This window comes from Oreochromis niloticus, linkage group LG6 (genome assembly GCF_001858045.2).
Source record: "Oreochromis niloticus isolate F11D_XX linkage group LG6, O_niloticus_UMD_NMBU, whole genome shotgun sequence".
NCBI lineage: Eukaryota > Metazoa > Chordata > Actinopteri > Cichliformes > Cichlidae > Oreochromis > Oreochromis niloticus.
Window position 1 is genome coordinate 41,234,537 of NC_031971.2, and position 100,968 is coordinate 41,335,504.

Genomic DNA, 100,968 nt, shown 5'->3' on the forward strand with positions numbered 1-100,968 from the left:
GTGAGTCTTTGCTTGGCAGTTTCCAAGGCCTCAGGTACGGACAGCTTGCTGTATTTCTTATGCACCTTCTTTGTCGCGCCTTTCTGCAACTCCGTTAGTTGGCTAACCTCCCTCCGTGCTACTTTGATCTTGCCCTCTAGCCTCCTTCTCCATGGAGGGTACTGCCCCTTGTGGCTGTTCAACTTGTAGCCAAGCATCTCACTGATCACTGCTGCCGTAGTGTAGATCAGCTTGTTAGTGTCGGTAATCGTGGTTGTAGGTATCGTCCGTAGTGCTGCATTAACATCATCTAGCAGACCTTCTGAGGGTACTTCACGTAATCTTGGTAACCGGCTACGGGGGATCCAGGTTTCAAGCTTGGCCATGATCCTATCTTTCAGGTCAGTTCCTCTCGCACTCAACGATCCTTCTCCTATCGCACTTGGGGCTATGTACCCAATCTCGGGTGGGGGTGATGATATCTCCCCCCTGACCTGGCGTCCTGACTCCTCCTTGCCGTAGCATTTATGTTGTACCTCGTCAATCTCTAGCTGTGAGAGCAGTCCCTTCTTTCGAATGTTGGAACACTGAGCTACTAGTTGTTTCGCCGTCATTGTGGATGTTGGGTATCGAAGAATCCATAGGTCCCTTATCCTATTCATGTAACCCCTTCCGCCAGGGTTACTTGCGTAGTAGCATTCCAACAACGCCCTGTTTTCGTCTCTTGCCCACCGATGCCTTCTTGTTCCAGTAGCCCACTTGTCGTCAGGGTGCCCTGGTTCCTCAACACCTGACGCGGACCTTGTTGATCCGGGCGACGTCCGAGCCGGCATGCCTTCATGTTTATCTGTCTCGCTCATGTCTGCGGTATATATATATATATATATATATATATATATATATATATATATATGTATATATATATATATATATATATATATATGTATGTATGCATGTATATATATATATATAGATATACAAAACGTGAATTTTACAATGTTTATTTATCGGATAAAATAAGTTAAATGTCACCATTTGTCACGGTCCTGAGCCTGCCGACTCAGTGTTTTGTGTTTCCTTATGCTTTTGTTCATTCTGAGTATGTATTCTGTTGTGATTTGCCATTTGTTAGGTTTCTGTTCTTTGCTTGCCTGCCCCCGCTTCTCTGTGTTCCCTCCATCTGTCCATGGTGTCACACTGTCTGCTTGTGAATCTGTCCGTTTAGTTCAGTGTCTTGTCTGGTTCTGTGTCTGAGTTTCCTGTTTTATTGTGAAGGTCTCCGTCTGATGTGAGTGTGTTCAATTTATGTTTCCCCTGTCCCGTCAGCTCTGATTTCTCCCAGCTGTGTTGCCCTCCTGTTTCTCATCCCCTGATTACTGGTGTGTGTATTTAAGCCCTGTGTGTTCTCCTGCCTGTTGCCAGTTTGTCTGTGTTCCACGGTGTCCTGTTCCTCATCTGCGTCTCTCTGCCTCTCACCCCGTTCGTATGTTCTCTGGTTTGTTATTTAGTTTTCCCAGTTTAGGATGTTCTGTTAACTCTCTTCCCTCACTGCCTGTTTTTTTGCCACTCCACCATTTGTAAATAAATGTCACTCGAATCATCAGTCACTGCCTGCATTTTGGGTCATCCTTTTCCTCCAACACCACACGGCTCGCCTCGGCAGCCGTGACACCATTAGCATTGTCCGGCCAGACAACAGACCCGGGGTGTCCAAATTCAGGGGTGTTGTGCCAAAAAGTGATTGTCTGCCAAAAACTGATTTCTGGTATTTGCCAAAAACTGATTGCTTGTATTTAAACTGCTATAAATAACTTGTTGGTCTATAATATGTGAAACATATGTCAAATACAACCCTCATGAATGATATGAAGTCATCTTGAGCAACAAACAACATTCCGGTCAAGGTAGAAGCCACAATCAGTTTTTGGCAGTGACTTTTATGTATCCTTTATTTATGCAGTTAAAAAAATGTTCTTGTTTAATTAAAAAATCTGTCTTTTAAGAGTAATCTGGCCAAGATGGCAGCTGAAATTGCAATAAATGCAAAAATAGTTCTGAAAACATATTTTAGGTGGACAAAAGGAGGCTGATTGATTATAACGTAAGTACAATAACACAGATATTTGAAGTTTACACAGCTACATTCTCGCCTGGAAATATGTTAAAAGTTTATTTTGCGACCCAGAAAGAGTAATGAGAGTAATATTAAAACTAAGTAGTTGCAGTAGTCATTGTTGGAAACTGGAATTGGCTGGGCCAGTCTGGGATATGGTTTTTCAATGTTGTTGTCCGGGTGGAAAATCGGGAGAAACTGGGGAGAATGGTGGCTCCGGGAGATTTTCGGGAGGGGCACTGAAATTCGGGATTCTCCTGGAAAAATCAGGAGGGTTGGCATGTATGGCCTAGCATAGCCTGTAATGTTATTATGACGGACACATTTTATGAGTGAACTTGACTTTAAGTGACTTACAGGTTTCTTTGAAAAATACTTTCTTATATCCAGGGTCTTCCTTTGTGCTGCCATCCTCCTCTCCTCCTTGCAGGTCCTCGCAGCGCAGGCTTGCCGCTGCTAAACTAAACAGAGCTCCCTGACAGGCACAGCCAATCACATTGGCCATATTTGTCACATGACTCTGTAACCCAGTGAGTTTACACGACTCAGTAATGCACTACAACATGTTATTGTAATTTTGATTCATCATTACTCTGTTAATCACAGAGTTGAGCTAAAGTAAATCAATAATAAAGGATAAATAATATAAATATAAAAATAAAACCCCAAAGAGTATATTTAACACCCCCTACTGGTTAGGAGGTAACAAGCCCCGCCTTCCCCTGCTCTGTACCGTCACTTGTGCTCAGACACAGAGAGAGACGGAGGTGCACGAGACCATCGCTGATTTTCACCGCCAAGCTTGTTGCTGGAAAATAACTATTAACTCGATAAATTGAGCAAATACCCATACCGGAGATCTGCATGGACCTTGGAGAAACGGACCTGATCTGTTGTGAACATTTTGGACTTTGAAACCACCGCGATCTGCACGGGTGCGGATGAAGCAGACAAGATCCTCTCTGAGAGTTGAACATTAGAAGCGTGCTGGCTAGGTTTTTTTGTGGGATCGTGAGACCTGGATTTCTTCCTGACGAGGAAGATGGCGAGCCTTTCCCTTTGAACCGAACCACAGCCATTCTGAGTTGGCCCAGAAGGGCAGGTTGCTCTTCTCTCACGAACAATTGCAACAGTGCGGTAGGACGAAATCGCACCAATCACAGACTTTTGACCCTTTGGATTTGACTCGACTGAACACTGACTATTAAGCCGGCAAGACTGACATATCTGAGCTCAGATCGTATTCTGATTGTTATTATTATTGCTGTCACTGTATATTATCTCTTGTTTTCATTCCTGTTTATGAAGTGCTGTTAACTTGTTGCTAAATAGTTTAATACAATTCAAAGCAACTTTACCTGTGGCTCCAGTCATTCTTCTCCACGCAACTCACCTTATCCCTCCTACGAATCTAGCTATTGGCCCATTCTCTCCATCTTACTTTAATATCCCCTACCCTATCCTGTACTTGGCTACAGAAAGTGGCGAGCCAGCCAGGAGGGATTGCAGAGTTGTTAGCCCATCCAAAATTTGATAAAACACTTAAGAGTGCCTGGAGCTTCACAGTGACTTGTTTTTTTTCTCAACTACTGGTACTTTTATGTGTCCTAACAATGGACGTTGTGAAAACAGAGAATGTTAAAGTTCAAAATGCTGTTTTGGTCAGTGGTTTAACTAACACAGACATTGATAAAGAAATAATTGAGTTTTTAGAAGCTTTCGGTCCTGTCAGTAGGCAGATTAAGCTACCAACTGGTGGTCAGATTATTGTGGAGTTTCAACATGAGGCTACTGCTAAAGAACTAGAGAAAAGATATTTGCCTTATGACAGACCTTGCACTGTGAAACCAGAAGTTGTCTATCACATACGAGACCTAGCCAGTGCGTATAGCATTGAAACCAGCGCATCAGCTACTGTAACTTACCTGTCACCGCTTAAAGATGTGGCAGCACGAAGCAACCGATCGTTTAAAGACCTTTTGATGGATGAACTAGCTAAAATTGGGGAGTCATTGGGAGGGGATGTCCACACAGCTGAGCCTTCCACTGAACAAGAGCCAGTGCCCCACAGTGATGAGGCTGTACCTTCTCCCCCTTTAACACCCAATAGCGACCATGTAAGTGCCTTGAATGATACTCACTCACCTGCAGAGGCCGAGAAAAAAAACCCCTCAGATTCCCCCAAACCTTTTAAGCGCACCTGAAGTGCAGCGAGTTATTGTAGAGCACATTGTTAAGAGCAGTGAAGTCGTTCCCCCACCAAACTCGCAATACAGACTGAAACCTTTTTCAGGGAGAGTTCCACATCCTCCTTTCGAAACTGACTATGACACTTGGCGCAGCAGTGTCGAGTTTTGCTTGACTGATCCCTCGCTCACCGAAACTCAAGTTGTGCGAAAGATTGTTGAAAGTCTTTCACCCCCTGCAGCGGACCTGGTGAAAGCTCTTGGGCCAAAAGCAAGCCCCAAAACTTACCTTGAACATCTTGATTCTGCCTATGCAACTGTAGAGGACGGTGACGAACTCTTTGCCCGTTTCTTAAATACCAATCAAAATGGAGGTGAAAAACCCTCACATTACCTGCAAAGATTGCACACAGTGTTAAACCTAGTCTTAAAAAGAGACGGAATTGGTTCTAGTGACATCAATAAACAGCTCCTGAGACAATTTTGTAGAGGGTGTTGGGACAGCTCACTGATTACAAACCTTCAACTTGAACAACAGAAAGATGACCCACCTCATTTTGCGGAGCTACTTCTCCAACTGCGCACCGAGGAGGACAAACAGGCAAGTAAAGCAACCCGCATGAAACAACATTTGGGGATCCAAAAGACTCGTGTGTATTCTAACGTGCAAACCACATGCTCTCAAGGTAGGAACGATTATGAGCATGAAATGGACAGCAATTCATCTGATCTCCAGAAGCAAATTGCTGACCTCAGGTCTCAAATCGCACAGCTCAGAGCTGACAAGACAGAGAAAAGATCAAAGAAACCTCAAAAGGAAGCTAAACAGAACACAAGTACCAAAACACAGGACAAGCCGGAACAGATACCACAAATCGCTGCAGTGTCAGCCAAACCCAAACCTGGATACTGTTTCAAGTGTGGGGAAGATGGTCATATCGCTTCCAGCTGTAGTAATGATCCCAACCCAGCATTAGTAGCAGCTAAAAGGAATGCCCTCAGACAAAAGCAGCGAGAATGGGAAATATCCAGACCAGTCCATGAGTCCTTTAATTTAAACTAGAAGGAGCCCCTGTCGCGGGACAGATGGGTGCTAATTCTGAACAAAGTCCCACTAAGAAAAAGACAACAAAAGTCCAATGTGAAACAGCTAATGTTCACTCAGTGCCTAAACTTCCCAAAAGACTTGTGGGTAGAAAATGCACAGCCAGAGTTGTTATCAACGGCGTTGAATGTAGTTGCTTGCTCGACTCAGGCTCTCAAGTAACCACTATTGCCAAATCCTTCTATCAAGAACACTTACCTGATCATCCTATAAAACCCATCAGTGATCTCTTAGAGGTCGAAGGTGCGAATGGTCAGACAGTCCCCTACTTGGGATACATTGAGACGAGTATCATGTTCCCCAAAGATCTCGATCAGTCACAGCTTGAACTATCTACTCTTGCCTTAGTTGTCCCTGACATTCGCTCAAACTCAGACACACCTCTACTAATTGGCACAAATACACTTGACCCCTTATATGAGCATCTTTGTGAGAGCACCTTACCTGATTTTAAGGTACTCCCTTATGGATACCAACAAGTGCTAAAGACATTAGCATCCAGAAAAAAACAAACTGACAGTGGCAAGATAGGCTTGGTAAAACTTCGAAGTAGAACCCAAGAAGTCCTTCCTGCAAACCAAAAGCTACTACTGGAAGGTTTTATGCATGCAAGTCACGCTAAGCCTGAACAGTGTGCACTTATTGAACAGCCCACTACCGGCTCCCTACCTGGTGGTGTGTTTGTAGATTGTTGCCTTATATCTCTGCCAAAGCACGGACCTTATAAAGTTCCTGTGTTGCTGAGAAACGAGACTAACCACGACATTACATTGCCCACTAACTGTGTAATTGCTGAGTTAGTTGCCCCTGACTGTGTCATGCCATGTCCTGAGCCTGAGAAAGGTGATCAAAAGGTGTCTGCAATGTGTAACTCTCAGCAGCAGACCTCAAACTCAAGGCCTCCTCTCAGTTTCGACTTTGGTGAATCACCACTATCTGAAGAGTGGAAAGAGAAGATAACTAAAAAGCTAAACAGTTTCTCCGATGTTTTCTCACACAATGATCTTGATTTTGGGCATGCCACACATATAAAACATCACATCAACTTAAAAGATGAAACCCCCTTCAAACAGAGATCTCGCCCGATTCATCCCCATGATTACGAGGTAGTTAAAAAGCACTTACAAGCCCTCTTAGATGCAGGCATAATAAGAGAATCTGAATCTCCATTCTCATCACCGATAGTGGTGGTCCGCAAAAAGAATGGTGATGTGCGGTTATGCATTGATTTTCGGAAGCTTAACTTGCAGACCATCCGCGATGCATATGCCCTGCCAAACTTAGAGGAGTCATTTTCTGCTCTTGCAGGATCTCAGTGGTTCTCTGTGATGGACCTTAAGTCAGGGTACTATCAAATCGAAATGTGTGAAGAAGATAAGCCAAAGACAGCCTTCGTGTGCCCCTTCGGCTTCTACGAATTTAATCGTATGCCCCAGGGAATAACAAATGCCCCAAGCACTTTCCAAAGGCTTATGGAAAAGTGTATGAAAGACATCAATCTGAAAGAAGTGTTAGTCTTTTTAGATGATTTGATTGTCTTTTCCAGTTCCCTTGAAGATCATGAGACCCGACTCATTCATGTTCTTGAGCGACTCCGAGAGTACGGGCTCAAACTCTCGCCCGACAAATGTCGTTTCTTCCAAACATCAGTCCGTTATCTAGGCCACATTGTATCTAGAGACGGCGTAAAGACTGACCCCGAAAAAACTGAAGCACTCAAAACCTGGCCGAGACCCCAAACCTTAAAAGAACTCCAATCGTTTCTTGGTTTTACTGGTTATTACCGGAGATTTGTCAAAGATTACTCAAAAATTGTCAAGCCCCTCACCTCCCTCACAGCTGGCTATCCTCCGAGACGAAAGCATTGTAAAAACCCACCCAGTGATCCAAATTATCTTAACCCCAAAGAACCCTTTGGTGATCGTTGGGGACCAGAGTGCCAGAAATCATTTCAAACGATTATTGAAAAACTCACCACCTCACCAGTCCTTGGGTATGCCGATGCAAAGCTACCTTATCTGGTACACACAGATGCTAGCACAACCGGACTTGGGGCAGCTCTTTATCAAATGCAGAATGGAACCACACAGGTTATAGCCTATGCAAGTCGTGGTCTATCCCGTAGCGAAGCTCGGTACCCCGCCCACAAGTTAGAATTTTTAGCTTTAAAGTGGGCCATAACTGACAAGTTTCATGACTATTTATATGGGAACACATTCACAGTCATCACTGACAATAACCCATTGACTTACCTTCTTACCACAGCAAAGCTTGATGCCACAAGTTATCGCTGGTTGGCTGCATTGTCCACCTATAACTTTGACATTAAGTACAGAGCTGGGAGACAAAATCTTGATGCAGATGGACTATCTAGGAAACCACATGCCAAACCTGAAGACGATCCAGCTTTTACCCAGGAATGTCAGCGCATTGATAAGTTCAGATCCCATCTCTTGTCCTCAGTCAAAGATGTCGAGCTCAAACTTCAATCTGATACCGTGATGGCAGCCTGTCAAAGACATATGGCCATGGACCAGACTGAACCCTCTTGTGCTCTAGTCCAGTCACTTGCCATGTCTGCAGTTGCCATCCCAGACATGTTCCAAGAAGAAGGCAATGATAACAATCTCCTAGCCTTACCCAGATACACCCATACTGATCTTGTCAACCTGCAAAGAAAAGACCCAGCCATTAGTGAAGTCATCAAGCTGCTGGCAGCTGACTCACGTCCACCAGCCAGTACTAAGTCGGAGTCTCACGATGTTCTCTTATTGTTAAGGGAGTGGAAACATCTTGACCTTCAAAATGACTTACTGTACCGGAAACGCCAGTTGGGGCCAGAGACCTTGTTGCAGTTAGTCCTCCCTGATTCCTTACGCCCTACAGTTATGCTTAATCTTCATGACAACATGGGGCATTTAGGGGTCGAACGCACACTGGAACTCATACGGTCACGTTTCTACTGGCCAAAAATGGCAATTGATGTCGAAAAGAAAGTGAAAGCTTGCGAGAGATGTGTCCGTAGAAAAGCCCTGCCAGATAAGGCTGCTCCTCTGGTAAATATTAAAACTTCCAGGCCCATGGAGCTAGTCTGCATGGACTTCCTCTCAATAGAACCAGACAGTAAAAACACTAAAGACGTCCTAGTGATCACAGATCATTTTACAAAGTATGCTGTGTCCATTCCAACCAAAGACCAGAAAGCCACTACCGTTGCAAAGAACTTATGGGAGAACTTCCTAGTTCATTATGGCTTTCCAGAGCGACTTCATAGCGATCAAGGGAGAGACTTTGAATCGCGTACAATCAAAGAACTGTGCTCTCTGCTCGGTATCCGAAAGGTCCGAACAAGTCCTTATCATCCTCGTGGCAACCCTGTTGAGCGATACAATCGCACGTTACTCAGTATGCTCGGTACCTTGAAAGACACCGAGAAACACCACTGGCGTGACTTCGTAAAACCACTTACTCACGCTTATAACTGTACAAAAAATGATGTAACAGGCTATTCTCCTTATGAGTTAATGTTTGGTAGACAGCCTCGCTTGCCCATTGATATTGCCTTTGGTTTGCCACAACCAAACAAGCCACAGTTGACTCACTCTCAATACGTCAAGCAGTTGAAAAGCTACCTCGAACAGAGCTACGAAATAGCCATCAAAAACTCCCAGAGAGTAGCAGACAAAAACAAGAAACGATTTGACAAAATCATCCGTGAATCCACACTAGATGTGGGAGATCGAGTCTTGGTTCGGAATCTCCGCCTGAGAGAGAAGCACAAATTAGCGGACAAATGGGAGCAAACAGTGTATATTGTTACCAAACAAATGGAAAACTTACCAGTATATACTGTAAAACCAGAAAACGGAGATGGACCCAACAGAACGCTCCACAGAGATCTGTTACTTCCCTGTGGATTTCTCTCACCAACAGAGCATGAACCTGAACAAGTCACAAAAACTAACAACAGACCACGCACAAGACAAAGTTCAGCTTTGGAAGTTGACTCCGACCAACCACTTGAGGAAGAGGAAGATGAGTTTTATTACCCTGAACCTCCACAAGTGAAAGACAGACATTTTTACCAAGTATGTGCCATACCACCAACACAAGGATTCAAACAAAACAAAGATCCTGTAAATGATAACGAACGATCTAACACATTACCGGACATGACAGACTTACCTGAAAAGGAAATTGAGAACGAAACTGAAACATACTTACCTGATGGCGAAATTGGAAGTTCAACTGACACCAACTTACCTCGGATGGACAGTGAAACAGACCTACCTCAGACAGAATGTGAAAGTGAAGCAAACTTACCACAAAGTAAAAGTGACACAAGCCTACAAAACAACATACCAAGTGAGTCTGAAACAGACACTCGAAAAGACAAAAATGTTTTGTCGACCAGTTTGTCAGATTCACTGTTGTCGGAGAACTCAACTCATCAACTTTCACCTGAAAGACAAGTTGAAAACGATGATGAACCTGAAACCTTGCAAACAGAAACTCAGATCAGAAGATCTGAAAGAATTCGCCAACCATCCCAAAGACTCACTTATCCTCAGCTAGGTAACCCACTAGTAACAGTGGTTAAATCACTCTTTCAAGGATTGAACAAAGCTTTCATCGACTCCCTTGCTAATGATGTTGACTATTCCACTAGAGCCATGCACGGGGACGTGCATGAGATTTAAGAGGGGAGGATGTAACCCAGTGAGTTTACACGACTCAGTAATGCACTACAACATGTTATTGTAATTTTGATTCATCATTACTCTGTTAATCACAGAGTTGAGCTAAAGTAAATCAATAATAAAGGATAAATAATATAAATATAAAAATAAAACCCCAAAGAGTATATTTAACACCCCCTACTGGTTAGGAGGTAACAAGCCCCGCCTTCCCCTGCTCTGTACCGTCACTTGTGCTCAGACACAGAGAGAGACGGAGGTGCACGAGACCATCGCTGATTTTCACCGCCAAGCTTGTTGCTGGAAAATAACTATTAACTCGATAAATTGAGCAAATATCCATACCGGAGATCTGCATGGACCTTGGAGAAACGGACCTGATCTGTTGTGAACATTTTGGACTTTGAAACCATCGCGATCTGCACGGGTGCGGATGAAGCAGACAAGATCCTCTCTGAGAGTTGAACATTAGAAGCGTGCTGGCTAGGTTTTTTTGTGGGATCGTGAGACCTGGATTTCTTCCTGACGAGGAAGATGGCGAGCCTTTCCCTTTGAACCGAACCACAGCCATTCTGAGTTGGCCCAGAAGGGCAGGTTGCTCTTCGCTCACGAACAATTGCAACAGTGCGGTAGGACGAAATCGCACCAATCACAGACTTTTGACCCTTTGGATTTGACTCGACTGAACACTGACTATTAAGCCGGCAAGACTGACATATCTGAGCTCAGATCGTATTCTGATTGTTATTATTATTGCTGTCACTGTATATTATCTCTTGTTTTCATTCCTGTTTATGAAGTGCTGTTAACTTGTTGCTAAATAGTTTAATACAATTCAAAGCAACTTTACCTGTGGCTCCAGTCATTCTTCTCCACGCAACTCACCTTATCCCTCCTACGAATCTAGCTATTGGCCCATTCTCTCCATCTTACTTTAATATCCCCTACCCTATCCTGTACTTGGCTACAACTCCAGTAGAGAACGTAATTTAACTCTTTCTGCACCGCTGGGTGAATGAGACGTTGACAGATCGTTTTTTTCTTTCTATCGGGTTTGTTTTTCTTTACTGGAAGAGATCAAATTATTGGTGGGAACCATTCAATAATCGCTGGATATTGGTGGGGACATGTCCCTTCCGTCCATGCCAAATCTACGCCCTTGGTTCACACAGGTTTCCAGACATGAACCGCTTGGAGTGGCCAGTGTGCAGGGAGAGATCTGTATTTCTCATGAAACACTGGAGCACCATTGGACTATTAATTGCTGGCTGTCTGTCACATGTCATTTCTAACTGGCCATGACTCTCCTTACAGTCGCCTCTAATGTCCAGATAATTATTGGTGACAGTTGGATGGACCTCTTCGGAATACAAGTGTACATGTGTTTTTGATCTGCTTCCATATAAGATCGTTGATGATATGAGTCCAAGTGCCAGGCTTCAAAATTGTGTATTCTCTTTTTTGGGTAGGAGAAAACTTGTCATTGTATTCAACCTTTTCAGGAATAAATTTAACCCAGTCCTCAAAAGGGACTTCAAGTTCAAAAGCTTGACAGATTTCTTGTCCAGGAGAAATGCAACGTGAATCTAACGCTCCTTCACTATTACTTTCCTGATCACTGATTTCCAAAGCTGACCAGATGTTGTGTCTATTTAGCTTCACAAAAGTGTACAGGGCCTTTGCTGACATCATGTCTTCTAGCTGCTGACTCAGCTCTTTCCAGACTGGGGCAGCTGGAGTGGCTATTTTGCCATTTTGGACTATGGCCTCTTTTGAATTGCAAAAATGGAAACCTTGTCTACAGATGGCTTTCGAGGCATCTAAATAAAAACGACACTATGATTAGGATGGAACAAAACATGACTTCTGACCTATATATTAAGCCAGGAGCAACCCCTCCCCCAAGTTCTCCACCAATCTACACTTTGATATTTTGTGGAATTCTTGTTTTTAAGATGGAGCTATTTAATTTTTATTGACTTGAGTGTTTAACCCATTAACATGTACTGTACAGCACTTTAGTCCAGTGTACTGGATGTTTTTAAAGTGCTTTAGAAACATTTTTTTAAGTATTCTTGGATTTGCAAATTTGCAATTGCTGTATTTTTGAAAATGTTTAACATTGAAAAAAATCCCTTTCACTTAGCTATATCAGTTAGCTACAGTATATCATATATTAACTCAGTAACTGAAACCTCAGTATTTTAAATGTAAGCTTACCTTGTTCAGAAATCAGATGTAACAGCTGTTCTAAGAACCCTTCAGATACAGTAATGCCAAATAATACTTTTTTCTGCCAAAAAAAAGTGTATTTGATGCAGAAGACTGCTAGCTTGTTCGTTTCTTAAAGTGTTCATGGGAGTGTAAAATGTTCAAATGTAGTTTTCAATAAAGTTTTTTTAATCCACTCTAAAAACAAATAAATACTCAAGCATTTGCATCGTAGTTTTATGAACGAAAAGTGATTGAAGTAAAGAAATTAAAGGGAAAAAAAATCTACACTTATACAAATTTAGCTGATTAAATACATTAAGAAGAGGGGTTTTTTTAACAGAACTTTATTGAACAAATGAACACACAAAGCGACAAGTCATTTGAAAAAGACATTTTTCAGCAATAATACCATAACAGAATATCTCAGAAACCGTAGCAGCACAAACGATGATTTTACCTGCACAAATCTGCACAAACGTAGCACTAACCGCGCCGCCTATTTGCCTTTACATTTCAAGTGGGTGGGGTCAGCTTCGCTCTGCTGTTTAAGCACCAGGTTTATGAACTTGCTAGCTCACTAGTGTTAGCCTAGCGTTGCTGATGCCTCTCGGCTCATGTTAGTTAAAAATAAACCCAAAACTTTAAAAATCTTATATAAAAATCTCTCAGTGAAATTTTTTTGTTGATTGTTTGAAAAGCAGCTATTTGATAAGAGCCCAGACGAAACTTTTTCAGAAAGTGCAGCTGTTAGGGGGCGGGGCTTGTTTTCAATCCATATAAACCTTTATAACATATGAACTGTATATTCTCAGCCCCTGTATTTATTTTAATGCTTTGTGGCAGCTTTTGACCATCTGTGGCATCTATTAATGTCAAATCTAGCCTTTATTTAACAACATAAGCAAACTGCTTTTATATTTAACGAACATGTCTGTTTAATTACATTTTAAATTAAAATAATAATAATAGTATTTATTATGTTAAAAAATGTGTTTAAACACAAGTTTTGTTGTGAATGTACAAACCAGCCATAAACCAGATCAGTGGCCTGTTAAATGGTTAAAGTCTGAGTTGGCTTTATAGTTGAAAACAAAGTAACTTAACCTTCTAAAGAATGACGTTAAATTCCACAGTTGAATCCTAAGAAACATTATGTTACATATAAACCCTGCCATATGTTAGATCTGGTCATTTTGCTTATTAGAAACTTTATATATTGGAAGTTAACTTTTAACAAGCATGTAATGATTATATTTAAATTAGGTGGTCTTTTTTTAAACACATGTCTCTTCAGGCCTAAACTGACAGTGCCAATACCACACATTCAGACACAGTAGTAGATGGTGTTTTTAATACGATATGTGTTAGTCTAATTTGGTTGTATGGGGTCTACATTGACCCTCTGTGTTGTAAGTTATAATGATTGCACAGCCATTAAGGATCAGATCAGCTTCTAAATGATTTTCTGTTTTTTCTCCCTCTGCTTGCTTCTTATGCTGGGCAGACACTGTGCGATTTTTTCAGTCGCGTTATTCAGCTTCAGCTCAAACTGCACGATTGACTCGCAGGGGTTAGAAGTTCATAGGTCACGATGCAGGGTCTGACACTATACGGCCCGATGCTCTGATGCGACCTGAGTGCTCACACTGTGCGTCCATAAAATGAAGGTTAGAACAGAAAATCTGTCGCTCGCTCTCCCTCTCTGTCTTTCACTCACACAGACTCACACCACCACCATCAACTTTGCTAAATTGCTAATGAAAAACATTGATCAGGCAGCTGTGATTGAGCAGCAATGTAGATCCAACTATTTTCACAGTTGTTGTGGTCGTGATAATTTTGTGAGGCTCGGATGAGCTTTCCAAAGTTCTACAAGTGCCTCCATCGCTTGTGTCCAGATCACACGCTGCACTGCTGTGCTGCTCCGTCTTTTTCACCGACATTTATGTGTTTGTGCGTGCGCAGTGTGAGCGGCTGCGGTGACACCCTCCCGACCAAGCGATTGATGATCGGGAGCTGGTCGTGAGGTGTTAATCGCTTCTCGTTACCCCACGTATGCTACACGATGAACGACGCACGACGAAGGCCAAACTCGGGCTGATCAACAAAACGGTCGCACGACTCAAAAATTGACTCAAAATGGGCCAAAACTCATACAGTGTAAGCCCAGCATTACTGTCTTTGAGACCAGCGCTCCACACTTTACATCAAACTCTTACAAGTCTAGAAAAGGAGCTGGTGGACAAAAAAACATCAACTGAGAGGGAAAGATTTAGGTTTTCCAATATATTAGTAATTGTCAGTAACATTTATATTAATCAGGCTGAACTTTAATCATACTTTAGATCAGCCTGTTTTACTTATGGTTTCATTTGTGCTTTGGTTTGGGGAAGTTGTTTCTTTACTGATCTTTTCCAGTCTTCTCTTATTAGACCTAACTCTACAAGACATGCTGTGTAAGTAAATACAAACAGCAACAGTTTGGTCTGCATTTACTGAAAGATCAAATCCCCCACACTTAGTTTAGAGGGTCCACACTGTCTACACTGTATATAGTGAAGTCTGCAAGTTTTTGAACAGTGAAATTTGTTCAGTTTATTCCGCAGATCATCAGAATGAAAGTTATTGGCCATGTTTGCATAGCCCTTTTTAAAAATATGCTTTCATGACATTATTGTGTGTGGGGTGGTGGTCAGGGCTATCCAGACTGACACGTGGGACATTGAATGTCACCTCTCCGGTGGGGAGGGAGCCTGAGATCGTCTAAATTGGGGGCTGTTCTACAGTAAATGCAGAAACAAATGAGTTGGTGTTCCAAAAAATATGATTGTTTGCTTGCAGGACAACAGGAGAGATGAGTCCTCCGTCACAGATGGTGTGGTCAGTGAAGATGGTCGCCTGCAGGTTCGAGCTCATTGCATCTCCAACCCACATCCACTGCCACTGTGCTGAAGGGAAGTTAAAGACTTTCTTCTGCACTTACATTTGGATCACCTCGATCCATGATAGTCATTCAGGCAGTACAATAAACAAAGACAGGACAGAGACAATATGAGTGGATTGTGCAGTAGGTATTGAATACCAGGTTCAAGTTATGAGTCAGGATCTTGTAGACAAGACAGGACGAAGACATGTGCAAGATGCAAAATGTGCAATCTGTAGTTCCGGCGCACATTACAGCTTTACACCCCCACCTTCTCAGGACCAGACCGGAGAGAGACCAGGATGAACTCAAATAGAACTTAAGTAAAAACATGAAATCGCACCATAGTTTGGACCCGGTGTGGCGACCTAGCACGCCGCCATCATGGTCTAAGAAGTTTTGTGAATTATTCTTTTTGAATCATATTTGCATACAGTGTTATATTAATATAAGTGTTGTACTAGAAATGTTTAAGAGTGTTTAAGAAATATTTAAGAAAAATCTAAGAAAAATTGTGTATGTTTCTGTCCTGTGTACTGTTTGTCTGTATATGTGTCTCATGGTTGCTGTTACAACCAAATTTCCCCTTGTGGGACAATTAAAGGATTATTCTATTCTATTCTATGTCATGGATGATAAATGATGATTTTAAATTATTTTTAAAAAGTAAGTTACCACAAATTGTTTTTTCATTTTGTAGAAATTGAAAAGTTTGTCAGTGAGTAAACAATTAGTATTGCACAGTCAGAAACATCAAGTGATTCTTAGGGCTGGGTTTCAATGATCAATTTTCCAATTAAAGTCGATTCATTAAATCCTGAATCGACTTTTAAATATAAATGTATTTTGCCAGAAATGCCAGAATCTCATGTTGAAGCTCACAAAACTATTTCAACAACCACCGAACAGCTAGAACAGTAAATGAGAGCAGGTACACGGACTCCACACAAAGACGTGAACACAAAGCACGGACGCATCACGATCTGTAAGATGTCGGCTTTCTTTCAGCTCACAGATTCTGATGCTGCAGGTTTTCTCTCTCTCCAACCAAAATTCACTGAACCAGCAGCAAACCAGCTGTTTTGACTTTTGGCTGTTAAAATTGACGGAGTCCTCATTAATCCCGTGCAATCGTACACCTATCTGGAGCAACCCTGACATATTACAAAACAATAATATGATAAACTTTCCAGATTGGAGTGGTAAAGGAATCAAATACTTAGAACATATATTAGAAGGAACAGAATTTATTCCATTTGACAGACTAGTTACACAATATGGGATCAACAAGAAAAGATTTTTAGAATATCAACAAATTAAATCCATAATAAAAAAGAAATTTAAACCAGTTCAAGTTGAACTACAAACGACACCAAGTGTGGTTCAATTTCTGACTCTTAAAACCCCCAAATTACTGTCCAAAATATACAGAATGCTTTCTAAAACAGATGAATCAATATCACTTCCTATTGCAAAATGGGAAGTAGATTTATCAGTTAACTTAGACCAAAACTTCTGGTCTCAGATTTGCTTAAAAACCTTTCATTTAATTAGAAATCCCAGTCTTCAATTAATTCAATACATATACTACATAGAGTGCACTATACAGGTTATCGGATGTTCAAGATGGGCTTTACGTCTACCAACAACTGCTCACACTGCCAAACCAATTCACCGGACAATTACATCCACGCACTTTGGTTCTGTCCACCAGTTCAGAAGTTTTGGTGCGAGATATGTGAGGACTTATCAAAGTGTCTGAAATGTAACATTCCAACTTCCCCTTTAGTGTGTTTGTTGGGCAGCTTAGATAATGTCACTTCAGAAAAGAATATAGCCCATATGGTTTTCACTGCCCTATGCATAGCCAAGAAAACAGTCCTCATGAACTGGAAAAATAAAAATAATCTTAATTCTAACCAATATAGAAATTATCTATTAGATTACATTAGTCTTGTCTTGTGTAGTCTGGGAGATGAGTGGATGACGGGGTGGGTGCAGTTTTCTCTGTGGTGGGGTCGGGTGGGCTGCCCCGGGCTCTGTGGGGCCGGGTGGTGCTGCTGCTGTGGGCCCCGATCCGGATGGGCCTGGGCCCCCTTTCCCTGGTGGGTTGCAGAGTATGGGGGTGCTTACTGGGGTCAGCGGGGAGCTGGCCCCAGGGAGGGGTCACTTGCCCCTCCCTTCCTTCCCTCCCCATCTCCAGCTGGGGAGGAGGAGTTGGCCGTCCGATTGGGGTCTGGATTGTGGGGCCTCCCTGTTGCTGCGGAGTCGGGGCGGTCTGCTTCTCTCCACCCCAGGGAAAAGGGTAACACTACCTGGGTCTGGGTGCAGTTTCCCCCTCCAGGGGCAAGGGTTGCTTGTTTTCTCTTCTTTCTTTCTCAACAGGTGATCCAGGTGATTGATATATGTATTTTTTGTCCGTTTGTTTTGTTTGTTTTTGTTTTTTGCCCTTTGTCACCGTTCTTCTTCCCTGCTGGTTTTCTTTCCCCCAGTCATGTCTGTCCCGTGTGGAGCAAGTGAAAATAAAATAAAATAAACAATAAAAACAAAGGTCAATTGAATGGACCAATACGGCAAGGCTGGGATGGTCCATTTGGTAAAGTAAATCCATTGGGCATCTTTCTTTGCCTTTAGACAATAATTCTGATGGCAAAAGAGCCAAACGGGACAAAAAGAAAAAAGAAAAAGACTTTGGCTGCTTTGCTTCTCTCTCTCTCTCATTGTACTTCAGTTTCACATCTCAAATCTCTGTTTTCTGCATTATTCACTTGCTTATTACGCATCAGCCTACCTTTGTGTACAGCGCCATCAGCCGCTTTTTTTTTTTTTTCAAAAATGACCCCAACAAAAAAGCCCATTTCTGCTGTTCTATACCAAAGAAATGTAAACTTTTTAAAATGATGCCAAACTGCAAAATGCTTAGCTGTGTCTCTAAAAGAAAAGAAAAAGTAGTTTTTTGTGGTTTTTTTATTCATGGTTTTCTTCAGTTTTTGTTCTACTGCAGAATATTTTTAAGGTTTTCTGCTATGAAAAGCCAGACCAGGAAAATCTGCTTCATGTTTTTCTGTTTTACTTTGACACAAAGGCCTCTGCTGTGATGATCACACCTCTGATGAAGTCTCACAGTGTCAGCTTTGTTTTTATAGATATAAAAATATGGATATGTACTGATAAATGATCAGAATTATAATATTTCTGACTGTCTGAGGCAAAATTTTCCCGATTCAAATCAAATATAGAAATCAGGGACAATACCCAGCTCTATTCTTAGTACTTTATACTTGCAGTTAATAGGTTGTCCTAACAGTCAGCTTAAGTAAGCTTTACTTAATGAGTTATGCAATGAGTTTGCCTTGTTTTTATAAGTTCTGGGAACTAATTAGATTTTACAGTGTGTGAAATTATCATTTATAGTGAAACCAATGAATATCTGAGTGTCTGGTTAATTAAAATGTCGGGTTCATACGACTCATTTTTACCAGAGTCTAAACACACATATCTTCCAATGATTAAACAATTTAAAGAGAACGTCATTATTGTTCTTGTTTGTTCTTGTTTCTTGTAAATATAACAATTGCTACATAAACAAAATAAAATAAATGTTGACCCAATCAATAAATCTGTTACCTTCCAGACAGACGTGTGACCCACACAGCGTTCTGGTGACTGTTTAGTAACACTTTTATTCAGTTCGCACACGTTCTGAGTTTGGTCAGCTTTTCAGCGGATCTCACAGTCCACTCCTCCTGTCTCCAGCCCCCAACATCGCTGGAGAAGTAAAGAGACATCATTAGGCAAATTACCTCCACCTGCCCCATCAGCTTCCCTGGCACCACCCCTGCCCTGGAGCGGCGCCAAAGACAAAACTCCTGAGAAATCATTTTAAAGGGGTTCTCTGTCCCAGAGCTCTTTATTTTCAGTTCTCACAGAATTTAAACTCAACTTTGATCTTGGGCACTAACAATGAAGGCTAAGCTCAAATGTTTAAGCCTAGGTGTGCATCAAGCTCAAAACCTAGGATTTATTTACTTTGCTCAGTTTGAAGATGATCCACAAAAATAAAAAAATGTAGGTAATATAAAGTTTTTACTGTTTTTCACATTTAGTCTGACCTTGACCTCAACTTGATTTTCAGATAAATTAAATCTGTTTGAGGTGTTATTGGTATCTACCGTCACGCAAAATCTGAACACGATATCCTGAAACCTCTGGACCCGTGACTGCCAACACACAGTGACGTACGCTTTGGGGGTGAACAAACCGTCTGCAGGCTCATGAAAAGTGTGATTGGATGCTAAACTTTATTACAGAATCAATATTTATGATGCAATTTAAACATTAATTCACTTTTTAATGACATTCACGCTGTGTTAATGATTCACAGGATACTTTTTAAACCACTTATTGACTCCACTGTGAGCTGTGCAGTCGTGGCCTGAACGACGGTGCCGGAAAAACTCTGTTTGTTGTAAATAAAAAAACGGAGCAAGCACGCTGACCGGTCCGAGTGCTGACTGAGGTTCACAGTGGTGCCGAAACCCAGCTCAGCATGTCAGACCCACAACCCGTGCAGATGCTGGCAGGAAGTGTCGGCACAGAGGGACCAGACTGAACACCAGACAGTCAGAGAGTGCTGAGAGGCTGGTCTGGATCACCGTGCTGCCGCCTCTCCTCCACGGGCAGTGACGATGCACCGGATGGGGGAGGGCGATGACCCACACGTTTTCCTGGAGAACTGATGGTCACTTGGTGCGGCCTGAAGCAGCACGAACCTACCCGTGTTAGGCTTTATCGAGTGAGCCATGACACAGATGAGCTGCAGTTACCTCCCTGGCACTGCCCCTCGAGCCTGCTGCACTAATATTAATGTGTAATGTTTGTTTAAGACATATTGTTATATATGTCAGATTTTTATGACATACATACCTGTATACACTGAACATCTACACTGGAGTGTTTATATAATGGAATCACTGTGATAAGCATTTAACGTCCATGTTTAAAATCATAAGACCCAAACATTTGGGTCAGATATTATCCACAATTATGTTAATGAAGTTTGTGCCACTTGTTGATAAGCGTATTTGATCAATACTGTCTGAAATGTAGTGATCAGGATCAATAAGTAACCTTTGATTGTGTTATGACCAATGGTAACTAGTCCAAACAAAGAGTTAAATAAACTTGGCCTCGCTGAGCTGCACCTGGGACACTTTTGCCTGTCTCCAGTTGCCAAAACTGAAAAACCCTTCTTTAACGGGTACAGCAGCCCACCCCTGGCAGCAAACCCGACAAAGCTGTCGGGAGGATTAATTGTTTTCTCTTTGCTGTATGTTTGATATCTGTAGTTTTCCGGACTTTTGGCCATAAAACTGTCAAAAAGGACCCATTTAAATGATTGATGTTGGGAACAGCGCTCGGAGAGTGATGGAGCAGTGCCACAAGGTTATGTAACACAAGTGTCGGAGATTTAAGAAGAACAAAGTGCAAAATTGACAACTGATTGGGGAAAAGTATTGACAAACATATCACATTGATAATTGGGGTTATTGTTGACATTTGTAGAGTTGGGAAAATACTTAGTTTAATTTTTAATATTGAAAGAGGAAAAACACACACCAGCAGGAGGAGGGGTCACTGACCCTATAGAAAGATGGGTCAGACACCCGGGTAGCTTTTTGGCCGCTGTTTGTCTGCATGTGCTCGCGGCGAACACCCCAGGGGAGCTTTTTTTGCTTTTCCTATGTTTTGCTGAACTTAACCGTTCAATAAAACAACTGGCATAGAACTCTGCTCTTCCGTGATCTTTGAGTTTATTTTAATTGGCATCTGGAGGCAGAAATCGACTCCTAACCTGAGCGAAGGTTGAACCATTTTTAAGATTTGTGACTCAACAGTATTTCTTTGTTATGGAATAAAATGTTAAAATCATCATGAACCATAGCAGTGGTGTTTTCTAGAACTGTATATAAATAGTCTGCAATGCAGGGAAAGACCATCTGTGAACTGAGGCGGGGCCTAAGGGTACATCTTTAACCATCACAATGCTGTGATTGCAGCCATTCCAACTCTGAATGGTAGTCATGTTATTGATGAGTGGTCACGACAGTTTGCATGTTAAATGAACCGACCTCACAGTACGTTATTCTTTCAGTGGGCTGTTTCAGTCATTGTGCAAATGTACTGTTTCTTGGGTTTGGGAAACCTTTTGCAAACATACACACGGGTCACTTCTGTTTGTGACTTGACTCTTAGTTGAGAGTCGAGTTCAGTCATCAGAATCATTACAATATCTGAGTCAGTCTATATGCCGCTTTATTTCAACATGATTTCTCACTTACAGTCTGTACTTGTAATGTTTCTGATCTGTAGTCTTCTGCAGAGCTGTCATGTTGTTGCTCTCCCGGTACGCACGAGCTGATATCGTCGTGTTGGTTTTGTTCCCAGATCATCATACCAAATGTTGTTCCAGGATCAACATTGCAAGTGACCAATGAGAATGTTGTGACATACTTTTGCGACTCCGGGAAAAACCGCCGTAAAACAAAAACAAAACAAACAAACGGTAGTTAAGCTGCGAGAAACCGCTTCTGTCCACCGATCAACTGACCCTGACCCTTTAATAAACAGGAAGCAGAATTGATATTGTCCTTGCAACATTTCATAAATGCACGAATGGCTTGGCGCACAAAAGAATAACATGACAACAATGTGATTGGTCACTTGCAATGTTGATCCTGGAACAACATCTTCATGATTATCTGGGAACACCAACACGACGATATCAGATCATCCTCCTGGTACAGCGATGCTGTCCTCTGCTGGACCGAGTGGAACCACATCAAGCTTGAAAACTGAAATCCAACCAGTTCCTGGTGTTCACAGGAAACAAGTCAGAGTTCATTATAAAGCTTAAAGTATCAAATATTCTCAGTGAGAAGGTGAAACATTCAGGCCTCTGATCTGTGGTGCAGAGAGTCTGTTCACAAGCAGAAATCATGAACCATCAACACTCGTTAACATCAAAATATTTATTGGATGAACACTATTAAAATCCATCTCGTCCAATCAGCGTGTAGAACAAAAATTACAATATATACACACACACTCTTTTGTATTTACAGCAGCTGGAGGCGCGCAGCCTGTAACGGGAATAAAACCTGAAGCAGGACCAGCTTCATCGTCCAAACATCTCCTGCGAGGCGTAGGTCATGTAGAGGAAGCCGTCCTCATCCTGGTGCTCTTTGTACACCTGAGCCATGGTCAGCGACATGCTGGCCAGCCCGCTGTTGTTGATGAGCAGGTAGAAGGCCTGGCTGGGCAGCAGCGCCATGCGGTTCCTGAGGGGAGGGAGACAGAAGGAGCAGTCATTAATGAGAGTCAGCCTGCAGGCTGTTAGCTGCATCAGCACAACGGTGAAGCCAGCACAGCTGTTCAGTGAGGCGAGCACGCGTCAGCATGTGCAGATTCCATTTATGATTCGATCATCTCAAGCATTCGTGCTCACACTGGAAGAAAAAAAAAAAAAAAAACCAAACAAAACAAACAAAAACACTGCACAGAAACTCAGCAAGGGCCGAGTTTAAACTGAAGCTTAAATGTTCAGTCAGAGCCGAGATTATACAAAAGCTGCATTTATCAGACCGAGGAGCATGTGTAAGACGAGCAGCTGCAGCTGGGAACACCGGCTTCAGTAAAGACAATCTCATTCCACAAAATATAAAACTATCCCAAACTTTTGCACCTAAAGCCGCCAGTTTGACCCTCCGATGAAGCCAAACTCTGATCAGACTGGAAGTAGAGCCCAAAACTGTCATTCACTCAAAATAAACTCAGACCATGACTGAAACGTTTGTGGACTTAAAGACCAGAAGAGACGCTCAGAAGTGAAATGCATTAGCATAAAGTAACATTTGAGGAGGACTAAAGTAGCAATGGTGGCTGATGCATGCTTTAAAAGCTGAAAACAGGATTTGCTTCAGCTTCTACCTTCAGCCTCGGGCGGCTGACAATCAGCACAAGTCCACTAAAGCCAAATCTGCCCATCAATGATCCTGTGTGTGGAGCTGGTGTGCAGGGTTAGGGTTAGCTCTGACTGAGTTCGTGTTAAATGACTCCTGCAGTGTTCGGTGAAGCTTGGAGGTACCGGTACCTGATGATGGTGACGAACTGCGTCATGGTGAGCTCGTGCGGAACCAGGAACTTAGTTTTGTCCAGCGGAGGAAGATACTTTTCCTTGTCGTATCTCTCAATGATGACCTGCAAGGCGCAGTGAGCGGGTGAGAACATAACACACCTTCTCCGACTCCGCGTGAGCCCCACCGCGCGCTTACCGGGACCTTGTTGGGGAACTTGGCCCTGATGCCCGCCACTTCCTGTTTCCTCGTGGCTGTGGACAGAAGAGAGACAATGAGTTTGCTGGACATCAGTGTTCCTGCTGCTGCTCGCGGCCGTGCCGGTTACCTAAACTCTTCCTCAGCTTGAACGGTTTGCTGTGCGGCTGGCTTTTCTCGCGCGGAGCCATGGTACGTGACGTAGAGCCGGGTTCACGTGCTAGCAGCAGCGAGCGCGAGTTAAATAGGGGCTGCAGCGCATCAGCTGATTAGCACATGGCCGCATGAGCGCGTGAATGTGCGGATTCAATCATGTTAGAGTGCGGAGCAGGGCCGGCCCCAGCACCTTTTAGGCCCAAGAGCAGCAGACAGCCCCCTCCACCTCTCATCCTGGTTATTAAACAGAATTATTGACAATGTGCCTTTGAGAGAATTTAGAAAATCTTTTTCTTTAAGGACTAAATTTGTTCAACACAGTTACCACATGTTTTTGTCTTTTCTTAAAGGAGGGCCGCTTTGCATTGAAACAGTCAGAAAAGTTGTTCACAACCAGAAACAGAAACAAGGACATTGTTTCTTTATTTCCAACAGAAATAATAAATAACTGGTTCTGATCTATATCTCTGGCCACTCTCTAAAGCCACGCAAGACCACCTTTATGACCCAATCAAAAGCCTCTGGTCCCTGTGCAACTTGTTAAAGGACATTTTTTCAAATGTTAATGAGCGTGTGTGTAACACTGTGGGGATTAAAGAAAATCCTAATTAGCTTCAAACCTGTGCACACAAATCTTATCGAATTAAAGTCATTACAGGCAATACAGACTGCACATAAGTCTTCTTTTACTGACCGTAAAAGAATACTTGTGTTTCTAACTGATCACTGATGACCAATGTATAGTTTTGGTGCCTGTTTTCCAACCTATTTTGCTGTTATTGTCTCTTTGTATTCTTCTTATTGTTATTGTTATTATCTTATTATTGTCTATTAATATTGGGCAAGTCTAAAGTTAACAGCAGTTTATGAATGGAGGATGCTTACTATTTAAATTGATATTGAAATCAACATGATAATAATAAATATACATTCAAACATACAATTCAGATCTGTTTATTTCTTTTTTTACTTAATGTTGATTTTAATCAATAAAACAACAACAACAACAACAATAAGATAGCTTCTGCTATTATATTTTGAAAATCCGGACCGGATGTGGTTGCTGCGTTTGTTCCGGCAGCTCGACGTTTCGCCGCTTTGACAGCTGGCTCCGGTAGGAGTTGTTCGGTTGATGGACCGCATTTCCCTGCGGAGGATATTTCACTGAAGCGGGAGTCAGCACCGGACTGAAGCCGCCCCGCATCGCTCACGGTCCGGCCATGGATGAGCAGGCGGGCCCCGGTGTCTTCTTCAACACCAGCGGCAGCTCGGGCTTACCCGGCGCGGGGAACGTTAAAGCTCCGCAGCCTGGGGACGGCGGCGCAGAGGCGGCCCGGGCTCAGTACAGCATCCCGGGGATTTTACACTTTCTCCAGCATGAGTGGGCCCGCTTCGAGGTGGAGAGGGCCCAGTGGGAGGTGGAGCGGGCCGAGCTGCAGGTAAGCAACCTCTCGGTCGCAGGGGGTTCCATTGTTTAGATTGCTAGCTGAACGGAGAGAGCTGTACCGAAGCCTATTGGAGAATGTGGAAATTTATTTTAAAATCGATTATCGGTTAAAGCATCGTCCGAGTAAAGTAAGAGTTGTAGTTTAACTTTGATCTAAAGTGTTTATTGTTTAATTCGGCATAGGTTTAAGCCAGTAAAATCCATGTTTTTGGGTAATGTTTTTAACTTTTTGGAGGCTAGGTGCAGTTTGCGTCTGCCTTGTGGCGCACGGGGCTCACTACGCAGAATGACGCACATTCATTAAGTAATGTGATGTTATGTGTTTGTAAGCGCTTCTTCTCTAATCGTGTTAACGCCGAATTCACGCTCAGATCCGAGTGTTTCCAGACGCGGTGCTCGGTATTGGTTTTACTGTTCGTTTCCCAATGTCAAGCGGGACGTGCGAGAATTGCGTAATATTTAAATGGCAGTTTCGCCTTATGCTGTGTTCGCTGCGCTTTCTGCTAAGCAGGCTAGCGGCGGGTGACATTTCAGTCATTCCAGCCGGCTCTGTGTGGGTGCGAGCAGCTACCTGTCATGCTAGCTTACGTGTTTACTAAAAGCCCGCAGCCAGGTCACCTGAGACGTGTCAGGTTTACCTGAGCGGGGCAAACGCACACGTAGATCCATTATCGGACAGGCTGCAGTAACAATCAGTCGTGCTTGCTTTTGTTTGTGGGTTATTTGTTTGTTTGTTTGTTGTTGATGTTGTGGTTGGGTTTTTGTTTGTTTGTTTGTTTTTTACCGGAATCAGTTAGTTTTCCCAAACCGCCCCCGGGGGGCTTTGTCCCACAAAGACCAGTATGTGTGTCCAGTTAAACGTGTCCGATAATGGATGCACACCGACTGCCTGACCGATAATGGGCGCGTGCACGCTGCGTGATCCAGTCCAGTCACGAAACGTTTGTGTGCAGATTTAAAAGCTGTAACCTTAAACCGAGGCCCTGCCGGTGTTTTCCTTTCAGTTTGGAGCAGAGCCTCCGTGGGACAGCATGCGGGGCTAGACCTCATTATCCCGCTTTAAAAGAGGGGGGTCTGCGTACACGCAGTCAGAGGTCACGTTCAAATATGAATTCAACATCCTGCAGTGCCAAAGTGAGTCAAAGCATTTCAAAAGGCACCAAAAATATTTTAACATTATAATGTTTAGTAGTGTCTGTGCTGCAGGAGTTTTTGGTGCTCCCAGAGTTGAAGAGCAGAGAGTCAGGCAAAGTGCTGCCTTATGTGAAATCCAACATCAGCACTTCACTTTCAGCTGATGTAATGTCCAAAACAGAACATCATTGCGCTGCTTTCTGATGAGAGATTTAGTTTATTTTGAAAATTTTAAACGGAAATAGAAAAACATCCCTTTCAATTAAAGTTTCAGCCACTTAGCGACAGACGGCAGATTATTGGTGTTCGCTGCCTCTTCAGAGTTTCTTATTCTGTGGAAAATAAAATGGCTCGAATCAGTCCGCAGATATACCTCAGATTATTCCGGATCACTGACACTAAACATGTTTTTAATAACAGAGAAATGTAGCCTGTGATGCTCAGCTCTGCTTTTTCTGAGAGTCATCCTACAAAACCAGTTGGGTTAGCTTCATTAGCACAGTCCTTCTTTTCACTCAGTCAACGGTGAAGTTTTGAATCCAGACTCGGAGATGTCCGACTCCCCAAGACTTCCTCTCCCTGTAGGACCAACGAGGTCAGAGCTGTGTCTGCACGTCTGCAGACGTGGAGGTGAAAAGAGGCCTGCTGTTGTGCTTCCTGTTTTCACTGCTCACAGATCAGATCCAACAATCGTAACGGAGCGACAGTCGGCTGCCTCCCAGCGAGTGCCTCGTGTGTCTTGGGTCACAGTCCCGCCTGTCCTCGCTGAGCACCGTCATGGCCACGGTGCTGAATGATATCAGAGCCCACCTTCATGCAAAGTAAAAATTTAAAAGAAATTAAATTTATAACGATCCAGCATGTAGAGCCTCCTGTAGCAGGAATAACCTGCAGTGATGTCTTGATGCATTCTCAATCATCCAGGAAAGTAAATCTCCAACGGTTGATTCTGTTCATCTGTTTATAAGGTTGGAGAAACCTGCAGTCAGCCGAGACTGAAGAAGTCACTTGGATGAGTGACGAAACGTTTCTCCCAATGAAAACGTCCAGATGAACAGAATCAACCTTTGGAGAGAACCTGCAGTGATGTTTCCAGTGTGACCTCATCCGTCTGTCACATCCCTGTGGAGGACGGACAGACGGCCTCACGTTGACTCTACGTTACTTTGGTGTAGAGGAGCCCGTGGTCCTCTCAGACCATCGGCCCTGCTCCTTCGTGCTGATGTACAAACATCTGCACCTCTGTCTCGTCTGAAGTCTGTGCTTTGTTCATGTTTTCCTTTAAACAACCCCTACTTGTTCTGCCTTTTCTACTTCTGCTGTCATGACCTTTGACCTTTAACCTCCTCACTGCAGCGTCTAAGATCGAGCTCTCGGGCCTTTTGCTGGCTCTGATGTTGCTTGGAAGATTATCATTGTGTTAACACACACCTGAACACTACAGATGTGCAGACTCTATAAACAGCTGTTTGTGTGGAGGAGATCCAGATATTTGATGCTGTCTGCAGAAATATCAGGTGGCTGTGCCTTCAAGAGAAAAGCTTTGAGTCTTAAATTCAGTCCCCTCTGTTTCAAACATGAATTACTGGTTTAAGTGTTGCTAACTGGTCACTGATGACTTCCAGTGCACGACCTTTGGCCTTTCTCTGCTGATGATGAGCGCAGTGACTGTAAGCGCCGAGCTGCTACTCGGCCTCTGTGGAACATGTTTACATGACTGAATGCTCTCCTTCGTATTTATGGTTGTAATTTATTTTTACTGTAATGGACGCACAACTGTAGAAGAAGAACGCATCTCTAACCGATGCAGAGCGTTTGGTGCTGTTTTAGATATTTTAGAAAAAAATTCTGAAAAAAGTTCTGTGTGTAAATTTTAATGATATTAAATATTAAGTCAACATGAGGTTTGGCATTACCTCAGACAGGTGAGGCTAACATGTCCCAGGTATGCAGTCACTCATGAGCTGCTTGGTTTGGACTTTTGTTGATGAAGAGTTTGCAGCAAATATCGAATCCCAGCGCCCATAAAAATAGACGAAGGGCTGTTTGCTTCTTTTATTCTGTTGGAGTAAAGTTTTCATTTGCTCTTTCTGGGGTGAATTCCTCGGTGCAGGAGCGACTCGGATGTTTCTGCTGAAATAACAAACGCTAAAATGATGCGATCTTATTTAATGGCTGAATTCTCTTCGTTTGCACTTCCAGCAGATCTTTTGTTGCAGCGTTATAAAATCAGAGTATCGATCCCTGATGCTCGTGTGTGGTGCAGGTGAGCGTTTCCTCATGTGAAGGATGACGGGCAGTGAGTTAGACGATCTCACGGCGTGTGGGACGCTTCGCACTCATGTCTTATATAAGCTCGAGTCATCGTCGGCTGAGCTTCGCTGACAGCCGACTCATAAAGGAATCCCTTCCTGTGCGGCGGCTCGGTGGTGCACCATTTACCTTCATCCCCCCTCCCCACCCAATCAGATGGCAGGCGTCTCTTTGTGTCTCTCAGCTGTCTGAGGGGCTTTGATGATGAAGAAGACTGTCACACCGCCGCTCTCCACCCCCGTCTGATTTTTAATTTTCCTTCCCATCGACCAGGAGGGGGGTGTGACGATTGGACCAGGATGGCGCCGGCTGACCGACGAGGCCAGAAACCGATTTGAGCCATAAATCTATCTGTTCTGCTGCAGACGGGCTGCATGTCATCACGGGCTGAGACGGAGTGTGAGTGTCACTTCCTCTGAGGTAATCCTCCGCAGAGGAGAGGAAGAGGAGGAAGAGGAAGCTGGCACACAAGAACAGGAGAGATTAGTCACAGCTTATTGTCCACAAACAAAGAGACAGGGCTGGAAGCTCTGAGCGACCAAGTTTGATTCCCCGTTTCTCGTGTGCGAGTTCACCACACCAGTAAAGACCAGTTAGGCAGGAGCGGTCATCAGAGACGGCGTCTCAAAAAAAACCTCCAGAGGTCTGTTTCTGGACAGCTAACAGCGCCCTGTCAGTCCGAGAGGCCACGCCCCCTCTAACAGCCCCCTGTCAGTCCGAGAGGCCACGCCCCCTCTAACAGCCACCTGTCAGTCCGAGAGGCCACGCCCCCTCTAACAGCCCCTGTCAGTCCGAGAGGCCACGCCCCCTCTAACAGCCACCTGTCAGTCCGAGAGGCCACGCCCCCTCTAACAGCCCCTGTCAGTCCGAGAGGCCACGCCCCCTCTAACAGCCCCTGTCAGTCCGAGAGGCCACGCCCCCTCTAACAGCCACCTGTCAGTCAGAGATCACGTTTGATTAATTTTTGTAAAGTCTTTAAAAAGTTTCGGTTAAGCAGTTTGCAGATTGACGAGCTCGTCTCAGATGTTTTCGTGTCGTCTTTCTGCACCGTTGGTCCTACATCTCATTGGCAGCAGCATTTAGAAGCTGATTATCAGTGAGTGTGACTGCAGGAACCTGAAGGATGAGGCCAGAGTGAAAGCACACCTGGTTCGGGGTGAACTGTCCCTTTAAGGCCAAAAAGCTGAACTAAAGGATGGATGATGCACATCTGCTCGTCCTCATATGAATAACAGATTTCTCTTCGTTCCTCTGAATGAAGCTCAGCTTCGTCCCACTGAGAGGAAGCAGGAAGTTGATTTGGTTTTTTTTAAACTCCAGGTCATCTCTGTCAGAAATATTCAAACCAGTATTGTGATGTTACTGTCAGCCAGTTTTATTCTTCCCTCTGTGCTGTTTTATAAAAATCTCTTAGTCCTGGATCAGGGCAGACCATAGGAATTCTGGGTAATTGTGCAGCTGATGGCCTGTGTGGACGTTACTGTTGCTCGATTACACCTTCAGATAAATAAAGTTTTTTTTATTCCTGGATGCCCACGTCAGAGCTCTGACACGGAGAAGAAGTCATGCGTGAGCAGGAGGAAGTTTGCCGCTCGGCTTCCTTCCTGTCCGGCCTCCTCTATTTAAAGTCTGGCCGGCCGGCCGGCACACGAGCGGAGGACTCGGAGTGTGAGACAGTCACACTGTGGCTGATCCTTTATTATCTCACAGACAGAATAATCAGTGTGGTGTCCACCTCACAGTGTTAAACGTAGTATTTTAGGAGCTTGAACAGCTGGATGTTTAATTCGATCAGTATTTTCACTGCTTATAGAAGCTGCGTCACAGTGATGGAGGAGAGCGAGGCAGCAGCTCTGGGATTTCCAGGCGACTCCAGCACAAAGGATGCTGGGACCCCGTGCACATGGGTGGCCTGCTGGAGGTGGCTTTGTAGGACTCTGGCTGTGCTCCTCCTGGTCCTCCTCTGTGCAAGGAAGACCAGGAGGAGCACCAGAGGAGCAGACATCCGCCCTGCTGCTGAGCAGAAGCCGTCCTCCTGTAACGGCAGGTCTCTGGTACCTTGTCCACACTCTGAGGCTCAGCAAGACCAGGATGTTTTCACAGTGAGGGTCGGACTGATATCTGATCCACATATTATATTAGTTTGTCCCTAATATTCACCACTGTTGTGTGTGTAAAATGCCTGTAGCGAGTGATCTGTGGGTATAGTTGCACATGAACGTCGGTCTGTCTGGTCTTTGGGCTCAGCCGACCCGCCTCCTGCTGCTTATTTGACTTTTGTGAAAGCGCTGCTGTTGGAGGATTTCCCCTCCAGGCTGCAGGTGTGTTTTCACATTGTCTTGTCCTGCCACAGGTTGCCGGCTCACCTCTGACCTCATGGCGAGTTTGGGAAAGATTTGCACGTTTTGCGTCACCAGCATGGACGCAGTCAGCCTGCTTTATCTGCTGCTGCCTCCAACGAAACCAACACGTGCTTCTTCAGTGTTGATGAACCTGCAGCCTGCTGTGCAGTGAAGTGCAGTAATGTAGACGTGTGAAGGTTCAAAAACACTGACTTATTCAGCCGGCCGTGGTCATATTAACACGTGGTAGAGCTGTAACTCTGATCTGAGGTGACGGCGGCATTATTCTGGTTGAGACTTTATTCTGCTTCAAAGTGAACGATCGGGGGGCAGAAAGAGAAGGCTTGTATTTTTAACAAATAATATGGAAACTGAAAATTAAAGTCCTATGACAGCTGGGATAGGCTCCAGCACCCCCCGCGACCCTGAAAAAAAAAAGGATAAGCAGAAGCGAATGGATGGATGGAAAATTAAAGCTAAAGCACAGTTCTGAAATCAACCCGACTGAAAAATATTCATAATGCGTTGCTGCATGCACGAATCACAATGGACAACAGACGGACAAAACAAATGCAGACGTCTGCCACAGCAGGAGGGAAAGAGCGTTTCCCTCCACACGGACCATCCTCAGCAGCAACGCAGCACCTGCCAACAAACTGCAGCGTGATGAATGCACGAGGACCAAGAACAACAGCGCAGTGCTTGGTAACTTCATCCATCCATCGTCGGGTTATGGTGGCAGGTTGTTTCCCACTTGATGAAAACTAATCAAAGCTGCACCCACGTTGGGAACGTTAGTCAGCCAGAGCAGCATCTCTTTGCTTTGTGTCTAAATAATGCAGCATGAGAAGAAGAGCAGCTAAGTGTGTTATGTAACGCTGAGCCGGACCGTCCTCTGCCTTCAGCACAGATGAGCTTCGACAGCAACTCTTCCTCCGTCACTTTGTGCAAAAACAAAAACGCTCTCCGGCCTGGATTCCTGCAGCTCAGTGCGTTCGTGTGAAGCTGCCGTACGAGGAATGGCATGCACACCTTCTTGTTTTGCGGGCGTTGGCGAATGCCGCCTGAGCCACGCCTCAGCGCTGTAGCCAGGCTTTGTTTAACCGGGCCTTTAGCCAAAATCTCTCCTGACAGGAGCGCCCTCAGCCTGACATGCTTACAGCACCAGACACACTGTTTGGGAAGTTAGAAGTAGGAATCATCTGATCGGATCACAGAGGGTCAGAGGTCGCCCCTCAGATAAACTGTTTATACAGTCAGTTATGGAGCCTTCTCATGATGCGTTTGGGTGTTGTTGGGATACTTCGACTTCGCTCCACTGAGACAGGAAATCAATTCGGTGTGATAACACATCAGCTGCAGTTGAGGAGTCAGTTTAGCTCAGGAAGCGAAGCAGCTGTCGTAGATCTGTGCAGGTCTCTGAATACTAAGAAAAAGGAGCTTCAGGACTTTGTTTCCTCCTCTGGCACAGGAGACACTGGAGCGTCCTTTATGAGGGATAAGGAGATGAATCTGTCCCACGTCTGTAATTCATAGCAGCAGACTGAGTGTTGCAGGTAAACCCTCAACGCTTTAATCATCATCTGGATTTCGAGAGCTGGTAGGTTCTCCAGGTGAGGGCGTAGCAGCCTCTCGTAATGATAACTTGGACTGTTTCTGTATCGTCTCCTACGCCGGTGTTGTCGTTGTAAAACTGTTTGCATAGCTGCATCAATTATCTACATTCTTTTAGTTCAGGTGTCGATGCTTTTATTGTGAAAGTCATCCACGTCTGCTCTTAAGCAACATCTGGATGAAAGCCTTAAGCGTGAGCACGTCTGCTCTGGTGACAGTTGAACTGGTGGAAATGGATTCTGCTGTGACGCTTTGAGTGGAATTCCCTCTTTGCAGCATGTTTGTGGTGTTTGCTTTAGTCCAGCCTCACGTTTGGGTTGAACAGTCGTTTTTGTCGGTGCTGTTTTTAGTTTGGATTTAGGCAAATGCTGACCCGATACGACTGCAACCATTGGTCGCTGGCGTCTCGAGAGCCACACACGGGGTTAACCTGCAATCAGTCAAGTGCCAGGGTCATCCTGAGGCTTCAGTGACCTTTGACCTCTGTCAGGTCTGAGGTAAGGGAAGAGGACCATCAAGGAGCAGGAAGCTGAGACGTAGCAGGAAGATGATGATGGCGCTAAAATACAAAAACACACACACACACAACACAGTGTGTTTCACTGCAGTTACCGTCTACGGTCGATACTTCAAATTAAAACTCCTCTCACACTTCACGGCTTTTCCTAAAAACCGTGCATTCATCACAGAGTGGATTTTGGGCCTTGTGGGAGAAAAACAGAGTGAAAACTTTGTACCTCGAATCACTGAGGTTGTTATTTTGACAACAAAGAAAATGATGTTAAACAGCAATGGTGGTATGCCAGGTTGCCAAGCAACACGTATTATTTACATACGTTTTGACATGATGGTTGTGCAACATGAGGCAGAGCGAGCTCGCTGTGATTGTTCGATAAAAACATGAGGAGCCTCATTACTGCCGGGCTCAGCGGGTCAGGGATGGAGATCCGAGCGGGTCGATGGCCGTGCGGAGCAGCGAGGGAGCGCCGCTGAACCGAGAGGAGCAAGTAAAACCGGAGCAGAGCAGCCTGAACGACGGGCTTCAGGCCTCAGGAGGAGCAGTGTGGACGGTGTGATCAACCTTCACTGTCGCTCTTCTCAATTATTCATTTCATTTATTTATTTCACACATGGTTCAACAGTGTTTCTTTTCCTACATACAGAACCTCCTTCCCATTAATATGACTCTGCACCCATGGGTGGAAAGGAGCAGGAAGAAGAATAAATTCTTGTTAGCACCTGCCCCCTATCTGCAATCCAAATACTCTTACAAGAGGGCGCCAATACCCCCCAAAAACCCTCTAACATGTATCTTTATGTAACAATGCAAAACTAAACAACAAATCAAAATAATCAGTAATATACAGCATTAAATGGTAATGAAAATTTTTCTTCCACATTTAGCCCAAATTACTTTCATGTTCTTCATATTGATTTATCCTTTTAAGTATGTAACACATTTTAAAACGGTGCATGTTTGTACAGCTCTTGAGATTATCTTCGAGAGAATTCCACATTCTTATACCCTTAACTGTCGGACACATTTGCCTTTGTGTGGTCTTAGCAAACTGATGCTTAAAGTCAAACTTCCTCCTACTGTCCCCACTTCCTGAACACAGGGTTTTTCTCTGTATTTATTATTGTGCGATCTACTGTACAATATAAAGCGCCTTGAGGCGACTTTTGTTGTGATTTGGCGCTATATAAATAAAATTGAATTGAATTGAATTGAATACAAACAAACTTTGTAACTTAAGAGGTAATGTGTTATTTTTTGCCTTGCACAAGAATAATAATGTCTGTAATTTCACTAAGTCTTCAAATTTCAACAATTTAGATTTTATAAACAAATTATTTGTATGTTCTCTATATTTAACATTATGAACCATTCGTACCACTTTCTTCTGTAACAAATATAGAGGATGTATATAAGTCGCATATGTATCCCCCACACCTCAGCACAATAACTGAGACAGGGGGAAATTAGTGAGAAATATAAAATACGCATCGCCTTATAATCTAGTATATCTCTGACATTACCCAGAATATAAATATTTTTAACCATCTTTTTTCTAACATGTTCAATATGAGATTTCCATTTTAATTCATCATCCAATACTACCCCCAAAAAACGGAGTTCAGTAACTCTCTCAATCGGAACTCCATCAATGGACAGAGTTACTTCATTGTCTTTTACCCGATTTCCAAAAGTTTTTGTCAAGTTCAAAGATAATTTGTTTACATCAAACCATTTTTTTAGTTTTTCCATTTCAGAAACCATTAATTCAGCAAATTCTTTCAATTTATCCCCAGCACAATAAAAATTTGTATCATCTGCAAACAAAACGAAATTTAACATTTTGGACACATCACAAATATCATTTATATATAAATTAAAAAGTTTTGGTCCCAAAACAGACCCTTGAGGAACCACACATTCAATTTTCAGTCTTTCAGAGGAATTGCCTAAATAATGCACATACTGGGTCCTATTTTCTAAATAACTACTTAACCAGTTTAATGCAATTCCTCTCACCCCATAAGTATTAAGCTTAGAAATCAAAATAAAATGTTGCAGCGTATCAAACGCTCTTTTTAAGTCAATAAATACTCCTATTGTATATTTATTATTATCTGTTGCACATGAAATATCGTCAATAGTAGTCATCCGTGCTAATGCCGTTGATCTATTTTTCTGAAATCCATATTGATTTTCACTTAGTAATTGATGTTTTTCAATAAAGCTCTCAAGTCTTTCCACAAAGAGTTTTTCCAGTACTTTAGAAAACTGTGACAGAAGTGACACTGGCCTGTAATTATTAAAACTATGTTTATCTCCCTTTTTATACAGAGGTATCACTTTTGCCACTTTCATTGTGTCAGGAAATACGCCAGTATGGAATGAAAGATTGAAAAGATAACAAAGAGGAGTAATTATACAGTCCAATGTCTTTTTAACTATAACCATATCTAAACCATCACAATCAGTAGATGTCTTATTTTTAGTCTTTTTTAAAATTGCTGCAATTTCTTTTTCAGTGATATCAGCTAAAAATATAGACTTAACTACTCTGCTTTCACCTTTCCAATCATCCTTTTGTTCTAACTTATCATGTTTTCTAATTAGATTCGCCAAATTAGGGCCAATATTTACAAAAAAGGAATTGAATTCATTTACCACTTCATTCATGTCCTTTATAATCTTATCTTCCTTGTAAAAATACTTAGGCAAATCTAAGGAAACATTCTTATTGCCTAATATCTCTCTGAAAATATTCCAAATACCCTTTATATTATTTTTCTTTTCTTGAAGTAGTTTGTTATAGTATTCTTTCTTGGCCTTCCTCAATATTAATACTAGCCTGTTTTTATAGACTTTATATTTCATTTCAGCGGTCTTTGTTCTGAGTTTTATATAATCGCTGTATAGTTTGTTCTTCTTTTTGCACGTGTTTACTAGCCCCTTAGTTATCCATGGTTTAAAATTAGTTTTCTTCTTCTTAACCTTAAGCGGTACCAGTGGACAATGTTTTCGATACAAGGCCAAATAAGTATTTAAAAACGCGTCATATGCGACATTAACATCATTTACATAAACCTCCTTCCAATCCTCTTCTACGAGGTCATGTCTAAATTTATTTATTGCATCCTCATTTCTTATCCTTATACATCTGTCCAATTGCTCTTCCTCCTCCTCCTTACAATTTCTCATATTGTAATCTAAGGTGAAAAAAAACAGGTAAATGATCACTCATATCATTTATGATGAGGCCACTTTTAATATTATTCCCTAAACTATTAATAAAAATATGATCAATTAATGTTGCTGATGTGTCCGTTATTCTACTCGGCGTTGAAATCAGAGGGTATAATCCATTTCCAAGTAGGAATTCTAAAAAGTCTGATGCCATGTGATTAGTCTCTTTTAGAAAATCAATATTATAACCCCCACACAAACAGAAAGTCTTATTTCCCTTAGCCCTACTTAATAAATCTTCCACTACATCTTTAAATGTTTCTGTCAGTGTTCCAGGTTTTCTATATATACACGTAACAATTATATTACTTCTTCTTTCCATTTCTAGTTCTACTGTAACAGTCTCCAATAAGTCGTCAATAACCACAGACACATCTTTAAGTTGTTTACATTTCAGTTCACAGTTAACAAAAAGTGCCACCCCTCCTGCCTTCTTATTAGATCTATTTATGTAATATAAATCATACCCATCAATATAAAACTCACAGCCCCTTTTCTCATCTAGACGTTTCAGATAATGCAATTACTTTAAACTTGCCTCTCAAACTATGCAAAAAATCATTAATCGGAGCAAAATTTTTATAGAGGCTTCTACAATTAAAATGAATTAAAGAAAATGTATTACTTATATCAACGTTATCTCTAAATTGCTCCTCCGTATAATATTCACATGTCTCATTAATTGTGTTAAGCATATTCCCTTCTAGATCAATATTGGCTAAATCATCGCTCATTATAAATGAGTATTCTTTAAATGACTATTATTCTCGCAAAAAAACCAAAAACCAAAACAACATTAGCAGTCGTGCGTTTGTCTACCAACATATAGAGAAAATCCGGTGATCTTCTCACAGTCCCATGTCCAAATTACAACCTGACTCTGGTCCTCTTCCATACAGTCGACTCCAGTAGTATCGTCACTTATATATATCCAATTCCTCGAGATCCTTAATCGTGATGACCTTAGCCTCTTCTGGTGTCCCATTAAGCTTTATCATCACGTTACAGTTTCTCGTCCAAGTTGCTTGGATTTTTTTTTCCTTACGTAAGATGCGAGCTTGTCTGGCGATGTCTGCATTCTTTTGTGTAAGATGTTCATTCAAGTATACTCCGCTTCCTCTCAGCTGTCTGGACTGTCTCAGTAAGTCACTTTTGTGTTTTCGATTTACAAATCTCACTACTGTCGCTGGAGGTGATTCAAATGTGTTTCTCATCTAACAGTGAAGTCGGTGTTAGAGACGGAGCTGAAGGAGGGGAACTCAAACTAGCATTAACTCACATTTTATTTTGGAAATCTTTGAAAAACAGATGAAATTGTGAGAGTGGGATCATGCGGATCATGCAGGTGTGTTAGCCGATTCCCAGATTCCACAAAGGAAAGTTTGTCTTTCCTAATGAAGGACAAGAGAAACTAGAACAGACAAAACGAGGAGCTGCTCGGCGTTCTCGCTCCAGATGTTCAGACACTTTCCTCCCTCTTTGTTGTGCTCAGTCTTCCTCCTCCTCCTCCTCTTCCTCCTCTTCGAGGGTTTATGTTGTTCTAATTAAACTCTGGTCGGCTCCGGAGCGGCGCGTCTGTGGTTGAAGCTCCCTGAGGGGAAGCGGCGAATGGGCTTCGTCACACCGTTATTCCTGCCCCCCCCCCCCGCTTTGCTTTCTGCCTCTTGCTTGATCTCGTTTCCTCTGGCATCATATCAGAGATCTTCTTCATCCGTCTCATTTATTCCCCCCACTCTTCTCCTCCCAGCTTCCATCCAGCTCCTCGCCTGCTTTCTAAAATCACTCGTGGAGTTTGGTGTTATGGCAATGATGCCAGCGGCGTGGGCTGCTCCAGTTTGCCGCAAATCTTTGTGCAAAACAGAAATGAGACGACAGGAAGATCGTTACAGGAATTGGAGGAGGGTTTGTTTTCCCCCGCCTCCCCGCGTCCTCCCGGGCCCGGTGTCTCCTGCAAACATCTGAACATTTCCAGTCTGTGTTTCACAGACTGTTACCTCAGCACAGTACAGACTGGGTAAAGACATAATAAAGTCACTTTAATGGGACCAAGCTGGTTAAGAGTCGACATAAATCAGTTGGCGGTCCAGCGTGTGGAGGTTAAGCTTTATTATGGCGCCATAATTAACGTGGTGAATAGCTATTTGGAGATGGCATCAAAGAGGTGAGGCTGAGATGGTCTGGACGAGGAGGGAGGGTGGACAAAGGACGATGAAGATGGAGCGAAAAGACCTCAGAGGAGGTTCATGAATGCAGTGAAGGAGATGATGATGGGGAAGGGTGAGATGGAGGCAGATGAATCGCTGTGGCGCCCCCTAAAGAGACCAGCTGGGGGGTGCAGCAGCGCTTTGGCTTCTTCTGCAAATGAAGTGTCAGGATAGAAAAACTGAGGTGTGTGCGACAAGAAACAGCACTGAAGTGCCAGAAATATGTGAGAGGAGGCAGGTGAGGCCCGGCGTGCTCAAGTAGACCAGGTGAGAGAGCATCAGAGGCTCCGCCCTGAGGATGAAGTGATGAGTAACGCAGAGAGGGTTTATGGACGCACACGTCTGTAAAGGAAAGAGGTGCAGCTGATTTTAGTGTGAGGTGGAACGAGAGCTTCTGGGCCAGAATGGACACCAGGCAGCTTTTCTGTTGGCTGCTTACAGTACCATCACCATCATCACCATCATCATCCACATTTTCCCCCCACTCAGCAGCTTTCCTCTCCTCCACCCTCCCTCCTAGTCTCCTGGAGGAATAAACCCCTCATTGCTCTAGATTTAAGAGGAGGGAAATCCCCCGTCCCCCGTCCCAGAATGCTGTGTGGGCTTAATGCCCCTGCAGCGAGGGAGGAGGGCTGAGAGTCATTCAGTCAGCGTGTTATGCAGTTTGAGCTGCTGGTGGAGGTTAAATGTGGCCACAGAGTCTTGATAGCTGCGTGACCGTTCTGTCACACGGAGGCTGAAAACTCGATCCTTGCACATTCTCTCTGCAGCAGATCCAAAACAAGTTTTCAGATGGATTTCATTCTCTCGCTCTGCTTTTGGTTCCAAGGACGTAACCGTGCTGAGAAACGAGTAAATGCAGCGACCGTCATCGCCGTCAGCTGTTTTTCCAGTGTTCGCCGCCTGATACACAAACTGTTTGTCTCTGTACATCATTTCAGCCTTCATAACACCTGTGTATAACTCACCTGTTTAAATTGTATTCAGTATTCAAGGTTGCATTATTAGGGGGCGTGGCCTCTTTGACTGACAGGTGGATGATGGCACAGGCAGCTGTAGCTGCAGGCTTCACCTAAGCTGGACCTCTGGACCATGCTTGTGCTGTTGGAGCCTTTTGGAGCATTTTTAATGACATCATGTGACCAATAACATGGCTGCTGTGAGGTTGCTGTAGTGACAGAGCGTCTGAGGAGGCGGAGCTACAGTTTGGTGAGAGATATTCTGGGATTAGCAGGTCTCTGCTTTAAACATCAGATTTTATTCAGTCAGACTTGAAACCAGCGACTGAGACATAAACTGGTCAGGAAAGAGTTTACCCAACTTATGTCCAATCAGAGTCTGTGTTACATCTAGAGGTGTCGCCCCCTGCTGCTCATATGCAGAAGTGTATTTGATAAACAGCGTGATTTGAAGCAGCAGAATCGTTTGTTTTCATACTGAATCTGCAGCTCGTCAGGATTTGGAGGTCTCGCTAGTGATCTGTGAGTTTGTTCTGTGCAATGAGCCGCTCAGCTGTGCGTCCTCCCACGCCGCCTGTCCAGCAGGATGGAGGTGTTGCTTGTTTCTCACTGAATCTCAGAGGTGAAGATGTCGACTGCTGCAGCTCGTCAGGAGAGAAATCTTCACTGCTGGATATTGACTTTCTCCACAAATTAGATCAGTTAGTCAGCCGTCATCCCACAACACTGTATTCCACCCGTACTGTGGAAACTAGAATCTCTGTTCATCGGCTCAACTTTAACTCCTTTGTACAGTCTTACCATAAACACATTAAGAGGAAAATAGTGTGTGCGAGTAACTAACTACACATACGCTGAGCTGTTTATGTCCCAGGCATCTGAAAGAAAGACGATTTTTAGTATCAGTCCTAAAACATCAGTCAGGCTGTCTCCAAACATTCGTTCTGAGGCGAGAGGCTCACCTGTCCGTGTCACGTGCAGGTGTCTGTGCAGCGAACCAAACTCGTAAACGTTCACCATCGACTCAAATACACGAATCCATGGTCTCCGTGGTGAAAATCCCTGAGGCAGTCAGTAATGTAGGAGGAGCCTGTTGATGCAGATGAAGGTGACTTCCTGGGAGGGACAGTAAATATGTTCCTGTGACCTGACTCCAGCCGTCGGACTCCCGCCCATCGCTTTTGTGGCTGCAGGTATTTGTGGCTTTCCAGCGTGATTAGATGGATGCGAGTGACGTGCGAACGCATCATCACACCTGACATCGATAAGCAAAGATCTTCGAGCTTCACCTCCGACATGACAGCAGCAAAGGGGCGCGGTCAGGAGGTCATTTGAGGATCAGCCCACAGATTTGGTCGGACTCATATTGTCGCCTGTCACTTCAACTAAAACAGCTCACACGTCGCTGCTTCCTCCTGTGCTTTTATTCTGAAGTTTGGGCTGAAGCGGTCTGATGTTTCCTGCAGCGCCGGCGTCAATGCACCGTTTTTAAATGCATGGCTGCTCTGCTTGGAAATGAGCAGCCATGCATCAGCTTTAGTTTTGGTTATTAAGCAGCTGTTTGTCTGTTTTCACTGGATTAATGTTTATATCAGGAAGTGCCGGCGTGCACGTTGAAGGCTTCCACTGGGATCAGCTCACATCCTGTTCCCTTTTATATTTCATTAGCCGATAAGGAGTCGTTTTTATCAATGAAAGCAGCTCCTTTGAATTTCGCCTCCCTCTGCGATCCAATGTGGAGCGCCGACGCGCTTCTATAAATGAAACAAAGGCTGATGGGAGTTCTGGACAAGTGGGTTACCCAGTTTGTAGAGTGAACGGTCCTCTGAGTGGCTGCACTTCCTGCCAGATGGCTTCGTGTCAGGAGACTAGATATCCACCTGGATTTAATCCAGAAGGAATTTTATTTAAAATTTTAGCTGCTGAAACAGAAGTGAAGGTTTGTACCTGTGACCTTCGTCAGTTAGGCAGCCTCTGGTTTATAGTTCATAGAATAATTATTATTAAATCATCAAATCCAATCAATGCCCCAAAATCGGCAGCGAATGCGTCGTTTTTCTTTCCTCAGAGCCACAGAGCTTCAGTTCATCCTGGAACTATGAATGTCAGTAAGCTGCTCGTGATGATTTTAAATGATGACAGCTCAGTACAGACCCACAGTAGGTCCTGAACCTGAAAGCCAGAGTGGAAATGTCTCTGCTGAGAGGAGATGAACACCGTCCTGGCTGAAATGTGGGAACAACGAGTATGGGCAGAAATCTGTGCCATTAGAAACTGAATTTGAATAAGTCTAATTTGAAATTGAATCTATGGTTTGAAAATGATCATCACTAAATTAAAATTGAATTTTATATATTGAAAATGAATTCATTTGCTTTGAAACTGCATTTTATCCTTTAAAAATTCAGCTCTCGAATAATTTCAGTTTCACTCTCGCCATTCAGTTTCAGTTCCAAAATTCAGTTTTTTGGAACTTACATCCGGTTCCGGTTCAAGAGTAAACGAGCGCAGATTAATAGAACTACGTTTTACTAGCGGACCGAAAGTGTTACTGACGGGAATCTACAGCGTCTTGAGCTGAATTAAGACTTCAGAAGTCATTCGTCATGTCGAATGACCAGCGGATAAACTCTCAGGTTGGTAATAAATGTATTACATGTATAAGAACAAGCGTCATGTTAACAATTGATAGCCGTACAGTAACTTTTATGCTTATTGTAGCTGTTAGCTAAAAACGCTAATTTAGCCTAGTTTGCCCTGGATTCAGCTTTGACAAACAAATATGATCGACTGTTTCTAGTAGAATTCCAAAGTTGTCATCTTGTACCCTGTCAGAGCCCTGTATGCTTGCAGAGACCCCTACAGTAGGGAAACATGCAAAACAGTGTCCAAACCTTTGTATTTGAGCTTTATTTATGTCTTACACAGCATCCCAACTCTTTAGCTAACTTAATAACTTTAGCTAAAGTGAATAGTTACAATAGCAATACAGAGGAAACCCCGACAATCAGAGGACCCACTTTCAGCAAGCACTTGGTGCCAGTGGAAGGAAAACCCCCTTCTAACAGGAAGAAACCTCCAGCAGATCCAGGCTCAGGGAGGGGCGGGGCCATCTGCTGTGACTGGTTTGGGGTGGTGGAGGGAGAATCTGCCGAGCGTCGCTGATGGTCGGTGTGATGAAGACCCCTGCTTCTTCTGCGTCTTCGTCACTGATTGGTTCGAGCGACTGCATGCAGACCTCATGTTTTATAAAGTGTGAAGAGCTTTGAGGGCAGGTTTTGGTGTGGATGTCAGACGGCGGATCTGCCTCTGAGATGTGTGGTGTGCAGAGAGCGGGGGGGGTGCTTTCCATCGTGGTTAGCGTATCAGATGACTTTCAGGCTAACGGGAGTGAAAAGCAGCGTGACTGAAACAGAGCGTGAGGCCGTCAGACTCACCTCTGTAGTTTTTTGCAATCAGCCCTCGAGCGACATTCAGTAAAATCTATAATTATGAGTGAAGACGCCCCCGATGCGCTGCAGATGCCTTCCTACACAAAAGGCCCTGAAACATCCCACCAAGTTCACCGCCATCCTCAGACGCCATGGCAACAGACGAGCGAGCGTCACAGAGCTCAGACTAGGCTCTCATCTCGACATCTGCATCGTCAAAGGCTGAACGAGCTCAGGCTGAATACCTGCTTCAGTCACACCTGAGCTCTGCTTTCAGGAGGACACATGAACCACGGTGGAGGCTGAAATGACTGTTACAGAAAACAATCTGTCACTTTATCAGATAATCAATCATAATTAATAATTACTGTGATTTAAGATGTTTTTTGGGAGACGTTTTTTATCTCGTTATGTCACAGGTATAATTTGGTAACGGTTTCAGGTGTTGTAAACACTACAGGCCAATTTTATTTCAGTCATTGTCAACTGTCATCCTGCAGTTCCTCTGCTGGACAGTAGGGGCAGCAGTGAGTCAGTCCCATAGACTCCCATATTAAAACGTTACAGTAGAAGTAACCGTGTTTACAGCCTGATTCACAGACTGTTTGGTCTCTGTGGAGAATTTTCCCCTTCATACCACCTGTACGGGGAGGATGTTGTTATAACTCACCTCTAAAGTTTGCATTTATTAGGGGCGTGGCCTCTGACAGGTGGATGGTGACACAGGCGGCTGTAGCTGCTAGCTTCGCCTCAGCCAACTGTTCCTCTGGACCGTGTGTGTGTTGTTGGAGCATTTTTAATTATCTGATCAACAATATTTCAAAGCACTGATTCGCTACGGTTCCTCCTGGGTGTCTCGTAGGTTGTCTCAGGGACTCGGATGTCTTGGCTGTTTTGGGAACGCCTCGGTGTCCCTCTGGATAATTTGGAGGGGAGGTTTCTGCTTGGACTGAGAACTGGAAGTGACAGAAGATGATCTGATGATGACGTCTGATCTTTTTTTTTTTTTTTTTTATGTTAGCGTCCGACTTCCTGTGTGTGAGTGTGTTCGTGTGTGAGTGTGAGAGAACAGCTGTAAAATCAGCAGCATCGTCGGCTCAGACAGAAACACTGAAGCATGACTCAAGTTTGTCGCTGAAATGATTCATCAGTCGACAGAATCGTTAAACAGTCGTGTTTGATATTTTTGTCGTACCTGAAAGTGAAACAACTGTGTGGAACAAACTGCTGAAAGCCCAAATTTTGATGTTTGGGGTAAGAAAAACATTAAAAGGACGATGTTAAAAATGGAATGGAAGTCAGAGTATGACCTCACTGACAGACTGGATTCATTTGAAGGCGACGTGTCAGAAGCTGAAGCTCATTCTCATTGGCTGTGATTTATTTATTTATTTTTAGCAGAAACTTTTCTTTATGTCATAACCTTTTAAAAAGTCAGGCATCAAATGATTTTTACAATTAGTGTTTAAATGATTTGAACCTCCTGCTTCGTGCTCAGTCATCCAGGTAAGGAAATCCCGGGGTTGGCTCGTGTGGACGCGGCGTTTTCAGTGGGGGAAACATTTCGTCGCCATCCAGGTGACTTCTCCTGTCTCTTGTGACTTCTGAACAACTCTGTTCGTTACTTTGTATTTCATGCAGTGGTCTGTTTGGAGTTGGAGTTTCTCATATTTATTATGACATCCATGTTTTTAAAGCTTGTGATGATGTCAGAGATCTTGGTGACGGGCTGATGTGGTGCTCTGGTCTCAGCTGTCTGTGAGCAGCTCAAAGCTGTGCACACTCCTCTCAGCCAGCATCATAAATGCCTCTGAACGTTCACTCGGTTGATAAAAGTGATAAAAGTGGCTGCAGCATCGCCGCTGTGCCAGCTGGATGTTTGCTGTGAGCTCTCATGTTAAATATAACAGCTGACCTGATTTTGAAGCAACTGTACATACAAACAGACGTGAGGAGGAGTGTCGGCGGCGTCGGGAGGTTTGAGGATGACGTCGGCGCTGATGTGCTGCATCCTGCAGGGGAACAGCTGAGTCCCTGCATGCAGCCCCTGCAGCTCGAAAACACTCAGCAATCTCTGAAGCGGTTGCAGTCCAGGACGCTCACTGAGATGCTTCAACATCTGATTGGCTGTTACCTGAGGCTACGTCTACACTAATGCGTTTTCGTTTGAAAATGCATTGTTTTCTCTGCGTTTTGGCCTCCCGTCCACACTGAAGCGGCGCTTTTGCTCAAGGAAAACGCCGCGTTTTGAAAACGCTCTCGAAAATGCATACATTTGAAAACGGTGCTTTCGTGTTGCAGGACAGCGAAAACGGTACTTTTTGAAAACGATGACACATTTTAGTCATGTGATGCAGTCATGTGACCAATTAAACTAAGATAGCGGAGAGCATTATACAGCATTGTTTTGTTTGACAGCCTATTAAAGATTAATATCAGTCTGTACGTGCTCCAGACAGCTTTTCTTCAAATTCTTTAACTCTCACTCGCTTTTGCAACTTTGTACTTTTGTGTTACTCGCAGCAACAACTCCACCTCATTGTTAGTCCATTTAAAAAACTCGGTGCTTTTCCTCCACATTTTTCTGTGTTTCAACGAGCCGGAAAGTAAATAAACAGCAGACAGAAATGAGGTCGAATCTTCTTGCGTTTCACGCATCCGCAGGACTGAAATGTAAGAGTTTTCGGCCGTTTCAATGTGAATGAACAACTCTGTGAAAATGACTGAAAACGCTAGCGTGGACGCGGAGCGTTTTCAGACAAAAACGCCGTTTTCAAATCTATCCGGGCTCGTGTGGACGTAGCCTGAGAGGGCAGCAGGATTCTGCTTGAACAACAAAACTGTCGTTGTACAGCCTCCTGGATCTGCTCATGACAATAACCTCATGTTATTAAACTAAGCACAACTGAGTAATCCTAATCAGCCAATTAAAATCCTGGAATTTCATCCAGCAAACCTGGAGCTCCGCCTTCTTGAGCGTCCTGTTACTACAGTAACCTCATAGCAGCCGTGTTATTGGTCAGATGATGTCATTAAAAATGTGCCAGAACGCTCCAACACCACAAACACGGTGTCGCTACCCGATCCGTACCGGAAACCCGATCGGTACCCCGCATGCGCAAATCTTACGTCACTTCCTCTCTTTGCCAGCATTGCGACATTCAATATATTTGAATGATACGGTTAGTGCCCAGTTAGCTCCTAGCATTTCTCAACAGCTCTGCCTCCTTTTCGACTACCGGGACATTTAAACAATGGATAATCCGTATACAAACAAATTCATGCTTTTCTCCTCAACAGACAGCGTCCCCCGATTGAACAAAAGCTCCGTAAAATAATAAGAATGGCGCCTAATTACAGACTTAATAATACAGACTTTGTAATAGGACACCTGAAGATTCATCAGCCAGATTAAGTGTTTACTGACAATTGACAGTGATAGCGGACATCATCATCACTATTCCAATCAATCCTCTCCACACAGACAAGCATAAACACACTTGACTATCGCTAAATCAAATTTAACACACATTTGAAATGACGCTAATTCAGTTTATAACAGGGTTCATTCGCTCGGTCAGCAGGTGGCGGTATCCTCGTACACTGGGGAGTAAACTGCCATTAAACGAACAGAAGAAGAAGAAAACATCTGCACATGCGCGGTACGGATCGGGTAGACCCGATTTGTACGGTCGGACTGTGCACATGCGCAGTAAGGATCGGGGAGTCCTGATCCATAACTATCTTTTTATTTTTCGTTTTTGTCTACATTGTACTGAAATGCTTCATTATTGCAAACATTTGAAGATATACTTATTATTCTTAACATCTTAACAGATACTCTGACCCGTAACTATCGTAAAACGCTTCGACCGGAAGTAGACACCTTTCGCGCATGTGGGGTACCGATCGGGTTTCCGGTACAGATCGGGTACTGACACACGGTCCAGAGGCCCAGCTAGCAGACAGCTAGCAGCTACAGCCGCCTGTGTCGCCATCCACCTGTCAGTCAAAGAGGCCCCGCCCCTAATGATTCATGCAGTCATACAGGCTGTAAACATGTTTAATTCTGCTGTAATGTCGATCTGTGGGGACTGAATCGCTGCTGGAGCCTCCAGTGGATGTTAGAGGAACTGCAGCTGTAATGTTCCTTGGCCAAGTCTGCGGTCGGGGTCGACCGTGACGGCAGGTGGGTCACATGGTGCCTGTTCCCACGCTGTGTGGTAGGTGTTAGTCGGTCACAAGTCTCCCATCAGTCCTGCAGACACCCAGTCAGCCTGTCCCATTTCCCAGGAGGCTTTGGGGCTCAGGCCTCAGGATGTGGGGCGATCAATCTGTTCCTGCTTTATAGGGCAGCCATGTGTCAGGTGTTGGTGACTTCCTTCTGAGTGAACACGATGAATCAGGTTTTGTTAAAGTTATTTATGCTGATCCAGGATCAGACTGCAGGACTGAAGGTGCTGGCTTATTGTAGATTTCCCCCTCAGTGAGCAAAAACCACTGCTGCTTCCACTCAGCCACTCTCTGAGCTCAGCAGCACAGAGGAGCACAGGCTGGGTGGAGGTTCAGCGAGACAGTCAGAAAACAGGAGGATCATCGAGGCAGATGACCACGGCAGCTGAGCGCGCTCAGAGGAGCGATGATCACCACGGACGGATCCCTCAGAAAAACCTGGAAACCACACACACACACACACTCAGACACACACACACACACACACTCAGACACACACACACACACACTCAGACACACACACACACACTCAGACACACACACACACACACACACACACGTGTCAAAACTTGTTATTAAGTAAGCGGGGTGTCCGTTAAAAATGTTTGTATTTTCTCACTTTAAACATTGATATGTTTTTTATGGTGAATAAAATAAGAGTCTATGAAGTGTGCTGCTCCCTGCATGCTGTTTGTATTTTACTCAGAGGCTAACTTCAGTGTGGGCTCCTGAACGCACCGCAGTGCAGCTGCTGTCTCACACTGTCAGTCTGCACTGTAACAAGCCGACTATCGTGACTGTACAAACGGCGCCGCGTCGTTCCCCGCTGAGTCTCGATGGAGTCGCTCGGTAATCCGCCCACAGCCGTCTTCGCCATGTTTAATGGAGATTAGATGTGTTTATGGACCTCCTGAGGCTTCGTTAATCTCGTCCCCGCTCGCTGTTCGCTCGCTTTGCTTTTTGTGTGCGTTTCTGTTTTTAGCCTCATTCAATTAACTGAAGTTTGGTGTTTAATCAGACACGCAGCAGGGACTGAAGCTGCATGTCTGGAGTGGGAGAATATGTTAAAATGAAGTTTAATCCTCGGCCCCGCCTTCATTTTTTGTTTTCTCTGCTCTCAGGCTCAGATCGCCTTCCTGCAGGGCGAGAGGCGGGGCCAGGAGAACCTGAAGAAGGACTTGGTGAGACGAATCAAGATGCTGGAGTACGCTCTGAAGCAGGAGAGGTGAGATACTTTTACCAGGGTCACACATTTCACATGCAAACACTTTGATAAGGAAACAGTCGAATCCTCTCTGCCCTGATCTGAACTGAGTCAAAGGAAAAAGTTCCCTCATGCTTGAGATGAGATTTTGGTTTGGGAGAGACCACGGCCGTAGAAACACAGGGGTGTTCCTCCCACTGCCAACAAGAATGATCAGTCATGAAAAGTTGTTCATAAACATGTCCTGTGTTTATGAACGTCACTCAGGACTGAAATATGAACCTTTTTAAAGCAGCAAAGTTTCTAGCTCATGTTTTAGTTCCAGGTCCTGGTTTAGTTGCTACAGTGAAGGAGTTTCCATTCAATTCAACTTCATTTATACAGCGCCAAATCACAACAACAGTCGCCTGAAGGCGCTGTATACTGTAAGGTAGACCCTACAATAATACATACAGAGAAAAACCCAACAATCATATGACCCCCTATGAGCAAGCACTTTGGCGACAGTGGGAAGGAAAAACTCCCTTTTAACAGGAAGAAACCTCCGACAGAACCAGGCTCAGGGAGGGGCGGGGCCATCTGCTGTGATTGGTTGGGGTGAGAGAAGGAAGACAGGATAAAGACATGCTGTGGAAGAGAGGCAGAGATTAATAACAGATATGATTCGATGCAGAGAGGTCTATTAACACATAGTGAGTGAAGAAGAAACACCCAGTGCATCATGGGAATCCCCGGCAGCCTACACCTATTGCAGCATAACTAAGGGAGGATTCAGGGTCACCTGGTCCAGCCCTAACTATATGCTTTACTTTAGAGAAGTAATAAATGCATGAACCCCGAATGAGATAAAGACGTTTGTGATATCTGTGTGTGTCTGTCCTCAGGGCCAAATACCACAAACTGAAATATGGCACCGAGCTGAACCAGGGAGAAATCAAACCTCCGAGTTACGACTCAGGTAGGAGGTTTTCTGACTGTTTTTCCCATCTGCAGAAATTCAGTGTTGTGTTCGATCAGAGGCACGAAAATCACAGTTTAAATTTACGACAACACTAACCCGTGTCAGACTGCATGTATGCTACATGAAAGTGTAATTAATGTCTGCACTGAAGCCTGCAGAGTCGCCCCCTGCTGGCCATCACAAAGAAACGCAGCATTAGGACGGTGTTCTTCAGGCTTGCTGTGGTTCCTCTGCTGCTTTACACTCAGCTCTTATTTCTGTCTCTTCGCTCCTCACCTCTGAGTTTGATGCTGAGAGAAGCCTCTCTGCTGCCTCCCTGTGGACATGTCAGAAATAACCTCGGCCTTTTATTCATACAGTCATATCATCTGTTAACATGTGAGGGTTCCCGAGAGAACGTATTTCAGGAGAGGGGCATCTGCAGCACAATACTTTGGGAATTCACGAGTGGATGGATGGAAATGCAAACGTAACGTGTTCTCTGTTTCAGACGACGACAACGAGGCTCCGAGTCCTCCGAACAGCAGCCATCAGCTCAGCTGGAAACAAGGACGCCAGCTGCTCCGACAGTGAGTGCACACACACACACACGCACACACATGCACACGCACACACGCCTTCAGACGTCCAGTGTGTCACAGGACGGCTGTGTGTGTTAAATGTTTCTCAGAGAGAAGCAGAAAGTCAGTCGTCTTAATAGAGATTAACACTTGTAATGAGAATCACACACACTAATCCACTGAGACCAGTCAGAGTGTGTGTGCGTGTGTGTGTGCGTGTGTGTGTGCGTGCGTGTGTGCGTGCGTGTGTGCGTGCATGTGTGTGTGCGTGCGTGTGTGCGTGCGTGTGTGCGTGCGTGTGTGCGTGCGTGTGTGCGTGTGTGTGTGCGTGCTTTAAATGAGAAACTGTAAAGAACATTTTATCACTAACAGACAAAACAGGGAAACTAGAACTGACTACAGGTGGTGATGCGTTCACTGTCTGTAATCTGAGTTAAAACCTTTCCAACACGAGTCAGTTTAGCTCACAGGACAAAACAGTGAAAGTTAAAGTCCTCTGATCGTTCTGGGAAAGCCTGACGGTGCATCCTCGTCACTCAGTCTTCACCAGCAGGTGGCGCTGTGTCTCTGCAGACCTCAGCGTTTTTGGGGCTGCAGGGTGTGATCGGACCGATCCATCACTCCGACGCTTCTGTTAGCTCCTCACTCGTGCATGTGTGCAGCTCTGTGTGTGTCTGTGTTTGTGGTGACAGTGAATGGAGGATTGTGTGAGGCATCAAGACCTCCTGCGATCGGAGAGGCTGGTACAGATGGGAGGGTGGGAGGGAGGGAGGGAGGGAGGCTGGCTGAACTGTGTGAGAAACACACTGGGCGTTATTCAGGGTAAACCACAGCGCTGCTCTCAGGTCAGCAGGGTCGGGGCTCGGTACAGTACGGCGATTTAAATTGGAACTTTTTGAGTTTAGAAGAGCTTCGCCTGAGCGGTTTGTTCGATTCGGACTCAGTAAGTACAAAGAGGTTTGCTCCCACTGCAGGCGGCGTCTTTCTTTACGAAACTCTAAAATCCTCCAGAACAGGCTGGAACTTGAACTAACATCCATTCTCCCCCTGCAGCAGACGGAGCTTTGACTGCAGATTTGAAATCTGACAAATAAATAAATTCAGGAGCTTGTTCAGAGCTCGAGCACAGTCAGGTGTTTTCTTCCTGTTTGTGTCCTCGCACACCCTGACCCGCTCTGAGTCGGCCTGGTGTTGGAAACTGCTGCTGCCCTTTAAAGAAGCTGCTCCGGCCATATAATTGTGGTGCAGCTCAGTGGGTACAGCAAGGCACGGCTGCTGGAGGAGGACTCTCGGCATTCGACCCCATCTGGGGTTACCCTGGAGACGTCCAGCTGTGGTACATCTGTTTGGACCTGCGGTGTTTCTTTAAGAGATGTGACTGCAGGGTAACAAAGCACCAAAAACTGCAGTTCCTTTGACGTCCACCGGACTCAGCAGTGAGTCAGTCCCCACGGGCTCTCATGTTAAATCTTTAAGGCAGAAATAAACATGTTTGCACCCTGATGTTTGAATTTAATTAAGGCTTAAAATTTGGACCTCTGGACTGTTCGTGTTATTGTCACTTTTCATAACTCAGCTAAACGTTACCGTAGCCTCTCCGTCTGCAGCGGGAGTCTGGGTTCAGCTAGTGTTCAGCGGTTTTAGAGAGCTGTCGGTCGTCTCGTACAGATCAGCTCAGATCAGCCACGTTAGCCTCATGGCTGCTGTTGCTCCTTCAGAAGCTCTCACTGACCTCGTGTCCTGTCTCCGGCTCAGGTACCTGCAGGAGGTCGGATACACGGACACCATCCTGGATGTGAAGTCTCAGAGGGTGAGGGCGCTGCTCGGTCTTACCGGAGACACGGGAGACAAACCGTCAGAGAAGAAAACCGAGCCCATGGTCAACGGCACCGAGCCGTCCTCGCTGAAGGACAGCGGTATGGTCAGGTACGAGGCCAGGAGGTGAAATAAAAACGCCACACAGCAAAGCGTGTTGTTACAAGAACCCGTTTCTCCCACAGTAAGCCCGACGTGTCCGACTCAGCCACCATGCTGGAGGCCTTCAAGTTCATCGAGAGCGCCGCTGCAGAGTTCAGCGACGAGGATGAGGACGAGGACAGCGAGGGGAGGGACAAAACCATCCTGGACCTGGCTGCGGTAAGAAGCTGACACTTTCAGCTTCTTACCGCTTACCGTTATTTCACTTTTTCTTTCATGTATGAGATTATTTTCATTCTCTGTAACTGTGGATGTAAATGTGCATTCCCAGTTTCCACAGGGTCTCTCTGTTTGGCTGTGCAAAGCCTGCAGAGGCCACGATGAAGCCCACTCACTGTGAGGCAAAGTGTTCCTGTCTGCTGATTGGTTCGTCTGTAATGGAGAGCACAGGAATGTCATTAGGATGTTCCCTATCTTACAAACACGAGTAAAACACAGCTTTTCAGTCTGTAAAAATCTGGAAACGGCACGTTTATTTTTTTATGTCCAAACTGAGACCGTGTGTGATTTTTAATTAATAATTTTGTCGTCATAAGAAACATTTATGGAGCTCGTGTGGGTGCTGCAGGTGCTCCCCAGCCTGGAACTCCATCATCTCCACCATCATTGCAGTCGATCGTGGCTCGAGAGTTGGGAGTTCGCCTTGTAATCGGAAGGTTGCCGGTTCGAGCCCTGGCTCCGACAGTCTAAGTCGTTGTGTCCTTGGGCAAGACACTTCACCCGTTGCCTACTGGTGGTGGTCAGAGGGCCCGGTGGCGCCAGTGTCCGGCAGCCTCGCCTCTGTCAGTGCGCCCCGGGGCAGCTGTGGCTACAATGTAGCTGCCATTACCAGTGTGTGAATGACTGGATGTGTAAAGTGCTTTGGGGTCCTTAGGGACTAAGTAAAGCGCTATACAAATACAGGCCATTTACCATTTACCATCATTGCTTTGGTCAGTAGCATATCTGCGAGCGCTCGCCTTCAGAGTAAAAGCTGAGCCTGTTGAAATGTGTGTGTTTCAGGGCTAAGGCACAGCTTTTACTTTGAAGGCGAATGTCCTCAAATGGCAAATATTTACTGATTAGTCGGTGTCTTCTTTGCCCAGTACAGACGACCACGGCAATCTGCTGCCAACCAAAGTGACTGCAGGACGGTTTGGATACCTCCTTGTAGCCATTTTCACGCGCTGACTGACAGCAGTCACGCCTTGCTTAAAACCTGTAAACATCAGCTTTAAAAACATGACTTTACCTTTGCACAGATGGTGAGAAAGAAACACTCGTCAACGCCGTCTTCCACAACCTCTGACCTCAGCGATGACCCCGACACGGAGGAGGCACTGAAGGGTTTTGATTTCCTGGCGAGTCCGGACGAGCTGGACGGATCGCCTGAGTCGAGGAGCGGGGAGGACAGCGGCGAGTGGGGTGAGTCACCCGATGGTTTATTTTCTTTTTAGAGCATCAGAATGTTAACGAGTGAAACTTTAACCACAACGTTAAAAGAAGACTCCAGAGTTCAGAGTGTGTGAAAGTAGGAGGACCCAGAGTCGCGCCCTGTGGAACTCCAGTTTCCTGCTCTCTACAGTGACCTGCAGGTTACTGTCAGATTTGAGGCAAACTTGACCTTTAGAAACTTTTCTTAATGTTGATAAACCAGAAGAGTGAAGGTGATCGTTGTTTTATTGAGGTTAGAATGAGCAAACAGGAAGTGTTTTTGTTTTTTCTGTATGTACATTCAAGCATCCATGGAGCACTTATGAAAGCTGCACGTGCTGTGAATCCCCTTTGAATTTCATTTTGATCGTTTTTAAATGAATTTTTAATAAAGATCGTTACGTTTCAGCTCTTTTTCAAATGTCTTTTTTGTGAAGGTAAAACAAACTGAACACGTCCTGACCTGCCGTCCTCTGTGTTTACATAAAGAAACCCTTTTTCTGCTGTTGCTTAGCAACCGGTTCAGTGTCATTTGGCCAATGACGGAAAGCTCCCCACGCGCTTGGTGATTCAACACTTGAGTCGAGATAGTGAAGGAGCGCTGACTTAGTGCAGCAGGTCTCACCACAGTCCTGTGTGCTCATGGCGTGAAAGGTCGCAGCACGGAGCTTCGTCTCCGCTTTAACGCCGTTTTCATCTTTAAGTTTGGTCTATGACGCCGCCTCCGCCTTCACTCAGATATTAAAGCAGCCGAGCGCAGATAAAACCCGTTTGGCTGCTCGGTTATGAAACCATCGCTCCTTTGATCCCGTCTCGCCTCCATCCTCCCCTCACCTTTCATTCAGGTCGCCATTACTGTGGCAGCTTTCGTCGCTGCACGCTTCTTATCTGTGGAGCTGCTGGTGTGCCCTTTGACCTTCTGCAGATGATGCTTGTCCCCATCACACTGCTTCTACACCTGTGAAACTGCACCCCCTATGGTGGAGGAGAGTAACAGCAGCAACAGTCCTGAGATTCTTTCTTACTGCAGACTGAACCGCCGGTTTGCTGTTTGAATTTTTAAAATGTAGAAGCTCATAAACAAAAGAAGGTGAATAAGGCCGGAAGCTCATCTGTAACCGGAAGGTCGCCAGTTCGATCCCCAGCTCTGTCTGTCCTGGTCGTTGTGTCCTTGGACAAGACACTTCACCTACCACCTACTGGTGTTGGCCAGAGGGGCCGATGTGCCAATATGGCAGCCTCGCTTCTGTCAGTCTGCCCCAGGGCAGCTGTGGCTACGACTGTAGCTGCCTCCACCAGTGTGTGAATGTGTGTGTGAATGAATAGTGGAATTGTGAAGCGCTTTGAGGGTCTCGAAAAGCGCTATATAAATGCAATCCATTATTATAACTGCAGGATTAACAGGAAACAGAATAAACTAAATGTGTCTCGACGTAATTTTACGTAAAGCATCCTTTATTGTCTCAAAACTTCAGCGTAAAAAACACCTTTATGCTGTTCAAACGGCACAGATCAAGTGTACTCGCTGCATCACGATGTGAATGTTTGATCTTTCTGATGATTCACTGGAGAAAATGTGAAAAAAGCGCGTTCACACTTTCAGGTTCGTGTGGGACGAAAGCTCAGCGTCCAGCTTGATTCCTTCTGGGTCACACGAGTGTTTTCTGTGAGGGACAAAAACATCGTTAATCCTGGACCCACTCGTACGTACTCGCTCTGAGAATATCCAAAGATTCAGGACATTTTTAAAGTTGATGTAAGACAATGAGCGGATTCTGTGAGGTCACCTTCATCTTTGGTTGAGGTTATCTGGGATGAATGGTACAGGAGGAATCTTTGCATCCTTCTCGTCTGTAGGAGGCGCTCAGCTCGCTGCATCTGCAGCCGTCGTCATGTTTCTGCGGGACGCGGTTAGCCAAGGTTTCACAGGAGGGCTGGCCTGGCTCTGCACACGTGTGTGTAAAGCACAGGGGGCGCCGTAGAGCGAGGTCAGCACCAGCTGATGGGATGCAGCTGACAGATTAAAGCGACAGTGTAGCTGGGTTACCCCCGTCTGTCTGAGGTTCCTCACTCCACATCACGTCTCCCTCAGGGATGGATTTGAACTGCAGTGCATCCAGACACTCACAACAAGTTTCTGCCTCCCTTCTCCTCCCTCCCCTCTCACCTCCTCCCCCTCCTCCTACCCTCTGGCCTGCAGAGAAGGAAGAGCAGTCTCCTCTGGGTGAAATGGCCTGGGACGTGGACCAGGGACTGATAGCCCAGCTCAAGGAGCAGTACAGGAAGGAACGCAAGGGCAAGAAGGGGGTGAAGAGTAAGTCACGCTGCAGGCCTGTGCTTCATCCTCCCTCCTCAACCTCTTTACATTTTGTTCCCCTCACCCTCTTCCTGTAACAATAAACCACTTCTTCTTCTTTTTCTCTCTCTCCTCACATCGCCTCGGTCCCATCACTGTTCCTCTGTGTGTCACATGTTAGATGACAGCTTTGGACTCGTGAAAATCTCTTAAGTGTAAACGTTATTTGGGGGCTCTCATTGGAGGATTCCCCTCCACCCTCTCTGTTTGGTCCGTGTTGGTTTTCTGAATGTAAGAATCTGTCTTAGTGTCCTGATTCAGATCAAACCATTACAAGGGTCAGTTAGGAGGCTGTATATAAAAGATGAACATTTCAGGGCCTCCAGTTAGCTGAGGTGAAGTCTAGCAGACAGCTAGTAGCTACAGCTGACAGTCAAAGAGGCCACGCCCCTCATAATGTAACCTTTAAATGAGTTATCAGGTTACAGCTGTTCTGAAGGAGGAAATTATCCACAGAGATCAGACAGTTTGTGTATCAGGCTGTAAACACGTTTGTTTCTGCTGTAAAGTTTGAACATGAGTCTATAAGGACTGACTCACTGCTGCCTCTGCTGGATGTTAGAGGAACTGCAGTCACTGAGCTGTGGCGGTCTGACTGTGCTGGAGAGTAAGTGAACAGTCTCAGTGGAAGCTTTTAAGACCTGAGCTGCTTTAATGCTCACATCATCCAGATGTGCAGATACCACAGCGTCCTCCTTCACAGCTGGACCATCAGTGTGGTTTTCAAAATGAGATGATTTGTAGGAAACTTTATTGTGCTGTGGAAGCTGCGCGCTGGTTTGGGTCAAGTTATGTTCTTTGGATTATCTTCAGTTTTTTCACTTCCTGTTGGTTTCCGGCGCCTCACACGGCCTCCCACGGCCTGATCCTTATGAAACCATCATCAGGTTGAACCCGCCGTGCTTGTGTTGCGATGGCAGCGACTCGTCTGCATTGGTGTCTCCGTCTGTCCGCAGCCGGCAGGTGTCTGTCCTTCCTGCTCTTCGCTCGTCCTCTTTTCTTCTTTGTTTCTCTGCTTTGGTTTGCCGTCGATGCCTCGCAGAGCCGCTGCTGCTCCTTCTTTCCATCTTCACTGTTTCACAATTTAATTTTCATCTCTCTCCCCCAAACGTCGTCGTTCTCCCGCCTTCATCGGGCTTCCTGTCCCCTCCTCATCCTCTCTCGTCTCGCTTCTTCCTCCTGCAGGACCAAACCGGTCTAAGCTGCAGGACATGCTGGCTAACCTGCGGGACGCTGAGGACCTCCCCTCCATGCAGCCGGCTGTGACGCCCCCCTCTCGGTCGAGCGTGCCCAGGCTGAACGAGCATGAAGTTGGACGCCCCGATGACGGTAGCCCTCCCTCCCTCTCGGCTCAGCGGTCATGTGCGAGTGACATGAATGTTCAAACGTTTCCTGTTTCCATCCTGCAGAGGCGATGACGTTCCTGCCGTCGTCGGGGAAGTCGTTCATTCTAGGCAGAGTGGACGAGGCGGTTTCTAACGAGCTCGGACTGGGAGAGCTGGCCGGACTCACCGTCGCTAACGAGGCCGAGGGCCTGATGTATGACGTGAGTAACATTAACCTGTCACAGGCTGCTTCAGGCCACGCCCCCTCATGGACCTAACCTCAGAAAGAAGAGATGAAGACCAGCGAGTAAAACCTGATTCCACTCGTGGTTTGTTTTGGTTTTTCTGTGTGATTTGAATATTTAGGAATGTTTCCACAGTGTTTCTGCACCCTGGCGTAGAGACCCACCCCCACAGCCGATTCTAACCTATCAGAATGCTTAATAAGACCTTTTCCCTGCCTCAGATTGCCAACAACAAAGATGCTCTGAGGAAGACGTGGAACCCGAAGTTTACCCTGCGGAGCCACTTTGACTCGGTGCGCAGTCTGGCCTTCCACCCGGTGGAGCCGGTTCTAGTCACCGCCTCCGAGGATCACACCCTCAAACTGTGGAACCTCCAGAAGACGGCGCCCGCCAAGAAGTGAGACTCCATGTTTTGACATCACACACGTATTCTATGAAATATTGAATAAGATTATAAAATCTGTTTTTCACCTGAAGTTGAAAACGCTCTGAGACACGTAAACATGGTCCAAATGTAGACTCTGCTAACGTTGCTTTGCAGGATTCCTCAAAATAATCCTCTGACGAGGATTATCTCCTCTCTGAAACGAGCCGTTTTAGCTCCTCTCCCTTTAAGCAAACTTTCCTCTGATTGGCTGCCCCTCACAAACAGAAGGTTTAAACTGCAGTTGGGCGGGGCTTCTGTGGCATCATGCAGTCTTCAGCCTGAGTTGATGTTGCAGGACAAACATTCAGCTCGCGAACATGGTTTTTAGAAGCCGGCGGTCTCACTCCTGTGCTTCGATCCTCAGGTGTGCGGCGTTGGATGTGGAGCCCATCTACACATTCAGAGCCCACAGGTGAGCGCGGGAGCGTTCCCAGCACCGCACACGTTCAGCCTGACTCCGTTCATTCGGTCATAAAAACAACGTAAACATGTGTCTGTGTCATCTGATTTCGTACTGTAGCGGTGCTGTGCTGTGCGTCACCATGAGCTCGAGCGGCGAGCAGTGCTTCAGCGGGGGCGTAGACGGCACCATTCAGAGCTGGAACACCCCCAACCCCAACATCGACCCCTACGACTCGTATGGTACGACCCGGCTCCTCCCAGCACATGCCTTCATCGTGCTCTGTTGTCACATCTTCACGTGAGGATTGTCTCTCGTTTCCTCTGCAGAGCCGTCCGTCCTGCGGGGGGCGCTGTGCGGTCACACGGACGCGGTGTGGGGTCTGGTCTACAGCTCGGCTCACCGCCGCCTCCTCTCCTGCTCGGCCGATGGGACGGTGCGGCTGTGGAACGCCGCCGACACCTCGCCGTCTCTCGCCGTTTTCAACGAGCAAGGAGGTGAGAGAACATCTGTGAGAACATCTGCACCGCAGCTTCAAGGAGGCGCATTACAGTGTCATGTACCTTTAGTTACTCCTCGAGGAGGAGGAGCTTAAGTGGTGCTGTTGTCTCTGTGCTGAATCTCTGCTTCTCTCTCAGTGCTCGGAGTCCCGACCTCGGTCGACCTGGTGAGCAGCGAGCCGGCTCACATGGTGACGTCCTTCGCCACCGGACACATCGGACTCTTCAACATGGAGACGCAGCAGCTCGTCCTGATACTGCAGTCGGCCGGTCCTCCAGGTACGACCACAAACTCAGCGAGTATTTACAACCCGAGAACAAAAAGCGAGAACAAAAACAGACTTTCACATCCAGCAGACTCACATTTTACTCACGACAGAACACAGAAACACGTCACATGTTCAAACTGAGGAAATGAAACTGTTCCAATCATGTGACCGGCCTGCTGCCAGCTCACCTGATCAGCTGCTGAATGCTCCTCCAGCTGTTTCTTTCTAAAAATGTCTCAGCTCAGTTTTCTTTGTTCTGCTGTGAGTAAAATCTGAGTTTATGACATTTGTTTTGCTCGTCACTCTGCGTCCCGACGGCGTTTGCAGAGCTCCGCCTCTAAATCATGTTCACCAATGAACAGGACGAAGGAGGCTTCAGATATGTCGACGAGAAGCTCACAGAGACTTTTGTTTGTGCGTCCGCACTGCTGGTTAATCCTGCTGCCGTTTCAAAGTGTTGTCGGTGTTACGGCGCCGTCTGCAGGCCGAGCTGATGCTCTGACGCTTTCACGTATTTGCTGCTAATGTTTTTCTTCCTGCCCACGCCCGCCTCCACGCAGAAGCTCGTTGCAAGATCAACAAAGTGCTGAGCCATCCCACGCTGCCAATCAGCATCACCGCTCAGGAGGACCGCCACATCCAGTTCTTCGATAACAACACAGGTACGCCGTGACGTGTCCTCAGCTTTCCGTCTTTTGTTGCCTCGCAGATCAAATTTAAACTTTTAACCTGTTTCAAACTGAAGGTAAGCTGATCCACTCCATGGTCGCCCACCTGGACGCTGTCACGAGTCTCGCTGTAGATCCAAACGGCCTTTACCTCATGTCAGGAAGTAAGTATCCGAGCACACGCCAGCTGACACATCCCATAATATTATCAGACTTTATAAAGAGCCTACGGGTACTTCCTGTATTTATTATTTTTACTCTAAGAGCTTCAGAGTAAAACTCGCTGTTCGAGCCAATCACAGCATCAGGAAACCAGGAAGTGTCTGTTTATGATGAAAAAGACAAATGTATCCATGTAAGATTAACAAACAATCGTTTGTTTTCCTTTGTTTTGTCCTCTAACATCTTGTTAACGTCTTTATATTTTTTGATGTATTTTTATTTTGTTTTTGTCCAAAAACGTTCAGAAGTTTAAAAAGTTTTTTCTGTCGGACTGACCGACAGATGGGAGGATCTGCAGGTTCACCCTCGCTCAGTGCTGTAACATCTAAAGACCTCCATCTTTATTTACAGTTGCTGCTCTGTGCTGATTGGCTGTCTCTCTTCCCGTCAGGTCACGACTGCTCGATCCGTCTGTGGAACATGGAGAGTAAAACCTGCATCCAGGAGTTCACCGCACACCGTAAGAAGTTCGAGGAGTCCATCCACGATGTGGCGTTCCATCCCACCAAGTGCTACATCGGCAGCGCCGGGGCCGACGCGCTCGCCAAAGTCTTCGTATGACCTGAATGTGGTCAGCTGATCGCCCCGACACTCTCAGTGGGGTTCTTATTTTTGGACAGATGGAGGTTGCTTCCTCTGCAGAAGGTGACCCCACCTCAATACCCCCCACGCCCCCCTTTAAGATTCTTCTCGTGTTAAGCCCCGCCCCCTGCTGGACTCGGGCTGGCCCGGATCCACAAAACAAACCGACCTCTGAGTGAGGGGAAGAAGTTCACGCAGGAGGCCGCCGCGTGCGTTCTCCCTCGAACAGCTCCGGGCTCGCCGCAGACGTCCGTCTCATCGTAACGTGCCTTCTTTCTGTCGGACGCTCGGAAGAAACCCGAGACGCCGGAGCTGGAGAGGAGTCGGGACGGGGAGGTCATGGCAGCCAAATTTAACCTTCAGACGACCTCTGTTTGTCAGTCTGTCCATCCTGAGTTGAGCGGGCTGCGAGGACAGTTCTGGATCTGTGCTCCACCTGAGCCACGCCCACACAGGCAGGAACTTTTGCCCGTCACAGTTGCCGTTCCAAGTTGGTTCCATCAGGTTCTAGGGCTGTTCGATATAACGATATATATCGGATGACGATATAAAAACGTCTATCGTTTCATTTTACGCTATCGTTTGTTTCGTGGTGTCGCAAAATAAACTGTTTACGGCAATATTTTTTCATTATTTTGATGGTCACTGTAGTGGCTATATTAATTTCCTAAAGTTCTCTCTTTCTCTTATATTTAATATAACCACACTACAGACGGACAAGCGCCTGTTTTTATGCGTTGTCGTTAGCAACAACGACGGTAAGACCACCTCGTGTCCGCTTGTTTATGTTCCACATAAACCTTTCACAATAAAGCTCAAGATCCTGTTGAGACTTTTCAAAATAAACTGAATCACGTGAAAGATGCAGAGTATTTACGGATGAGAAGCAAAAAAGAGCCGTCAGGTGCTAAAAAATAAACCTTAGACTCAAACATTAGAACAGGCTTTTCCCCGCAGCACGCTGTGTAATAAATACTCACAAAGAAAACGGCGGCCGTTACAACCTATGTCTAAAAATGTATCGTTTCATGCATCAGTTAAAACACTGGACTTCAGCTACATGACGCGCAGCTCCCGCAAGTCGAGCTGCCCGAAATTCACAGAATTTACAGAAAATGTTAAATTTTTGTGATTTATATCGTTATCGGGACGATAGATGTCTTAATATCGGGATATGAGATTTTGGTCATATCGCACAGCCCTATCAGGTTCTCATCCCTGCTGTTGGCGATGACCTAGCGCTCGGTGGGACACAACATTAAAGAGAATCGGCGCCTGATTGGCTCCAGCCTCAAACACCTGAACATGAAGGTCCTCACTGCACTCTGCAGAGTCCACGCCGTGAAGTGGAGAGGGCGGGGTTAACTGAGAGGGCGCCACCTGCTGGGACCGCCAAGACACAGGCGCTCAGGCTGTGACCTAGCAGTAATCTTTCACTGGACTTTGAATCAATCATCAAGGATCAACAGAGTCCGTTTGGCTCCACCTGAGCTCTGATGGGGTTCCTCCTCCTCCTCCTCCTCCTCGAGCCGCTGCTCATGGATCTTTGATCCGCTGAGCTTTCTGTTCTAAACCCTGAGCGGCGCTAACAGGAACTTTTTGGGAAACCTCCTCCTCACTCACTCACAGGTTGTAAGATATGTGGCTGCTTTTTGTAGGCGTAACCCTGCCGCGAAGCTTTTCTCTCCGGAAATCAAACGGATCGACCCGGACGCCTCCGACTAATCCTGACGCCTGCTGTTGCTAATGCTAATTAGCTTGTTGTAACATACCTGAGTAACACCTGTGCTGCGCCCCTCAGATCTGCTTTCCAAGCCGGAGGATTCCTCTGATGTACTCGGTTTGTTCGCCGTGAGATGCAGGCAGATCGTTTTTTATTCTGTTTTACTTGAAAAGTGGCGTTTCTTCTTTTTGGGGTTTCTGCTGATGTTTTAATGACTTTTGTTTTTTTAACCAAACGCATCATCTCAGAAAGCAGCTGCTTCCCGTCGTGGTGGGGAAACGGTCGGTGTGTACAAAGGGTTAACAGATATCTGTGTGTACAGTTTTTAGGTATTAAAGCAAATCTATTTATTAACTGGTGTAAAGAGTGTATTTAGGGCAGTTTTAACTGGTTGGTGAGCAGAAAGATCAAACTTTGAGTGTTTGTATTGAGCTTTCCTGTAAACTTGTGTAGAACATGAATGCAGTCTGTACAGAGACGTGAACGCTTCCATGACTTTCACCTTTACCTGCACACGTCTGTGTTCAAGGGTGTTTTCAAAAGTTTTGTCCGTGATACGAGCAGGCAACTTCCTGTCTGGTTTCCAAAATAAGAGCATATTCACACAGTCGGCTGATTTCTGCATTAAAATGAATCGATTCAACTCGTTTTTGTTGGGTTTTTTCTTCCATAAAAGGAAGCTGTGGACGTTTTCAATCCTCACTGGCTCATCCCGTTTACTCCATGTACACAAAAATAAACTGTTAAAAAAAAAAAAAAAAACCTCATCAGTTTCACAGATTTTCTTAAAGCGTTTGCGTCGTGCAGTTATCTGAAATCCTTCTAACAGTGTGTCGAAGATAACAAACCGTTTGATGGTTTCAGCTTCTTAAATGTCTGTCTTTTCTCAGTGACGACAGCACAGCTTTAGATTGAACACGTGCAATGGCAGCTTTTATTTTTATGTTGTAAAGTTGCCAAAAACATTCAGTAGTTTGTAGGAAATGATGTTCAGCTGCCCGCTGAGAGCAACGTGGAGTCAGCGCTGAGTTTCTTCATGGTTTGGAAGTTTAAAGATTCGTACTTATCTGCCTTTTCCTGTACAGACGCCGCTCGCTCACTTATGAAGCTTCTGTTGCCCAAAATTAGTTTCAGTTTGTCGTCAGTCTTTCATACGTCTTCAGCTGGATGAACTGAAGGCTTTCAGCTCTCTTTCCTGTTCTGTTCTGCCGTTTTTTTCACCTCCAAGCTTCTCAGCGCTGACAGAAACCTGCAGAGTTTAGCAAAACAACCAGACTCACACTGGAGCACATTTATATTTCTGAGCCTGGTGGAGCAACAACAGATTTCAGAGTGTGAATTTTGACAAAGTGCACAAAATGTGGATTTATTTTAATTTGCTTCCATTATATCTTTGGTTTATTTTAAAACAACCAGATTTTAAAGCTGAACACGAAACCTGACTTCTTTAACAGAAGCCAAACCACGTCTCATTTCTTCCTCTTCGGTGATAAACTCGGGGACGTGGCTCCGTCTCTGTGCAGTGTTTGCAGATGAAATCTTCTGTGAGCTGAACTCCAGACTGAATCCTGCCTGTAAACTGTGGAGGTGCTTTATTGTGAAACTGCAGGAGGGACGATGGGAGCTGCTCGGGCTGTACATACAGTTCAAACACACTGTTTTTTTTGCTTTTTTTGTGTCTTTTTGCCTTCAGAGTGGGAGTGACAGATTTATCAGTAACAATAAAGACATATGTTGTATATCATCATGTGTGGATTCATTGTTGTGTTGACGGGAACGAGAGAGGGAACAATGAAAAACAGAACATTTTCAAATGTCAGTTTAGAAATCTCTGATTATCACACAGGTTTGGTTTTTTTAAGAAGACATTTTCTGTTATCTTATTGGTCGATTTATTTTTTTATATTTAAGTCTGGACCACTATAATTATTATTGACCACAGTCTGTAATGAAGACTGGTTATCAATTATTTTTATTTTATTTAATAAATATGAACACTTTTAAACTGCTTGTTAAAGGTTTAGAAACCAGGTTTTTAAGCACGAGCTGGTCCGCCAGGTGGCGCTGATTCGCCTTCGGGCTGGTTTCCCATCCGTCCAAACGGAAACGAAGAAGCCTCTGTGTGGCGCTGCTGCGCTCTGATTGGCTGACAGGCCTGCGGTTCCTGCGGGTAAACAAGAGCTGCTCTGCTAAACGTACAAAAAAGCAACACACCGTTTTTTATGAGGAGCAAATAATCAAAAGCACACCTGTGTGACTTTACGGTGAGTGTTAGCGCACCGATTTAACACCCGACTGAAGTTTCGAAGCGAAATGAACTCTTTAAAGCAGCAAATAACTCAGTTAGCTTAGCATTAACCTGCTAACACAAACAGAACACGATGAGTTTATAAGATGAGTTTTCATGTTGGACTCGGAGGTCGGGTTGCCCCCTCACACCCGTTCGGGGTTTTACTGCTGCAGATTTTTCATTGGTTGTCACTTTTATTGAAACACTTGGTGGAAGTAACGAGGTGTGTTTGACTGTGCTAATGTTAGCTCAGCGCAGCTAAAATCCTGCGGGTTTTAAGCCGACTCTGGTTTCTCTTCCCAGCGCTCCTCTTCTCCTCTCCGCGCTCAAGTGGCACCGGCTCCCCGGGCTACCATGAGCGGGTCCGCGGTCTGACTGCAGGACGATGGCTGCGGAGCTGTTTCCCACCAAGAAGCTGGTCCCCGCCGCCTCCGTGCAGCAGTACCAGCAGCAGAACATCACCAACAACAACACCAGCGTCACCGGCTGTAACTGGCAGGGCCTGTACCCCACCATCAGAGAGAGGTGGGTGTGTGGAGGAGGCCGAGATCCAGCACTAGAGAGAAAGGATTCAGATTCTCTCCGGAAAAAGCCAGAAGCAGAATTTAAAACAAAAAAGATTTTTAAAAATTACTTTCAAATGCTCGGCTGCAAGAATGTGAGAGCCCCGAGAACGAGTTCTGGAACCTAAATGTTTAGTTCACCCTCCATCATCATGCAGCTTTTCCCTGTTAGAGGAGCTCTCAGACACACATGCAGCATTTTTGCATTTGAAAGATGAGTTTGCAGGTCTGACAGGTTGCTCCTGCTTTGCTCTCTTTTCATTTACTGACCCCTCAAAACGGCTGTGTTCTTGTAGGAATTCAGTCATGTTCAACAATGAGATGATGGCAGATGTTCACTTTGTCGTGGGACCACCGGGGGGGACGCAGCGAGTGCCCGGACACAAGGTAACGCAAACACTCAACAGTTTCAGAGCCCAGCAGATTCTGCTCGTGTTCAGACGTCTGCTCAGCACTTACAACCAGCTCGCTCCTCGGGCAGGTTTATCAACTCTAAAGCTTTCAGCTGAGTCTCTGCAAACGTTAGGACATCACTGCCTGAAGGTCAGAAATACAGTGAGGAGCACGGACAGTTATCAGTAAGATCTCAGAGCAGGCTGAATAAGGACAGCGGTGGTCACATGATTCTGGTTAAAGACTGTCAGCGGATTTCTGAACACTGGAGCGATCAGTAGTTTGTAGTTAATGAAAGGCTGGCACGGTTTTAGCAGAGACCATGTTTGCATGGAGCTGACTAAATAAACAGATCATAGCAACACAGTAACAACAAACAGCTTCAAGGAGGTTCAGGAAAAAAAGCCTGCAAAAGAAGACAAAATACTCATCTGCATGTGAACACCAGGCTGTGTCAAATCACTCGACATGTAAACAGTTTGTCTTTAATCAGAATATACAGCTCATCATATCAGTGGCTGTAGATCAGGACATCTACTAGTTAAAAGTTTGGTGGATTGATTCCTGACTGCATGCTAAAGTATCCTTGGGCAAGATGCCAAACCCCAAGTTTCTCTCCGATGCATCCGTCAGAGTGTAAATGTTAGCTAGAAAGCACTTAAGAGGGGGGAGGGTTAATGAGGCATGTTGTATAAAGCGCTTTGAGTTCTGTGCTTTAACCAGTCCATCTAGCATCAGCAGGAGAGCAGGGGGGGGCGCCAGTGTTAACTCGCCATAAGCCTTCAGCTGCACCACGCCTCGTGCCTGAAACTCCCCACCACTTCACCCCGTCAGCTAGACTCAGTTCAAATCTCAGCACATCAGCATCATGTTTTTTGTTATTTCTGGATGTTTATAATATTGGTTTTTATTGTTAATTAAAGTAACCACGAGTGTTGTGAAAGTATATTAAATGCTGTTTTCACCTGTTCTTTGAGCTTTGATAATCTCAGAGTGTCGATAATCGTCTCTGAGCTTCGATCTGTGTTTAAAGTGTAACTCTCGACTCGTCCTCGTTGTTCTCTGTTCTGGCAGTACGTCCTGGCTGTCGGCAGCTCCGTCTTCCACGCCATGTTCTACGGCGAGCTGGCCGAGGATCAGGACGAGATCCGCATCCCCGACGTAGAACCACCGTCCTTCCTCGCCATGTTGAAGTGCGTTGACCTTTGATTTTGTTTACCTCGTTACACAAACACCTGACTGCTCACCCACAACCGTGCCTTTGCCTCCGCAGGTACATCTACTGCGATGAGATCGACCTTTGCGCCGACACAGTGCTCGCCACCCTCTATGCTGCCAAGAAGTACATCGTACCTCATCTGGCACGAGCCTGCGTCAACTTCCTGGAGACCAGCCTGAGTGCAAAGAACGCCTGCGTGCTGCTGTCGCAGAGCTGCCTGTTCGAGGAACCCGACCTGACGCAGCGCTGCTGGGAGGTGATCGACGCACAGGCCGAGCTCGCGCTGCGCTCTGAGGGTTTTTGCGACATCGACATCCAGACACTGGAGAGCATCCTGCGTCGGGAAACGCTCAACGCCAAAGAGATGGTGGTGTTCGAGGCGGCGCTGAACTGGGCCGAGGCCGAGTGCCAGAGGCAGGATTTGCCGCCGACCATCGAGAACAAGCGCCTGGTGCTGGGTAAGGCCATCTACCTGATCCGCATCCCCACCATGGCGCTGGAGGACTTCGCCAACGGGGCGGCGCAGTCTGGCGTGCTCACACTCAACGAGACCAATGACATCTTCCTGTGGTACACCGCCGCCAAGAAGCCCGATCTCCTGTTCTGCACCAAACCGCGTAAAGGCCTGTCGCCGCAACGCTGCCACCGCTTCCAGTCCTGTGCTTACAGGAGCAACCAGTGGCGGTACCGAGGTCGCTGCGACAGCATCCAGTTCGCGGTCGACAAACGTGTCTTCATCGCCGGCTTCGGCCTGTACGGCTCCAGCTGCGGCTCGGCCGAATACAGCGCCAAGATCGAGCTGAAGCGCCAGGGCGTACCGATGGCCCAGCGCATCATCAAGTACTTCTCCGACGGCTCGAGCAGCACTTTCCCCGTCTGGTTCGAGTACCCGGTGCAGATCGAGCCGGACACCTTCTACACCGCCAGTGTGGTGCTGGACGGCAACGAGCTGAGCTACTTCGGCCAGGAGGGCATGACCGAGGTGCAGTGTGGGAAAGTCACCTTCCAGTTCCAGTGCTCCTCCGACAGCACCAACGGCACTGGCGTGCAGGGAGGCCAGATCCCTGAGCTCATCTTCTACGCCTGACGGGCGGAAGGGAGGGCGCCGCAGAGATTCCTGCTTCACTGCCATGTTGACTTTAAAACTGTGGAGTTCTCAGGAAGTTGCCGAAGCAGAGACGGACTTGCTGAGCCTCAAAGACGGAACACCGACGACTCGATGGAAACATGAAGAAACGAGGACGTCCCTCCAACGCTGCCTGTGTTCATCGTCTTCGTTACGCAGGAGTTGGAAGAAAAGACGATGGCTGCAGGTTTGTCGGGACTATTTTGAGTGGCAGATTAATCCACAGCTGTCACCAGACATGACACTACAAACACCTGTGCAATCCTGTCTTAAAGCCCCGTTTAAGGGTCTTATGTTAGCCTGTGTTCAGTCCACAGAACTACAGATGACTTCCACAAGCTGTCGATCATATCTATTGATTAAACACTAAAACTACAATCAATCAATCAGATAATCAGGTAGGGATGGGTATCGAAACCCGGTTCTTGTTGAGAACCGGTTCCCACTGTTTCAATTCCTTGGAATTGTTTGCCATTTTTACAAACGATTCCCTTATCGATTCCAGTCGCCCCGAAAGACGTCACCATGTTGCGGAGCGTCATTTACCTGGCAGGGCGCCTACGCACCACAAACGCTAAAAAGTTTGGTTATACTTTACGAGAACGGATGACAACAGGGCAACTTGCAATACTTGCAAAGTAGATATTTCATTTAAGGGAGGAAACACTACGAATATGCAAAAGCATTTGCTCACAAAACACGCGATGAACTTAAATGAATGTCGTGAATCTCAACCCAGCAGCAGTGGTAACGTTTGCACGTCATCTCCCGTTAATGCGGCAGGTAAATAATCAGCTAACAGTGCATATTATGTTAGCGCGATCTGCCTTATTACAAAACCTGCCATTACTGTGCATTTAGGTGACCATGATGAGACAGACAGAGTCTGGCTGGCAGTTCTCGCTGCAGTCTACCGGTAGCGTCTCCTTTCAGGCCAGGATAGACGAATGTCACCGAGCAGTGACTAAGTTTGTGGTCAAAGGCTTGCACCCATTTGCCCCGATTTTCGGTAAGTGAATGTGTTTAATTGTAGGCAGGGACATTACTGGATATTCTTGTGTAATTGCTACAGAATAATTTGTTATACTTTGTTATTGCTACAGAAGAATATTTATTTTATTATTTTACATTTACAATTTTTTTTCCTGGGGACCCTGTGACACCCCATTGAAGAGCCGTAGGCTGTGGATCTCTTAAGAGCTCACTGTTGGGTTTGTAAGGCCATGTTACTCCTAAATTTCTATCTTGTTTAAAGAGAAGATATAAAACAAAGTTCTAAGCTAATCGACCTTAGTGTTCTCCTTTTTTAAAAAGAATCGATAAAGAATCGAATCGTTAAACAAAATTGAAAATGGAATCGTGAAAATCTTATCAATACCCATCCCTATAATCTGGTCACCAGATAAAAGCAAGTACAGACGAGTGTGTTTGCTTTTAAAAGCAACTGAGATGATTAAACACTCGTAACAATCTTTTATTACTCACGGTGGACATTAAGCAGATAATTAAAGCGACACAAGCAGTGATTTAACTTTGTGTGGCTGCAGTCTGAATGTGAACATCAGCACTGAAGCAGGAGGACAGTATGTTGTTCCCTGTAGTCTGATTCAGCTGTTTGTGGGAGTTTTTCCTCTGAGCTCTGTCACGGCTGTCAGGATATTTCGCTCTCTGATCTGGTTACTGAGCGTTTGATATAAACGTTCACCAGCTCAGCTCCAGATGTTTCCACCCTCGAGTTGAAATGTTTTCATCTGAACTGTTTTTCTGTTACGGTTAAATTAAGGTCTCGCTGCGCCCTCTTGTGGTGCAGAGTAGTATTGCACGACAGCCCTGTTTGAGCTTCAGCACAGCTGTATTGGCCTTAGAGTCACAGCATCTGTTTGTTTCGTTGCTTTGCTTTGTTCGTTTCAGGTTTTAAACTTTTTTTTAAACACAGGAATTTCCAATAAATACCTTTTGGTGCAAACGTGCCACAAATAAATAAAGCAGCCCACAAATGCAACTGTTTAATTTTGGTCGGTCAGACAGTTTCTTCTCCTGGAGCAGAGCTTTAAGATTTTTCAGGAACTTTGGGACTTCTTCCAAACATAAACTGGGAGGACTGGGCGAGCAGCGTCTCTGAAGGTTTTCAGTTTGTTGCCTTAAAGAAAATGTTTGAATTTAATAAAATTTGTAAAAGTGAGATTCTTAAACATTCCTGCTGTTGATGAAGGAATCAGTTTTATTTTGAACCCTGAGTTTGTGTTCGTGGACGGTTCATCACATTCCTGATTTTCTGTTTCTGATTTGTTTGAAGCAATTAAAAGGACGTTTCACTGACATGTTCCTGTGATTTTAACTCTTTTAACTCTAAGTTGTTTGTAGCTAAAAATCCTTGGGCTCTTATTTTGAAAATCACATTTGTACCTTTGTTATCTTTGGTTTTGTTGAAGGTGTGTATATGGATTTCTGTGATGGACACTACTCGTCTTCCTCTTTTTCTTTGTGTATTCTGAAAAATTACTTCTTTTTTTTTTTAAATGATCGAAATGAAGAAAACGTTTTTGTTTGTTGTTTCCTGTCGTTTGTTTCAGCCAGAATGTGCAGTGAGTCAGCGGCCTTATCAATGTGTTGTTACTGTGACACATTTGGAAATAAAAGGTTTGATGGATTTTTCTCTGAGTCTGTTTTTGTCTCACGCTGAAAAAAATCACATCTGAACGTTTCAGAGGGAGGAAATGATTCCAGCGAGTCTGCGAATGAAACATGAAAAATGTAATAAATTCACATAAAATGGAATTTTGCTGCATTTCCATTAACTTTGATTTATTAACGAATCAAACATCAACTGCTTTTGTAGCACTTTAATCACTACTGACACTTACTGACACGTCACTTTATCAATGCTGGCCATCATGCCCTTTGCTGCTAAAGTATTTATACCTACGCTCTATATCCATACTCCATACTGGTATTTAGGTTGTAGCACTCTACTTATCGTATTATTTATTGTATTGTTTTATTGCCTTTTATTCTGTTTGTTTAAAAAAAAAAACTATTTATTACTTTTTTAAAAATTCTGTTTTTTCATTATTTTGTGTCTTTTCGCTCCGGGACCGTGTGTGCATAATTTCGTTCCACCTCATGTTAACATGTGATGTGAATGACAATAAAACTCCTTGAATCCTTGAATTAAAAAGTTTTTGCGAGAAATCAAATTTGAAGTAAGTAGAAAAATATTTTCTGATTAAAAGTAAATTATGAAAAAAAACATTTGTTTCTAATTGTAATACATGTGTTATAACATGTAATGACGCTTTTCTTTTGACCCGATAAATCCGCTACATGCGTGCGCTCTGTTTGTCCCTCCGCTCCTCCCGTCCTCGCTTTACAAACCTGGATGTTGATAGAGGGGACTCTGGGTTCAGAGTCCAGCCTGGAGCCGAACTCCGCTCCGCGAGTCTCTTAACTGTTCCTCACTGCTCCTCCGCCGTCATGCACAGGCTGAAGATCATTTCCGGACACCTGAGTCCCGGCGGCTCGTCGAACTTTAGGCGGACTTACGGAGGTCGGACTGCGGCTCGGCGGCAGCGGCGAACGGCCGCAGCTCCCCGGAGGACGTGGTGGTGGTTCACGGCCGCAGGACCGCTATCGGAAAGGCCAAGAGGGGAGGCTTTAAGGTGAGTGCAGGTTACCTGCCAGCTGTGGCGAAGGTGAGGGCAGAAAACCACGAGGTTTACCGAGTTAAACCGAAACGGAGCCGATTGTGCTTTACGGCCGTATTTACGGTGATTTTCACTGTTTTTAAGCTGCAGTTCAGAGGAAATTTAATATGACACACAGTTGACCCACTTTATCATTAATCTTACTTTTTATTTCAGATTATTAAGTGTGCCTATGCCAAGAGGCACACTTATTACTATTCGTCGGATTTATTGTGTGGATGCCCTCAAAGGCATCCACACTATTGAGTTCCTGTTTCCCTTTATTCTTTATTAAGTGTGCCTATGCTGTGAGGCGTGAGCGGTGTTTGTTTGTACCATAGTTCATGGTGGAGAATGGCTGCTCTGCTGAGTTTTGCTCTCTGTAGCCGTATGAATGGCAAACTACACTGATTAGCAGCAGCATAGGCACACTTAAAATTTCTTCTGAAATTTTCGCTTTCTAGTTTTCTTTAGACGTGCTTTGTTTAAGCAGTCTGGGGGGGTTTGCGTTCATTTAATTTTTTACTGCTGTTAAAAAAATAAATTTCCCACCTCTGGATTATCTGATCCTCCAATCACAGAGCTGCTGCAGGCACTTAAAACTCGATTTTAAATTACAAGTGAGAAGTATGGAGTCCTAGAGGGGCCATACAGGTATTGTTGTTTGATCAGGTTTTCTATTTATAAACAAAGTCGGTTTATATGGATATAAATACATAGAAAATTCTCATAACAGTGTTTTATATATAAATTATTTGAATGTGTTGTTTGATTGACATCACGCAGATTTTCTGTGAGGCTGACAGCGTGTGGCCAGAATGACCTTTGACCTCCAGTCACAGAGCCGGCCTCACTTTATTCAGTCTGTTGGCAGAAGGAATATTTTTAAGATTGAAATTCTGGCTCAAAGTTTAGACTTTGAAGTCTGAGCGTGTTTTGCTGGATCCTGTGGTGGGTGCTGTGGGATCTGGAGGGCAGGACTGAGTCTTTATTTATTTTTTTCTTCTTTGGTGTAAATAAAGTCCTGTTTAACTCCTTCCGCATCTCCAGGACACCACGCCTGACGAGCTGCTGAGCGCCGTGATGTCGGCCGTGCTGAAAGACGTCGGACTGTCCCCTGAGCGGCTGGGAGACATCTGTGTGGGTGAGGTTCGGGCTTTGTCCTTCGTGCCTGCTCTGATGACATGATGAATATGTAACCTCTGTCTGTTCAGGTAACGTGCTCCAGCCCGGCGCTGGCGCTCTGATGGCCCGAGTGGCTCACTTCCTCAGGTGAGTCTGACACCTCTGATTCCTTCCTACTGTTTGTCTGCGCTCCTCACCGCTCCGTCCTCCTTTCAGCGGCTTCCCTGAGTCGGTGCCCGTCTACACTGTGAACCGGCAGTGCTCGTCCGGCCTGCAGGCACTCTTTAACGTAGCAGGTAACGCCGCAGCGCTCCCAGTAACCCAACCGCCCAGTTTTTACCTGAATGACTGAATTCTGACCCGTGTGTGCAGGAGCCATCAGGAGCAGAGCCATCGACCTCGGCCTCGCCTGCGGGTGGGTTTAACACTCGATCCAGATGGGTTTTTTAAAAACTGCTCAAGTAAAGCTAAGAGTTTTAAACAGACATGAAGAATATCTTTCATGTAAACGGGTGAAGTTTAATTTTTTAAAATAAACACACATATTGAAGTATTTTACTTTTGTTATCTAATTCATAAAATGTTACTATGCTGTAGATGTACGGAGGCCCATTTCTGCCAGTAATTGCCTCATAATTAGTTAAAATGTTTATTATAAACAGTCAGTGATGGTTGTGATTTTTAAAAAGTCCAAATGTTTTTTCTTCCTCTAAAAATAAAATTAAGGAGTCAGGAAAATTACAGGTTAGACAAAAACAGTTAATTTAGATCTCTTTGAACTTTAATCTTACATAATAATAATAATATCTGAATTTATAAAAAGTAACATTTGATTTAAAAACTAAACACAAATTGATCAAAAATACATTAAAGTATGTGGACATACCATAATAATCCTGAGCAGATCACAGTCATGATCATACACTGGGATAAAGCTCTTATGGCAGAGTGTGGACATGTTAACAGTTTTTATGACACACTGACAGAAATGATGCGTTTCCTGTTTGTTTGCAGCGTGGAGAGCATGTCGCTGCGAGGGATCGGTAACCCAGGCGACCTGAGCTCCAGGCTGACGGACAACAACAAAGCCAGAGACTGCATCATTCCCATGGGGTGAGGGCGGGACGTTTTATAATTCCAAACATTGTTTATGATCGTCAACATGCCGAGCAACGGCAAATCAGATTGTAGATCCTCTGCAGTTGAAGGGAGGACGTTTCAAATGATTTGTTGTTGTGGTTTCATTATTTATTGTTCCTGATTTCGTTGGATAAACACTAATTATTCTCACACAGCACTGTATGTTTGAGCAGACGTTCTGATCATAACCAGCTGCAGAATTTATCCTGAAGTGATTCAAAAATGAGTCTGAGTCACGTCACTCCTGACAGGCGTCATTTTATTGGTTACCATCCATAAAAAGCTGAAATATGACTCCCAGATTTTGTTGTTGTGCTTAAATGTTATTGTTGTCTTAACTGAGACGTCTCGTGTTCTGCAGCATCACGTCGGAGAACGTGGCAGAGAGGTTTGGCGTCTCCAGAGAGAAGCAGGACGCCTTCGCTCTCCGCTCTCAGCAGAAGTAAGAACATCTCAGCAACATGCAAGAATCTCCTGCTCCATATTTTCACTCCACGCGTGACATAAATAATCCGCTTGGTCCATCCCCACTTTAAGGCCAGCCCCATCCATCCATCCATCTTCATCCGCTTTATCCGAGGCCGGGTCGCGGGGGCAGCAGCCTAAGCAGAGAAGCCCAGACCAACCTCTCCCCAGCCACCTCCTCCAGCTTATCCGGGGGAACACCAAGGCGTTCCCAGGCCAGCCGAGAGATATAATCTCTCCAGCGTGTCCTGGGTCTGCCCCGGGGCCTCCTCCCGGTGGGACATGCCCGGAACACCTCACCCAGGAGGCGCCCAGGAGGCATCCTTGTCAGATGCCCGAACCACCTCAACTGGCTCCTTTCGATGTGGAGGAGCAGCGGCTCTACTCTGAGCCCCTCCCAGATGGCCGAACCTCTCGCCCTATCTCTAAGGGAGAGGCCAGCCACCCTTCGGAGGAAACTCATTTGGAAGCCGCTTGTATCCGCGATCTCGTTCTTTCGGTCACTACCCACAGCTCGTGGCCATAGGTGAGGGTCGGGACGTAGATCGACCGGTAAATTAAGAGCTTCGCTTTTACACTCAGCTCCCTCTTCACCACGACGGACCGGTGCAGCGTCCGCATCACTGCAGCCGCAGCACCAATCCGTCTGTCGATCTCCGGCTCCCTTCTCCCATCACTCGCGAACAAGACCCCGAGATACTTGAACTCCTCCACTTGGGGCAGGAACTCATCCCCGACCCGGAGTGGGCAGAGATGAGATTCTGATGCCACCGAAGTGAAAGCCCTCCGCCACTTGGCTGCGCCTAGAAATCCTGGCCAGCCCCCTTTAAGGATAACTTTCCTCTGATTGGTTGCCCCCTGGAAGCTTCTATCCCCTCTTCTGTGACATCACAGAGATCCAAGAGCAGAAAAACCTTGAGTGTTTAGAGCAGGCTGCACTTTTGGCCAAAGTCAAACAAACAGACGCATGTTTAGGCTTGTTTCTGTTTCCATGGCAACCAAATCCTGGTCCTTCCTCCACACAGTGCAGCGAGGGCACAGAGGGCGGGTCTGTTCAACCGCGAGATCGTCCCCGTTACCACTAAGTTTGTGGACGACGAGGGCAAAGAGCGCCAGGTGACAGTCAGCAGAGACGAGGGCGTGAGACCGGGGACGACGCTGGAGGGGCTCGCCAAACTGCGGCCGGCCTTCAAGCCTGACGGCAGCACCACAGCAGGTCAGAGTTTGGGCGGGGCCACAGAATGAATCTCACTCGGCTGTCAGGAGCTCACACACTCGTTTGTCTCAGGTAACTCTAGCCAGGTGAGTGACGGCGCGGCGGCCGTCCTGATCGGTCGCAGGTCTGCGGTTGAGGCGCTGGGTCTCCCGGTGCTGGGGGTCCTGAGGGCCAGCGCGGTGGTGGGCGTCTCTCCTGATGTGATGGGGATCGGACCGGCGTACGCCATCCCTGCAGCTCTGCAGCAGGCAGGTAGGAAGTGTTTGTACGCTGACGTGTCCTCCTCGGACTTCAGATTAAGATTCATGAAAGACGTAATTAAACCAGAGATCTTTGTTCCAGTATCGTTAGCATGTTTCCTACAGGTTCCTGCCTCCTCCTAAAGCTGGGAGGCGGGGCTTATCTCACCTGTCAACGTGGATTTCCAGGATGTGCAACCTTCTAAGAGAATAACTGATAGTGAAAGTGTGCCAGTTTGTCCAACATGTCTGAGTTCACGGTTCTCTCTGCAGGACTGTCTGTGGCGGATATCGATGTGTTTGAAATTAACGAGGCCTTCGCAAGTCAGGTGAGTTCGAGAGATGAATCGCTTCAGGCAGGTAGCTACTCTCTGCAAACTGAAACTCCTGCCAGCAGGGGGCAGCATTTTGCATGTGAGTCTATATATGTGTGTGTATAAACTCAATCCCTTTTTTAGTCTTATTGACTGGTCGCACACTGGTGTGGTGGTCAGCACTGTTGCACAACAGCGAGAAGGCTGTGAGTGTGAATGGTTTTTCTCTCTATACTGGCCGCAGATTGGCCACCTGTCCAGGGTGACCCCACCTCTCGCCCTATGGTAGCTGGCATAGGCTGTTAAGGATAAGTGGAAGAGAATGGATGGATGGTCTTACTGACCAATCAGAGTCAAACATGATAACAGTGTTTTTAAATAAATATCACAGTGACTCTGTGCGCCATCTTGTGGTACAGTATGACAGTACGGCCAGAGTTCAGCTTCAGTCAGTATCTCTTTAACACAGTACAGATAAAATATGAAGTCATAGCCTTCGTCAAAGCGTTTCTACATGCAGGAATTTACCCTTTGACCTCTCAGTCTCCAGACTTTGTTCATTTGCTTTTGTCTTTTTAAATAAAGATTATCAGATTAAGCTTTAACCTTTGGCCCTACCGCTGTCTCACTGGTGGTGGTGCTGTTTCCTCTCAGGCGGTGTACTGCGTGGAGAAGCTGGGGATCCCGCCGGAGAAGGTGAATCCGAACGGCGGCGCCATCGCTCTGGGTCACCCTCTGGGCTGCACCGGCGCCCGGCAGGTGGTGACACTGCTCAATGAGCTCAAACGCAGAGGCAGGAGGTCGGTGTCGACGGTCACGCGTTCGCCTCCTCGTGCGTTTGAAAACGTGTTCTCAGTGTCGCCCTCTTGTGTTCCCCGCAGGGCATACGGCGTCGTGTCCATGTGCATCGGGACCGGGATGGGAGCTGCCGCCGTCTTTGAATACCCCGGAGCGTAGCTGCTCAGACTGACCCGTCACCTGAAACGGATCGATCAGTCGAGACCCGTCACGTGACCTCAGTATAAATGGAGTTGCTTCTGTCTCGGTCGACCTTTATGTTAAACTGTTAGAACATTTCTAACCGCAGCTGATTCAGTCCCTTTGTTTCCTGATGACTGATCATTGATAAATCAGCAAAGATCAATAACTCACATTTACTTCCTGCTAGCTGAGTTGCTCAGCACGATTGTGACATTCAAAGCTGCATCAGGTCCAGCTCAGGTGTCCCTGCAGCTCTCTCAGGTGTCTCAGTGACGCTCTGAAGGACCGATCCAAACTAATGACTCTGCCTGTAATCTCTGTAAGAATAAAACATTTCCACATCATCTGATGTCATGGTCTCGCTTTCAGGTTGGACTGTTTATAGACTTTAAACACAGTCCTGTTTCACGGCAGTTCCCTTACCACCAGGGTGCGCCGTTCAATGAAATGTCACAGTTTTCACACTGAAGCATCATCAAGGTCTTGTGTTTATTCTCACCACCTCTGAGGTGGATGTGATCAGCCTGGGAGGAGTAGGTAACTTGGTAACGAAGGGCATATCAGTCAGTTCAGGGCGGGACTCATGAAGCCCGTGAGAGGACTGCACTAGATTTCTTTGAGTTATAGCAGTTTTGTCCTGTGCTTTCACCAGAGGACGTGACCCTGGCAGCACGGCGAGTATCGATGTTTCGTCATGCCGCCAGGGTCACACCTGGTAAAAATTCAGTTTTCAAGGTAGGCTAAGACCAACTCTTTGAGGCTTTTTAACAGTGGTTGTTGATCAATGGTCATGACAATTTGCGTCGATGCAAATATTAATTAATAAATGATCAAGGAACTGACCTCACAGCCCATCGTTCATTCAGTGGTGCTAGTTTCAAATGTCCTGTTAATATTATTGGGGAAACCTGCAGTCGGCTGAGACTGCAGAAATCACCTGGATGATGACGAAACGTTTCTTCCACTGAAAACATCCAGATGAACAGAATCAACTTGGCAATCTTTGACAAATTTGAGTTTGCTGGGGCCAACCCCCCTGAAGCTGTACCTCATAATGTAAAACATGACATTTCCTGCTCCTGCTCGGTGGCGCTGTGACCAGTGTCAAATATTGCAGTTGAAATGTGTTCAGAGGCGGAGTCTCATCACACGTGAGAAGTTTGGTCCAGATTGGACAATGAGAGGAAATTAAAATTTCATGAATGACCAAAATTCACCGTGGTGCCACGGACACGCCCTTTGACGAAAACTCAAAAGCTTTGCGATTTACTCTGACTCAGGTTTGTAGTTCAAACCGACCCAATATGAAGTTGGTCCGATCAAATCCTTGGGAGGAGTTTGCAGAAGTACAACGCCTGGAAATAGGACAATTGACTTTTTCAGTCCAAAATGGCGGACTTCCTGCTGGGTTAGCGTCAATGGGCCCTGAACTTCTTTGTTCGTCTTGGTAAGTTACACATGTCTACAAACGTTTCGTTCATGTAGCTCAAACTATGTGCCCACAGTACTGCATCAGGCCCTGCATAGGTGGCGCTCTAGAGCCAATTTGACACGCTCGTGAGTTTTTGAGCACATGAAGAACATCAGAAAGCAAATTCATAATCATAAACCGAGCTCACACTTTTAGTGGTCGGCCCTAATAAAGACTTACAGGCGAGATGTTTGAGAAAAAACTTATACACACCCTCACACGAGCTCGTTGAGAAAGGAAGGCTGTAATAATCATAGCAGTTACTCATTTAAGCAGTTTGAAAAATGAACAATTAAATTCAACTTTTTATATTTTTGTGTCAGAAAAATCAGAAGTTCTAAAATCTGATTTGACTGTTCTGGAGAGGAAGAAGAAGAGATGCAAGGACCCCCCACGATGTTTCTTCAGGAGATCATCAGTGCACATGTGACTGTCAAACTGGGCCATCGTTCACGGGTAAAGCGGGATAAAGTGTTCAATGGTCCAGTTCCTCCTCTGAGACTGAGAAACTTCTCGCCTGAGTTCACTTGTCTGTGAGCTGTTGGCACTTCACTCTGTTGAACCATCAGTGGCAGAAAAGTCAGCTCACTGAAATAAATACGAAGGATGGTTAAAACAAACAGTCGAGCTAATGGAGAGGGAGGAACAGCTGAATGACTTCTCCTGTGAATGGACGAAGAATAAACGAGAGGCCGTCAGATGTCCACAACCATCGTTTTGTGAATGTCCAATCCTCCCACCACCTGCAGGAGACAACAGGAAGTGATGTCACACATTGTTTTTTCTTGTTTTTAACTGAATCGACTCTGTAAACAGAGGAGGCACTGATAGCTCCGTGAACTAACAGAAAGATTTTAAAGGTAATTCTGTGTTGAGCTGTGAGCCAATGAGGTGACTTCAGTACTGTGGGCGTCAAACAAACCTGTGAGGTTTCTAAATTCGAAATGAGCTGAAGAGGTCCTGCTGGTGATTTTAATCCTGCAATTACAGCTTCACAATGTTCTTCCCTAAGCGATCTGTGATTGTTGGGTCTTTACTCTCAGAGTCAATTTCAAACTTCTGATGCATGTTTTGAGCCTTTCTGGTTTCATGTCCAGTCAGAGCTCTGTTGAGCCAACCATCCCTTTAACGTTAACTAGTAATGACTTCATGAACTTCTTCATAAATAAAATTTTAATCATTAGAGAAAAAATGACCAATAATCATCCCACAGATGTAATATTATCTACAGCTACTTTTAGTACCATCGATGTTAAGTTAGACTCTTTTTCTCCAATTGATCTTTCTGAGTTAACTTCAATAATTACTTCCTCCAAACCATCAACGTGTCTTTTAGACCCCATTCCTACAAAACTGCTCAAAGAAGTCCTGCCATTAATTAATGCTTCAATCTTAAATATGATCAACCTATCTCTAATAATCGGCTATGTACCACAGGCCTTCAAGCTGGCTGTAGTTAAACCTTTACTTAAAAAGCATCTCTAGACCCAGCTGTCTTAGCTAATTATAGGCCAATCTCCAACCTTCCTTTCATATCAAAAATCCTTGAAAGAGTAGTTGTCAAACAGCTAACAGATCATCTGCAGAGGAATGGCTTATTTGAAGCGTTTCAGTCAGGTTTCAGAGCTCATCACAGCACAGAAACAGCTTTAGTGAAGGTTACAAATGATCTTCTTATGGCCTCTGACAGTGGACTCATCTCTGTGCTTGTCCTGCTAGACCTCAGTGCAGCGTTCGATACTGCTGACCATAATATCCTATTAGAGCGATTAGAACATGCTGTAGGTATTACAGGTACTGCACTGCAGTGGTTTGTATCATATCTATCTAACAGACTCCAATTTGTGCATGTAAATGGAGAGTCCTCTTCACACACTAAGGTCAATTATGGAGTTCCACAGGGTTCAGTGCTAGGACCAATTCTGTTTACATTATACATGCTTCCCTTAGGCAGCATCATTAGAAGACATAGCATACATTTTCACTGCTATGCAGATGACACGCAGCTCTATCTATCCATGAAGCCAGGTAACACACACCAATTAGTTAAACTGCAGGAATGCCTTAAAGACATAAAGACCTGGATGGCCGCTAACTTTCTGCTTCTTAATTCAGATCAAACTGAGGTTATTGTACTCGGCCCTGAAAATCTTAGAAATATGGTATCTAAGCAGATTCTTACTCTGGATGGCATTACCTTGGCCTCCAGTAACACTGTGAGGAACCTTGGAGTCATTTTTGACCAGGACATGTCCTTGAATGCACATATTAAACAAATATGTAGGACTGCTTTCTTCCATTTGTTCAACATCTCTAAAGTTAGAAATATCCTGTCTCAGAGTGACGCTGAAAAACTAGTTCATGCATTTATTACTTCCAGGCTGGACTACTGTAATTCATTATTATCAGGATGTCCTAAAAACTCCCTGAAAAGCCTTCAGCTGATCCAAAATGCTGCAGCAAGAGTCCTGACAGGGACTAGAAAGAGAGAGCAGATTTCTCCTGTATTGGCTTCCCTTCATTGGCTTCCTGTTAAATCCAGAATTCAAAATCCTGCTCCTCACATACAAGGTCTTAAATAATCAGGCCCCATCTTATCTTAATGACCTTGTAGTACCATATCACCCTATTAGAGCACTTCGCTCTCGCTCTGCAGGCCTACTTGTTGTTCCTAGAGTATTTAAAAGTAGAATGGGAGGCAGAGCCTTCAGTTTTCAGGCGATTCAGGAGACAGACACTATCTCTACTTTGAAGCCTAATCTTAAAACTTTCCTTTTTGCTAAAGCATATAGTTAGGGCTGGACCAGGTGACCCTGAATCCTCCCTTAGTTATGCTGCAATAGGTGTAGGCTGCTGGGGGACTCCCATGATGCACTGGGTGTTTCTTCTTCACTCACTATGTGTTAATAGACCTCTCTGCATTGAATCATATCTGTTATTAATCTCTGTCTCTCTTCCACAGCATGTCTTTATCCTGTTTTCCTTCTCTCACCCCAACCGGTCGCAGCAGATGGCCCCGCCCCTCCCTGAGCCTGGTTCTGCCGGAGGTTTCTTCCTGTTAAAAGGGAGTTTTTCGTTCCCACTGTCGCCAAAGTGCTTGCTCATAGGGGGTCATATGATTGTTGGGTTTTTCTCTGTATGTATTATTGTGGGGTCTACCTTACAGTATACAGCACCTTGAGGTGACTGTTGTTGTGATTTGGTGCTATATAAATAAAATTGAATTGAATTTAATCATCATACGGCTGCCCCTCTGTTATGGGCTCAAAATGTGGTCATAAATATTTTGTACTTGTAAATCAGGATTTGTATGTGTAAAAAAGATTTGTGTGTGGACTTAGCCAAAAACCCCCCTGCAAGTTACAAGTACGAATTTTGACCCTATTTTTCTTCCTGTCATCTGATTGGCCAATGTCATGTCAATCACAAATGTAACAATCCAATCAGAGAACAGATGGGTTTGGCTGTCGGAGGGGTGCTTTTTTGAACTGCAGGTCCTTGAAGGGTTATACAGTTTGAAGCTGGAGGATCTCTATATAAATATCCGATAGCAGCTAGGTCCGCTAACGTTCAGCAGCTGTTGAAAGGATAAAGTTGTGGTATATCAGTGGTTAGAAATACCATCATTACTTTAGGATTAGTTTAACACAAAGTCAGGGCTGACCCGGGACCATTGCTGTGAGTCACAGTGCGCAGCATAAAGGTCCTTTCACAGCACAGCATGTGCTGCTAATGCTAACTGCTAACTAAAAGCCAAGGATCCAGAATTTGTTGCGCTGGCTGCTGAGCTCTGTGGGTTTTTGCAGCAGCTCTACCTGTACTAGATGCACCTGCTCCTTGTCGTTTCTATCTCTGACTTTATGTCCTCTACAACAGTTTCTGGTTTTTTTGCTAGTTCTTCAAATGTTCAATAAAAACATGTATGCTAATTCATAACGAAGAAAGCTTTGTAATGAAGACTGTCATTTCCAAAACACTGCCCCCCCCCGCGGTCCGCAGCGCTGTTGAAAAGGCTGTGGAAGTCCCTGTATAAAGCACGTAGACCTGTGACACAAAAATCACCAAACTCGGACGACCACAGACTGTTTTCCTTCGTGGTGATGAAGGAAAACGCTGGGTTGGCATGTAAAAGGGCATTTATTCCCTTAAAGGACCTGCAGTCAGTGTTGCCAACTCCTCCGTAAGGAAAATCGCTATTGGCTGTCCTAAAAGTCGCTAGAAGTCGCTAAATGACGTCATCACCTAATTTGCATAATTGGTCACGCTAATATAATTGTAACCTATGTTGTTGGAGAGAGAAATAACATCGTGGAAGAGACATAAAGTGAGTAAAAAACGTCCTAAATGCATTTAGAGTTTATTTAGAACTACAAATTAAATTTCTTTTAGCAATTATTGTTTTTTTAATGTCACAATTCCAACCCTGCTCCTTCACCCGGGCTTGGACCGGCAAAAGTGACCCGAAATAGGCACTCTGGTGGAGTTACTTTGTGTTTGTGTGTGTTTATAAGTAGTTTTAAACCTTGTGATCCACAAAACAGCATAAGAGTAAAAGATTAAAAGAAGAACTGACTGCGTTACAGCACCCGCTGCTTTCACCTCTTTTTTTTAGCGACTTTTTATAGAAAAAAAGTCGCTAGGGGGTCAGAAAACTCGCTAAATATAGCGACAAAGTCGCTAAGTTGGCAACACTGCCTGCAGTTCAAAAAAGCACCCCTCCGACAGCCAAACCCATCTGTTCTCTGATTGGATTGTTACATTTGTGATTGACATGACATTGACCAATCAGATGAAAGGAAGAAAAATAGGGTCAAAATTCGTACTTGTAACTTGCAGAGATTCACACGGTTTTTTTTGGCTAAGTCCACACACAAATCTTTTTTACGCACACACAAATTCTTTTTACACATACAAATCCTGATTTACAAGTACAAAATATTTATGACCACATTTTGAGCCCATACTCTGTTGGTCTTCCTTGGTCTCTTGTGTTCTGGGGGTCTCTGGATGTCTGGAGTCTGGATCTCCTCCATACCTGCTTCATGCCCTGGAGGTCGGGGCTGTGGCCCCCCCACACACTCTAGCAGATCATTACATGAAGGAACCTTTTAAATACAAGCGCGTTCATGCTCACAGGTGTACACACGGGTGATCACACACACAAACTACACCCTTTTTGGCTCCTACCTCAAAGCACACTGTGCGCTGTCGATCTCACGTGCTGCACAATAATGTTTAATATTTAGTATTTACTGTCATATTCCCATATATCATCGTGATGTTGTTTATTATGTTGCTCTTTTTTTTCTTCTGCTTGTTTTCTCTTTTTTCTTTCTCAGCAGGTGATCCAGGTGATCGATATATGTATTTTTTGTCTGCTTATTTTGTTGGTTTTTGTTTTTTGCCCTTTATCCTCGTCCCTCTTCCCCGCTGTTTTTCTTTCCCTTTCTTTCTCCCCTTTCTTTTCCCCAGTCAAGTCTGTCCCGTATTTAACAAGTGAAAATAAAATAAAATAAACAATAAAAGGTGAATCAAATAGACCATTACGGCAAGGCTGGGATGGTCCATTTGGTAAAGTAAATCCGTTGGGCATCTTTCTTCGCCTTCAGACAATAATTCTGATGGCAAAAGAGCCAAACGGGACAGGTAAAAAAGAAAAAAAAAGAAAAGAATTGAATCATACACACACACATGTGTTAGCACCATAACTCAGTCCTGGACCCAGTTTGCACTTCAACATCCTTTTTGTCCTTTCATACAATAAATATCGAAGTAATGCCCATATCTGCAGCCCTCCTCCCTGCACATGAACTGAGATCAGCTGATTGAAGCCCAAATGTTTTATGTTTTTTTCTTTCTATTTGCTCCTCATTCAGGTAGCTGAAGAACCTTTATAGCGCAAGCAAAGATGTAACTGTAACTGTAATGTGATTACTGAGTTTAGTATAACGCTTTACTGCATTACTAGGAAACGTAACGTGGTTGTAGCACAGATTATGGCGCGTTGCTTTGGTGCAGACTCCAGTTTGAGTCCAGTTGGTGAAACGAGGAACTGAGTCACAAAAACTCACCGCACAGAACTCCTCGAAGGAGATTCTGCCGTCTCCGTCTTTGTCGGCGCCGATGATAGTTTTGTCGACAATCTGCTGCAGCTGTGTGTCTTTCAGGTTGCGTCCCACCATCGTCTTTAGGACCTGGAAGAGTTCTCCATTGGAGATGTAACCGTCTTTGTCCATGTCGTAGATCCTGAAGGCAACTGAGGCCAAAGAAAATCACAGAGGAAATGTGAAGGTAAGTTTCAGTTCGATTCCATGTTATTTATGTAGCACACAATCAAAACAACAACATTCGCCTCAAGGTGTTTAAAAATCGAGCATAGTTTATGAACCATGATGGTTAAAGCTGAAGTGTTGGAGGATGGAAACTTACAACGCAGCCTCTGCTCCTTGTTTCCTTTCACGCTGAACTGAAAGACTCCTTCAATGAACTCTGTGGAAAAGGAAAATCATCACATGTTGTTGTTTAAGGCTGAAGAACAAGAAGATCAAAAGGTCTGAGATACGATCATCTCCAGGCAGAGACAAAAAGCTCAGAGAACAAACCGAACCCCTCGGTGCCTGCTGGGTAATCCTGCACACATTGTGTTAATCGAGTACTTATATTACTCAGCAGATCAGAGATGATATAAATGTCAAACCTGAACTGAGTAACTGAATCATGAGGATATTATTGACTGTAAAAAGGTGTCAAACTGTATCTGTGTGATAGTAATGAAGCTGTAACGGCTGAGCTGGTCAGCAGGTGTTCGTCTTCTGTAAAAACACTTTCACACCTCTGAAGTCGACTTCCCCGTTTTCGTCAGTGTCGAATATGTCGATGACTCGCTGCACGAGGGGGTTCTGCTGGAGCTCTGGCAGGGACATGAACTCCTCCATGCTCAGGGATCCGGAGTCATCCAGGTCGAGTTTCTTAAATCTCCTTCCCAGCCTCTTAATCTGATTAGCGTCTGAAATGAAACACAGAGTTATTCACAGAGAGAGAGAAGGTGGTTTCAAGAGGAGATCACTTGACCAAAGGCTGTCTGTCAGCTCTACCAGCAGAGGACACACCGCATTATTAAATTAATGCATGTAAGGTGAACTAGCAAACACCGTCGTAGTTACATGCGGCTGTCTTCTTGTTTGATAGAGTGATACCATATATGCCCTATAGCTGCAGAAAAGGCTCACATTGTTATCATTTTACAAAAAAAACAGCTAAACATGAGAGGTTTCAGGACAAAGTTTGTGTTTTCCATTGTTTAAGCACCAGTTCGAGCACCATTTAAGCACCGGCACCGTTTCTAAAGTACCAGTTTGGCACCGGTATCGGATAAAACCTAAACGATACCCATCCCTAATGAAGAGTCTCATATTACCTACATGTTGATGCTTAAATGAAACTTTATTTGAAACTACACTGAACACGTGTGAATTCAGCTCACAGCAGAAACAAGCTTGATGTTCACATGCTCACGTTACAGTCAGGACAAAACACACTTAACAAACAACATCAGGAGAAGTTTTGTTGTTTGTATCCTGAAGGCTCTGCATCACAGAACTGAACTGAATTATTTTGATTGGTGGGCCAGCTGAAGATGACGTGCTGCTTGGGGCCCCAAGCCAGTGGGGGGTCCAGAGGGATAACATTCAGGCCTCTGCTGACCTGCGTCCAGTGTTTGTTCTGATCCCACCATCGCCATAAATTAACTCCATGAATTCACAAATCAGAAGGAGAAAACAAACTCTGACAAAGATTAAATGTTGGTTTAATAACAGCTCTGATCAGACTGCATTTGTTGGACATAGAAAAACCCATTTACAGTACAAAGTTTCTGACCTCGAGGACAGAAAAATAAAATACTCTTTAAATCCAGATCGGCTGAGACCCTCATTAGTGTGTGATGGTTAACCATACAACACACCTCACTCGTCCAGCCTGGGCGTGTTCTAATCCCACCTTTGCTCCTTGTTGATAAGTATAGACCATAAAATCATAAATAAGGGGGAGGAGGAAAGAAACTCTGTGAAAAGCTGCAGTCAAGTCCAGTTTGTCTCTAAACGAAGATTCACAGGAAGGTCACACTGAGTCCAGCACGTTCATTTTCTGAGCCTCACAGCAGATTCTGTCCACTGATGAGAACAGAGGTGAGTACAGACGATCGTGTTCGCACTGTTTTTAAGTCCAAACCAAACATGAGTCCTCCTCTGTCTGTGGCAGGAAATAAAACTGTGATCTTATCTATTTTTCAACAGGATATAATAAATGTTGATTTAACTACAGCTCTGATCAAACTGCATTTGCTAGAAAAAGAAGTTTACAGTTAAAACTTTTCTATCTCCGGGCATGACGCACCTGCAGCCCACAGAGCAGGCAGGTCTGGCCCGGATCTGGTGTCAAGCCAGCACTGCTGGCTGACTCCTGGCATGGTAAGTGGTATGTCATCTAGATATGGGCCAGGCCTGGCATAGTTTGGTGTATGTGGCCCAGGCCCATAGAAAACAGGTCTGGCTCGGATCCGGCATCAAGCTGGCACTTCTGACTGACTGGTGTCATGGCAGAGTGTATGTCAGCCAGATGTGGGCCAGGTCTGGCAATGATGGGACTATTTATGTTCCTATTTTAGTTAGAAGACCCAAATGCCATGTTGCAATACTATACTGCTATGGTAGCCAACATTTCAAATGCAGGTTTGAGTGTATACTTTATCCAAAACCTAGTGAGGGTTTATTCATGTGTACCACTGAGTGGCTGTAGGTCAGGAGGTAGAGCAGGTCACCTACTGATCGTAAGGTTAGTGGTTCAATCCCTGGCTCCTACAGTCTGCATGTCAAGAGTGTGAATGTGTATGAATGTAGTTAAGCACTCAGTTGGGAGAAAGTGTGTGATTGGGTGAATGTGGCATGTTGTATAGAGCGCTTTGAGTAATCCGGGAGACTAAAAAAGCGCTGTATAAGACTCAGTCCATTCACTGTCTGAACAGAGTTCTGTCATGTTACTTTTGCACTATTATCTTCCAGCACATGTTGTTATTACTTGGTTTGATTAAGGTACACATTAGGCTGATATCTGGGCCCAGAGCTGAAACTGTTCTGGGCCAGCACAGGACCACCAGTGTGTCTGCAACTGGCCTTGTGCTGGCCCATGTGTGGGCCACCTCTGGTAAACCTGATCTGGGCCACCAAAGGGCCGTCATTCTTTGCGGTATGTGGGCCATGTGTAAGCACATTGTGTGGGCCAGATCCGGGCCATACCAATGAAACTACACATGCAAGAACAGCAAAGGGGTCACGTAAGAGGATGTGGCACCTCTGGGTTCTTTAACAACATCAAACAACTCAGTGTTCCAACATCTGGAAGAGGCTACAGAGTTCATGTTGTACGTGAATCCACTTGCCATAATAACCACAATGCATTTGTGATGTTTATTGGCTTAATGGTGGCCTCTCTCAGAGGCAGTGGTAAAACATTGTCAGATTATGAGAGACAAGCCTGGGATATATTATAGATCACAGTTAGTTAAAGTTTAACAGTATAGCTTGTTATTATATATAGCTCTGGTTGTACCAGAGCACTGTGCCTCCTTTTGTCAATAGGTGGCAGGTTCCCTAACATGTGGCTGTTTTTATAGGCAAGGTGTGTTCCTCGTGTAATCTGTTTGTGTTTAGGTTTCACTGGTTGGGACATGTTGTTTTATTCACAGTAGTTTTTGAGTTGTTTCTACGTCTGCTAGCTCTAGGATGTTAGATTTCCTCCCTAACACACATTCGCAGACGCTGAGTGAGGTCTGTGGTGTGTTTTTGATTCTGAAATGATTTGTTGGAGCACTTTGGGACTTTGTTTTTATGTTATTTTTTTCTTCACCTGGGGGTTCTTATTGTTTGTGTGGTGCCATTGTCGGTAGGAGAGGATCAGTGATGGTCACCCCAGTACCCACATATGGCAAGAGCAGAGTTTTGCTGTTGCCTGATTCAAATACACAGAAACCAAGGATATGTTGTCTGGGAGTGATACCAATAGCAGGAAACCCCAACATCTTTCTCACACTGAGGAATTAGAGGACAGAGTACTGCTGAGACTCTTGGACCGTAATTGTGTTAACAGACCTCTCTGCATCGAATCATATCTGTTATTAACCTCTGTCTCTCTTCCACAGCATGTCTTCTCTCCTTCTCTCACCCCAACCGGTCGCAGCAGATGGCCCCGCCCCTCCCTGAGCCTGGGTCTGTCGGAGGTTTCTTCCTGTTAAAAGGGAGTTTTTCCTTCCCACTGTCGCCAAAGTGCTTGCTCATAGGGGGTCATTTGATTGTTGGGTTTTTCTCTGTATGTATTATTGTAGGGTCTACCTTACAACATAAAGCGCCTTGAGGTGACTGTTGTTGTGATTTGGCGCTGTGTAAATAACGCTGAATTGAATTGGACTGCCTATAGGTGAAAGGATTGCTTCTTGCACTGGATAAGGTGGTGAGATGGAGACTAGTATGGTTGGGGCAGTGCAGGAGCAGATCCTTCATTGCTGAATGTCATAGTTAAGTCAGAAGTTAGGGAACTTGTGAGTTTTAAAGGGTACGATCATGAAACTTTTCCTGTGATAGAACAATCTGGATGGGCATCTGTCACATCTCTCAAAACTACTACGTTATGACTACAACCCTAACACTTAGTCCTTACTTTTAAAATATGAAATGTAAACAAAATTTTAAATAAGATGCATTTCCTTCCTTTCTCACTTAGAGTGCAGACATGTCTGCTGCCACCAATCTGCAGTCTGAAGATCAGTTTCTGTGCTCCATCTGTCTGGATGTGTTCACTGATCCTGTCACCACATCATGTGGACACAACTTCTGCAAAAACTGCATCACTCAGCGCTGGGACATGAGTCAGAGCTGCCAGTGCCCCAAGTGTAACAAGGTGTTCAAGACAAGGCCTGAACTTCATGTTAACACTTTGCTCTCTGAGATGGTTGCTCAGTTCAGACGTGAAGCTCAGCAGAAAGCCAGCAGCAGCAGCTCGGAGCAACAAGCTGCCAAACCAGGAGAAATTCCCTGTGACGTCTGTACTGGAACCAGACTGAAGGCCCTGAAGTCCTGCCTGGTGTGTCTGACCTCCTACTGTCAGACTCACCTGGAGCCTCATCTGACAGCTACAAGTTTGAAAAGACATCAGCTGATTGAGCCTGTGGAGAACCTGGAAAACAGGATGTGTAGGAAGCACGATAAACATCTGGAGCTGTTCTGTAAGACCGACCAGACATGTATCTGCATGCTCTGCTCTGTTTTAGACCACAAGACTCATGAAGTTGTTCCTCTGAGAGAAGAATATGAAGGAAAGAAGGCAGAGCTGGAGAAGACAGAGGCTGAGATTCAGCAAATGATCCAGAAGAGACGACTGAAGATTCAGGAGATCAAAGAGTCGGTGAAGATGAGCAAAGATGCTGCAGACAGACAGAAAGCAGAAGGTGTTCAGGTCCTCACAGCTCTGATGGAGTCTGTTGAGAGACGCCTGAAGGAGCTCATAAAGGAGATCGAAGACAAACAGGAAACTACAGAGAAACAGGCTGAAGGTGTCATCAAAGATCTGGAACAGGAAATCTCTGAGCTGATGGAGAGAAGCTCTGAGGTGGAGCAGCTCTCACACTCTGAAGACCACCTCCACCTCCTCCAAAGCTTATCGTCCCTGAAAGCTGCTCCACCCACCAAGGACTGGACAGAGGTCAGAGTCCGTCCACCATCATATGAGGGGACAGTGGGGAGAGCTGTGGAGACACTCAGGAAAGACATGAAGAAGAAGCTGTTTGAGGCAGAGCTGAAGAGGGTCCAGCAGTATGCAGTGGATGTGACTCTGGATCCTGATACGGCAAATCCTTATCTCATCGTGTCTGATGATGGAAAACAAGTGAATCATGGTGATGTGAAGAAGAAACTTCCGGACAACCCAGAGAGATTTTCTTACTGTGTTTGTGTTTTAGGAGAGCAGAGTTTCTCTTCAGGCAGATTTTACTTTGAGGTTCAGGTTAAAGGAAAGACTGACTGGGATTTAGGAGTGGCCACAGAGTCGATCAACAGGAAGGGAAAAATCAGACTGATTCCTCAAAATGGTTTCTGGACTGTGTGGCTTAGAAATGGAAGTGAGTACACAGCTTGTGCTGCCCCTCCAGTCCATCTCTGTCTCCAGTCTTCTCCTGAGAAGGTTGGGGTGTTTGTGGACTATGAGGAGGGTCTGGTCTCCTTCTATGACGTAGATGCTGCAGCTCTGATCTACTCGTTCACTGGCTGCTCCTTCACAGAGAAGCTCTTCCCATACTTCAGTCCTGGGCTTTATCAAGGTGTGAAAAACTCTGCACCACTGATCATCTGTCCTGTCAATCAAATTGAGTAACAACGTATTTGAATTGATGAGATTATTTATTTTCATTAAAGGGAATAAATATTCAGGTCCTGTTTGCATGCTTTTATTTTCTAAGCATTCTCATTACTAACAGTGCCTTTAACTGATGTCCTTTCTTAGAATGGGCACCACATTGATGTAATACACTGAATTCAAAAAGCTAAATGAAGAATTGTATTGTTTCATAACATGTAACAATTCTACAGAATAGTAACAAATAGTAGCTGATGTCATAGCATGTCATTGTCTTCATGGTCTGCAGAAAAAGATGTGTGTTAATTTTTTTAGTGTAACTCATATTATGTAAAAATGTCTTATTTGGGGGTATTTTTTGTCTTTACCCACAAAGCAAAATTGGTATGGCCCGATCTGGCCCACACAATGTGCTTACACATGGCCCACATACCGCAAAGAATGACGGCCCTTTGGTGGCCCAGATCTGGTTTACCAGAGGTGGCCCACACATGGGCCAGCACAAGGCCAGTTGCAGACACACTGCTGGCCCTGTGCTGGCCCAGAACAGTTTCAGCTCTGGGCCCAGATGTCAGCCTAATGTGTACCTTAATAAAGCCATGTAATAACAACATGTGCCGGAACATAATAGTGCAAAAGTAACATGACAAAACTCTATCTTTAAACTGAGTGCTTCATAACTTCATTCATACACATTCACACTCTCGACATGCAGCCTGAAGGATCACACAGGTATCGAACCACTAACCTTACGATCAGTAGGTGACCTGCTCTACCTCCTGAGCTACAGCCACCCAGTGGTAAACATGAGTAAATTGTCACTAGGTTTTGGATAAAGTGCACACTCACAAACCTGTCAAACCTGCATTTGAAACGTTGGCTACCATAGCAGTATAGTATTGCAACATGGCATTTGGGTCTTCTAACTAAAATAGGAACATAAATAGTGCCATCATTGCCAGACCTGGCGCACATCGGGATGACATACACCCTGCCATGACACCAGTCAGTCAGAAGCAAGATCCTGGCTAGACCTGTTTTCTATGAGCCTGGGCCACATACACCAAACCACAATCAAGCCAGATGTGGCATGCCATCACATAAACAGTGTTATCTACACCAGGCCTGGCAGGTATCTGGATGACTTACCTCTTATCATGCCAGGAGTCAGCCAGCAGTGCCGGCTTGATACCAGATCTGGGCCAGACCTGCTTGCTATGTGGGTATAAGCAGTTTTAGTATTTTAATGAAAACTGACAATATAGATTCAGTGAAATCGGAAAATATGTGATTGTAACAAACATGAACTGTTAAACAATGAATGGTGATGTTGAAATGTTGTAACATGGAGCAAACAATGATTTGATGATTTGATAATCGAATAAAACCCTGGTTCACAGGATGACTCATTTCTAATCTCTGTCTAAAGATAACTGGGTAACTTTCATGAGGAAACCTGGTCTGGTTAGGAGAGACGGCATCCATCCCAGTTTGGATGGAGCAGCTCTCATTTCTAGAAATATGGACAGATTGATTAAACCCCCTAAGCCCCATCCCGTTAGAGACTGTGTCAGCTGCCAAACAGACAAAAAACAAACTAAAAACCAGCAAAAATGACTTAAACATTAAAAAAAATAACAAAAAAGGAACAATACAGTATCTTTAACAGCGCTGAAGAGTAAAACGGTGAAATGTGGATTTTGAATTCCAGAATTGAATTCAAAATCCTGCTCCTCACATGCTAAAGCATATAGTTAGGGCTGGATCAGGATACTTTATTAATCCCTAAGGAAATTATGTGGCTTACAGTTGCTCCAAGACAGTAACAGACTAAACTATTTAAATTATACAATATGTTACAGAGTTTACAAATGTAAGAAATAGCACTAATATATACAAATACCTCAACTATAAATATAAATATTTATAGTTAGGGCTGGACCAGGTGACCCTGAATCCTCCCTTAGTTATGCTGCAATAGGTGTAGGCTGCCGGGGATTCCCATGATGCACTGGGTGTTTCTTCTTCACTCACTATGTGTTAATAGACCTCTCTGCATTGAATCATATCTGTTGTTAACCTGTTGTTGTCTCTCTTCCACAGCATGTCTTCATCCTGTCGTCCTCAGTTCACCCCAACCAATCACAGCAGATGGCCCCGCCCCTCCCTGAGCCTGGTTCTGCCGGAGGTTTCTTCCTGTTAAAAGGGAGTTTTTCCTTCCCACTGTCGCCAAAGTGCTTGCTCATAGGGGGTCATATGATTGTTGGGTTTTTCTCTGTATCTATTATTATATTATATACTGTACAATATAAAGCGCCTTGAGGCGACTGTTGTTGTGATTTGGCGCTGTATAAATAAAATTGAATTGAATTGAATTGAGATGCTCTCAAACTTTCAGCTCGCTGTGAATGCAGCACCAGGGTTCACACATCAGACGTCATATTTGCAGGAACTGATTGTAATTTTACAGTCTTCATTAACTCTGATGTGGTTCCTGTCTGTGTCCAGCAGAGGGCTGCAACAGTTTGAAGGAGAGTTTGAAGTGTGCACAGAGCTCAACTTCCTCTGCAATAAAAACATGAATGACAGAAAGAGAGAAGCTTTGCAGAGGAAATGATCGACAACACTGCTGCTCGGGTTTGAGAAAACTGAAGGCGCACACACATTTTAAACTCCTGTTCCAGATGTGTGTATCTCTAATCATGTGTGAATGAAACAAGCCTAACACTGCAGGAGGAGGCGGAGCCACAAAGAGGAGAGTCAGCGTCAGTTTCCAGAAATGAAAGTTAAAGTTAGTGAGAGTAACAGCACAGCTGCAGTCACAGATCTGTGCATTTGTGAAGAAAATCAGACTGAATTCATCTGCTCTTTCTAAACAACTGACTCAAAAACTGGTGAGTACAGCTGATGACATTTACTGTTTAACGTGCAGCATTAACACAAAACTTTTCTTTTTATTCATATTTTATTATATGTGTGTGTGTGTGCACATGTATGTTATATAAGTGTATATATCTGTAAATTTGTATATCTTTTGACATGTTCCTGGGGTTATTAAAAAAATACATGTAACAAATTGTAATGAAGGTGAATTTCTGATGAACAGGGCATAAACAATAAGAAAAAATGCAGACATTCAGTTACTAAATAGTGGAAAGGAGGTGGGATTAAATAAGCTCATGCTTCTTCCTACTCATTTTTGAACATGTAAGTTAGTTATAATTATTATTGCTTTGTTTTCCTTTTTTTTGTTTGTCTCTTTTTGACTATTTTAACATGTTCAAAATAAAGATTCAGCACTATACAATTTCACACTGGCATGTCAGAATAATTCAACTGGAGGCTTAAATTAAATTAAACTAGAATAATGTGATCAGCAGTAACATCAATTACATCTACAGGTGCATAATCAACAACACTGAATTAATTTCTTTCTAAACATGTGTTTTTGACACTTTCACTTTAGTTTTCAGAGACGTCTGCTGCCTCAGTCTGACATGTGACAGTTTCAAATCAAAGAAAATAAGTTCAACGTCTCCGAAAAGATTAAGCTCATGTTGTGCCAAGTGCAGGTTACTATAATCAGGTCTGAACCTGCAGGAGGAAACAAACAAAGCCGTTTGAGGTGGGACGGAGCTGAAAGACAGAGCAGCTTCAGAGTCACATTGTTACATTCTGCACCTGTGGTGTCCTAGTTCTGTTTCCTATTGTTGCTGCTCAGACTTTGTTGCATTCTCAATGTAAACCAAATATGTTTAATTAGAGTTGAACTTTTAATGCTCAGACTTCTGTTCTCAGAGTGCAGACATGTCCGCTGCCAGCAATCTGCGAGCTGAAGATCAGTTTCTGTGCTCCATCTGTCTGGAGGTGTTCGCCAATCCAGTCACCACACCATGTGGCCACAACTTCTGCAAAAGATGCATCACTCAGCACTGGGATGTTAATATGCCCAGCCAGTGTCCCATGTGTAAGGAGACGTTCAACACGAGACCTCAGTTGAAGGTCAACACTTTGCTTTCTGGCGTGGTTTCTCAGTTCAAACGAGAAGCTCAGAAGAAAGTCAGCAGCAGCAGCAGCTCAGAGCAACAAGCTGCCAAACCACAACTTCCCTGCAACGTCTTCACTGGAGCCAGACCGAAGGCCCTGAAGTCCTGCCGTGAGACACGCCTGGAGCCTCGTCAACATCTGAACAGAGAGTTGCAAAGAGAGTGTGAGCTAGCGAGAGAGTTAGAGGAAGAGCGACGGCAGGATTTGTTGCTTGAGCTAGAACAAGAGAGTGAGCTAGCGAGAGAGAGACAGCAAGATCTATGGAGCGAGGTAGAAAGAGAGTGTGAGCTAGAGAGAGAGAGACAGCAAGATCTATGGAGCGAGGTAGAAAGAGAGTGTGAGCTAGCGAGAGAGTTAGAGGAAGAGCGACGGCAGGATTTGTTGCTTGAGCTAGAACGAGAGAGTGAGCTAGCGAGAGAGAGACAGCAAGATCTATGGAGCGAGGTAGAAAGAGAGTGTGAGCTAGCGAGAGAGAGACAGCAAGATCTATGGAGCGAGGTAGAAAGAGAGTGTGAGCTAGCGAGAGAGTTAGAGGAAGAGCGACGGCAGGATTTGTTGCTTGAGCTAGAACGAGAGAGTGAGCTAGCGAGAGAGAGACAGCAAGATCTATGGAGCGAGCTAGAGATGTAGAGAGACAGAGCAAATATATAGATAGAGTTGATTTAGATTTTCCAAAACCCTTTTATAGATAAAAATAGGCAACTAAAGATTTCAGAACAGAAGTAATAATCCAAACAAAAAAAATATTTCTTTTTCAAGTGAATATTAAACCAACACCAATGTCTGCTTTTATCGAACATGTAAAGCCAAGGATGAAAGTCTGTAGAGTAAATAATCTCACCAAAAGTCAGAACTGCTTCTCCTGGAGCCCAAACACAGACTGTGATCTCCTGAAATCCAGGAAAGAGTGGAACACAGTTTCCCCTTTACAACATACTGGACAATTTCATCATCGCTGGGATTTAAAACAGAGATAAAAGCATTTACAACTACTGCACCATGTAAAACCCTCCATTGTAGATTTCCAGCCTCTTTGGGTCTCCATGTTTTTCATCTGAAACCATTCCCAGATGGTCTCTCCATGCACTCTAAGAAATGAAATGTTATATTTACCTGGTGTTGGCTTTCACTGTAGTATAGTATCACCTCCTGTTCCTGATGCATTGCACAGTGGTGTTTTGTGTATGCCATTTAATTAAAAACTTTGTTGTTACACAGTGCAATCGTCAATTCCTTGATCCAATACAGACTCTCTGCTGAATCACCCATTAATTGTGTTCAAAGTATTCATTCATCAACTTAGAGCACCAAATCACAACAACAGTCGCCTCAAGGTGCTTTATATTGTAAGGTAGACCCTACAATAATACATATAGAGAAAAACTCAACAATCATATGACCCCTTATGAGCAAGCACTTTGGCGACAGTGGGAAGGAAAAACTCCCTTTTAACAGGAAGAAACCTCCGGCAGAACCAGGCTCAGGGAGGGGCGGGGCCATCTGCTGCGACCGGTTGGGGTGAGAGAAGGAAGACAGGATAAAGACATGCTGTGGAAGAGAGACAGAGATTAATAACAAGTAACAAGTATGACAAGTATGATTGAGTGCAGAGAGGTCTATTAACACATGAGGTATGTCGCAATTAAGGGGCTGTAACATTTGAAGGTCGATTACGCCACAGCCGGGTGACGAAGGCTGTCCCAATTCAAAGACCGCTCTAAATGCGGCCGACAAATCCATCTTTCATTTCCCTGAATTTGAAGGATGGGTCGGGTGTATCCTTCGTGGCCCAACCCATCCCAGAATTCATAGCGCGGCCCAGCCAATTCCAGTTTCCAACAATGGCGGCAGCTACTTAGTTTTAATATTACTCTTATTACTCATGAATGGTCACAAAATAAACTTTTACGATATTTTCAGGCGAGAATGTAGCTGTGTAAACTTCAAATATCTGCTCAATTTATCAAGACATCACATGTTTGCAAAAGTGCTCCGACATTTTCTGAGACGTCTGTTACCCACCAGCTCGATATCTGACCGGGAGGTCGAGGCTCACTAGAGCTGGCAAGAACAGCGGATTCCCCTGCGGTCTTTCGCTACTCAGGTTAAACATGATATATATATTATTGTTTGGCTTTTTTCACTGTTTTATTTGTTCCTGAGTTAAAAGGGTTTGGCTGAGATTAAAGTTATAGTTTTTTATCCATCCATTTTCTTCCGCTTATCCGGGGCCGGGTCACGGGGGCAGCAGCCTAAGCAGAGAAGCCCAGACCTCCCTCTCCCCAGCCACCTCCTCCAGCTTGTCTGGGGGAACACCAACGCATTCCCAGGCCAGCCGAGAGATATAATCTCTCCAACATCTCCTGGGTCTGCCCTGGGGCCTCCTACTGGTGGGACATGCACAGAACACCTCACCTGGAGGCCACCACCCGATGAAGCCAACAGAACCACATCATCCGCAAAAAGCAGAGATGAGATTCTGAGACCACCCAAGTGAAAGCCTTCCACCACTTGGCTACGCCTAGAAATTCTATCCATAAAAATTATAAACAGAATCGGTGACAAAGGGCAGTCCTGGCGGAGCCCATCACCCACCAGGAACGAGTCCAACTTATTGCCAGCTATGCAGACCAAGCTCTTGCAATGGTTGTATAGGGATCGAACGGCCCATAGCAATGGGACAGGCACCCCATACTCCCGCAGCACCTCCCACAGGACACCCCGAGTGACATGGTTGAATGCCTTCTCCAAGTCCACAAAACACATGGAGACTGGTTGGGCAAACTCCCACGCACCCTTGAGTATCCTTGAGAAGATAAAGAGGGGGTTCCGCGACCAGGACGAAATCTGCATTGTTCCTCCAGTACAGGGATCAACTAACGGATGGACTCTCCTTTCAAGCACCCTGGCATACACTTTCCCAGGGAGGCTGACAAGTGTGATCCCCCTGTAGTTGGAACACACCCTCCAGTCCACCTTCTTAAAAATGGGGACCACCACCCTGGTCTGCCAGTCCAGGGGTACCGCCCCTGATCTCCACGCAACATTGCAGAGGCGTGTCAACCAGTACAGCGCTACAACACCCTAAGACTTTAGGAACCTCAACCAACCCAGGGGCTCTGCCACCAAGGAGTTGTTTAACTGCCTCAGTAACCTCACACCCGGAGATTGATGGGTCATCCCCCTCATTCCCAGACTCTTACTCCTCCACGGAAGAAGTGTCAGTGGGATTAAGGAGGTCCTCGAAGTATTACTTCCACCGCCCGACAATTTTCTCAGTCGAAGTCAGCAGCACTCCACCCGCACTATACACAGTGCAGGTAGAGCACCACTTTCCCCTCATGAGTCACCTGACGGTTTGCCAGAATCTCTTCGAGGGAGTCCGAAAGTCTTTTTCCATGGCCTCTCCAAACTCCTCCCACACCCGAGTTTTTGCTTCAGCAACTGCCCACGCCGCGTTCCGCTTGGCCTGTCGATACCTGTCAGCTGCCTCCGGAGTCCCACAGGCTAACCAAGCCCGATCGGACTCCTTCTTCAGCCTGGTGGCTTCCTTTACCCCTGGTGTCCACCATTTGGTTCGGGGGTTACCACCATGACAGGCACCAACCACTTTGTGGCCACAGCTCAGTGCAGCAGCTTCGGCAATGGAGATGCTGAACATGGTCAGTTCAGACCTAATGTCCCCAGTCTCCCTCAGAATGCTGTTGAAGCAGATATGTGCCTTGAAGATCTTGCTGACCAGGGCCTCTGCTAGGCGTTCCCAGCGCATCCTCACTAAATGTTTAGGAGCGCCGGGTCTGTGCAGCGTCCCCCCCCACCTCATCCAACTCACCACCAGGTGGTGATCGGTTGACAGCTCAGCCCCTCTCTTTACCTGAGTGTCCAGAACATATGGCCACAGGTCTGATGACAGGATTACAAAATCGATCACCAACCTGCGGCCTAGAGCATCCTGGTGCCACATGCACTTATGGACAATCTTATGTTTGAACATGGTGTTCGTTATGGCCAAACTGTGGTTTTCACAGAAGTCCAGTAACAAAACACCACTCGGGTTCAGATTAGGGAGGCCATTCCTCCCAGTCACGCCCCTCCAGGTCTCACTGCCCTTGCCCACATGAGCATTGAAGTCTCCCAGTAGGACAACAGAGTCTCCAGGCGAAGCAACCTCCAGCATCCTCCTCACGGACTCCAAAGAGGCTGGGTACTCTGAGCTGTCACTCGGCGCATAAGCTCAGATGATAGTCAGGACTCGTTCCCCGACCCGAAGGCGCAGGGAGCAAACCCTGTCATCCACTGGAGCCCCAATGTACAGGCAGCAACGCGAGGAGATACTAGAATACCCACCCCAGCCCACCACCTCTCACCGGGGGCAAATCCAGACTAAGACAGAGTCCAGCCCCTCTCCAGGAGACTGGTTCCAACACCATGCATTGAGAGGTACCGACTATATCTAATCGGTACCTCTCAACCTCACACACTAACTCAGTTTCCTTCCCTACCAGAGAGGTGACATTCCATGTCCCAATTACCAGTCTTGGTAACTGGGGATCAGTCCTCCAGGCCCTCCATTCCTGGCTGCTGCCCGGCACACGATGCATCGGACACCAACGGCACCTCCTGTGGATGGTGGGTCTGCAGGAGGATGGGCCGATGTCCCCTTTTCGGGCTGTGCCTGGCGGGCCCCATGGACTAAGGCCTGGCCACCAGATGCTCGCCCTCGGGCACCCTCCCAGGGCCTGGCTCCATGGTGGGGCCCCGGTAAAACTGTTCCCTCGTTTTCACATAAGGGTCTTCAGAATTGCTCTTTGTCTGTTCCTCTCCTAGGACCAATTTGCCATGGGAGACCCTACCAGGGGCAGAAACCCCGGACAACATAGCCCCTGGGATCCCTGGGACACACAAACCCCACCACCACGATAAGGTAGCAATTCGCGGAGGGAATAAACACTGAATAAGCAGCTGAATAAACGTCAAACAGAAAACTGAATAAACAGAAGCGTGAGATGGTCGAGAATTTACTTCAATGTCCTGTTATATTTTAAATAGCAAGGAGCAGGTGGCTGAGTTTATTAAACTCCATGAACACAGTTGGTGACACAAATCTGAAGGGTAGACCATCCCATTTCACAGCCTCACACTTCCGGCCTTCTTGGCCTTTAAAGGACCCGGCCCACGTAGACTGCGAAGGCTGGGTCCAATATAGGAGAAATCTGTTCTCTCTTTTTAGTCCCTGTCAGTACTCTTGCTGCAGCATTTTGTATTAACTGGACATATCCTGGTCAAAAATGACTCCAAGGTTCCTCACAGTGTTACTGGAGGCCAAGGTAATGCCATCCAGAGTAAGAATCTGCTTAGATACCATATTTCTAAGATTTTCAGGGCCAAATACATTAACCTCAGTTTGATCTGAATTAAGAAGCAGAAAGTTAGATGCCATCCAGGTCTTTATGTCTTTAAGACATTCCTGCAGTTTAACTAATTGGTGTGTGTTATCTGGCTTCATGGACAGATAGAGCTGCGTGTCATCTGCATACTGCACTACTGCCACCTTGAAGGCCTGTGGTACATAGCCGATTATTAGAGATAGGTTGATCATATTTAAGATTGAAGCATTAATTAATGGCAGGACTTCTTTGAGCAGTTTTGTAGGAATGGGGTCTAAAAGACACGTTGATGGTTTGGAGGAAGTAATTATTGAAGTTAACTCAGAAAGATCAATTGGAGAAAAAGAGTCTAAATGAATATCAATGGTACTAAGAGTAGCTGTAGATGATATTACATCTGTGGGATGATTATGAGTCATTTTTTCTCTAATCACTGTGAAGGTTCTCAGTCATCCAGGTCATCGTAGTCTACGGAGCTTGGAAAGAAAAGCGTCTGGACTTTGTTTGTGAAGAAGTTCAAAGTCATTACTTAGTCACTGTTAAAAGAATGGTTGGCTCAACAGTGCTCTGACTGTTTGTCAGACTGGCTACAGTGCTGAAGAGAAACCTGGGGTTGTTCTTATTTTCGTCAATCAGTGACGAATAGTAAGATGTTCTGGCTTTGCGGAGGGCTTTCTTATAAAGCAGCAAACTATTTCTCCAGGCTAAATGATGATCCTCTAAATTTGTGACGCGCCATTTCCTCTCCAGCTTACGAGTTATCTGCTTTAGGCTACGTGTTTGAGAATTATACCACGGAGTCAGGGACTTCTGATTTGAAAATTTCTTTTTCAGAGGAAGAGATTTGTACGCAGTTAAGTGAAATTATTAACAAGATAATTGACCTCTGTTGGAGTAGCGTTCAGGTACTGAAGAAGATAATCCCCTGCACCTCCATT

The 100,968-nt window shown here is 45.0% G+C and overlaps 7 protein-coding genes across 8 annotated transcripts; 5 read left to right on the forward strand and 2 right to left on the reverse strand.

Annotated features, from left to right (window-relative positions):
* Positions 1 to 22,233: 22,233 nt before the first annotated feature.
* Positions 22,234 to 23,841, reverse strand: map1lc3c (microtubule-associated protein 1 light chain 3 gamma). The gene is made up of 4 exons (XM_005461301.4): positions 23,681 to 23,841; positions 23,551 to 23,606; positions 23,370 to 23,476; positions 22,234 to 22,557 (listed from the first exon to the last, which is right to left on the reverse strand). Exons 1-4 carry the CDS (start codon positions 23,739 to 23,741, stop codon positions 22,395 to 22,397), a joined length of 387 nt encoding a protein of 128 aa, XP_005461358.1. The 5' UTR covers positions 23,742 to 23,841; the 3' UTR covers positions 22,234 to 22,394.
* A 929-nt stretch (positions 23,842 to 24,770) lies between these two features.
* Positions 24,771 to 60,703, forward strand: strn (striatin, calmodulin binding protein). Its single transcript, XM_003456486.5, has 18 exons — positions 24,771 to 25,145; positions 48,262 to 48,365; positions 49,229 to 49,302; positions 49,796 to 49,874; positions 51,621 to 51,791; positions 51,866 to 52,001; positions 53,084 to 53,246; positions 55,456 to 55,569; positions 56,797 to 56,940; positions 57,021 to 57,157; positions 57,403 to 57,578; positions 57,973 to 58,020; positions 58,129 to 58,250; positions 58,338 to 58,505; positions 58,647 to 58,787; positions 59,338 to 59,439; positions 59,523 to 59,609; positions 60,059 to 60,703. The coding sequence occupies exons 1-18, from the start codon at positions 24,927 to 24,929 to the stop codon at positions 60,226 to 60,228; spliced, it is 2,355 nt and encodes a 784-aa protein (XP_003456534.1). The 5' UTR covers positions 24,771 to 24,926; the 3' UTR covers positions 60,229 to 60,703.
* Positions 60,704 to 64,079: 3,376 nt separating this feature from the next.
* On the forward strand, positions 64,080 to 67,938 carry LOC100710091 (BTB/POZ domain-containing protein 3). The gene is made up of 5 exons (XM_003456491.5): positions 64,080 to 64,236; positions 64,566 to 64,787; positions 65,122 to 65,212; positions 66,293 to 66,411; positions 66,492 to 67,938. The coding sequence occupies exons 2-5, from the start codon at positions 64,648 to 64,650 to the stop codon at positions 67,522 to 67,524; spliced, it is 1,383 nt and encodes a 460-aa protein (XP_003456539.1). The 5' UTR covers positions 64,080 to 64,236; positions 64,566 to 64,647; the 3' UTR covers positions 67,525 to 67,938.
* Positions 67,939 to 70,887: 2,949 nt separating this feature from the next.
* Positions 70,888 to 77,070, forward strand: acaa1 (acetyl-CoA acyltransferase 1). The gene is made up of 13 exons (XM_025908226.1): positions 70,888 to 70,998; positions 71,097 to 71,222; positions 72,297 to 72,390; positions 72,461 to 72,518; positions 72,588 to 72,667; positions 72,744 to 72,786; positions 73,386 to 73,484; positions 73,873 to 73,953; positions 75,002 to 75,192; positions 75,265 to 75,444; positions 75,705 to 75,760; positions 76,400 to 76,545; positions 76,627 to 77,070. The coding sequence occupies exons 1-13, from the start codon at positions 70,888 to 70,890 to the stop codon at positions 76,700 to 76,702; spliced, it is 1,341 nt and encodes a 446-aa protein (XP_025764011.1). The 3' UTR covers positions 76,703 to 77,070.
* Positions 77,071 to 77,598: 528 nt separating this feature from the next.
* Positions 77,599 to 85,304, reverse strand: ppp3r1b (protein phosphatase 3 (formerly 2B), regulatory s1ubunit B, alpha isoform, b). Its single transcript, XM_013264927.3, has 4 exons — positions 85,030 to 85,304; positions 84,627 to 84,686; positions 84,269 to 84,453; positions 77,599 to 78,940 (listed from the first exon to the last, which is right to left on the reverse strand). Exons 1-4 carry the CDS (start codon positions 85,130 to 85,132, stop codon positions 78,893 to 78,895), a joined length of 396 nt encoding a protein of 131 aa, XP_013120381.2. The 5' UTR covers positions 85,133 to 85,304; the 3' UTR covers positions 77,599 to 78,892.
* An 853-nt stretch (positions 85,305 to 86,157) lies between these two features.
* LOC100692297 (E3 ubiquitin-protein ligase TRIM21-like) lies at positions 86,158 to 90,667 on the forward strand. Its single transcript, XM_019360550.2, has 2 exons — positions 86,158 to 86,383; positions 88,971 to 90,667. Exons 1-2 carry the CDS (start codon positions 86,372 to 86,374, stop codon positions 90,612 to 90,614), a joined length of 1,656 nt encoding a protein of 551 aa, XP_019216095.1. The 5' UTR covers positions 86,158 to 86,371; the 3' UTR covers positions 90,615 to 90,667.
* A 2,684-nt stretch (positions 90,668 to 93,351) lies between these two features.
* On the forward strand, positions 93,352 to 95,860 carry LOC100692569 (trichohyalin). Of its 2 annotated transcripts, none has more exons than XM_025908431.1 (3): positions 93,352 to 93,490; positions 94,395 to 94,913; positions 94,968 to 95,860. In XM_025908431.1, exons 2-3 carry the CDS (start codon positions 94,404 to 94,406, stop codon positions 95,271 to 95,273), a joined length of 816 nt encoding a protein of 271 aa, XP_025764216.1. In that variant the 5' UTR covers positions 93,352 to 93,490; positions 94,395 to 94,403; the 3' UTR covers positions 95,274 to 95,860. The 2 variants fall into 2 exon arrangements, with proteins under 2 accessions (XP_025764216.1, XP_025764215.1); XM_025908430.1 differs by having other exon boundaries at positions 94,395 to 94,899; positions 94,954 to 95,860.
* Positions 95,861 to 100,968: the final 5,108 nt, after the last annotated feature.

Coding starts and splice junctions, on each gene's coding strand:
- map1lc3c (XM_005461301.4), bottom strand. CDS start 23,741: ATGGCTCCGCGCGAGAAAAGCCAGCCGCACAGCAAACCGTTCAAGCTG. Junction 23,607..23,680: donor CAAGCTGAGGAAGAGTTTAG/GTAACCGGCACG, acceptor TTCTGTCCACAG/CCACGAGGAAACAGGAAGTG. Junction 23,477..23,550: donor AGTTCCCCAACAAGGTCCCG/GTAAGCGCGCGG, acceptor TGCGCCTTGCAG/GTCATCATTGAGAGATACGA.
- strn (XM_003456486.5), top strand. CDS start 24,927: ATGGATGAGCAGGCGGGCCCCGGTGTCTTCTTCAACACCAGCGGCAGC. Junction 48,366..49,228: donor TACGCTCTGAAGCAGGAGAG/GTGAGATACTTT, acceptor GTCTGTCCTCAG/GGCCAAATACCACAAACTGA. Junction 56,941..57,020: donor AGTTGGACGCCCCGATGACG/GTAGCCCTCCCT, acceptor TCCATCCTGCAG/AGGCGATGACGTTCCTGCCG.
- LOC100710091 (XM_003456491.5), top strand. CDS start 64,648: ATGGCTGCGGAGCTGTTTCCCACCAAGAAGCTGGTCCCCGCCGCCTCC. Junction 64,788..65,121: donor TACCCCACCATCAGAGAGAG/GTGGGTGTGTGG, acceptor GTGTTCTTGTAG/GAATTCAGTCATGTTCAACA. Junction 65,213..66,292: donor AGCGAGTGCCCGGACACAAG/GTAACGCAAACA, acceptor CTGTTCTGGCAG/TACGTCCTGGCTGTCGGCAG.
- acaa1 (XM_025908226.1), top strand. CDS start 70,888: ATGCGTGCGCTCTGTTTGTCCCTCCGCTCCTCCCGTCCTCGCTTTACA. Junction 72,391..72,460: donor GCTGGGAGACATCTGTGTGG/GTGAGGTTCGGG, acceptor CTGTCTGTTCAG/GTAACGTGCTCCAGCCCGGC. Junction 72,519..72,587: donor CGAGTGGCTCACTTCCTCAG/GTGAGTCTGACA, acceptor TCCTCCTTTCAG/CGGCTTCCCTGAGTCGGTGC.
- ppp3r1b (XM_013264927.3), bottom strand. CDS start 85,132: ATGGAGGAGTTCATGTCCCTGCCAGAGCTCCAGCAGAACCCCCTCGTG. Junction 84,687..85,029: donor CGGGGAAGTCGACTTCAGAG/GTGTGAAAGTGT, acceptor CCTTTTCCACAG/AGTTCATTGAAGGAGTCTTT. Junction 84,454..84,626: donor CAAGGAGCAGAGGCTGCGTT/GTAAGTTTCCAT, acceptor CTTTGGCCTCAG/TTGCCTTCAGGATCTACGAC.
- LOC100692569 (XM_025908431.1), top strand. CDS start 94,404: ATGTCCGCTGCCAGCAATCTGCGAGCTGAAGATCAGTTTCTGTGCTCC. Junction 94,914..94,967: donor AGCAAGATCTATGGAGCGAG/GTAGAAAGAGAG, acceptor CTATGGAGCGAG/GTAGAAAGAGAGTGTGAGCT.